Source organism: Echeneis naucrates, chromosome 8 (genome assembly GCF_900963305.1).
Source record: "Echeneis naucrates chromosome 8, fEcheNa1.1, whole genome shotgun sequence".
Taxonomy (NCBI): Eukaryota; Metazoa; Chordata; class Actinopteri; order Carangiformes; family Echeneidae; genus Echeneis; species Echeneis naucrates.
Window position 1 is genome coordinate 4209922 of NC_042518.1, and position 121886 is coordinate 4331807.

The 121886-nt window shown below is 41.3% G+C and overlaps 5 protein-coding genes across 8 annotated transcripts; 2 read left to right on the forward strand and 3 right to left on the reverse strand.

The window, feature by feature from the left end:
• Positions 1–22044: 22044 nt before the first annotated feature.
• Positions 22045–37865, forward strand: shisa9b (shisa family member 9b). Its single transcript, XM_029508877.1, has 4 exons — positions 22045–22699; positions 24499–24605; positions 32079–32219; positions 34322–37865. The coding sequence occupies exons 1-4, from the start codon at positions 22188–22190 to the stop codon at positions 34702–34704; spliced, it is 1143 nt and encodes a 380-aa protein (XP_029364737.1). The 5' UTR covers positions 22045–22187; the 3' UTR covers positions 34705–37865.
• A 10406-nt stretch (positions 37866–48271) lies between these two features.
• Positions 48272–50005, forward strand: igfals (insulin-like growth factor binding protein, acid labile subunit). Its single transcript, XM_029507830.1, has one exon. It carries the CDS (start codon positions 48272–48274, stop codon positions 50003–50005), a length of 1734 nt encoding a protein of 577 aa, XP_029363690.1.
• Positions 50006–63208: 13203 nt separating this feature from the next.
• unkl (unk like zinc finger) lies at positions 63209–74739 on the reverse strand. 3 transcript variants are annotated; one of them, XM_029507828.1, is made up of 16 exons: positions 74650–74739; positions 73688–73897; positions 71774–71950; positions 71028–71161; positions 70745–70880; positions 70539–70656; positions 70360–70444; positions 69966–70132; positions 69312–69500; positions 68498–68548; positions 68153–68330; positions 67973–68062; positions 67657–67893; positions 66654–66841; positions 66300–66557; positions 63209–66103 (listed from the first exon to the last, which is right to left on the reverse strand). In XM_029507828.1, the coding sequence occupies exons 1-16, from the start codon at positions 74712–74714 to the stop codon at positions 65948–65950; spliced, it is 2439 nt and encodes an 812-aa protein (XP_029363688.1). In that variant the 5' UTR covers positions 74715–74739; the 3' UTR covers positions 63209–65947. The 3 variants fall into 3 exon arrangements, with proteins under 3 accessions (XP_029363688.1, XP_029363687.1, XP_029363689.1); XM_029507827.1 differs by having other exon boundaries at positions 67973–68083; XM_029507829.1 differs by lacking the exon at positions 69312–69500.
• Positions 74740–78458: 3719 nt separating this feature from the next.
• Positions 78459–79538, reverse strand: gper1 (G protein-coupled estrogen receptor 1). The gene has a single exon (XM_029507835.1). The coding sequence runs from the start codon at positions 79521–79523 to the stop codon at positions 78459–78461; it is 1065 nt and encodes a 354-aa protein (XP_029363695.1). The 5' UTR covers positions 79524–79538.
• A 10743-nt stretch (positions 79539–90281) lies between these two features.
• Positions 90282–119733, reverse strand: gpr146 (G protein-coupled receptor 146). Of its 2 annotated transcripts, XM_029507834.1 has the most exons (3): positions 119718–119733; positions 96923–97031; positions 90282–91619 (listed from the first exon to the last, which is right to left on the reverse strand). In XM_029507834.1, exon 3 carries the CDS (start codon positions 91576–91578, stop codon positions 90577–90579), a length of 1002 nt encoding a protein of 333 aa, XP_029363694.1. In that variant the 5' UTR covers positions 91579–91619; positions 96923–97031; positions 119718–119733; the 3' UTR covers positions 90282–90576. The 2 variants fall into 2 exon arrangements, with proteins under 2 accessions (XP_029363694.1, XP_029363692.1); XM_029507832.1 differs by lacking the exon at positions 119718–119733 and having other exon boundaries at positions 96923–97210.
• Between the last annotated feature and the right edge of the window lie 2153 nt (positions 119734–121886).

Here is a 121886-nt window from a genome sequence, read left to right on the forward strand (position 1 = left end):
GGACTCGTGCACTCAGACTGAATATATTATGACAGCTCACCGCTGAGTTGGAATAATGGAGAACAACAAGGCCTTAAAAAATATGGGGGACGTAGTCGGAGCGGTAGGAATGTGGAAAAACATCTTTCCACGTGTCACACTATCAGCAAATACACAGAATTCCTCTGAGTTCACATTTCTTAAGTCTATTAGTCACATAAACGTAACAGGGTTTATGAGTGCCTTGTACATCTTATTTGTCCCAGCATCAAAGTCTCCTGGGGCTCCTGAATTCCAGTAAAAGTCGAGAACAACGCTGTTTCTCATCAACTCTAGTTCAAAAACCACAAGGTAGTCCTGTATGAAGTCAAGATGTTTCTCCGTTCATATAGAATACACACACACATACATAAACTGAAGGCCTTCCCTTTCCCTGATCGACTACAGTCTACAATCATTAGCACTGCAGCGTTTTCACCGCTCACTGTTATTAATAGCCGTCGTAGGTTGATGATTAGCACGCTCACTACAATATTACATCCACCTGCTTCCTTCTGACCATTTGTTTTCACTATCTTACAAAATTATAATTGCTCATTTAGAGTAGAGTGAAAGCATATGAGTCTGCAGCTGCAGTCACGCTAAAGTATTTGGTCATGACAGAGGTGAAGTTTGGTAACTCTGCAGCAAATCACACTGCATGTCGTACGTCACGTATGGAAGTACGAAAAGGTTAAATCGGCTTTCACGCTGCCGATCGGTTTATTTGGACAGGTTTGTTTTTATGCTACCTTATCCCAAACTACATGCAGGTGTAAACATGATCCAACAGGCAACTAATTCAGACATCAAGATCTATGATCAGGTACCTGTAGAAACTTTACTTCAGTGACTGACACCAAGTCATGCAGGACGTTTCTGCTTCTTATTCGTATCTTAAAAAGTAAAATCACACATCTACTGCACTCAGATCTCCTGAGCAGTTCGTTTTCTGTCTGTGATGGGATCGGGTTATTTACCCCACATCAGAGTTTGATTGGAGGACTTTAGTTTGATTTCATTCTGGTCATAAACCAACCTGCACACAATACTTCTACGTCAGCCCAAACAAATCCATCTAAACAGACAAACCCACCGCTGAACCAAACAGACTAGGTGTGAAAGGAGGCTAAAGCCTGACGTTACAGCCACAAATTACAGCAAATTACAGAGCAATTTCTGTGCAAATGGGGTGAAGGAAAAAGTTTTGAAAAACAGTGCAATGACAACAATGATTCTGGGATAAACAGCAACATAGTCACATACTAATGGTGCTGAGCTACAACTGGGGAAAGAAAGGCGATTGTAAAAGAAGTGAGACTGTTAGCTCTCACTTGTGTTTTATTACCACTGGGGGACAGAAAAGTCTCCAAAATAAGTCATTGCAGAAATGATCTCCATGGCTAATTTTCCTCTACTGGAAAACTTGTTAATCATGCTTATTCTGCTTTATTCAAAAGGCTCGCGGCATTGGCCCGGACAGCACAGAAGTTCAAGTTAACACAGGCAGGAAAACGACGCTTTTTATCATTAGAGAAGTCTGCGAATGATGAAAATAGATTGCAGCAGATTCGCAGTACAGGGAACTTTCATTGCAGCATGTGTGTATCTACAGTACCAGTCAAGATTTGCACACACTGGTACTGGATATATGATGTATGCATCTAGAAATGTTTGTGTAAAGCAGCAATGGTAAATTATATTACAATTAATCAGTGATATCATCAAATAATGAGACAAGATTACGTAAATTGACTTTATACCAAATAGATGACAAACTAAATCTTCCCAAGAAAAGAATTTGATTTCCGTAAGAAAACTGTGATTATGTGTTGGCTTCAGGAGATCTAATTCCCAGTCTCTACCCTCACAGCTTTTCCCACAGTGGCCTTCTGCTTAGATGGTCAATATAAAGTATGTCTTACCAAACTCTGATGTTTTTGGTCATCAATTCTGCCACATTCACTGGTATGGCAGGCCTCGGAGCCATTAGACAGGAGCAGCACGGCCTTCCCTCAGTGATGTGAAGCACAACTGTGGGAGAAAAAGAAAATGAATGCTCATTTAGGCTAATTACATACCGGACAAATAATAAGGGCACCAGATTTTTTTGTTTTTTTATCAGATTTTTAGATAAAAACAAAAGATTTTTTTCTCTCCTAAATTTTCTTCACCGATGTGTTTAAATGTTTGTTACCGAGCGTCCACCTGACAAATGCAGCACATCGAGGACGACACGGGATGATTATTGCACAGGGGTGTCTGCGGCTGCTCTCGACACCAGTCCACAGATGTTGCACATTTAAAGACGGCATGCAGTTTACATGCTGAATGCCCATCGGAGCTGTCGCCTGTGAAATGAATGGTCATTTGACTACCATAAGGGTTCTCCGGTTTCTTAGAGCTTTGGCGGAACATTCAAGCGAACCGGCCTCAAAACCGCAGACCACGTGTAACCGGGCCAGCCCAGAACCTCCACAACCGGCTTCTCCATTGGTAAGGCCGTCTGAGACCAACCTCTCGGACAGCTGATGCAACAGTTGATCACAAACTGTAAAGCTTACAGTTTGGTTGCAGCCTGGGTGGATAAACGCTCACCACAACTTAATCCCGGTTTTCACTGTACCAGACTGATGGGAGACAAGATGTACGGGGTCCTGTTGGGGAGCGGGTTTTCTAAAGCCTGCACTTCAAACTAAGTGCTCCGTAGTCGTGGTGGGGTTATCGATTTAGCAAGCACGAGCAGCAGATTTGATGGCACAGAAATAGCGTGATGAGATCCTGAGGCCTGTTGCTCCATGTTGCTGCATGATAATACGCAGCCAGTGTTGTCGATGAGCCATACCACCGAAGCCGCTGGACCAACATTGCACTGAGTGCGACCTCCTGCATGGCGAAACGTCGGTCGCACCACAAACAAAATCTTCTTTCATGATCGAGTGTGTGCGTAGGAAAAAAAGCCTTCGATCTTTTATTTCAAGCGGGAGCAAAAACAAAAGTGTTTGCTCACTGTACATTGTTTTACCTCCACAGAGAAGTTTGTGGGGATGCGACTCAACCCAGTTAAGCCATCGCTCTTATTTGCAACTGAACATTATTTAGAGTTGCCTCTCTTTTGAGAAAAACTACGTTGTCCCGAGCTCAAACTCGTCTCGCCCGCTACCTTTATGCAATGATTTTCCAGTGAACATGAAACAAAAGTGGAGCTGCGATGCTGATGTCCAGAGCGATGTTGCTACTTAAGTGTTGGTGTTGGTAACATGAGCCTTAAAGCTCAGCCAGGAGCGGTGTCAGCAGCTCTCAGTGGTAAATCCATACTCTCATTCCTTGTGCTTCTTCTGAGGCTGTTACACTCACAGAATACTGATTATGACTCTGGGCTGGTTTTGCATTTATTTCATGAAGATATGCTGCAGCTTTTTTCATTTGTGTATTTTCATCCGTGTCATTATTCAACCAAGACCGCAGCGTTTCCTCTTAGTGTAGTTTATCCTCTTTTTTTTTTTTTATTATTATTACATTGCCCTCACTGTGAAGAGTCAAGCAAAGAAAATTTATATTTTTTGGTCGATGAACAAATGAAATTTCTGCTCTATAGTAACGTAAAGTTACAATACAAGCTTTTGAGTAATTAGTTTAAGTTTTATCTATAAAGCTTTTAGTCAGTCCGAAGTTTGTTCATTCTTGCAAGATGAGGAGATGACTTGTGAATTTACTTGAATTATCCTCCACATGATTTTACCAAATACGTTCTTAAGAAGACTTGGTAGTGTCTGGTCTTCCCTGATCATCCACGGATCCGGGCCTTTGAATTATTGCCATCTGTTGTTTGCTTCAGGGAAGCATCTTTTGTTTCTGTGGTCAGTTTGGCTCTTAAAACAATGGAGCCGCACATGGAACTAACCTACCAAGCTATCACTGACTGGCTTTAAGGGCACCAAAAAACAAAGACGAATATTATTTTCATTGTTATTTGCTATCTATTGATCTTTCTGCGACGAATTACTTGGTCCATGAACTCACGCTATTGTAGCTTCCCAGACCCCAAAACCCATAGATTTTTACTTTACTAAGATTCAATAAATAAATCAAACTAATATTTCTGCTCCATAAATGACTGAAATGTGTTAATTCATTATCAAAGTAACTATCAATGATTTTTATGTCAACCCGCTATTCGATTAAGTGAGTTAAGTGAGCAGTTTCAGCTCCGTTGGTCGATTGTCTTAAATAATCCTTTTTTTCATTAGCAGTCAGCTATAACACCTCCCTGACATACAACATTGGAGCGATGTTGACAATGCACTAACCCCCTCCTGCGACTTCACATCCTGCGTTTATCATCCAACTATATTTGTTACTTATGTCATGAAGGTTCATTGAAACCGAAGTGATTCTTGCAGGATATTTCCTTTTGCCTAGTGGGAGATACAAAGAGCTCTGTATGCCCCAAACAAAAGCCCATAAATATATATCAATCCTGTTTCCCGCAGTTCTTTCTTCTACTAATGATGTCAGAGATTGTTCGTTTATGCTGCTGTCCTGTTGAGAAAGTGTACAGCTACACCATCGCTAAGATCCTGACAGTCGCATTAGACTCTTGCCAAAATCCACACTTCTTTTTCCCAGATAAAGTTTCTTTGAACATCAAAGCACCCATTAACGTCAAAGCACATGTGGGGGCTTCAAACTCACACTCTTAGGTTTATAAAATCATGCTTGGCTTGTTTTTACTCGCAATGCAGCAAAACGTCAAGGACAAAATACATTTTCTTGCAAAAAAAAAAAAAAGCCAGATTTTAACATGCATCACAAATAAGGAGCAACATTAAAGGCCAAAAGCACTTTTGAAAGAGTCCAAGTTGACTTGAAACTACCACTTAAAGGCTTTGGAAGTAACTCTGTCATTTTCTCGGGGTGCCTCCTGATGGGAAAATGGCAATCAAGTTCCGGTGCACTGTGATGAGGGAGCCATCCACATAGCCCCTTTCAGCTTGGATAGGTATTTCCTATAAATCCCAGACTACATCAAATTCCATGTGGTTTCTCACTGGGGTGGCTCCAGCAAGAATCCCAGGGAAGGTCTGGATAAAAGGCACATTTAGATGAATCCCAGCGCAGGTATGGACAGGAGACAGCTCCTTTCATAGCACACAGCTCATTCCTGGCTCACTCCGAGCCGAGACGTCAGACTGAATAAGATCGATCTGAGTTTAGCCCGCACGTTGTTGTACGTGTGCCGCTGCACCAAAGACAGATGTTCACTTTAATCAAACTATGAATCTGTTAATCAAACGATTTCTCAACAAATCAGGTGTTGGATTGCAGATGACTTATTGCAGGGCTACAAAGCACTGACGTTTCAAGCCTTAGACCGGAGTTATTTATCATGGTAGTGAAAAGTCTGGGCGGATGCCACGGCATTATCTCCAGTAAAGTAAGTTTAGTCTGAGACAATAAACCAGGAGCGTGATTTATTGATGGGAAGCAAGTCAAACTGTTCTGTGTGCTGGCTAAAGATGTAAAAAAATGAATGATTCAAATCACAAATATGAGGGCATTTGATGATGGCAACGGAGACTGCATGCTTTGAAAATGGTCACAGCAGCAGCAGAACTGGTTTGCTGTTTTCACAGGGGGTCTCCACAACAGCCACTACCATCACGTCCTACGAAGGCCTCTGCGGATGGTGGGAAAGCCAGAGGAAAATCCCCGCAGGCCACCAGTTCACTTTGAAGCGGTGCCACATGCAGCTGCCGCAAGAGGCTAAAAATGGCAAGCCTGTGGCGGCATTCGCCACATTAACATCACTACCACAAAACAACTAATTGCACACACTTAGCAGAAAGTAAACACACTCACAGTTGCTCACGGACAAACTCTAATGGCATTCGAGCATGTGCATTGTACCACACAAACAACCATAAATCATTTGCACATTCATTTGTTCTCACAGATGAACTGCATTAACAAGGGCAATCAAAGGCTTGCATTCTTTCCCACATATTATTGGTAAATAATGATACTGTCAGTCTGACCATGTGCTTCAACAAGACTGATAATCAGTGACTATTTACAACAGTTAATAGCGAGACTGAGGTTTACAAAAATAGTTGTTTTTCACGTTGCAATCAAAGGCTACGATAACTGACTGGACCGATTTACCATATCTGTGACTGAGATTGAGCAGCGCACTAAATGTAACTGAGTCACACCTCAACACCAGAGTTAGAATGAATTTGTGTCATTCATTTTTATTGAGAAACATCCCGCAAGAAGAACTGCCAGCTGATTACTCAACTGAATCTTTTCGAGTCATGCCAACCATGGATGTTTTCTCACAGCTCTTACAAAATATCCGAAAAGTGACCATACAGGGGAAGGCATGGAGCCAATCCAAGCTGATGCTGGGAGACGGCAGGTCAAACTGTTGAAAGGGTTGCCATTATATCAAAGGTCTCACATGTAGAAAAAAAAAACAAACAAACAAAAAAAACAATTCAGAGTCACATTCACTCTTTTGGGCACTTTAGAGTCACTGATTAAAAAACCATTGTGTCTTTGGACAGTTGGGCCGAAAGGCAGATGGTGAAATAAATCACTGTCAATACTGATGTAAAGCAATAAATGAAGCAGAGATACATTAGACAATAAGACGACCACACAGAGACACTGTGCACTGTGCTTATGCAGCCAGCTCAAGCACAGTAATGGTCAGCTGGTAATGGTTGTCATAAAATGGGCTCATATGGGTGGACTAAATTGAAAGTCATCATGTTATTGCACAAGTGCTGAGTGAGTAATGTAGGAGTACGAACAGAGGAGTACAAAGTCATGTTGAAATAAAGGAGGTACCGCAACCTTGCTATGGAAAAACAACTTAGCAGTAAAGAAAAAAAAAAAAAAAAAAAAAAAAAACGGGAGCAGGCGATGACGCTAAAAATAGCAGATCGTATAGACAGAACAAGCTGCTGGATAAGATTGGCTGGGGGGTGGGCGGGGGTGCTGTGTGTGTGTGTCTGGGGTATTAGGGCATCCCCACAATCTGGACATCCTGTCAGAAAAGAAAATGTTACAACTTCGGTGAAGGCCAGCCAACTCATTCACACTTCCCCTCTAACATTCCCCGATTTCAACAACCATAACTTTCCCACAAATCCAATTAACCCCTGAGTGGCTGTTACACACAACACGAGCCCCCCCCCGTCCCCTTCTCTTACCCCTTCCCCCAATCCCCTCACTCCTGGTTGGACCCAGCCAGCAGCGTGCTTGGCAGGGGGTCGGCTAAGGGGCGACCACAGACAGAAATAACCTCTTGTTTGCTCACTGGCATGCTGTAACTCGCTGTTGTTCTGGGGGCCATATGGAGGAGTTGTGTTTTTGTCTAGTATCCTAGTGAAACAATTATTTAACCATCATGTCACGGCTGCATAAAAGCTTCAAATGAGTTTCAAATTTAAAACAACACAGCTTTTCTGAAAGATCATATTTTATACTGTCAGTCCTCATCTGCTCATGATGCAAAAGGAGAATAAAAAAGATTGAAAACGTTTTTTATAACGTTTACTTCTTAACTCTGAAAAAATGAATACTTGGAAGTCAACTTATAGATTTTTCGATTAGAGCAGTTGGACTGCTTAGACAACTGCTCAGCTATGTTGTGCTTTATGTAATACAATCACAGGCCTTGCAGCTCTGCTGACTCAAAGGAAAGCTTCCTAATTTGTGCCAGCTATACTTTTCACATCGCATTGGATGTATGTGCTTTCCATACAAATGAGATTTACAGAAACCTGGTTTTCTCATGTGGCAAAGTCAAAGATTGATGTGATGATGGCGTCACCGGAGAAGTGAAAGATTTGGAGTTTGTTAAGTGCAAAAAAGTCATTATTCTAAATTACGGTTAATACACCAGATTTACGCAGGAGCAACGTGCCAACATTTGGCACCGCCTAAATTTTCCATGCCTGAGTGGAAAGTGAGACCTTCTCTTCTGATTCAGTTTGGGATACGAGGAGTCAATGTGCAACCAAAGCACACTGAAGTCGTGGCTAAGGCTTAACATTTAGAGCAATAATCCAGCATCTAAATATCCTGCACCGTTTCCTAAATCTTTCTTACTGGACCCTCCATCAAAACAGCCCGGGGGTATGCATGTGATTTTTGTGTCCCCAGAAAGAGATCAAAAATAACATTTGTTCATTGGAATAACAGGTAGCCAAAACAGTGTTACCATGGCTTCAGTCTCTCTCTCTCTCAAGATGGACAGTCAGAGCAGCAGACTGTGAAAATACAGCCCAGACCACAGGGGAAGCATTAACTGCCCTATAAATGCCAAGAATATAAAGTGTGCAGTGTTGTTTTCAAATGGACAGTGTACAATGAAGGCTAAACTCCAAAGGTGGCAAAAGGTGAAGTAAAAAAATAACGTGTGGTTTATTTGGCATCGCTCAAAAACACTTTGTCCAAAGACACACATGAAATCCTTTTTTTTGTTTTTGTTGTTGTTGTTGCATATCTAAATAAAATGGATGAAGCTTTTGAAAATTGAAAATTGAAATTGAAAGTTTACCTAAGACCTCTTCCCTTTTGTGTCTGTAGGATATGCTCCGTCTATTCAACCACTGTCATCTCCCTGTAGCTGATTTACTTCCTGACTGAGCTATGGGAAACAGTGAAGTTACGCTGATTACAGACATTTCCTTCCTCCACCATTCACAGCAATGACTGGAATGGCTGCAGTATTTACTCAGGCCTGAAGTGGTAAACTGCAGATCCCACACCCACATGGCATATGCATCATAGGCTACAAAGGCCAAGGGTTCCTGGGAGAGTAGTTCTTCTTAATGCAGACAGGACAAATATTTTGCCAGAGACGTGATGCAATCCGACAATCTGGCCAGGTTAGTTGGTATTTCATAAGTTTCTGACGTTTGAACTATATCTGCTGATTACAGACTGGATTTACAATACAGATATGTCCGGCAGCACTTTACCCCTCAGTTCCCTCCCCTGGTGCCATGGGACCCCCCCCCCCCCCCCCGAAGCTGCCCTACTAAGAGATACATTTGGGTCCTAAATTGTTTCCACGCCCAGCTTGAGTGGTTCAGTTTTAAAAGCCTGCAAGTTATTATAACTGCTCCTAATGCTGAACTACCCCTCACCCTGGATTATAACGTCATAAAAATATCATATATGTGAGTAACTGTTACAGACTGTCAAGCTGATTTACCTGCCACAGGAACATGGCCCAGAGTGTATTCCTGGAAATAAAGACAGACGTGGACTGGCACTCTTTTACAATCATCATGTCCAGCATTACAAACTGTTCTCAAGTGCAAAAAGAGATCCTCTTTTCCTTTTGTTTGCAATGCATCATCTGATTTAAGCCCCATCTGCTTTAATAAACACATTTCATGTTATATTATAACATTTTCAGAGAAGAACACGACTTGGATACAACGATACTTGATATTTTCTTCAACTTTTTCGACATGTTTTAGCAGGACAGATGTGACTCATTGGCATGAGCTGATGAAACAACACAGCTGGAACAGGCTAGAAAAGGGGCTTTGATGGAAACAGATTTGTGTAGTTCCTGCTTTGCAAATATTAAACATGCAAATACATTTTTTTATTCAACATAAGTGAACAAAACTATCTATGACACTACAATAACACAATTTAAATTTCTAATATTGCCTCCATATGAGAACTCCTGAGGAAACTGTTGTTTGAATCACGCTGCCATCTAGTGTAATAAAAGGGGACAATAATAAGTGTCATACATTTTCCAGTGTGGTATAATTCCCCAGTTTTCCTTTTCCAAACAGTCTAGGAGGAGGGAGAAATCACTCCTGCCCTGTTATTGATCAGGAAGCATAACTCTCGCAAAATTAACAGTACAAGCCACGTGACAATTCACGCCAAAGCACCTCTGGAACAGACAGTGTAGCTGAGTGAGTGGCTCAAGAGGCTCAAGAGCCAAAACGCGTCTTTCAATTCCTGTTTGAACGAGCAATGATAAGCGCTCCTGTAACCTCACCAGCTGCGTGGCTGACATATATTAGACAAATACTGGTTTGCACAGCAAAAACCCAGCCAAATTTTAGTATCATCCAGACTTATCATCCAGACCAGATTTACATCATCAAATAGAGCTAACACATTTCTATTGTGTGTATATATATATATATATATATATATATATATATATATATATATATGCAATTAGAGACACAAGGGGGCAGTGAAGGCATTATGTGCTGCAGCTTGTCAGTTGGCTCCTTTGAATCTGGGAGGTTAAAATTACATCTGAAGTGTTGCTTCAGTATCACACAGTGGTAATTTTAATAATCGATTCAGTCCACATGCTCCTCCATCAGCTCTGTACCGAATATAGAGCTAAATACGAAGCTACCAGAGTGAGATTCTATTAATCAGTGATTCTCTCCCTCGGAGGCGAATCGTTGGAGTGAATCCATCATGAATCTGCAGGACGTTATCTCTTCTGAAATGTCCATATATACTAAAATAACGGTTGCCGAGGTACCCGTGATCGTGATAATGCGATTCAACTTCACATTCACATTTATTTTATTGGTTTCCATAATTATCTTCATTGCGTATGGAGGGGTAGGATTCAAAGTTTTATACAAACTGAAGCACATATTTTATTCACGTCGGCATGGTGTCCATTTTTCAAAGGGATTTTCTAAAGTAGCTAATGGACAGTGGTTCACCCAAACACAATAATGCTGCTCACCTTCATCAAACAACATTGTTTCTTGCTAAAGCTAATGTCTAATACGAATGTAAGCTGCGTGGTCACTTGAAAGATTACAAACTGAAGTAAGTGTATATTAGGAGCTGAGCATTTTGCTCTTTTCATTTTAGTTGCTTTGCTGCCATGTTTCGGATCTCATTAATGGTAATACTTGTTAATACAAAAGAAGGACTTTTCATATTGTTTAAAATTTCTTACAATGAAAATTTGGTAAAGACTAAATGGATAACGGAGGAGCGAACTCGTAGCATGTCTCCAACAAACAGTGAAGTTGAAGGAAATATGGTCTAAATAGTGTTGAATAATGGTCAGACGTTGTTTGACATTACTGATCATTATGATGTCGAGGTGACACCGACCTTTGACCTTTTGCATTTAAAGTAGTATCAGTTATTTATTATGTCCTGTCTGCCATTTGTTTCATGTTGTGTCATAATTAGTGTATTGACTTATGGCCCAAAATATGCTCTGTGGGGCCACAGGGACCTTCTAATTCATTCTAATCAGCTCATCAATGTTTGCCCCAGTTGTAATGAAATTCCTTCTGGGCGTTATTGAGATATTGCCACGGTTATCGCTGGCATAACAATCATTTGCAAAAATCTGGGAATAGGCACAGTTTTGATAATTGGACTCATTGTGGAATAATTGTGTCTGGATAAAAAAAAAAAAAAAAACAACAACAGAAGAAATCTGGTGTTTCACAGATATTTGTGAAGTTGTTTTTAAGATAACAAAACATAGACCTAAACAAACAGAACTTAAAAAGTATGACAACAGGTATGTTCTGTGAGAGAACAAGAAGAGAGCGTTGTGGTTGATTTGGGGCATTCCTCATCGTTCAGGTTAAAGTTATTTTGCTAAAGGTTGTTAGCCTCCCCCTGCTCTCATGCCTCCCACAACCTGACCTTGAGCCTGTAAGGCAACGGATGAAAACACAACTACTATGCAACTGATACTGCAGCATCTGTCAGCTAAACTGAAGATATGACGCATATTGTGCGTTTAGCTTTAAAAGCCGAGGAATCCACACTGAGCTCTTCAGTGAATGGCTAATTTGATTAGAGCCATTTCCTTTTCAAACTCTCAAGTGTGGCTGAAGCCAAGTTGTCAATCTGCACCAGCGCTCAAAGCCTGTGCAAATAAATCTGCCTCGACATGACTCTTATTGAATGTAAACGTCAGAACAATTTTAGAGGTGGGACACAGTCATCGGGCAAAAACTTCCAACTGTAGCCACTGAGGTTTCTGAGCATTATCAACTGAAAAAGCATGACATTTGCTTCAAGAAGATAAGAGCTGAGGGACTGATATGAAATCCTCTTGGGTGCAGTTGCTGAGAAGCTTACTGGCCTTTTTCTTTTTTCACTCTATGACATTTTATGGTTGTTCATGACGTTCCCACAGTGAGTCAACTTTTTGGAAAAAAAACAAAAACAACAAAAAACCCAAAACACAAATTAACCCTCCGTGCAATCAAACATCTATTTGTTTCAGGGTTATTTGGAGATTTTTTTCTCATTTGCTTTTGCACAGAAGTAGTTTATTTTTGATTGAACTCAACAATAATACGGGTTTATGAGGAGCCCCGGGTACTTAAAATTATCAGGAGCAATACAAACAACTCCTATTTAAACAAGGCTATTTTTTAATCATTGTTCAACGTACCCATTATTTTCTTGATTAATCAATTAATCATTTTGTGTATAAAATGCCAGAAAATCTTGAAAATAGCCAATTACAGTTCCCTAACGTTTAATGTGTTCTCTCTGGAAGTCTGGTTTGAGAAGCTGGAACGAGGGGGGTTGGGGGGGTGGACTACAAAATTACTTTAGGGTTCATGCTGGTGCATAATAACAGATAATAATCACTAGTTTGACTGAACAGATTGACTGATTTATATTTCGATTTTCTTTTTGTCAACCATTAATTTTCAGATTTAATCAGATTTTACGTGGTCAAAAAAGTGGACATTGCTGTTAGTATGGAATTAAAACTGTTTGTATTTTGTGTCCATGTACTTGATAAATGACATGGAAGTCAGCGGCTGGAGTATGATTGCAGATAAACATGAAAGCTGTCAGAAAATAAGTTCCATAAAAACACTAATTTGGGACAGAATTTACAGCTGTGATGTCTGCACTTGTCAGTTTCAATGCAACTCCACAGAATGACTTTGGCAATAATGCTGTGAAAGTACTGAGCAGAGGGAAAGATGTGGGGAGATAAGTGACTTGGGGAAAGTAAATCCACAGAGGAAAAAGAAAACACTGGCAAAATAAATGTCTGTCAAGGCTGCAGTAAAGTACCGCTCTGACAGGACTCAGCCAAATAAAATCACAATTTATCGTGAATGGAAAAGTCTTGCAGTACTGGCACAAATTATGCAGCCTGATCATGTTGTCATAGTAGTCTGACAAACAACATCTTGAAATGGAGCCACAGTGACATTAAAATAAGATAATGTTAAGTCAATATTTTAAAGTAACTGCATGTTTGTGATTTATCGCTGATTTCAGTGTTTTGTGAATTGTTCAGCTAACGGTGTTAATGTGAGCAGCCAACAGGTCTGGATGTTTTCAGACGCTATTTGCAGATGATAATTGGCTGGACAGACCTGAGACTTTCCCTCAAAGGTCAAATTTAGCCCAAATTTAATTTGAGAAACCCAGCCTTGTGTGTGTGTGTGTGTGTGTGTGTGTGTGTGTGTGTGTGTACGTGCACACAGTCCTGGCAAATCCCCCCCAGAGTGCATGTTAGGGAGATCGCTTTGCTCCAGTAAAATGTGTGGGCTGAAAATAGGACTGATCGAAGAATAGTGTTTCATATTACATTGCACAGGAGACCTGTGCAGCTGAAGCTCTTACTGATGTCCTCTTCACTTCTCTAGGCTGATGAGCAGCACACAGTCGAGTCTGACAGGATGAAGGTCACACTGTCACCGGCAGAGGCCTACGACAGAAACATGCACAAGAAGTCCAGAGATTATTTTAACATTATTCTAAGTTTATCTTTCTTTTGGCCTTAATTGATAACTAATTATAGTATCAGACAAATGAATGTGTTCCATTAATATTATTTAGTGTTTTAATTGTTTGAAAAGTTATATATGAGTTTATTATTTTCTTTTTTTTTGTATTAAAATGGATCAATTACGACTTTCCTTCTCACACTTCTTCTTCTAAGTGACAATCACGGTAAACATAGAAACGAGTCTTCAGGTGGGCTGTCTCACCTGGGGACGGACTGGACGGACATTTAAATGTTACTGCTTCTGTCGAGTCACAATTCTCTGAGATATGTGCCGAGGCAGGCAATCCAATTCTGGATATCTCTGCTGCGGCAGGTCCACAGTTTTCTCCCTCCAAGCAGCAAATGTTCCCAGCACCAAAAGTATTTTGCACACACACACACACCAATAGACCCACAAATCTGGGTCCCTCGCACACAATGCGCCGCCTGCAGCAAGAGCATTATTTGAAAGGCAAGGTGAAGACTCAATGACATCAGAAAATAACTCTAACTAATGTGGTGGACAAAAAATGAGTTTCAGCTGCCGTGAAGTGTCACGGGTCGGAGGAACGTAACGTGCACCTTTTACGTCACTGCTCTGAATCCACTGAAGTCATTTCTGTTTTAGGTAATCAGGTTAATTCTGGAAATGTTTCTTACAGTAAATAGACATACCAGTGTTTTTTTTCTTTTTTTTCTTTGACTTCATATTTGAAAAGCCTTTAAAGGAATTTAGGAAGCATTTGTTAAACTCGCTGCACTAGCTTCAATCTGTCCAACAGAAATAAAATCCACCTCCCGTCCCGGCTAGAACTTACTCGCCGACACCTTTTATCTTGTTTCTTCTACCTACGAATAAACATAAGGCGTGAAAACTAAAATTTGCTGCTTTACAGGTGTTTGTGCCTCACAATTTCTTGGCCACGGCCGGCAGCTTCCCGCCGTCCCTGCTTGTTACTTGGCAACTGTTCAGAGCCGGGAAATAGTTAGGTCCATAACCTCCTGTAAATCGGCGAACTGTTCAATTAGCACGAAAACTGAAGTGTAAAATTCACAGACAAAAATAAATGAACTTCGGAGGTGCTACTAGGCGGATTCTGGGACTCCAGAACCAGGCAAGCTGTTTCCTTCTTATGCTAAGCTAAGCTAACTGGATGCTGGCCGCAGCTCAGCTTTTATTTTTCTCATTTAGCTCTGTGACAGAAAGTGAATAAATGCATTCTCTCACGTGTATTTCTTATTTTCTTTACTTTAAGACAAACAAGGCGGCAATGAAATGAAATGAAACAAAATGCATTGAGACTGCTCACATCTGACAGTCTTTAAAGCCGTAAGACGATCCTCCCAAGCGGGATATGCAAAAGGATGTGTATCCCAAATGTCTGATGATGGAGCTGGGGAGGAAAACAATCAGCAGTCAGAGCTCCTATCAGACAGACAAGCATTTACTCCCAAGTGGTCAAGAGGCTCATTATCCCCAGTGAAGCTCTCATGGAGTACTTAGAGGAGAAGTGACCTCTCTTTCTGCTGTAATGAGCCTGCCACTCCACTGGAGACTTTGGCATGAAGCTGGCCGACTTGGAGCGCGGCAGCCACCCTGTTGCTCTGCAGCTGACTGAAGGAAATGAGCGGAGCCTCTGACGGCGTCCTGAACGGGCTGTTAGGTGTCTTCTGCCAGGCATTGCTGCTTCCACTGCTGCCTGTGGAGCAGGACCACCTGACTTTCAACACACATGCAACGCTTTATCTTTTTTGGCTTTTCACTGACTCGGTCAAAGGGGTCTGAATCTTGCAGGTCGTTAGAAGCAAAAATGGAAATTCAGAGATTTCTGCTACACGGCTCCTAAATTCCTTTTTCTTCCTCCCCCCCTTTTTTTGGAATATCATCAGCTCCCTTTTTGAACAATGCTGGCTCTTCAAAAGATGTGAGCCCTTTTAGACAAGAACATTTACAAAAGGCTGATCACAGGCACTGTGTGTTCAGTTTTTCTTTAATACCCAGGTCTCTCCTGTGGCCTGAAAGTTAGCCGAGCTGGTGATCGGTGCACAGCTTTGACGGTTACAGCTGACTGGCTCAAATCAGATGCACACCAAACATGAAAAAACCTAAATGGTGTGAGAGAATCAAAAGAAACTCATCTAGCTCCAGCTCAAAAGGGCCAGACTAATGCTGACTTTCATGCTTCCTTTCTTTTTAGAGCTCAAGCAGTATTAGCGATAGAAGTTCAGTGGCTGTGTGATATTTTTAGGGCAATATTTTGTTAGGCTATGCTTCTATTTCTAATTAGATAGACTTGTTTATTTGATATTTTAACAAATGAAGTATAAAACACCAGTTAATATTCTGGTAATTTGTCCCTGTGGCTGATGGGACTTGGAGGAAATGGGCTAATAATGCTGTCTTGGCCCCTTGAAGAGACATAACATACACTATTAAAATCCATATTAAAAGGTATCATAAAACAAGATTTTACTGTAATGTGTTAAATGCTAAAAAAGCAATTCAAACACGACGATGATGTTTGATGTTACTGTACTGCTCTGTATCAAACATTTATTTCATCTTCTCTTTATGAACAAGGCTTGATCACAACAGCACAAATGCAACGATTGATAAATGAGAAGAAAATTAAAAAAAAAACAAAAAACAGAAGAGAATCATTTCTAAAATAGCTGGAACAAAAATGTCTAAAAGTTTCACAAATTCTTTTGAACCACAGCTTTAAACTCTGAGATGGATTGAAGCCTTTCTGGCAGCTATTTCCGGCCACAGAGGAGTCAGATATATTGTAAAATCTTTCAAAGCGCTCTTTGTCAGAATAATAAACAGACGCACCTGCAGCTATGTCGGTGACTGAACACTTGAACAAAGTTCAGCTGTCTCCGGAGGGAATCTTCTCCCCCTCCTTCTCCTCGGGCACAGAGCTACCTCTCTGTGCCCGAGTGACCAACAGAGGGTTTATGGGGGAGGACCACTGAAGAGATAGAGAAAATAAATAAAAATAAATAAATCAACATAACGCTCCATCTACACCACCAGAGGTTGAACGCTAATTTGCTCGGGATGCTGTGAAACAGGAGCTGGAAACTGAAGATCTGCCCCTCTCATCATATGAGTAAGATGATTTGAAAAGCTCCTCTTTCTCACGACGAGAAAGGTCACTTGATCTGAAACCCTCTCATCTGGGCGCTTAACTAATCAGATTTGGTTCAGCTTCTTTCTGCTTTGAGGGGACGTTTATAAAAGATGCTCGATTTTACACGCTCAGCTTCAAAAGTTTCTCTCAACCATAGAAATCACTGATAAATCTGGCTGCTAGTAAAATTAATAAATAGAGAAATAAGAGACAAGCAAAGACAAGCTGAGCTCAGATATGTGGTGATTTTTTAAATTTACATCTCAGTTTCTTGCGATACATTTCAGGGTAACACTTTTGTTCAGAAAGCCAGTTTCCAGTAGATTAGTGACCTTGAACCTCCTGCTACCGTATCATTTACTTTTCATCTGCAAGAAATCTCAGAGTAATATCCTGCAGCTGTACTATGGGGTCATGAAATACTTTGCACAATACGGTGTGCTATCAGGCCTGTCTCACTCATGGTCATCCTGGCTATTTTCTCTGTTACCATGACAACACTTCTCTGCGCTCCTCTGCCTCTTGATTGTGTGGAAAATGAGCGAGAAGACAAAGGGGACAAAAAAAAAATGTCAGACGCAGAGAGGCAGAGATTGAACACAGCACCAACTGGCCTACTTTATATACAAAATTACTTAAAGGCTCGGCTTGATGTATCTGAGACGCGTGTCAGCGATTGTTCTGTGGGTGCTCAACAGTTATGTTTAGTCACGGATCACTCCGGCTCCTGCTCACAGGCCAGTCTCTCACTGTCAGCCTACATTAATAAAACCCTTCAAGTTTCATATTGATTAGTCCCCCCCCAAAAAAATAATCCTCCTGGTATTTCTTATAACTAGGACACACTGGCTATTCAACAGGGCCCACACTGGGCCCAAAAGCCCAACGTGAAAGCTAACAGCTTTTTAACCCAATAAGACTTCATCATCACATAAGTCCTGGGTCTGTATTTATAAAGCGTCAAACTAAATCTTTCCAGCAGTCCATATGTTCCTCGAGAGTTGTCAAAAGCAGGAAATCTCATTTCCAGCGGCTTGGCGTGCTGTTTTGTCTGATTGCTTCATGTGATAAAAGGAAGGATGTCTTATTGTCTGTAATCACCACTGTAGCCAGTGTGGAAAATTGAGGTGGCTCTTCAGATGTTTTGCTCTGAATTAATCCCTTTTAAAAAGGCTCAGCGTATCTTGATTCAATTCACTTTTGGTTCTGCGGTATTCACTTCTGTTCTGACAAACCTCCATTGTTTTATGTTCACGTTTATGAGGTTGTGGCTCGAGCTTGCTTTTCAGATTAGAGGTTTTTCACCACCTCAAGAGAGTCCGGATGTTTTTGTTAAACTCTAAGCAATATAAACAAATGTGAAAGCTCTCTTGCTCCATTGGGCTGCCAGTGGTCAAAAACATGTTACCTCTAAAATAATGGTAACCAAGTTGAGAAAATGTACAAGTTGAATCAGTAATTGCCCCCTTTTTTCTAAAAACAAACAAACAAACAAACAAACAAAAACAACCCACAATGTATTGGCTTATATTAGAACAATGCGTAGTTCATCCCATATCAAGAGAATCTGGAGATGAAAAGAAACCACAGAGTTGAATCAGAGTCAAATCAGAAGGTCATGTACATTTGTTTGTGTGTCTCACTTTGAAGCAGAGAGCATCAAGCCACGCCGGCATGAATAACTCATACAGCTGTGAGCTGAGGCCATAATCGCTGAGAGTCACATGACTAATGTATGTCTGCACAACACGACATACTGGTCCCACAACACAAAACATTCAGAGGACATCTGTTGAAATGAAGCTCTCAACATACACAAAACTTAAAAAAAAAAAAAAAAAAAAAAAAAAAACTCTCACCAGAAAATTAATGAAATGTTTTGTTTTTTTTTAAAGCACAGTATTTCATCTGATGATTGAATTAATGCCAGATGAAAGCAAAGTAGATTACATAACTGAGCAGCGCTTTGTCATGAAAGGTCCTCCTAACAACCTTTTAACAACACTGTAATAATCAAAGATAATGCAGCAATGAACAGTGATATTTCAGGATGGGAAAGGTCAGCAGGCTCATAGGAAGTCATTAGAAAAAAACTTTCATATGTTCTCATTACATTGTAGTACCAAAGATTTACCACAATACACACAAAGTACAAACTTAATTTAGGAAGTTGAAAATGGAGAAGAAAGCTGCTGTTCTCAAAGTTATACGTGGCAACTTGCTGAAGAATAAGAATAGGAATGAGTAGGAACGGAAGACAAATTATTTCAGGGGTAAATGGTTATTTCTGGGAAATGGAAAATGCACTATTATCTGTAAATCACAATCTTTAAATATGAGTACTTTCAAATAGAAATAGAGCCTTTAGGATTAGATGAGAGTGAATTAAAAAAAGACAAAAAACAAAAGGTACACACAGTAAACAGAACAGAAACAATCAAGGTGTTAAAAAAAAAAAAAACTGGCACAAGAAGCATGAATATACGCCTTTTCCTGCCTTTACAGTTCCTGAAAGGACATCAAATCTATTTTGCTATGTTGTCACCAAGCTGCTGACACTGGTTGCACATTTGTACACATTCAGGAGCTTTTGTTTTAGTACCTTTGGTAATTAAGACCGTACAGTATATGCGATTTTTCTGAGAAATTCTCAGGTAGTTGTTTGAATTTCAAAGCAGACTCGCCTCCAGCATGATGGAGCGGCAGCCCAGTCCTTAATGTACTGTCTCAGGCCCGAGACTGCACGCGACAGTTTCATTACTCAAACGTAATAGAAATGAATTACATTAAAACGCCCCACTGTGGGAGTGTTTGATTAGGTGTCTGCACACCTGCTCCCGCCAAAGGAATGGCCCAAAGTTACCAGCACTGCAGTTTTTTCAAAATGCAAATGCATCGCTCCCGGAGTCATACAGCTGTCATACTGCAGCCTATTGTTGCACGACGAGTTGAAATGTATGTTTTTATCTATGTATTTGATCAATGTCGTGTGGAAATGTGCCACTTGTCTCTGCATCAGACTCAGACTACTTTATTTTCATTCAATTGTCATAACATGGACATTTTTGCAAAAACACAAATTTATCAGCCACACACGTCTTGAATATTAAGTTTTATTGATGCACAATGTCTTTTTGTATGTGTTTACTTAATGACTTACAATGTGAAATTTGGATGTCAAACTCAGTACACACACAAACCCACACAGGGAAAGCAGTAATAGAAGAATAACATACAACAGACTTAGAACAAGCTAATTAACCCCAAAGCTTCAGCAATCACTTAAAACATCCTCAGAGACTTTATCAAGTGATAATGAAGACGCTGCTTTACATCTACTCATATGTGATTGCATTTGCAGTACATTTCCAACTTTCATTTATGGGTAGAGAGTGGAAATAGAATAAAAGATAATTGGGACTTCTTTTTAACTTTGCCTTTTGCTGTTTTTTGTGTAAGGTGAACAAAAATAGCATCAACGTAATGAAGCAATAAAAAAAACCCAATGTATAACAACACAGAAATAAAAAGCTGTGACAGCAGCAATGTGTCACTAACACTGACCAGCCAGCTACGGTGAGAACACCAACCGGTAAAAACAGCAACAAATCTATGACATGTCTGTTTCACTTGGCAGCCTTTCACTACTTTACACTTCACAACAGGAACGTTAAAATAAATGTATCCGATCTTAATAAAAGCTTTTGTGGTTTTTTACTTTAACGGAGTGTTAAAGTTTCATCCTTGGGGACCGTGTACAACTATTTATAGGGAACTTTAAAGATGTACAAAGACGAGACAAGCAAAACCTCCCCTGACAGCCAATTGTAAATAAAACTTGCCTCTCACGGCTAAGATGATTCAACATCAAACATAAAGAGTGAGATTTCTCAAGTGGCAGATGGTAAGCCTCTTTTCATTAATCATAATTTTAGATGAAAAGGTTTCTCTAAAAATAAGTTGCCAGCTAGCTGTTTTCAGATCAATGCTTGTCACGGCCCCTTCATCGTCTGTTACTGTTTGTAAACGATACGTGATTAATAGCTTGTGGTCAGCACGGGGTCTGTTGCGTGAGATGAATGCTGGAGTTTATTGATAAGGTTAATAAAACTCTGATTCAGATCACAGCGTTAGGGTTAGGTTTAGGCAATCTGCAGATATAGGTTGAAGTTTGACCTTAAACAGGAGTCAGTGTCTCTCAGTGTGTCATCAGTACGAACTAGACTGAGAAAACATTTCAATTTAACCATTTTCTGACTACCAGCGGCTGTGATTCATTGCTGTATGTCCACACAGCTCGTGCTTATGTTTTGTATATTTGAAGAACAAAGTTGAAGTCTCAACAGAGCTGTTTTCTTGTTGAAATGGATGAGGCTGTGAATGATGCTTTTCACTTTTGTGTTACAACTGCGTGGGAGAGGTGATGATAACAGAGGCCGAGACGGCCTTAGCTCGGATTTAAATAAAAATTGTACATATTCACATTGTGTTTACTTGCATGTGGTCAAAACTTGTGAGATTTATCTGTTCCTCTTGTTTGATTTCTAATCTCCATTTTTCCTTATTTGAAGTAAAATTCACACCGAAACCAAAATGACCTAATATTTCTGTAAATAAATATTATAAAGTACCATGGATAACTTGGATCCAGCTGTTTGTTATGGTCATTGTCTGGATTAAAAATCTATCAAGCTGCAAACCTGCCCTGTGCGTTTTGGTGTCGAGGTGATTTGCATCGTTGCAGACGACTTTAACAGTCAACACAATAATAAATGGCTGTGAGGTAATTAGAGCGGTGGCACCAAGCTCTCTCTGCCATTGGCTCCCTCCCTCCACCTGATTCCCTCACTCATCGGGGTCCCTTCCACTTTGTGTTGCCCCCCCCATTGTTGGTCTGTGACCGGCTCTGTGGAGGGAAGCATCCTCAGAGGTATCCATCACAGTCCAGCTCGGCCAAAGGCGCCGCTTCAATGATGCGACCGCTCCAAGACCACTTACAATAGTGAGTGAAAGTGCCCGGACTGCCTTTCGGGGACAATTTCAACATTTCTTTTATTTGTCTTCTCTTCTCCCAAAAGGAGAGAAAACGCGCGGCGCTGTGGGCTTTTTACGCATGGAAGTTGGGATCAGCCTGGCCACCTTTACGCATGGCCGTGCGCCGCCCGTCGGACACACGCTGCCGGGCTTGTGAGAGCGCGTCAGGGCGACAGGAGCGGCGGAGACACTGAGAGACGATGCGGGGCGCAGAGCTGCTGCTCGGCTACTTTCTGGTCAAAGTTATGGTGTGCGACGCGGAGGGCGAGCCCGGTCAGCCTGCCGTCGACGGCTTCATGATAGTGACCGGGTTCAACGAGTCCAAGGACGGGGAGAGCGGAGCCACGGAGAGCCCGCACACGGAGGACAAGTGCCGCGGCTACTACGACGTGATGGGCCAGTGGGACCCGCCGTTCGTGTGCCGGACCGGCAGCTACCTGTACTGCTGCGGCACCTGTGGCTTCCGCTTCTGCTGCGCGTTCAAGAGCTCCAGGCTGGACCAGACCACCTGTAAGAACTACGACACCCCGCCGTGGATGATGACGGGGAAGCCTCCTCCGAAGGTGGACATGTCGCAGGACAACGCCAAGGATAAAACAAACCTCATCGTGTACGTGATCTGCGGGGTCGTGGCCATCATGGCACTGATTGGGATTTTCACCAAGCTGGGTTTGGAGAAGACGCACCGACCCCACAGAGAGAACATGTCGAGGTAGGCCGGCCTTTTCCCTGCAGGTACTTCAGAGGAGGGCTAAAATGATGCCATCAACACACAAGTCACACACTGTTAATATTCTTTTAAAAGTGTGCAAACCTCTAAAATAAAGTTCAAGTCTAAAGTTAAAGTTGGATCCAGGAGAGGTGTTTCAATGGGACCACATCAAGTTCACCCTTTAGGAGAGATTTGTAATGAAACTCTTCATGTATCATGTCTGCACAGCAGTAAGTCATACTGCCTGTTGGAAAACTGACATCAGTGGTGTGACAAGTGAGTAGTTTGGCCTCATGTTCATTTTTCTTTTTCCTCTCATTGAGCTTCTTTGTTAAAATCATGACATTTAAATCTCCGAATGAACTATCTGCGTACAAGCGCAGCTCATTTTTGTCGTACATACAAACCTGAAACACACACAATCATTCTTGAGCACACTTAACACATCGGCATAAAGAGCTTTTTGGGCTTGTAGCTCAATCAGGAGAATAAGAAAAACAACACAACATATAATAAATAAATAAGTAATCTGCATCAAGGAGACATTGTGTTGTTTCTGTGCACTCAAGCACAGGTTGTCCCTTTTTCCACTTTCATTTGGATGAGTGGGATTTTGAAATACATTGTACTTTTTAAAAATGGCAATGATGAATATGAGCTGCATAAAAAAAGGAGTTGCTGAACTTGCGCTGTGAAGTTACACTGACTGAAGCAGCCTCTGATCAACTTAAGTCCTGATGTATTTTATCACACATGACCTGAAAATAAAACAATAGTTAAAGTTTAGTCATGGCTTAAGAGTTGTGAACATTTTGAAGCACAGATAGTTGTTGAATAAAATGACGCACTGGGTGGAAAATTTAAGAGTGATTGCAGGAAAGTATGAATTGCCGTGGTTGTTTTTGTAACACGTTAACACCAGTTGAAAGTCGTCTTATTGACGACCTCACCTTCCCACAGTGTGGTAACAGTGCACTCAGACATCACTGTGTGCGAGAGGTGTGAGGCAGCACACGTCTGATAAGCCCCAACACACCTGACAGTGATACTGAATGTGGGCAGAGCTGGGGGACTGGAAACTTGTCAGCTCCACTAATAAGGACAGATACTGAGGGGTCGGGTTACGTTTGATCATTACAGGTCCACACGACGCGTTGTCAGTCCATATCTAGCTGAGGAAGGCGGTCTGAAAAGCCGATGGTCACAGAAAGGGGAGATGTGATATGGTTTAAATGCTCGGATAATGGCATCCATTTTCTGACAGTCTGTCCGATTAGACATTTCCCATGTTGCACTTGGTAGTTCTCAAGAAAAGTGACTAATAGTTGTGTCAAAAGCTGGGGAGAGGACTTCCAAGCCGAGCTTCTTTGTACAGCTGGGTAATCGTGACACGAAGGGGGTGTGAGTGTTGTGAAAGTCAAGATGTGCATGCTTGTGCGTTTGTAAGTGTATTTATGGAGCTGCTTTGATTACAGTTGTAAACCTCTGAAGGTCTGAGGGGAGTTTTGTGGGGTATGAGAAAATAACCGTGATGACGTTATCAGGGTTATCACACTCTGGCATTAGACTGGTTTTTCTGCTTCCAACAGTCCAGCATTTAGTCCCTTCAATAAAAAAAAAAGGCCATGCATCGATCATGCAACTTCAACAAAGCAGATGTGGGCCGATAAAAGAAATCACGTCTGTCACTTAACGTGGACGTGATTGAAAACCTGCTGCGCACTGCTGGCCTGCGCAGAATCTGCAGCCGTTATTTACTGAACGTTTTCCCTTTCTGAGATTTCTCTTTTTCTTCCCAGGGCTCTGGCACACGTGATCCGCCACCCAGCCTCTGAACATACGGACGACATTGGACTTGGCCAGCATTATGAGAACATACAAACCAGAGTCACAGTTAACAGTCTCCGTAAGTACTGTGATGTAAGCGAGCCACACCCCTACGCACGTTACGCAACCTGGTCCACACGTCTACCTCTTCGCCGGCTGCTGCCATCTGCTTTCACTAACCACTGCCTGCAGTGCCACTGCAACATAAATCACACTCAAGTTCCTTTTTATATTTCTGAAACATAAACCAAATGTTGTCCCTACATACGCTCACCTATCCTGAAATAGATGCAGGAAAAAAAAAAAAAAAAAAAAAATAGATCCATCCAAAGTCTTGCAGGCTGGTCTTGCCCTCAGCAATCACTTAACATACACACTAATTACCACCAGTAACCTATCTAACAAGCTTTCTTTCTTAGCCTTACTTATGTACAGTTCATCACACTCTCATTTTCTCAGTCATCAGCAACATCGCCAACACACACCCACACACGCGGAACAGAGTTCTCATTAAAGCTAACTTGCTTACTGCTTTGACAGCTACAGTCAATTAAGATCTCTCAGCCTCTCTCTCTCTCTATCTTGTGTTTCATATTAAAAAAATAAATAAATAAAAAGGTTTTACAGGCAGGCAGCAATTTTGTGGTTATAACCTTAATTTATAAAACGAAATATTTGGCCTAAAGGAGCACAGACGTTTTCATTTTTTATATGAATGACTTGTCCAAAATGTAAATAAAAACTTAAAATGACAAAACATCCAATGCCATGATGGATTTAGGGAAACAATTACAATAATAATTATGAAATAATTCATTAAGCCAGGTGACATAAAAAAAAACCAAAACAGAATCACAGAGAAAGCAAACTGAAATAAAGAAATGACTGTCTTCCTTCATGCAGATGCCTTCCAGGATGTGTCATGCGAGGCAGCTGCAAATAAATATCGGGGATTAACTTGTGCGACGGGCGGCCAGAAGGCTGCATGTTCTCATTAAAGGTGAAGAGTGCAGCAGGTGATGTCGCTGATTAGTTGGGAAGGTTTGCTAATATGCAAAAACACCTGGTCTAATCTGAGGGTGGAATGAAAACCAGCAGATGTGGCAAATTATTACCATATTGCAAACTGTCTCATAGGCAGGTTTCAGCTACGCAAATATTTTAGCATTTTCAATAAGCGGCCGACGTTGATAATTCATTTTAATAAGCCAATTCAAAAGCAGATTTTTTTTTTTTTTTAAGGAAAATCAAGGCAAGGTATAAATGAATGGAATATTCTTCAACCAAAGTGGCTGAGCCAGAAATGACAAAGTTTAGATGCAAAAATATTAATTATTGATATATTAAATTCTGTATTAACAACCCAGAGAAGATTATATTATATTTCTTGGTCATAGCAATATCATTCAGTGAAAAACAGGACACCTGAACTGATACTGTTTCACTAAATATGGTATGCATGGCTACAACAAGTTATTGTGATCTCATTCCAGTGATATTAACTATAAATATCGTAACAAAGACGAGAAATTGAAACCAAAATACAAAAGCAACCTCAGAAATGGATGTTTTCTATTTTAAGAGGCAGATATCTTTCTTTTTTTTTTTTTTTTTTTTTTTAAATCAGGTGAGGTGAGGTGCCAGCTCTGACATGATAATAATTAATCATTCTAAAATCAGAGCGCTCTCTTTCTTACCTTGCCTCCTCACTCCATTAAAAACCAGCCAGCACAGTTTGACAGATGGAGCTGAACGTGAAGTCGTTTAGAAAAATACAGCACAATACCTTTTAATTCATTAAAGTAATTACACGATCCAATAAAACAATGTACTGAGGAATCAACTTTATGCTTGCACATGAAATATTTTTTAGTTACTGTTATTCTGTCTGTGTGAAGATCTCTACTTTGGAAAACAGCATGCGTTCTAACATGTTGTGGTGAGCTCACATATATTAGACCAACTCTAAATGGGAACAGCAGGAAACCTGTGCTCTGATTTAAAATCCCATTTGCCCTGCTATTCCCTCAAGAGAAGCAAAGAAGAAAGAAAAGATCAATGATGTCAGCAAACTAATAATAATATTATTCTAGAACAAGTGAAGTCTCAAAGGTTATGCCACGTTTTGGTAAAAAAAAAAAAAAAAAAAGATGAAAAACTGAATTGGAAATGTGTAAGTTATCTCACCCCACCTGTCAAAAAAAAAAAAAAAACCACTAACACTTCTCCTAGTGATAACTTCACATCGAATTCTAGTTTGAGACTGTGTTTTCTGACGGAAGGCTTCACCTCCATACTAATTTGCTAAACCGCATAGAAATGACATATTTACTATATAGAACAAATTTGAAAATGTCTTGTCAACATGAAGAAGTCCAGCTGCTTCCTACGAAACACTCCAAGTCAAAACAAATATAATTTGTATGCAAAATGACACAATAAAAATATATATTTGACTATTTCACTATTGCCCAAGCATTTGCCTCAACATAATCCCTCTGGGGTAAGAGCAGCACATCAGAGCATTATTTTGGCATGATGACGGATGTGTGTTTTTAATTTTCTGACCTTGATCATAGAGATCCAGGCTATAGTATGCTGGCTGTCGTATCTCACAGGGAGGTGAGGGATTTATCCTGTGTAAGTGAGATGGAGACGGCCCAGGGGTGGCCATTGTTGGTTTTTTTTTTTTTTTTTTTGACAGCAATCTTTGCAAGGGTACAAGGAGAGGTGATATTTTTTCTATTTGCTACATTAATCCATCCTGTACTTGTCCTCTCCAGCTGTGCTCTCCAGTGGCAGGTGTGACTGTGCCACAGCTATAATGGCCGCTGTATATTACAGATACTGGTGCAAAGCAGTGATTGAAAAGCTCCAGAGGGAGCACCTGTTCCTCATCTGTTGCCTGTCAAAGATAACAAAATCTGTTAGACTGGGCTCTGAGCTCTCTTTCTCCTCAAGACACCGGTAATACAGATTTTGTGAGCTGGGACTCTTTGGCTACCAGCACGATCGTGTTCATGTCCTGCTGGCCATGTGCGCACACAGGCCAATTGTGAAGTGTGGCCTCTTTTTACTCCAGGCAGGCTGCCAGGGAGAAAAAAGTCTCCGCTCACTGCCAATACTCCACTGGTGCGTGACACTCCATTTCCTCACTGCCAGATAGAAATGTATTTCAGCTGCATTAGCTCTGACAGCAGCTGAGAAATCGCTACCAAATCTAGAGTCTACCTGTAGTTCTATTTTCCACCTGCCACATACATATACATAGATCATCACGAATTTAGAACAGAGGGAGCTTGAGAATGTTTGGATGGAGACGCAAGTAATTGCAAAGTAATTGCCGCTTTCAGTAGTTTATGAAATTAGAACGTAATCTTAAATTTTAATCGAATTTCCCCAATGGGGATCAATAAAGTATTATCTAAATTTCCCCCGTAGTGACAAGTGTAAAGACAGAAACAATGTGACCATTTGCCAGTGAAGACGCAACTTTTTGTGCATTTTTAAAATGAGAAAATCACCATCATGGTGAAGAGCATTTATTTGGAGGGTGTGAGCTACATTTAAAGGTGTGAATGGAAAAGGCTTTTTACACCATCCCGACTGCCACAAATCTCCAGCAGTATCATGTGTGACTCAAACTTCAAAATGAAAAGTCATTTTTAGGAGTTTTTTCAGGAACAACAGAAGATACTTGATAAAAAAAATGTAAAAATAAAAAATTCTGAACACTACCATAGATTTAGTTTGAGGTACTGGGTCAGTCCCATCAAGCTGATCTAATCTGAATTGCTTCGAAGGGAAGACTGGGTTAGGGTTAGGGTTAAATATATCGCTTGCTCATTCAAGCAACTGATGTAGGTGCGTAGAAAAGTGTTAACCTGAAAGAGAGAAAATACTGCGTGCTCGCTCAGCATCAAAACTTACTGGTCATCATATTGGTCCCTCTACATATTTATTGTGATGCAAAGCAAGAGTGGTGTGCAGAATTTATCTTTTAGATGACAAGATAATAAATGAATGCCATGGATATGGAAATGCGTTTCATGTTGCATGACCATAATTTGTTAATTTTTTGAAGAATTCTGGGACCCTGCTGCTTAGTACAGACATCTATTGTTCTCTATCAGTTATAGTATCTAAGTTTCTCTAATCTTTCCCTCCTCTGAAGCTTTTACCACTGAGTTATATTTTTGGCAGTGGATCTTAAAGTCTTGAGTGACACAAACAAACTTGTTTTCCGTTACATAATTTAAAACAGCACGAATAACTCACAATTCAACATACTACGTGCTTTGAACTCCACTGTCTTGATCATTAAAGAGCAAGTCCACTTAAAAATCACAGTGAAATCTTTATACCACAAAGGTATAAATTTTGGCCATAGATCTGGAGGAGTCCTTGGTTTTATCTGTTTCTAGTTTGATTCCTGAAACTCCCCATCCACCTGTCTCTGCCAGAAATCAATCCGACGCCTACAGTTAGTTCAAAATGCTGCAACTTGGCACCTCACTCACAATGTGTTCATCTCACCCCTGTTTTTAGCATCCTTGCACTGGATGCCTGTTTATTTCACTACTGATTTTAGATTTATTACAATCACTCTTGCCGCGCCAGGTGGGAGGAGGCTGGCCGCTTCCTTCATTTCTGTGCTTCCCCATCTGAGTCAGGATGCAGTCTGAGACACTCTGGGGTGCACTGCAGTCAGAGGAAATCATACTTGCAGAGTAGTATGCCCAATTAATTTTTTTAATACATATTTTTTCTTTGTTTTTTAATTGTTGGTTATTTACTTGCATCCATTTGTTTGTTTTACATTTACTGATTGTATTGACATATGCTATTTTGTCATTAGAGTTAATTGATTATTATTAATTGAGTTTTCTGCATCATAAACACGATGTTTGTAAGCAAAGCACTTTTTTTCTTGTAAAACTAGATAAACTCTACATTAGTGATATGGATATAGAGTTTTGAATGTTATGTGCTTCAGAAGCCTGACAGAAGTGGCCAGATATTGACTGGGAGAGGAGAATATTTTCACTGACTTGAAAGTAGGTTGCCTGTAAATAAGAGCACCCTTCTCCTTGTACCATTTATTTCAGGGCATACAGCTCCCAAAATACTCCCTTAAATCTTTGATGAGTTTCAGGGAGGTGTCTGTGTCTGGAGTGTTAACTCGCTTATTTCCCCGCAACAATGATGGAGTCTCTAACCTTACAAGTCTCCAGAAGTGGCCTACTTTCTCCCAGCAGCTGAAATGAAAGCTGTGACATTGACAACAATACGGGCACAAATGAAACTCAGCCAACATAAAGTCAGAAATATTTTGAGATAAACAACCTTTAAACTAAACTGAGTTTGACATCCTGACAATAGCAAAGTCGCCTCAGATGCAAACCAAAGCGCTGCGATCAATAATTAACTGCAGCGAAGTCTATTCAAATCTAATATGAGTCCATGTTTCTTCTGGACACTTGAGATCCTGAAGATATCCAGCCAACTGGAAGCTTTTATGTTTTTTTTTACTAACATTGGGACACAACTATTTGTCCAAGGCAACAAATATTTACTTCCAATGGTTTCTGCCTCGAAGGGGATACCCTGAGTCTGACCTTGACTGGGTTATCAGATAGGTCCAATAGTGCTCAGATGGTATAGATTACAAAGCAGCTGCTGAGTGAGTGGCTCAGCTGAAGAGGACATCACAATAGCTTTGCGTGGTTGAACTAGCTCACCTGACATAAAACGTCATGTGGCCAAATTTTATCAAAACATTCTTGTTTGTGTTGTTCTTTACCTCAGACTGCGGGATATCAGTGTGTTATTGTGGTTCAATAAATAAATAAAAAAAAAAAAAAAAAAAGAAGAAGAAGATGTAAATCCATTGTAGTCTATGGAAGCAGAATTTAATCTGCTTCCACCTTAAACAAGATCACACTGAATTGAGAGCCTGTGTGTGTGGCCCACTTGCAGTGAAAGGTGTGAAACTGAAACAGGTCAACAAGCTCAAAAAGGAACCAAAGTAACACAGATACAGCAGATTGGACGCAGGCATCCGCTTCCACGTTTGTGAGAGTCAGAATATTTTGGTAGTAACACAGTCAAATGTCATCAGCTACAAAGACTACTAAGACAACTATCCCGCTGCACATGTGTAAAACCTAATGAACTAGTTCCTTTCAGATATATAAAAAGATTTAATGAGTGAACACCACTTCAGCTGTGAGATTAATAAGGTATTTGTACATGTGAAAGTGTGGAGCAGCCTTAACAACTTGGGGTTTTTAACAAGGCTTTCAATAAAAGTGAATAACAGGAGCTTGTTATAAAGAAATCCATACAGTAAGGAGAGCTCTGTGGCGCCATCAATCTTTGGCAGCCTGGAGTGACCTCCAAATCTGATCCTCCTCATTACACCACCCTCTTGTCGAGGTTGAAGCTAGGTGAAAGAACTGTTGAAGCTGTCCTCCGCATCATTTCATGAGACAGCATTGATAATTTGAGACTTTCCAAATTAATTAGCACGGTAATAAAATTTCTTGCTGACCAGCGGGGAATAAGAGGCTAATTAACCCATTTTTTTTGTATTAATGATCTGTTTTTATCAGACACGTTCTGGAACAAGGACTAGAGGACTCTCCACATTTTAAAGTTTATAAACTTTTAACCATTAACAATGGCCGTGAAGATGATGCAGGCGGTGGTGACAGAGGGTTAATGCTGGCCACATGTCCTTTAATGGAAACTACTTGTATTGAGGCAAATAATTTTTAAAACGTTATGACCTTTAAAATAATCACTATAGCGATTCAGTGACATATCAAAGGGGATGATAATATCTAAAGCTTTCAGAGCCCCAATTCTTCAGTTTTTTATTTAAATCTCTGCAGTTCACCTCAAATAAAAAACATTAAAAGGCAGAAAAGGTGGCAGGTGACAGGGACATTGTTCAAAGAAAAACAAAGAAGAAAATAAGCAATATTTCAGAGAAAACAGGCCTTTTCCAGCAATCAAGAAATTGGTTATCTTCCAGCTGTGCTCCAGATATTAATGAGGCCTAGAAAACTATTCCAAAAGTTCTGAAGTGCTAACTCTGTCTATATGTTGTGTGTATATATGTGTGTATGTATAGCATAATATACAGCACACAACGCTGTTTTCAAACTGGTGTCACTGAATTGTATGTTCCTCTAATCTCCTGCAATCTCGGCGGAGAAGACGCTCTGAACATCTGTGTCCTCTGTCATGCCAGTAGGCAGGGGGCCAGTCTATTTGCTGTGCACCCCTTAATTTACCAGATGTCTACTGTAGGATTAGCACAGCGTTACAAAGAGCAGTCATGACTCTCCAGCTGCGTCCCCACAAAAAGCCTACTTAAGAGAAAGTGACACTACCTACTTGCAGAAACCACTATTGTATATTCACATGCTGATTTATATCCTGGGATTTCAAAATTGTGTTACAATCAATTAGAGGAAACCAATTTAAATAAATCAACAACAGTGACTAATTTCTGTATTAATCGTTTGTGTTTTCTTTCCTTTAGATAGCAGCCAGATGAACAACGTGGTGCAAACGTCAACTTTAATAACTCAGCCTTACCCGGCTGTGGGACAGATCACCAGCCCTTATGAGCAACAGAATCCTGCCAAGGATCTCAACAAGTATGCCACGCTCAAGGCTGTGGGTAAGGAGCTGTTTACAGTGAGCCATAATGATGAAAAAGCTCTTTGCATTTATCATTCAAGCTGATTAGGTAGCTATATATGTGGTTTTTAAAATAAAAGAATAAAAAACTGCTGTATCTGTTAGGAAACTTGACGGTCTGACTTTTCAGTAAGCAATTACTGATATCAGAAAATATGTCTCAGACAGCTTTTAATGTGTTATTTGCTTCAGATTCCTGCTGAAACATCTTGATAGAAATGGACTTTTCCTTGAAATAGAAACTTCTCTGGTCCTTAATGCAAATAAATGGCTGGCAGTTAATCCATAGTGCTTCAATGCCAACAGAGAGGGGAACTAAAAGTTTATTTATAGAAGTAAGTTTGTTGTTCTTCTCCTGAGCTAATTTTGGAAAGACTGGAGCCAGTCAGCGCCTGGAGAAGAAGCATTTCAAACAAGGAGTATTTGTAAATACCAAAATTGTACCACTAAGCAAGGTGCTGCTATGAATAATAATAAAACAAAAAAACTACATCACTATCAGCATTGAATAAAAATAGATCAAACAGCTACTGCATTGCAAAATAAGAAATAAGAAATCCTTGGTATGGACATTTGGCAGTGAGGTGACTCACAATAACCACACAACCTGTATAAATCAGCTGTAATAAACAGCATCAGGCATATCCAGCATTTTACCACTGAAAGTCTGCATTATAAAAGTTAAACTCAAATTCAAATTCAAATTCCAACTTCAATATTAAAATATCAAAGCCTTAGCAGTATTAAATGTTGGTGATGAGGTTTCATGGTGTTTGAAGGAGCTGAACTCCCAGTTCCTTTCCAACTGATTCCTGCTGCAGAATGGTAATATTCTTCTCATAATGTTGCAAATACAAGGAGATAAAAAAAAAAATATCTCAATAAAAAAGAGAAGTGAGCAGAAAGTGTGGAGTGAAAATATTTGAACCTATTCAGCAGTGTAACAGGAGTCTTTTTATAGCTTTGACTTTAATCAATTAGCCGTGTTTGACAGACCTGGCCAGAGAAATCAGCATGCACGTAGTAGATGCAATCACATGAAACAGCTCGCTCGCTTCGTGATTCACTTGAGCAGATGAAGCTTCACCACAGCTAATCCACTGAAGTATCGTCAAACAAACTGATCATTAGGGAAAATAGAAATAGAGCAAATCTGAGCTAATGAGATTAGGGACATAAGACAATTAGGAGCAATCAAAAGACAAATGAGTTGTGGCACGGTGATAGGAAGCAGCTATACTGTACGCCGTGAGTTCATGTGAGCCTCTGTGAGCCTCTGTGTTTGTAGTGTTCATCCAGGTGCACTGATGCTGGGGTAAAAGGTTGTGCTGCTGTAAAGGATGTGCTCCTTATCACTACATCGTTTGTTTGAAACAGAGCCCAGACAGAGACATTTCATTAAAAAAAAAAAATAATAAATAATAATAATCTGAAACGTTAGTATAAAATTCAATTAGTTCTGATGTGAATGCTGTTTTCGGATGTTGTCGGTACCAACTCGAACTACAACAGCTGTTGGGAGATGATGAGAGGAAGACAAATGTCAAAAGACAAGATATGCTGTGCTGTGGTCTACTGGTACACGTCTGAGGTTTGCTGCGTTCCCGGTTTAAAATTCAGATGTGGGAAAAAAACAAAACAAAACGCACGCACGCACACACACACACACACACACACACACATTGGCACAATTTTAATTTTTCCTAATGCCTGATGGGAAGGCCTAATATGAAAACATGCAGTAATTTTACTTAGCAATCAGGTTCATAATGAATAACTGGTATTGCACTTACTTGAGCAACTTGTGCTACATTTTTTTTTAATCAAGTAATTCTGCAGGATGTCAGGACATGCAATGTTAGGTGTGAACAGTACATTCCTATTTTAATGAAGTTACTAAGAAGAAACCTGGTAATGACGCTCAGTTAGATTACTCGGCTTGAGCTCTCTCTTTGTTTCGTTCCCCAGTTTTTAGCTACTTTCTGACCTTTGCACCTAGCGTGGAATTAACAAGTGACAAAAAAAAAAAAAAAAAAACAACCAAAAAACCAAAAAACACGTGTTTACTTGTGTATTTTTTAGCAGAGAAAGCTAATGACAGCTTCTACAGTAACCGTCGGCAAGTGATCGAGATGACAACCAAAGGCAGCCTTCCCATGGAAGCTGTGGATATGGAGCCAGAGCCCAGTAATCCCTACAGCCCGCCCAGACAGCTGTCTTCAAAGCAGAATGGACACAAGTACAAAAGCCCCAAAAGCCACAGTTCCCAGACGCTCTGCTACGGCTCCAGCAGCTCGGCCAGCCCAGCGGTGCTAAGGTCCTGGGAGAGCAAGGAGATGTTGGGACACAGACAGAGCTACGGCCCAAAGAAACTCTGCGTCGTAGAGAAGGAGCTGCACACCACTCGCTACATGCTCCCACAGCCATACTTTGTCACCAACAGCAAGACAGAAGTGACAGTATGAGGGACTGTCTTCACGGCAATCTTAAAAGAAGTCCACTTTTAACAAAGACAGTGACTGCTGAGCGAGGTTGCTTTTGCAAGGAAGCAGCTCAGACTCCTGTATGTGCAGTCATGCATGTAATGGGTAGCATTTAAGATGCTCAGTATCAATCCCACCGCCTTAGAAAGGCCTAGTGGTGAATATATTGTCATCAATATTCATGTAATCCAAGTGCTAAAAGAAAACACACAAGCTAAATAAATCATACATGGCAGTCATCAATATTCTCTAAGATGTCAAAGGACCTGAAAATTAGAGCGTCTATAGTCTAACTTTTCTTAAATCAACAGTGTGTAAATGAGAAACCCTTTGTTTGCTGTATTTAATTAAGGTTGAGGACTTGATGGTTTATTGGGTATGAGTGAAATGCGTCACTGTGGATTTTATAGATGTTTGAAAAAGGCTGGTACGGCGTATATGATTACAAGTAAAAATGCAGTGCAGTGATTTTGGCTTGCCTATCTTAGGCAGATACGTTTAATAAAGTTACCAGAAAAAAATTTAAGCATTCCAAATTATCATTTTTAAAACTTATTTATTTATTTTATATTAAAGGACTATCAGTAATTTAGCTAAGAACTGTTTGGATTACGAAAAATGTCAAAAAGTAGGTTGATTTCCAAATTGATGTGTGTTCACTCTGGGGACAAGTCATAAGCTTAGTTTATCAGTCAGCATTCATGAAATATAAACAGCTGAGTTTGTGAAAGCATTAATTGATGACTTAAATAACATAAGCTCCATTTTGTGAATGCAATGTCACTTTAGCTGTCTCATTTTGAAGGAAAACTGCATTCAAATCAATAACTGATACTAATTTCTATGACAACTAGGAGATGTAGCTGCAGATTGTTGAACCAGTGTTGTATTGGTGTAATAGTGCCTCTCATCAGTACCAGCATGTGTGTGATTATCCTAGAGTACACTGTTGATGAAGCCCCAGGATTAGGATGGTGATTGGTCTTATTCTTAGAAATCCATTATGCCCCCAACAAATATTATTTTTGGTGTAAATGGTGGCTCACAGTTTCAATCAGTGTGTGTAATTAATGTGTTTTTAATCCAAATTCTCACATTTAATGAATTTATCTGGTCTAATTGCAAGTGGCAACAGTTGCTAAATGCATTGTTGGAGGTTATCAGTTCATGAACTTTTAAGTGAAAATGTAAAAAAAAAAAAATAGTAAAGTGTTTTTTATCTGCCTGTTGCTATATACAACAAAACGGGTCCTCTAAATACATCCAGACAATTAGTTAGATGAGCAATGTGCTACTCAGAAATATTGATTTGGTAATATTGGGAAAAACCTTTTATCCCATTTGACGTACCAATACTGAGACCAAACTAAAACAGGACACCGCAATACTAGAATTCATGCCACACCTGGCAAAAACTTTTTGGCAAGCAGGGCTTTCAGGAGCAGCCAGTCATGTGTCGCACAGATTTACCAGCCAAGCAATACAAAAAGATGCCTGCAAGTTGTGCTCATTCTTTCAAGCAGCCGAGGACAAAGCTACACTCATAGCTGAGTGTGAAGTGGGAATAGCTCGTAGAAAGCTATATTCATGTCTTCTTAAGTCCATTTCTTACAAAATAAAAACAAAACAAGGGCAGAAATGCTGTAGACTGTTGTCTTTGGGTAGCTATAACAACTGTATGCACTGTACTATACACAATGTACAGCTGGTGCACTAAACTGTCCTTTCACAATATTAATAAACTATCCGTTTTCATTTCAAAGATCTACTTCTACATATACAGAAATCTGTTATTTAAACTATTCAAACACAGCTGAGACTTTTTTTTTTATTTATGCAAACGATCCAATATTGTATAGTCATCTATCACTTGTTTTGTGAAATAGAACTTGTTTTACTGAAATCACGAACAATAAGCTGAAGTACACCATATTTACACATGAGGAGTTCATGTAATAATAATGTGAATGTGCTTGCATTGCCACAGTAATGAGAACTGAGCCCAATGATCAAAGGTAAAATAGAGTTCGATATGTTGGTTACTAATTCTTTGTTTCACTGTTGGCTCACTATCTGATTACCTAATTGCTCTAATAGATGTTATAATGTGTTTTTTATGTACATCATAATTTAATTTTGGTTCGAGATCATCTGTTAACTATATTTACATGTATGTTTGATAGTTTGCATCCTCCATTTATGCTGAAAAATGACTGAGCATTTATGTGTTTTCCATGCATTGTTGTGCGTAAAACTACAATCCCCATGTTGCACGTGTCCTGCAAAAACCTTGAATCTCTCTTGTCAAGCTGAATGATATGGAACTACAGTTAATTCAGTTTAATTGTGGTGAAATAGTAACAGTGCAGCCTGGACATGTCCAAGGTTTATGAAACATTTTGTTAATGTGGAAAACCTCAATGGCTGCCTTTCACGGTGATATAGGGCCTCTGTTAGATAGTGCATGGCAACAACTTCACCCTATTTTCTTGTATTAGATATACTCTCCAGTGTAACCAACTTTGGGTAAAGGAAGTGTTTATGGGCGTTGAACGAGTGTAGCACGGTGTTTGTGGACTTCATTAAACATTCCAGCTGACTGGAAGAAATGTCAGTAAAGTTACGCAGCTTTAAGTCTTGTTATTGGTTTATTCAGACTGACTTTTCCTTATTTTTAACTGAAAAAATGAAACACATGGCAAAAGAAAAACAACTAAGAAACAAATTTTCAGAGAACTAAGTTGTCTGTAAGGTTTTTGGGTCTTATTTGAGCTCTTCTTCCTTTCCAAACTATGATTTAGCTGGTTCGATTGGCTGCCCCCTCAACACCACACCAGATGGTATCATTACAACATGGAAGAGTGCAGCCAGAGGACCTCTTCGGTATAACATATACAGTTTATCAGACTTTCTGTTTTTGCCTGATCCAGCTATTAAAAAAAAGTGAAGTATAAACTGGCTGCATTAAAATCATTTTTAAGAACAGTCTCTTTGCAAAACTTCTTTCAAGCCATATTGTTATTTGTCTATTTGACCCATTATTTGGGCCCATAAATATTTTGATTTTATAGTGTAGTAAGAAGAACAAAAACAATTCTTCCACCTAAGTTATTCAAGACTGTTAACACAACGAGGATAGCCAAATACAACCTCACATCAATACTTATTCAGTCTCAGCACCAGGAGACACACACATGGATTTCCTCATTGGAACTTGACTACAGATATACCACAGAGAGGTGTTCGTGAAGGGGCTGCCACTCTCATGTGAAACGTTCAATATGTGCTTATCTGTCACGGCCTGGACAAATAAAGGAGCTGAATCGATTCTGCCAAGTACTGATGCCTGCTGGATTTATTTTAACTCCATGGAGAGTCTTAAGTTTGTCTCTTGTGGTTAAGTGGACTGCAGGGTTGAAGAAAAAGAACAACAGCAGTAGAACAGCACAATTACAAAGGGGACCGAAGCGGGCTCTCTGTATATAGGAGCATTGAGAAAGACTAACATAGACACACAATCTGCCATGCAACACAGGAAAAGCGCCACTTCTCTTGACTTTCAAAGTTATTAGCACAGAGGTATAAGCAATTCACTTCATCCTTTGCAGGTATGCAGTTACAAATATAAACTTATGTACTTTTGGACTTCAATCCATGTAGGACCTGTTACTGCAGATTTCTCCTGTTTACAGCCGCACTGCTCCTCAGAACTATCTGTTTTAACACGCCTCTGGGAGCACTGTCATTTTCTTGAACACGCCAGGAGACATTCTTGTTAATTAGCAAATGATGTTTCCTACCACCAGGGTGGATCCCTCTGGAGATGAAATCTTCACAATAACCTAATTCAGTCAGATGGAGGGGCAAAGCCACGTCCTGGTGGAAATCTTGATTCTGCAGCACTGGGATGAAACAAAACAAAAACAATTAAACAAATAACAACAACAAAAAAAAAAAAGAATAATAAGAAGAAAAGATTTAAACTGAAATAACGCTGGACTGTGCTTTTCATATGAAGCCAGGAAGGAAATTAGGTAAAATAAAAATGTGATTGCGGATTGGCATACTGAAATATTCACTGGAGTAAATAATTAAGTCCACACAGCTTTTAAAGAAGAGAACCCTCTGAGATCGAATAAGTGCATGACAGACCATGGTCACTGCCGCCGCATGCGTTTAGTGCGTTCCTTTCATAATCCATAATCTCTCATGTGTGAGAACAGATTGTTCTCCTTTTTGAAAATTTTGTTAAAAGTTTGTAAAATGTGTGTGGCTCCATTTCAGCGGCAACAGACGGGTTTATAGTTGGACCTGTAAGGTATGGATTTATAAAGTCTTCTGAGCTGTTCAACAATGCATGCAAAGTTTGCTTTTGGTTCGAATTTTTCACTTTTGTCTTCCATCTAAAGCGACGAGTGAATATATATATAGGTAATTTGATATGAGAGTTGAGCTAATTCTCCATTCACCCATCAATCTACCCAATGATCCCGTCAACACTCATCTAAACCACCTCCACAAATCTAGACTGAGACTGCAATCGTTGTCTGAACCATTACACCCAGTGATTAACCAATGGAACAGCTGACTCTGCTGGCTGGAAACAGGCTGACTCAGGGTCTCAGAGGAAACTCACCAGTAACTTAACTGTATGAAGTTACACCATGAAATCTAAATCTAAACCTAAGGACCCAGTTTACCACACCTTCATTAGCATCCTGACAGATTCAATATTGTTGTATAATCTCATGTACCTGTTTAGATGCATTCACAAAGAAAGAAATGTCTTTAATTCATACACACTCAACAAAGGAAGGACTATGGCAAGTGACTATAATGAAAATAGCAGCCTAATGAGTAGCTTCAAATGACAAGCTGTTGAGATTTTGTGGTCCTCAGACTGGACTGTGAGAGACTGTGATTGTGGCTACTGGGACATTTTTAATGAGCTGCTGTTTATTTAAAAAAAAAAAAAAAAAAAGACAAGCAATGACTTTCCATCTAAATTTGGGTCATCATCTCAGATAATGAGGGATATTTCAGCCACTTACTGCCGAGCTGCTGCTGTGGAGTTACGTGATATACGCCGTCCAGAAAGAAGCAGCTTCAGTTCTGTGAGTGAACTAGCAATGCATGCTGCAATCTATTTTTTTTGTTCATCTGTAAGCTGCTGAGATTCAGTTTGTCTTCACAGCCACATGACTCCGTTATTTGGAATAGGATTTTGAAGTTGTTGTTGAGGAGTATTATTTTCTCTTGCAGTTTGAGAGTCAGTGAATGTGCAAGACAAAGAAAGGTGGAGTGGAGGTCTCGTGTTTTTCTACTCTTCATGCACCCTCACGCTTGTAGCTAGCAATATGGCAAACATATTTGGAAAGAAATCCACAAACTCCACAGGGAATATGTTTATTTTGAGAAGGAGTGGGAGACATCAATCGTCATAATTTCCACTGTACTGCAGTCCAGTTAGATGGTTAATAAGGGAGAAATTCCGCCTGCATAAATAGAGATCAGCAGGGACAGAACAGACTGTCAATGCGCCAAATGAATCCAAGGCACAAGCCAATACAGAGTAACAAAGCCCAGATCATTGCGCTGCTACAAAAGAGAGAGAAGTAGCTTGGAGCTAAATCTGAGAGTTTCTGAAAGCAAGAGTGCAGCGATTAGGAATGTGGATCTCCTTAGAGAGATGACTCCACAGCAGACAAAGACACTGGGAAGTCTTTCCTACTGCTTGAGTCAGGAAGAAAGGTCATCCTGTTATTTTTAGGATAGGGACTTTTCCTGGGTTAAACATCTGTGATATGCTGATTAACCCTCACAAGATCATCGCTGAGAAAGTCAAGCTTTTATAAATTTTCCACCGACTTGGGCTTGTATACTTTGAAAATACAGAAGATGATTGAATTCACTCTTGCTTTCTGTTTCTTGTTGTTATTTGATGCATGCACATTGTTTTTAAGGAGGAATTTTTCATTTTAAGAATGGTTTTTGATAATCAAAGCACACCTATCGTGCCTGCTTCAGTCAACAGCATTGCTTTTTTTTCTTGGCTCATTTAAAAAACTAAATCGTAAATCGTATTTGCTCTCCGATGAAGTCAAAGCATCGGTTGCATTTACCTGCTATCTGTTTGTAACCTATAAAATCGTTGAACTTTGTCATGCCGTTCCATCCATATTGCCTGAAAAATGAAAATTACAGTGTTGGCTACCTGCTTTTCTCCGAGGTGCCCTATCTTGGTTGGAGAATTTGAGGTAATGCTTCATATGAAGGTCACATGTAGCACTTCAAGCTGAATCATTATCAAGAGAAACCATTTTCACAACCACATTTGACATTATTACATTAGTAATTCAGTTTGTTCAACTGATGATGACCTGAAGTGAGGTTTTGCTTTAAAGAACAGTTTTGAGAACTATTTTTGATGAACTGACTAATTTCAATCTGTCCTAGCAGGAGAGGATAAGCTTTTGAGAGTTGGCTGTCTAAGGTGATAAGGCCAGTACCATTCTGAGTAGAAACATTGTCGTAGAGTCTCAAATCCTTATTAAACAGCTCAGTGAGGCAGCAATTTTGCCAGGTAGGTCATCAGTCTACAGTGACTATTATATTTCCCAAATCTCTTCTGTGGCCTGACGTTAGGTCCCACTATCAGACGTGATTAACATTTCAATTACACTGAATGTACATCTCATTGTTAACACTGCAACGCGACTCCCTCAGAGGCGGCTTGATAGAAATTACATATGAGGAGTTACAGCGTCAGTAAGTAGGTATCCTGCAAAGATGGAGGATGATTGTAAATGTAATGATTCCACAAAGGGCTGCACAGGGAGCATCACTAAAGGGTACTCAGCAGCTCAGCCTTGAAAGTGCGAAATTACTCAGATGAGTCAGATATTGGCAACAGCAAAAATTCCTGGTTTGATAGTTAATCAAGAGAAGTCATGCAAAGGGCCCTTGACAGAAAAGACGGAGTGGCTAAGATGTAAAATCACTTTTGGTTTAATAAAGCTCAGTGATTTTCAAATACTATTCTGGGGACCTTTTGGGTCACGAGAAAATTCGATCTGATCCCATATTATTCTCAAAATCTTAGTGACCTAAAAAAAAAAAAAAAGTCACAGGTTTTTATTGGTTTATATGGCTTTTCTCTGCAAAGTTTTGACTTAATCAGTATCAATAGAAAAAACTCAGAGACTCCCAGATCGACCCAATTTGTTCATATAATGCACTAATTTGATTCCTACTTCGTTCTCTTGTCATTCACTGAATGATGACAGTCATTGCAGTCACAGACATTGTTTACAATCTGGCTGCACCATTTCTTTTTCTTTCTTTCTTTTGAATGTATTCCTCAGTTAACCTCTCTCCCCTTTGCTTTGCTGGCTGACTTACAAAATCACTTCATTGAACATACGGAGCAGTATACTCAGACCTTTTCTTTTATAAAGTCCTAGCCTTAATACAAAAGCCTTTGAGTAATTTACACATTTAGGAACTACTATGATGGATCGTGAGATTTTTTCTTTTTTTTTTTTTTTTTTTACTTTCTACACTTAGCTGTTACTTCAGCATTTCAGGCCCCGAAAACCATCAAAAACACTACGTTATAAGATAAATGCTTTCAGGCCAGGAAATGAAGAATGTACAAGATAAAACGATGCCCCACGCAGTATTCAGTAAGCAACAGGAGGTGCACCAAACTGTGAAGATTACAGCTTGAATAAAATGCGATGGAATGAGGCAGACTCATGTCTCCCTGCAGGAACACAACAGTCGAGAATAAGGGGATCCATGTCTTCAGACAAAACGAGCTGTTCTACTGTTGGACGAGTTCGCAACTGATTTATTCATAGCCTGTAACAACCCTAATAGTAAATGACCTGATCCACAGAAAAGCAAATCTGACAATGAGGATGTAAATTTATGAGGCCTTCCTAACAATGGGATCCTACTCCTGCAGCTTTCCGATGCTTTTATATCAGTCCATGGAAAAACCCTGCTGATTTGTTCAGCTGCTGAAACTCAGATGTGTGGTGTGGTTTGGCGAAGTCTGCTCATGAGCACTAAGAAATAAGTTCATCCCCAAACAAGGACTGTGTCTTTACTATAAAACCTTGTCAAACTCATATCTGTGTGCTACAATCCTTGTCTAAGAAAAGGAACTATTAAATTATTCCCAACATCCCACAGGCTCAGTGTTATTTTTTATTATTGACCTACACTTCTATCCACATTTGTTCACTCTTCTACTATAATGTGGAACAGGAGCCCCGGGCACCAGGTTGATAACACACAACCATTTTCATCACCTTGCAATGACCTACATTTTTTACCTGTTTAGCAATGATGAACTTGAAAGGGTTTGGTGGAATTCGGTGAAACTACATTGAATTCTATGAACCCTCCTTTCTCCATTGCCCTTATTGTTTTCCAAATCTTAAATCATCCCTCTTAGGAGACAAAAGAAGCTAAGCATTTTCTGAAAATGCTACTTAAGCAAGCTTCTTTGTGCTCCACAAAACTATAATTGAGGTGAATAAGGGAACATAGCTAACCATGATAAAATTTGACGAGAAAATTACACTTGGTCTTGAATTTCTCAGATTTCTGGAGTTTTTTGGGGCTGCACTAATGCATGTCTGTATTATCATCATCCATCATTATCATTATCCACCACAGATATGGATTTTAAAAAATATACTGTATGAGATACAATAAACATAATAGTGTTTTACTGCAATACTGTAATGTATATTAGATTGGTGGGAAAGAAGCACTAAGGTTCTGCTGTTTGCAAGAATTTCTTTTTTTTTTTTTGGAAGTGGCACACAAAATTTTATACAACTGTAGCTCTGAGTGAAGAGACATTTAAGACATGGTGATGTTTTTCAAGACTGCCGACTCATGATTTGGCGATTACAAGAAACAGACTGTTATCACGGCTGCTGTCAAGGACATCCTGTCACCAGAAAACACAGAAACGCCAAAAAATTGATAAATAAAAATATCAGAGAATCTCGAAGATCTGCTGAAGAAGAATGAGAGATTGCGTGAATTTCTTTCACCAGTTTGACAAGTCCAAGTACAAGTTTCAAACTTTGCATCGTTTTTCCATCAGACATATGTTTTCATTAGAATGTCACCGCTTTAACATGTTTTAAGAGAAACACCAAGGACTTTCTGACAGGTGTCACAGAAGATTATACCTTGGGACAGGAAAGCTTGAGAGATGAATATTTTACTCTTATCTGACATGATATGGAACACAGATCCAGAGTGAAGGTGGCATGTGATTTCAGAAGCTTATTCGTGATTTCAGAGAGCGTTTCCAGAACTCTAAACATATAGAATATTCACAGCTTGAAGTAATAACATAACTGTAATGAAAACAAGAATAAAATACTTCAGATCGGTGGCAAGAGTTCAAGTGCAAGTTCAAGTGCAAATGCTGTCAACTAACTTGCAAGGCCAAGAGTTTTACTTCAAAGTTCAGCAGAATGGCAGAAAATTCACTGATGTCTGCTGAGACCGTTGCTTTGTATATACGCTGTTTGGCCGCATATATGACAATGTGGATGCCTTTGAAGCTACAGAAACACTTCTTAACGTGAGAGGAAAATAAAATCACCCTTACCTTTCAAAATGGCATTCAGATGAAGTGAGGCATCAGAAAGGAATATCCTGAGTTTCATATACAGTACTAGTCAGCCCTTTTTTTGGGTCGCCCTATGAGCCTGGGTCTGCATTTTCTGACAAGTAATAAAAAATTAAATGGAAACAAAGGTCCCTCATGCTAAGGCCATGTGAGAGATCCAATAGAGGCTATGGATTTTCTGCATTCCTCCTGGGATTCATTAACTGTCTGTCTGTCTTCCTCTGAATATGACCTTAAAGGTTTCCTCTGTGGTTCAAAGCCTGCCAGCCAATTCAAGAAGACTTTTGCTGTGTTTGAGTGCATAAAGTGTCTTTCACCTGTCCTCTTCCACGCGTTGTAAGCTGACATTGTCTTGGTGAGTTCACGGTTATTCTGCAAAAGCTTGATCAATGTTAGCGAAAAAAGCAGTGTACATCTGTACATCTTGAACCTCATCATAGCAGCCTTGTTCACACACGTGATGGGAAATCTCAAAACGCCTATTTGGGCCATCAGTGCAATGATCTGCTCTGGCCACAAGGATCACAACAAACAGTGGGTAAGTTACGCCACCTTCCAGATTTCAGAACAAAGCCCATTTATTCTCCTGGAGAGCAGCTAGATGATTGTGATTTCAGAGAGTTACTAATAGCCACTGTAGGGGCGTTGAGGGCCCTCAGCTGTCAACGGGTTGAGGTGGCATTGCAGTTCAGAGCAGCGCTGAACCACAATGACCTCGATGAGTGAAAGACCACTGAACAGGCTTGTTTTTGAAGTTGAAACATTTTCTAGGATTAATTTGAAACTGCAGAGAAGGGATAATAATCTGCCAGACGGTGGCAGCATTGACTGAACCCAGCATGTTTAGGCACTAACTTTGTTGTTTGCGTGACAGCGTATTCATTTAACCTGCTCAGCTTACCTTTCTTTACTTAGTTGAGGAAGCTCTGGGTTGCTCTTACCTTGAGCCTGTTTGGGAAAACAATTTAGTTCAATCAAGTCTCACCCCTTAGCAATAGCAGAGGGGAAGAAAAGAGCTCCATCCTTAAACATTTGAGAAATGTGGACCCTGTTAAAACAACAGAACATTGAAAAGGCTGTCTACTCATTTTCTCTGTCGCCTCTGGCTACGTACATCATGATCCAGCACATTATCTGAAACAGATGAGACCAACATTCTGCATACAGAGTCCTACTGCACCAGCACAGGAGGGGTTATCTGTTGTTTTGTGGTTTGTAAATTATAATCGTCCCGAGGCTCGGCTTTCTGCATTCAGTTGCTGCCTTTATTGTGCTTATCTTAAGGTTCAAATGCTGTTGTAGTGTGGTGTCTTTGTTTAAAAAAAAAAAAAAAAAAAAAAAGTAGGTAATATTTCAGTACACCTTTTTGATACTAGTTTATCATACATTGTTTCATGTGTGACAAATAGCAGGAAAATCTGCATGGTTTCAAAGGTGATTTGGCTCTGACCATTAACTGTGTACACATACTTTGATAGCAGCCTAAACAAAAACCAGAACAAACAGAAACTGTGCTACAGCCCGAGTCATAATTCTACTCTAACAGCCAACCTTTAATAATGTTTCATACCCAAGTCAGTGTTACTTAACAAGACTTAAAAATACGAGTAATAAACCTGCTTTATATCTGACTGCAGTGTTGATTGACAGCAATTAAACACGTTTGTCAACACTAGCGAGGCACTAAATGACTGAAACGGGTCGAAACAGAGCAGCGGCTGAATTCCTCTGGAGGGCCATTATGTACAGATTACATTGTAATGGATCTTAAAGGTTTTACACTGGGCTTCCCTGGCATTACACGCCAGAACTTCTCTGACATTAATCTGCAGAGTGGCAGAGTGAGGAAGGCAGTATGATGGGTTTCAACGTTGATCAGCACACATCCGTCCAATTTAGATTGACATCATGCCTTTCAGGGCTGTTCAGCACTGCTGAGGAGCCACAGAATTTATCTAGAACCATTTGAGAAAATTATCCTGTCAGAAGTAAAGCACAGTCCAGCCGAACATTTCCAGCCTCACTGGCAGGCTCCTGCCTCTTACTATTGAGACTCTTCTCCACACAGGAAGCCCACAGCAGCTGACAAACCTGGAAACCTTTGTCTGTCTGAGTGCCGAGGAATGAGCCAATTAGAGGTGTTTGTCAGGGGAGCAACAATTATGAAACAGCTCCCTATGGCATGCTTTCAGTTTGGCAGATTTTGACAGAAAAAGCTGAAAACTGCAGTTTTTCTATGTTTCTAAAATGATTTCTTATTTATTATATGACACAATAGAAGTAGGCCCTCCTCACATTGTTGAAATAAAGTAACCTATACGCACAACACATCAAGAAATAGACTAGGAGTGCCATGGCTCTGTAGTACATTACATTTCTAAATACATATATATATCCTGCTCATACTCAGTGAACCATTAAAATGTTATCTTTAGATGCTTCACAGAAACATTTCAAGAGGAAGGAACACCCAAGATATTGGGGCTTAATATGACAAGAGACCGGCAGTGCTCTCTACTGGTAAGAGAAAAAAAGTCCAACTGCTAAAACTGCTTATTCTTTCTTGATTGCAGCTGCCTTCCGTGGTCAGGCTGGTTTCATGTCATTACGGTGTGTTATTCCTCTGCAGTGCAGAGTCTGACACGTGGTAAAACTGAATTTACTTGAGAATTACTGTGCATACTATAAATTTGTGTCATATAAATGCTTGAATATAAAGCTGTTCAGAGGAGTCTTCTTAATTGTAGAGCTCTATCTTGGTAATGAAATGGTAGCACAGGTTAATCTGCGTGCAACTATTATAGATGTTTTTCATACTGTTATAAGTTTATAAATCCAGTCAATCAGTGCAATTCATGTGAGTACACAGTGTTATCTGGATTTGGTTGTCCTCCGGAGCATGACCAGTTCATGGTTGTCTAAAAGAACCCAGATACCAAGAAAAAGAGTAAACAGAAAGTTAGTCATCAACAATCAGTTAGGAAATGGACCTCATCCTCCCCCATCAAAAATGGGGACGAAGCAGAAGTGACACTGTCTTCATAGTTTATATTTTATACATAAATATATTGTTGTATTGTTGGTGCATGCATTTGATTTTATACAAACATAACACTGAGTGATGGTATTGAGCGATTTCATCAAGTTAGTGAGATAAATATTTTCCTCAAATTTTTCAGTACGAGCAGGAAGGAACAAGTCAAAAATTCTGTCAAGGTTCAAGTGCACTGGGTTCATCTTATCTCTTTTCCACTGTGTATCAGTCAAATTCTAGAATAAATGCACTTAGTGACAGGACGCTGACTTCAGTAAAGACCAAAGGCCATTTACGTATAATTCTGCATTAGGCTGAGAATACTGCATGTGTGAGTTATCAAGCATAAAGTTGCATTTACATTTTGCTTTTAAGAGACCATTGATATCTTTTTAAGGCAATGAGCAACATATATTCTTATTTTACAGACTCATTGTCATTAAAAACATCATGTTATGGATTTCACTTTATCAAAGTTGATATTAACTGTAGCAATCTAATTGTGGTTAGAAAAAACATAACAGGAGATTCTGAGAATGTATTAAAGTTTCCTGGCTGCATGCACCACAAATCTGATGGAAATGAATGGGTTAACTGTTCACATTAGGTGCAACTGACTTTAAAAAAAAAAAAAAAAAGGTTTGGGGGCTTGACAGACTTTCATTTCAGCATACAAACAATTGCACAAGGTTCAGACAATCCTTAACTTCACAGCCTGTCCACCTTTAATCAGGACTGCTCAGATTTAAGGTAAGCAACAGAATGAATGCTTTGAAGAACTTAAATATAAATTAAGGTCATTTATATACAGGTATTTGTGTATTGACGTTAATATTACATCCACAGCTGGTATGCAGACCATTGTGCTGTTGGTGTTGTGGGTACTGGGAACATCTCTGGTGCTGCCAGACCCTGACACAGCTGGAGAGAAGGTGACTGAAGAGCCTATTCCATGTTCTACGGGGTGCACCTGCATGCACGATGACTACAGCTTGGAACTCAATATGTATTGCAGTTCTCGTAACTTAACACAACTCCCGTCTGACATGCCCACATCCACGCATTCTCTATGGCTGGATGTCAACTTGTTCACCACACTCCCAGCAATGTCTTTTAAGGATCTTACCAATTTGGACTTTTTGAATCTGCAGAGCGGCCAGCTGGTGACACTTGACCCTCAGGCTTTGAAAGGACTTAGGTCGCTAGCCCACCTTCACCTTGAGCGAAACAGCATCCGTTCTTTACCAGGTACAATCTTCCAGAATACACCTAACCTTGCCTCACTCAGTCTGCACAACAACCAGCTCACGCGCATTGAGGAAAGACTGTTTGCAGGGCTCTCACACATGTGGCTTCTCAACCTTGGATGGAATTCAATAGCCGTCTTACCTGAGACAGTTTTCCATGATCTGCAAGGCTTACGAGAGCTTGTTCTTGCAGGAAACAGACTTGCTTACCTGCAGCCACAGCTCTTCCAAAATCTTGTTGAGCTTAAAGAATTGGATCTAACTGGAAATTACCTCAAGGTCATCAAAGCTAATGTGTTTGTGAAACTTACTAAACTACAAAAGCTGTACCTGGCCCAGAATCAGATTGTGACAGTCGTGCCAAGAGCCTTTGCAGGCATGAAGTCTCTCAGATGGTTGGATCTCACAAATAACAGACTGACCTCTCTGCATGATGATACCTTCTTGGGCCTGCACAGTCTTCATGTACTGCGTCTCTCCAACAACTCCATCACTGGAATTAGGCCCAGGACTTTCCGTGATCTGCAGTACTTAGAGGAACTACGCCTCAGTTACAACAGGATCAGAGCACTGGGGGAGAGGATTTTTGAAGGACTTTGTCATCTGGAGGTCTTAGAGTTAGAACACAACCAAGTGCAGGAGGCACAAGTAGGTAGTTTCTCAGGTCTTTCCCATGTTGCTGTCATCAATCTGTCTGGGAGCTGCTTCCACAGTCTGCCAGATCAAGTATTCAAAGGTCTGCCAAAGCTGCACAGCCTTCATTTGGATAGAGGCTGCCTAACAAGGATCACAACTCAAGCTTTTACTGGACTCTCTGGTCTACGGAGGCTATTTTTGCAGCACAACAACATATCTATGGTAGAACACCAGAGCTTTGTAGATCTGGTTGGCTTATCAGGACTGGACTTGCGTTTTAACAAGTTGGAGGTTCTCACAACCAACACATTCTCTGGGCTCAAAAATTTGGAGTACTTGTTGCTGTCCAACAATAACTGCCGCCAGTTTTTGCAGAATGGAACAAAGCAGGTACTTCCAAGGCTGCGCTTTCTGGACCTGAGAACTAATGCTTTGACGAACATGGTCCCTGATTTCCCAGAGAATATGGAAAAACTGCTGTTGTTTGGGAACCCTTGGAAATGTGACTGTAGCTCCCTCCCGCTCAGAAACTACAGCATAAGGAATCCATTGGTGATACCTCGGCGAGTAGAGACCCATGCTGAGGGCGAAGAGCCTGACACAACCATCACCATATACAACAACATTACATGCACCAGCCCAGCACGTCTGGCTGGTCAGGACCTACGGGACATTGATAATGAATATTTCCAGGGGTGCTAAGCAGACACTATCTATATACAGGCATGTTTATAGGATTTGTTGATACACAACGATGAATATTACAAAATGCGCACCTGTAATATTCTCAACAATAAAAATTCACCCTCATTTGTAGATTGAAATTGCATTGCTAATGTGTGATTGAGTTTCTTATTCAAAATCAATCATTTTCATTGTTGTTAAAAAAAAAAAAACAAATGTAATAGATACTAAAAATTTTCCTCAATGGAAAGATCAGCCAATCAACATTTCCTTAGCATCAGCTTTATGGAGTCATAGTAAATGCAATTTTCAAATGTGGGAGAAGGAACTACGGAACCAATACAGAGCAAATGCTTTGAAATTATCCGGTGACACTACAGGATGATATGGACTGAAAAGAGGTTGACTTGTTCTACTATGGCGGGGTGACATGAAAGATCTCACAGCAATGCGATTGCATTGCTGCTGTGGTCATTAATATTGTGAGAAGAAAAAATAAATAAATAAAAATAAATAAATAAATAAATAAAAACTCTGGGAGTCCTATTAAGACTAATGCAAAAACTGTGAGCAACAAAATCAAACGTCATTTAACTAAATTTCAAATTTAGGCCACTAAGATATAACTTTATTTAATTATTTATGTGACTGGGTTGGATGGTTATTTGCAGAGGACGATCTATACAGGGCTCAGACACTAAAATGTTCTGAAGTATGTTGTGTGTTTTATTTAGTGTAGCAAAGCTCCATGTTTGTTACTTTAAGAGACAATGCAATGGAAATTGCCTTTAAGGTGCAATAAATGTATTAAAACCAGTCATGCCTTTATTATTTTTTTTTTTTTTAAGAAATGTGTACATGTGCTTACAGGGTATTTTGAACACAGGGTTTATATAAATAGTTTCACAGACAGCAGCCCTGAAATGAAAAGAAGTGCTCCCTAAATAAAGACTACAAAGTGCAGGTTTTGTTTGTTTGTGTTTAAAGGGAGTTGATTCATGTGTTTGTCATTTTAAAGTCTGCAAAGACAAAAAGCTGAATGGGTTCGACAAAACAACAGAAGCAACTCTCAAGTCTACGTTACTTCTAACGCAGTACGTTATATAGGGTATAAAACGTAAAAATAAAGCTGTTACATTACCTCTCAGTCAAACAGCTGCCGAAGGAGAAGCAGCTTTAGCACAGCAGCTAATTAGTTTGCTAGCATGGCCGAGTTCACGGTTCGTCGGTCAGCAGAACTTAAAGACTCACGTCAACAAGTGTTGTTAATTTGCTGATGTCTACATCTGCAGCTGAGGCTCCCCCACCAATTTCCCACCTTCGTCCTTTACAAAGAAACTCACAGCAGAAGTTCTGTCGTCTCCCTTTTTTTCTGTGTTTATCTTATTTTGCATCGCCTAGTTTAGTTTTCTACTTTAACTTCTTTAATTTTCGGGCGGCACTTGGAGGCAACATTTGTTGACGCAGCCCGCGTGCTGAAGCTTTCTGTTGCCATTGGTAACCAGGAAGCCTGAAGTAACGAACCTCCGATCACAAACGGAAACTTTACATATTTAATTTAATTAGATTTTAATTCCTGCCTGTTTTCCTGGAAATGGACTCAAATTCTTCGTCTTGTTGGAATTCAATTCGTGAGAAAGTTAAGTCACAAATACCGAGCATCGATTTTGATTTTTCCGCAGTAAGTGATTTGTTTTCCTTCCAAACTAACGTCTGCTAGCAAAACGTTTCTTCATAACAAATAGAAAAACAATAATAACAATAATAATGTTTCGTATTAACGTTACAGTCTGAAAATGAGGAGATTATCACGGTTTATCAAAGACCGGCTGGTTTTTCCCTGAAAGTCCTTGAAGACTTTAACAGTTTTTCAGTGGAAGATGATGAACTGGAGGTGAGTTCAGTACAGTTTACTGTTAATTATATTAGCTCATGTCTCGAAACTGCAAACTAACTTAATTAAAATAAATCACTGATAAATATGTGTTTTCTGAATCAGAAGCTATTAAACGTAGAGGAAGGCACATGCTGCTCTGAGAAGACTTGTGGCAGCTTGAGTCTGAAGTTGGATGATGATGAAATTGCAGACAGCAGGACTGAAGCTTGGTGGAGCTCAGGAGACTCGGATGGTGATGCTCAGGTACAGCAGCCACTGATCCGGTGACAGTAAAGCAAACTGCGGCCATGATGCATTCAATATGCACCATTTCCTTTTCCTGATTCAAAATTAAAGGTAGGAGCTCATCAGGGCGACAATGTGGAGTTGAATAGAGCCAAGTTGGACACCTCTCCAAAACCAAATGTGAACCAGGTGAAGCCTGATGCGGATTTGCCGATCCTCTCATTTGCAGTAAGTCTGAGAAAGAAAAACAAAACAATAGCATACTTTTTATCAGAAATTTTCTGTGCGTATAGAGAAGCATAATCTAGATATATCTCACCTTCTCTGAAAAACTTCTTTTGTATCATGCATGCGTCCAGAGGCTTGACCAGTGGGATCTTGATAGTGTCCTGGAAAATCTGAAAGACTGTGGGCTGTATCTCCAGCAACAGGTGTTATTTAAACCAGAAATACATTCAGGTAAGTAGTCAAAATACTCCCCTTTAGCTACGATGACTGGTAAGGGGGGTTGCGGATTTTATCATTTACATGGTAGTATTCTGTTTTGTGTTACTGTTTCAGCACATTTTTGTTCACAGATGGTGACAAGCAAAGGAACCAGGGGAGTATAATGGGGAGACTGGTTGCTTACTGTGAGAGTCAGTCATCTAAATCAGTGTCAGAACCGTGGAAAAGTTCAGACCTCAGGTTATGTATATCAATGCTAAGTGTGTGGGACAAAATGTTTAGTCTAATACTCATAATCATTTCCACAATAATGTGTTAAATGCAGGCTAAATGACTCATGGAGCAAATCACTGGAAAGGATGGCGGAGACTCCTGGCCACAAGGAATGTCCCACCACTCATATTGACTTGCGTTGCCCTGATCCTTCAGTAAAACCACCAAGAACATCCCCAAAGTCACCACCCAAATGCAACTTAGTCCAGGAAGCACCACTTGCAAGACAAGAGCACCCTAGATCACGGATATGGGGCAGGTGAATACATTATATGCTGCAGTAAAAAAACATTTCTCATGTTTCAGTCCAGCATATTTTATCTAATATTTCATTCCTTTCTGTTGTTTTTCTGTTTACAGGCAGGCGACTGGCAAGAGTGTGTTGCTTCAGAAAATAAAGGAGATGAATCGAAATGGAACGAAATATTCTGGTAACTATACACATCGTCCAGATTTGCTACAAGGAAAGGAAGCAGGGGGCCTGAAAGATGAACCACTCCAGCCTGTGGAATCTGCATGTAGCCATGACTCACAACATGCGTGGGAAGATACACAATCTGAGTCCAGTGAACCTAAAATGGAAAGCCCACCAACTGTTCTGAAAAGTTCAATTAAAAGACTAAAGCAGCAGAGGTATAGATTTTTTCTTTCTAATACGTTCACCACTTAGTTGTCAACAAACCAAATATCCTAACCATGATGATCCATCTATTAGTGACCAACAGAGACAACAGCTTAAGCAGAAGTTATGGAGTGAACAACACCAGCAAATCCTTAAGCAACTGGAAATACATCGTCCAACCAAATCTGTCTATCAAAAACAGCTGGCTGCGGAAAGAACTGAAATTCTTTATGATGTTGTAAGTGCCATATAATTAAAAAAAATCTAATAATAAATTGCAGACAATTATTATGACTTTTTTCAGGAAGCGTCTCACCAGCAACCTATCAATGCCCTACCAGAAGATATGAAGAATAAGGGCTGCATACTATTGACTGTCAACCTTTCCAGTCCTGGGATGGTTGCAGACAGAGTTAAGGGAAAAAAGAATCCAGCTGCAGTCAAGTCACACATCTACAACACATTGGTGGCTTGGTTTCTGTCCTTGGTTAGTGAGCACTGGTTTCTTTCTACGAATGAGAACTGAAGTTTGCTTGTTGCATCTCCATGTCAGACCAATTGTTTATGTGTGATTAGGTTGGCCCAGACACATTTGATGATGACGCAACTGCAGACGTGCCATTCTGGGTTGCAGGACTTCAGCAGATTTGGACAGAAAATGAAATGGTTTTGCATGTTTTAGCTGTGGCTCGTCGTTGTTACAAACCAAGGGTATGGCAAAAACAAATTGAAAAACGTATTTTTCAGACGAATCTTGGCACTGACGCTTTTCTTTTTGTTTTCTTTTTAGAAAAGGGACATAGACATCCATACACCTTTCTATAACCATGTCAGTCGGTTCCTCTCTGAGACCTCACTCTCTCAAATTGTTCCCTGGCTACCTGAGCTTGAGAGCTTTCCAAACCAACAAGCCTATAAATCACCCATCCACCTACCATCCTCCAGTTTAATTTGTTTCATCTCCACCACCTCCGACAAAAAGGTTTGCTGCTGAGAGTGTGATTTCCTTTGCTTGAAAAATATATGATGATTTTGCATCCTGTTGACTCCATCTTGTTCCCCTGGCTTTGTATTTCAGGTTATTGATAGGACGTTTGGTCTGACTCCAGGTTTTTACTGGCAGACTATGGAAACTCAGGGGCGCGTTTGTAAGAGGAGAGAGACCACACAGGAGCTGCACACAGAGGTGACCACGTTGCCCTTCAGAAGTGTATTTTGCAGGAGCAGTGATATGAGGAAGCACTGAATCAAAGGCTTAGCAGTGAAAGTGCAGAAACCAAATACAATATTCATAGATTTTCCCTTTATTTTTGTTGAAGATATCAGTCGCTCTGGGGTGCAGCGGCTTTTTCAGGCATCCCCTCATAACACACTACACCCTCCAGCTTGTTGCCAACTCAGGGCTCGATGTGTGTGGTCTGCGGCTCCTTTATCCACCACATAGGCTCCTGAGTGATAGTGGTGGTAAGGCATAACCAAAGCCATATGTTCATAAAAACACTCTTCTTCCTGTCGTATTTGTCTGGTGAATGTCTTGAATTCAGCTTTGGCCTTTTGTTAGTGTCTTCACTGAATGAAAATAGTCTCTTCCTCTCATTCATAGGTGATGTAACAGTTATCCAGAGGGCCAATGGGACCTGTCAGCCTGTCCTTGCCCTTGCAGTTCGGGGTCCTTATGCTCACTCATTGTTGAAGGATATAATTAGTTCCTTAGACGCTCTGACGCCCAAAAAGACACGTCCAACTTCTGTTAGAAGAATCCAAGAAGGTCCCCTGGTCTACTCCCCTCCACTGCTCAGTCAGGTCCACAGGGAGCTTTGCTTGTGGTTTTCAGGGCGAGTCCAAGGAGGAAGTGCACAGAATAAAAACCAGCCTCTGAATGGGTTTGTTGCAAACATTTCAAAATGCTTAAAGTTCATGTTAGTTTTTTTTTCTCTTCTGATTGAATCACTTTACTATTATGACCGAATGGGCGATGGATTTGATAAAAAGTTTAGCCAAATGAATGAAGTTCAAATAAGCTCTAAATACGTTGAAATAGTTTTTTTAATTGACTTTTTGAAATTGTGCAACTGTAAGTCATTATGTTCAAAATGAAACGAAACAAAACAAAAAGAAAAAGAAAGACAGGAAACGAAAGAAACTGATGATTTCATCTCTGATAAACAATGTGTTGATGACTGAAATCCTTCAGAGCCAAGAGAGTTTACTAAGGACATACTAAAGCACAGTCCTTTTTATTTTAATAGTGTTAAAGTCACTGATCTTCACCTTTGTTTGTAGACATGTGCCTTCGTTTGACAGCACCGAATGCAGCCTGTTCAATATAAACAGTTCATCGGCCTTTCTGTGTGCGACAACTAAAGGTACTGTGTCTCAACTAGCCTTATCTGTAACAAACGGGGAAAACTGGCCCATGTCTGTGTTTCATTTTCAACTTTCATCCTTTTTGTTCCAAGGGGAATTTTGCTTGCAGCAAGGATAAAATATGTTTACCTGAGTGGGGCTCCTAATCCTTCCCTTGCTTTCTCTTTCTCGCTCACGTTCAGCTGACATAATCCTCGTGGTGTCACCTGTTGTGTCATGTCGTTGTTATGGCCAAGTCTTGGCTGTATGTGAACGTAGAGGCTTCAGTCTGATGGGGCTGCAAAGACTGCAGCTTCAGAGGAATGTAGCCGCCGTCCTTGGACTCACCAGCCAGCAGGTAAAACTACAGAGAGATGAGAGGTACAAAAAGTTGCTGAACTGGAATATTTTTGCTGGTGCATCATGAAATATGAATGTATGGTCAAGAAATTACTCACCTCTGTATATGTCTTTCAATATAATATTCATTGGGTGCTGGAGCCAATCCCAGCTCACACTGGGCGAGGGTGTGGTACACACTGGACAGGTTGCCAGTCAATTGCAGGGCCAGCACCCTGCAATGCTGCCCTTCTCTGGAATAATGAAGTTATATTGTGCACATTTTCCTCAGACAGCTGTGTTCTGCAGTCCAACTACTGTGAGAGTGGATGAGGAGTGTCCCTCTAAATGTCTGGTGCTGATACTGAGGAAAGAAAATGCAATGCACCACAGCGTTAGTCTGCCAGCAGGTCTCAAACACCATCTCAGATTCTATCTACAACATAATACAAGCTCATGATTTACAAATATATCGATATGCAAAGTAAAGTTTTACGTACAGAAAGTTTATTTGCATTGTCAAGTTTTCCTCTGCCGTATCTTTCAGCTTTAATGAGAGAATTTAATACCCAAAAGTTTCTGGGCTGCATCCACTCCAGGCTTAATGGTGTCAACACAGTCGAGCCAAGCTTCTGTTTCCATACTCTGCCCTACAGCAGTAACCTGTTCCACATCCTCGGTAAAGACCGTGTTCAGTGTCCTGAAACACCTTGGCAGATGCTCCTCTACTGTTGTCATTATGTTTCTTATGTACAGTGTGTTTTATTTTTAGGTCAGTCCATGTGGACAGTACCAGATCCTCCTGGTGTCATCCTGTCCCATCCCAAGTGTCTGTCCAATATTGAAACAGAGCAGGTGGTGATTTTGACCCTGTGTGGGAAGGACATGAGCCAAAGCCTGAGCCTCCTACACAGAGTGCTGACAGAAGGGCCAGAAGGTGGGTGAAGTTTAAACGATGTTTCTGAGAACACAGCCTGTCCTGGGTTTTTAGAACTGGGGGTGGCAGCGAGCAAACAACAAACACTATCAGACACAGCCAAGTATTGTGTTAACTTAACCTTAATTCTTAAATGGATGCAACATGTTTTGATGTGATATTCTAGGTAATGCAGGATTCAAGCTACTTGACTTAAAGTGGCTGCCTGTGCTGACTCGACTTCAGGCCCACGAGGTGAATCCTTTTGAGGTGGGAGAGAAGCTCTACCGCTGCAGCCAGGACAATCTAATGTCATCACCCGCTCTGGTGTGTGCTCTCAGACGGACGGATGCCTTTGCTTCCCTGCGAAAGCTCCTACCACATGACTACCCTGCTGAGCTGGGTGCCCTGATGTCACCCACGCCTGAAGTGGCCTTCAGACAAGCCTCCCTCTTCTTCTTTGATCACGAGCTGATTCCTGGCAAGTTTGTTAAGCCTTGCATCAAAATAATGTGGCCAGATACCAAGTGTCTGATCAAATGCACAACCTTCTTCTCTCATCTACAGACCACAGTGAACACCCACTACGGGAGATCCCTTCCCAACACTGCAGCACACAAGGTTTGAATAAAAAAAAAAAACAAAAGAAAAACTTAATCTGAAATATTCACTCAATATATCAATACCACGTTGAGCTGTTATTGACTGATTTAGGGATACTACTTAACTAATTCATATATTGTAACTAGAATAGTGACAAACACTGGTATAGTGCTGTAATGTTGCAGAGCAGTAAGCAGGGCTTAAAGTACTCTCGGGGGGCACCGTATCTTGCATTAGCCCAGTCCATTACTCATAACCAATTACCCAATTAACCTAGCCTGCACCAGAAATTGAAGCGAGTCTCTCTGGTCTGGTCCTGTTTACCATCTGTCTGTCTGTTGCTTATTTATTTCCAATTTTGTATTTGGAATAAGAAATAAATAGTTTACTATTGCAACCCCCCCGGAAAAAATTCAGGCTCAGGATTTTTTCTACTTTAAGCCCTGAGTAAGAGTGACATTATGTCCAGATCCACAGATGCTGCTCACTGTGTGCCTATTCAAGCCGAGAGTCTGGAACCACGCTCTGACTGAAATATTCCACAAGCTCCAGCAGAGCAGCCTCATGTTGGTCGGCCTGCGAGTAGTGACCCTTGGCAAGAGTGATGCTACCTCTCTCCTCTCTGCAGAAAATGTACCAAAACATTTCAAACTGAAGAATTACTCATATGGATTAAAATCCCTGGTAATCTCTAGTGCGACTCGTCCCGTACAGGAGCCCTCAGACTTGGAGGCCCACGTGGAGAACCTGTGCTCAGGTTCCTCACTGGCTCTCTGCCTCCAGGGAGAGAACGCTGTGAGGAGGCTGCTGGACCTGCTGGGCCGAGAGGACTCATCCCTCTGGACAGGCTGTTATGGTATGGCTCATTTCTAACATGGCATCTGTGGCCAGTGCCACATACCAATGTGCGTGGAACTGTTCCAGAACAGGACAGCTATGCTGATGAATATTTATGTGTCAATGACTAATATTACAGGATCGGGATCGAAACAAAAAGCAGCTGAGGATGTGAAGTGGCTCTTCCCACATGGGCTGTGCTGCTCTCAGACCAGCGCAGAGAGACATGAACAGGTATCTTCAACAATGCACAGCTCTGCTTTGAGCGCCTGGGCTTTACTTCTGCCTGATTATAATAATAATATAATAATACCAGCTCTTGGTTTTTGCTTTCAGATCCTCCTCATGGGCTCAGACACATTAACGTCTGTGAAGTGTGAACAGAACTGCACACTTGCCCCTGTGGCCCAGGAAACTCTGTCACCTTTAAATGCATCAGCACCAAAAAGAGGTTTAGACTCCCTGTCTGGAAAATTTTGGCAAAGAAAATATATGTGATGGAACCTCATGTTCAAAATAAATATTGAGTTTCCAACTATGGTGTTCCACAGGCTGAAGTCTTTCTAAAGTCAAATGATCAAACTGGCCAATAACAAAAATTGGGGTCCCTTTAAACGGTTTCACCAGTTATCAGAATCTGGCAGAGGCTCTTCTGCAAAGGATGTTGAAATGTGACTCACTTGCAGATAACCTTTGTAAACAGTGCAGAAAACTGTTTTGCTTGTTTATTGGTGCCAGGGTCCCTGATACACAGTCCTGCCTGGCAGAAAACCTGTTTGCTGATACCCTTAAATGCCCCACTGTCCAGCCAAGTGCCCTGTGAGGTGGAGCTGCTGGATGAGCTGCTGAGGTCAGGCTGCCATCTGGTGGCGGGGAGGATGAGCGTGTTGGATAATACACAGAGGGAACATGTTGCTGAGAAACTTGAAGTGCCTGTAAGTGGAAAAGAGGGGGTGAGCAGTGAGGCTTTTACACAACTTGTTTCAGGGATTTTTTTTTTTTTGGGGGGGGCTTTACAAACAAGGCAACCAGCCAATGATTTGTTCTTTTGTGTCCTTAAAAGGTGACTCGTCTTGACGGGACGCCCTGTCTCATCCTGGCTCTACAAGGGGAAAATATTGTGGCAACCTTTAATTTGATCCTTGAAAGGTATGAAAATACCATTTAAACTTAATGTGAATATATTTACAGTTTAATAATATTTAAAACTTTATCGTTCCATGTGGCTGTCATTGTTACTTCAGAATTTACAAGGATAGGCCAGACCTACAGAATGTTGGGGACACAATGATCTATCCTCAAAGTGAGAAAAAGGTAAATTGAACGACTATAATCCAGCTCTTTTTTCGGGCTTCTAATTTTAAATAGAATATAACTAATAATGTCTTTAGCTACTCTATAAAAAGTAAAGTAATGGTTTTCTCCTGGTGCAGGGAATATTAGCTGTTTGACTGTTGTACTGTCACCTTCACACTATCTGGGTTGTGTTTTCTCCTCCAGGCCAAGCAGATGATATACTTCCTATTTGATGACTTGTCTCCTGAGAGCTGTCGTGCTACTGTGCCATAAAAATTCAAATAAAAAGCTACTTTCCAAAGCATCTGCAGGGATTTCCATCAAATGAAAATGCATTTCAGAGCTCCAGTTATTTCGTAAATGCTCAGGTCAGTATGTTTCCAAACCACCACAACACAATAAATCAAACGTTCCCCTCATCTGGTATCCACGTGACTTTAAGGCAGGAGCTGAGTTTGAGACAAGAAGTGTTCACACATTTCAAATGAAAAATTATTTTAATTTTCAAGATGATAAAAATAATTTTGTGAACTCTGTAAACCATTGCATAACTGTAGTGTAACAATTGAACAAGTGTTAACAAACTATTAATACACTACAGAAATTATGCAGTACACAATCCTCAATGTAGAAAAGAAAAAGCTAATATTCTAAGACTTGCACCAATTTTTGTGTTCACGACAGAAAAAATTTCAATATACCAACAGAATAATTTCTACGATTATCAGTAGAGAATTTCCTACATATCCATAGAGCTTGTCACAAAATAAGGGAAATATTTCTTTATCTATCTATAAATAATGTCTAAACTCACTGACATTAGGTAAATAAATCAATGAAATGCAGTTTCCTCAGATATAACACATTTTTTTAATCAACTCGCTGTCTTACCCTGAGAAAAATACATTTCTTTCCTTATATTTCCTCATTACGCTGACAAATAGAAACTTGAGAACTTGCATTTGTTTTAATTCTAATAAATTTTATTGAATAGCAGTTCACAACTAGATGCTACATCATAAATGAATTAACTGCGCTCCATAATATCCAGTGACCCATTCATTGAATATCTAATTTAGAACAATACATTCATTATTTCAGGGCTTCAATGTTAAAATAACATTTCTACTGAAATTTTCTAAAGTGTATGGAACGGCTGGTTCCACATTCAGATTATTTACTTTCGACACCACCTGCTGTACTAGAATTTTTACTCATTTTGAACAGTTCCATACATCATACTCATATACATGTACAGGATTGCATAAATCTTCAGGCTCCATTTTTATAATATTAAAAACAAAAAGACAACACAACAACTAACAATAATGCAAAATAGATTAAACTATTCCAATGCAGGGCATAATGATACATCTATTACAGTTCATTTACAAAGATTCCTCCTATTTGGTGCTTTTCTCACAAAACAACTGAGCTTTTTTGTTTGTTTGTTTGTTTGGTGCCAAATAACTAATTGAGATCAAAATTTGTGTATACAATGATTCAGTATTGCTGTTTTCTTTAAACTGTTATGGCAAATACAGACTGAGATAGATGATTATCAGTCAATTTCAGTGGCCTGAATGCAGGAGATCGTTTTGCAATAACATTGTGGTCCACAAAAATATTGTAAGGCACTGGAATTTTGATTCTAATTAAATATTTTATCATCTGACTGAGAACAAATGTGACCTCTGAAATATTCTCTTGATACCAATCAACATGACGTAACTATTAAAAGGCACAGATGTACTTCAAAATGCAATTGGTCCGTCAGACATCAATTGAAGAAATCTGAAAAATGTAAAGAAATCTATGCTGTGCTTTCCATGTGAACGTTTGTTTCATTTCTTTTCAGAAGACTTGAATTAGTGTAAGTAGACCACTAGAGAGAAATCAAGAGCTAACAATAATTCACCATCATAACAACCGAGTTTCAGTAACGTCTGTATCTGCCATTGATGCTACTCACAATCATCATCATCCTCCTCCCTGTAAAAAAAATAAAATAATAATAATAATAATAATAATAATTAATAATAATAATTTGGACCACGGCTTTCAGAAATGAAAAACAAAAAGTCAGGTAAAAAGAAAGCACCTTACAGACAGGCCTATCATAACAGCATATAATGCATAACCATCAAATTTTCCAAAGTGATTGAGATTATCTACTTTAGCCAAAAAAAAAAAAAAAAAAATTTACTTCAGAACAGTACTATAATGAAGTCTATATGGCCACTTCAGAAGCACAAATGTCAATCACCTTTGACATTCCTTCACTGTAGACGACAATTAAACTGACACTGAATCCTCGCTTAAGGTCAGCATGTGCTAGCCAGTATTGCACAAATCTGCCATAAACGTCAATGTATACCTAACACGAAATCAAATATACAAATACACATTTTGTGAGGGTCTGATCCATGCATTTTTGATCATCTGTGTATCAACTCACGATAGCGAACTTTAGTTAGAAAAAAGATGCATTAATTATCGTTAATGAATGTTATCTATTTAAGGTACTAGGTGATTAACTTTGAAAATCAATTTAGGTTTCTGACTTAGAATAAAAGTAATGATGAAATGTCGTAGAAAAGAAATGACAACAGTACAGGTCTTTGGTAAAACTGCAAAAATGGGCTCAAGTCCATTACTATTGTAAGCAAAAGCCATTGGCATAGTCCTGTTGTTTACCCACCAAAACGATATATGTCCTACTGAATGAAATGATAAAGCAAAAAAATCCATCCAGAAAACAGAATTCGGGCCACCTGTGATACTGGACTTGGTCTGTCTCAACTACGCAACCTAGCTGCCATTCCTAACTGCTGACACCAGGCGGCCTGTTCACAGCTACAGGCCGGGCTTTCCAACATCTGTGCGTTTATTTGAATTCTGTTCAAAGGTACATTTTCTCTTTAGGATACGTATTTGGAGAGCTACTAGAACACCACTTTGGTTGATTTTTTTAAATTTTCACACTAGACATCATTAATTTAGCTGGCTTCACAGGCGTAACAAACAAATCGGAAACACCCTGTGAAATTAGCTGCACCGTACACTGCTGTCCAGTGTATGGAGGGGTGGGGGTGGGGGGGTGAAATCCAAAGCTAATACATTTACCTTCAATCAATTACTGGAGAGAGGGGGGGTCCTCCAGCTGTGGAGGTCTATGACATCATTCTACCAGATTTCTAAAAGCACTGAAACTTTTGACTCTAATGGATTTACAAGTGAAAAATTCAATCAAATAAAGTTTAGTCAAGTTAAAAGCTGAAGACAGATTATGTCATAGGTTCTGAAATCTGACCTGTGGATGCACAACATTCAAACATCTAAATGTATAACAAGGAACTACATTAATACCTTTTTCCAGTAGCAGCGAAGCTTGCAGAAGTTATTAAGCCTTTACTACACCTAAAATAAGTCAATACAAATATTCTGGCAGTGTGACACAGTGCGAACTTTTTTTTTTTTTTTCAATATATATATTTTCCTTTTTTTGTAGCTGGTTAATATATCGCATAACATGCAATACCAGAAGTATTTAGCCTGCCTTTTATGCTGAAATATAGTCATGAAAATGCTAAAATACCATAACCTTTCTAGATATTTTTCCTCTGAGTTGCTTAATCGACATTTATGTGAATGTAAACAATTTATTTTCCCATATTTGTAAGTAGCAAAAAGTGTACCTGGAGATACATGATTCTCTATTGAAATTTAAAGCAAGAATAAAAAGATTTTTTTCAAACACAGTAGAAGGTCATTTCAATTAGAGGAACCTAAGCACAAATCCTTTGCAAAAATCCAACTTACAAGTTAACTACAGTTCTTCATTCGCTGCAGAGTTATTACAATAAGACTAAATGAAAGTTACTGAACTGTTTAAAAAGCATTTTTATGTGTTCCTATACAAATTTGTATGTTCTATGTTTGCATACTCCCAAATGTTAAATTGCAAAACTTAATTTCAAAGACTGAAGCGGCACCAAAAGAGCACCATGACTAAACAGTGGGTGGGGTTGTTAGTTTAGGGTTCAGATGGGAGGTTGATTTCTAAAGTTGAAGTCAGGACACAGGAACTGACAATGCTTGCTTATTATTGTTATTTTTTTTTTTCTTTTTTAAATTATCTTCCAAAGAAATACTTAAATGGGATTGGCCAAGTACACTGGCATATATTTATATATACACACACATAGTCATACACATGTCAATGCTTCTGCAAAGTTAAACAAGACACATTTTGTAGAAACCTGTGCACAAGCTTCAACTACTTGTTTTTGCTCTGACAGTTCTATACATATCCTTTTCAACTAAGGCAAGGCACTTTAGAGTTAGAGGCCGATATGTTCTAGACAAGGTCAAGAGGCTAGATTCCTACAAAAATCACCATTTCAGGCTTTTAGCAAATACAATACATGCTCCTCTAATGGCTAGGCTATATAAATCTCTACAAAACAAAACTAACTGATTGAACAGCCTTAACATGTAGCATGTGCCTTACTGATATTACAGCTGCTGGTTATGCCTAAAATGCATCTTAAATTTGCACTTATTTGATTGAAATTTTATAAATCTAACTATGAAAGTAGAAACTATTACGTACTTTTCTATGAAATCTTAATAATATGCTGAACCATGCCATGATTTAACAATAGGAAACATGAAATATTGAAATTATGTTTCACAGTACACACAAACGCTTCAGACATTAGCTTATATAGAAAAAAAGTATAAATCTAAAAAAGAAAACAAAAACAAAACAAAACAAAAAAGACACAAAGGAATACCTACAAAGCAGCTTAAAGCAAAATTCTATATACCCTTTAATAAAGTCCCAGGTCAACAAAGTGCTTTAATAAGAAATCAAACTTCTTCAGAAAGTTGGTCAAAATAATGCTTGACTGGTTATATTAAATGTTACTGAAAATTTGGGGTTAATTAAAAGTTGTGGCTTTACTTAAAGAGGAATCATACTCAACTACAGCATTCATGTGTTTCTGATTAACTGCTGCTGATTTATATGAGAACTTATCAGGTGTGAATCTGCATGTTAAATCTGAACTGTTTTAACACTCCGGCCAAAGATGATTATTCTTCCTTTAATTATGTTCTGTTGCATTGAATGCAAAAATACGTGTGTTCATTTGCGAGAACAAGGAGCTTCTTTACATTGTAGTGCTTTCTGATACTTTCTCAACGACGAAGATCATATTTGGAAACTCCGTGTTCTGTGAAATGATGTGAGTACACCCTTTTTCTGAGGATTTCAGATTAACAAAAATATTCCTCTTTAGTTATATAAAAATGAGTTTTGCCCATTTTATGTTTGACATCACCAGACTAGTTTGTACTCGCAGCAAGCTCTTTGCATTTGAGATTGTGGTGATCCTCCAGCAACGGCTTTGTTATTGACCGGTTTAAGAAAAAACTTTTAATTTATTGATTCATGGACTGTGCTGGTACAGAGAAGCTCCTTTTCATACGGATCAACTTTTCCCTCAGAAGACTTTAAGTAAGCGTCTAATAGAAGAGGTCTTTCTGAAACTTACTCTAAAAGTGTGATGCACCCATTTTCAGTTAAGGACTATTTCCACTGGAAAGCTGGGGCTGGATTAGCTTCACATTTGCTCTTGGCAGAATTTAGTAATTAAATAATTACCTTCAGAAGATGCCACCTCAGGATATTAGAGATTTACCTGCACTAATACTAAGTGCAGCACTCCCAACCCTTAAACAGCTAAGAAATACAAAATCACACTCACTCTTCCCATATTGAGCCCCTTTGCATTTCATTTATCATTCATTTTGAATTTACTGAAAGAGCAATTTGTGAAGTTAGTAATGCATATTTGCATTTTGTTAGGCAGAAGCACAAAAGTGAGAAACTGAGAGAGGACAAGAGAGAGTGAGGGCGTCTATCTGGTTGATGGCAAACATGTCGACATAAAATGAGCAAAAGCCATGATTGAATTCCCTGTACATCACCTGTTCTGTAATACTACTTGTTCCATCAGTCAAACATCATTTTGTTCTAAATATGAATTCAATCACTGTATGAAACAGACATTGCTATTTAGAAAATTTTATATCTATTAGTAGTTTTTCAAAGGACTAGTTCCTTAAATAGTACCGTGAGTAATTCTTACATCACCACTTCATTATTTTTGTTCTACAGTAGGGACATTCTGTTTTACTAGGTGCACAGTTCTCACATAGTACATAATGTTGGCAAGGCTGCAGAACAATGCAACGATCATGCTTTTGGCAAACTATACATTTCTTTGACTGAAGCTGATATATTACCTGTTGGGGAAGAAGAGAGCGAATATCAGCCGCAACTTAAGAAAATAACAGTTCATGCAGACTTTTCAAATGAGCATGCTTGATGACAAAACTCAGATTTGAATGAAAGTCTGTTAAACCTTTTTTTTTGTTTGTTTTAATTTAACCTATGCAGATGCTACGAATAAAATGCTGTGTGTGCGCTCGTCTTTCTTACCCCGTCTATAAGGTCTAGGTCATTACGCAGCTGACTCTGGATGGAATGAAGCTTTGACAGGGGGAGCTGATCCAACTCGCCGTAGCTACGCAGAAGAGGTGTTCCAGGGGTGCGACAAAGCACATCAAAGTCCCCTTGGAGCTCCTTCAGCTTGCGCTCTGTTTCCTCCCATTTCTGTTCTGCCAGCTGCCGCTCCGCCTCGGCTGTTTTTGCTTGTTCCTTCGCTTCATGGGCGTCTTTCTGGCACGCTTCACACGCCTGGAACAAAAAGTTTGATCTGTGCTTAGTGGGGGAGAAATTATTCTGATACACTTGGGTATAGATGGCAATGAGGTATTCATTGATGGCACTGACTTGTTTGACCTGATGCCAGGCCTCCTCCCATTGTTTGATCTTCCTCTTGGCCTCGTCCAGCTCTCTAAAAAGGCGGGCCAGATCAGTGCTGCTGGTTGTAGAGGTTAGGCTGCTGAAGACTGGAGATGGACTTGGAGAAAAGCTGCCGCTTACAAAATCCCAAATGCTGCTGGCTCCTCCATTCAAGCCTGTGAGTGATTGTCGAGAAGTGAATTTTTACCTTTGACTCCGTGTAGCATTTTAATTTCCAGCCTTTTGATAGTTGAAATGCTCAGCTATCAATGTGAACTTTCTAACAAAGTAATTAAAATCATTTGGGTATTAAAGAAAGGCATTTGGAGAATATTCCACCCATTACCAGCTTTTTGTGTCACTTAACAATGGATTTACAATTTGTATGTATTAATATATGCCACTGTTAATTAAATTATAGTAACTGAATTGGCTTTCAGGGATAAATAAAGTTTTTCTGTATGTGTGGGAGATAAACTAAAATGCTGACTGCAGTGGAAAATGCCTGCTGTCAAAGAATACAACAGCTGACATCGCAAGCTAAATGTTGCCAAGCAACTGCGTAGTTAACCTGCACTGCCTGTTATTTCTGTGCTTTGGTCCATTACATGTCTATGAAGCTGCTCGAGTCGTGTTCACCGGGGAGACGTGATTGGAGTCAGTGATGAAATACAGAAATCTATTATAAGACAGATTACACAGATTACTTTTGCACACATTTACCTCGCTATCTGACACTTTGGCCACATTTAGTATCAACATTCTATGTCAGAAAATAACAAACCATGATAACTTCCCATGAAACCAACAAAGAGAGCAGCTGAAAACATGAATGCACTAAAAAGTGCATACTAGGGAGCGGAGCAGTGGTGTAGCCAGTCTGGAGGACTCTGAAGGTATTTTTATTGACACATAAGAACCAGAGATCCAAATCTGAAGTTGCATGCTTTCTATTTCACTTGGATCAAGGCAACTGATGTTATCAGCTTACCCAAAGAGTTCTGGGAGGAGGAGGTGGGTGTTCCCAGGAGGCCATGCTCTTGCTTGGCTAACATATTTGAAGGTTGGTTTTGCTGCGATACCGCACCAGACAGGAGGGACTGCGAAAGGGACTGAGAGAGGGAGCTCAGAGGGGAGGTGGACAGCGATGATGAGGAATTAAAGGAGGATGATCTGGCCAGGGAGCCAGGAATGTTAACAGGAGCAGATCCACCCAGCACCCTTTGACCTGCAGGGACAAACGCTGCTGTTGCTTAGCAAGCACATACTGATGAGACTGTTCATGCTGAACCGTTCAGAGTACTTACTCGCCAACCCAACACTGTTGTCCTGCTCCTCTAGCTCCTTCTCAAGAGATGCAACATTAATGTCACTGAAGTTGATGTCCAAAGCAGATCCTGGAGGAGAGCGCAGCACAACTGACTGACATTTGAAAACTTACGAGTGCTAACAGCGAGCTCGGCCAGTTTCGCCATCGGTTAACTTACCTATGACAGACTCCACCGTGTTGCTCCCGGGATAGAAAGGAGTGGCTTTTGCATTCATTGTTGATAAGGTGGTGGGTGAAGAACTATCTGAGCCAATACTGGAGGCCAAGCTGGATGTTATACTAGAGGTAAAGCTTGATGCCAGAGGGTTCACCGCGGAGAATACAGTATTTTGTGCCTAAAAGCAGAGAACAGGAAGTGTGTCATTAAAAGCTTTTTTTTTTATTGTCATTGTGCACATACAACAAAACTACAGAAGTTAAGGTTTTTCTAACTAATTAAACACTCGACTGATCATACTGCATCACGCCATTGCCACCAAGACCCCCCATTCAAAGCACAAACCTGTTTTTCTTGGTCCATCAGTTTTTGATCCACCTGCCCCTTGTTCTTGATCTAAGTGATCAAATCAGAACAGCACATTTCAGTCACGTTAATCTAAAGTTTTCATCCATACACTTATTATCAATTAAAACATATTTTACAAGAAACAAGGAAACCCAAAAACTAATAAAAGAGCTGACTTTAACACAAACTCTTCGCCCTTAAACATTATTTACTTTCCCAGAAATAAGTAACTGTGAGCTGAGGAAAGGACCGGAGTTGAATCGTACCTATTTTGTGTTCCCTGTTATTGTGACGCTTTTGTGTGAAAACTGTGCTGAATTACATCTACTTCAGAGTCAGAGTTGTGCAAACTGATCACATGCCTTGACGTTTGAAGCTCTAATATTCAATATGTTCCCTTTGATTACAAGTGAATAAAAACCATAACATTTAATGTGAGTAGGTGGCATCTTCTAAAAATATAATATTAATCTAAATTGATTTCTACATCCACGAGGCAATGCCTATGGAATCAACTGTAATCAGGTCAATTCTTTCACCACCACTGTCATCAACCGTTTCGATTAAAATTAAAGTGTAATAATGCAACAAAATACAAAATCTGAACTAAAACTATGCAATGCGATACATGGAAAAATGGCTCAAAGTGATGCAATTAAAAATGAGAAAATGTAAATGAATGAGGGGGAAAAAAAACCCAACAACACCACAGTGACTTGTTAATGACAATGATACAATAGTGAAGCGTCAGTGCCCTACAGTTGGAAGTGAGTTGTATTCTTCCTAAAGCTGAAGAGAGCAGTCTGTGTACCTGATCCTCACGTTCAAAGCCCGGAGCTTTAGGATAGTTAGACGTCAGAGATGAGACACTGGATGTGGTGGACTCTGAACATAAACTACTATTAGTTAAGGATTTGGGCCTGCTGATGGATCCCACTGGGGATAACAAAGTGTCGCTTCCTGAGCTTGGCGTTACAGTTGAGCTATTAGAACATGAAACCTGAGAAAGAGAAGCGCACATAATCTTAATAAAATGATATCAAAACATTAAATAAATGAAAGCATTGTTCTGGCCTATGGAGGTGATGAGACTGACATGAGTCTAAAAAAATTTTTTTTAGACTGAAAAGGTAGCAGTAAATGATTCACAGTTTTTTACTGATAACATTGAAATAAAGCTTTGGATGAGAAATTGTCTCTTTCCTTCTGAAAACAGTTATGTGGTCATGAAATGTAAATGGCAAAAGAAAATGCTCACAATATCCATAAAAATATATATCAATGTATGAAAAATATGCCAACAGAAAAATGATGATAAACACCAAGTGAAGGCTGGTTCGTCTGACATTGATATTTGTAAATGCAGCTATTTTCCTGAAATTGGATCAAATGTGTGAAGCACCCTCATCAAATTGACTGCTAAACCTGCTGCTGAAGGACTGCTGGAACAACAATGAAAACATACACTTCCAACTTGTCCGTTGCTACTGGTTGCGCTGGTGGTGGAGTTTCCTCCACTGTTCCACTCGCTGACTGGACACTCTGAATACTGTTGGGAGCCCAGCTGGGACTGTGAGCTCGACTGTATCGCTGTTAGCAATGAACTCATGGTCTCCTCTGTGGAGGGAATTCCTAGGAGAGTTTTTAAAAGGATGGACATCAAAAATGCGCTTAGATTCGAAGAAATCAAATCACCAGCTGCCAACATGGAATCGCATCAATGTTTCTCATAAACTGCCGGGAAATCAGCGAGAAGAAAATCATTTTGTAGCTTAAGACTCTATCAAGCAATTCAGAAACCATTTTCAACAGTTGGTTGGATGATATACAGCAGTTTGTGTTGACAAACTTTTACTCACTTTCTACATGAGCAAATGCACAAAATGGCCCCCTGGGGCAGTATCCAGTCTGTCGCATGTCATTGCATTTCGTAGATTTGTAGATCTTGGAGACAGAAAAAATTAAATTAACTGATATGAAATGAAGATATCTGCTCTTATAAAAACTCACTACATCAAATTAGAAAATTCTCCCTTACCTCCGGGTGAAACTGTTGCTCAGTGCGAGAGTGACAATATTGGCAACTGTCTCCACTGTCACACTTTGAGGGCTCGCCCCATTCATCCCCATGCTTCACATTTGGGCAAGGAGTGGACCTGCAGCAGTACACACAGGATGAAAACTGTTAATATGCTGCAGAAACACGACTGAACACTTTCTGTTTCTGTAACTGTAACATCTTACCTGTATTTGAATTTTCGTGGATTTCGTCTTCGATCTCTACTGTTGTGGTAGTGAGGGCAAGCGTAGCCCTGTCTGCATAGTCTTGGGGGCTTAGTACACTGATCCGTTTTATAATTGGCTAAAACGAAATTGGTATCTGCAAAAAACAAAAAAGCAGAGTGTAGAAAGAATGAACACCATTTTTTTCCATTGATGATGTGGAAAAATAAGAGTCTGCTGCCACTCCTCTACTTAAGATCGATTTGTGGTTTGATTGTGACTGATTTAATAAGCAGCTTCTCACCTTGCCACCGCGGATCTTCTGTCAGAGTTTTCTCAATCATTGCTTGGCTGGCTAATACACCAGGCTGCAAATCAGGAATACCTTCTCCTGATCCCAGCTGTCCATTTTGAAGGGCCTCTTGAGCTTGGATCTCTCTATGTAAAAAAAAAAAACAAAACAAAACATTATTAATTAATTAAATTTTTTCCCTTGTTCCTTAAAAGCACAGAGGAAAGGTTGTTTCTTTCCCCCTTTAAACCTTCTTAACAGAAACAACAAGTATAGTTTCTGGAGATTGGTGTCTCTTGCCTCTCTAACTTTAACAAACTCAGGCAAATTTTATAGTTGAAATGGAACTTTTCATCAATTATTTGTTGAATCTAAACTAACAAATACAAAGTGCAGGTTCATAATGACAAACATGACATGCTGTGACTCATACTATACATAATGAAATTTTATCCAAATACAAAGAAAGATTTTGCTGAGGTCATATGTTTTTCTTGGTATTATTTGCTATAAGGTAACCTTGGCCAGGGGAAGTCAAACATGGATATTTATGTACATATTTTTCAAAATGGATGGAGCCAAGCCTTAAAATCAGGGGAGCAAACCAAACTGTGAGTTTAGCAATCCATCAAATCCTCATAATGCAGGTTTCTGTTTACTTTATGTCAAAACGAGCTGATTGGTTGGCTCCATTGTGATGCTTGAGAGTGAAAAGTTTGGCAGAGAAAAGAGAGGCAGCTATTTGTTTTGAATGTCACCTGATATCATAGACTGGAGGTCGAAGATCATGTGGCCCATGAGCAAATGCACAGTGGAGACCATTCTTCACACAATGTCCTCGAGCATCCGTCTCATGGATACAAGTGCCTGTCTTGTAATAGCGTAGATGGTACTTGCGCTCTGTGTCACCAGTGGTGCGGTGTAAATAAGGACAGCTGTGGAAACAAGGAGAGAGCATTTATTTTAAATGACATATAGCTAAATAATATAATTTGACATTCAATTAAAATGATGAGCTTGCCTCAGATTAAAATATCTGCAGACGCAATCAGGGAGTTTCAAGTTCAAAATGTGAATATTTACTTCAGTTTTTAATTAACATCATTCTTACTTGCACACATTCTTCAAACTTGGTTTCAATAATAGTCTACTGCAAATGCAGAGCTGACACACCAGCAATGCCTCAAGAAATGTATGCCCAATAAGCCTTTTGAATTAAGCAAATTTTCCTTTCTTGAGAGGCAACAGTTGCTATAGCAACACATAAGGTCATACAGAAATAGCTTCCATTAGCAGCAGAGGCATTGTAAGGACTGCAGCTGTTCATTTTCCATCAGTTCAATAATTTTTATTTCTATCTGGAGCTCCATTAAATGCTTTATCATTTTTAATTCCACATCACATCAAGAGTTTTGCTGTCTTAGTACACTGCGTGATGCAGATTAAAGGAGAATGCCGTCACCAGCACTTTGGAGAACTCACATATCTAGTTTCAATGCCACCAGACAGTTAATCAATACTTATGAAAATGGCTGACTGTCCGAAAGCCACAAGCCTCCCACGAAAACACAAACAAAAGTATCTGATATAGAGAACCGAAATTTTTTTGGAAATATGAGGCGAAGGATGCAAACACGTCAAATCACATGTTGCCGTTAGCAGAAAATGTCAGTAGCATTGTTTAGCAGAGCAGATCCAACCATGAACTACCTGATGCTGGCTTCAAGAAAAATGGGTGCCACCTGAGTGACACGTCTAGTCACAAATGTTGCAAACGCTACTGTGCAGAATGCAACATGCTGCCATTAATCACACTTAAAACAGGGACACATATCAACTTTTCCTGTGCAGATAAGTGAATTCTAAATCCTCATTTGTGCAAAAAAAAAAAAAAAAAAGCACATAACTCTAAAGCTTATTTTGACAGTACTCAGACTCTTTGACTGAGAAAACGATTGGTCGGTGGTTAAGTTTGAATAAACATTGCCATCAAAGTATTGGCTCTGATAACCTATTGAGTTAGTGTGCACATATTAAGTTGGTATCATTTGTTGGTAGACACACAATAAACTAGCTATTTTAACAATCTGATCAAAATAGTTATTTAAACAAATATGCCTCGTTTGGGCTCACATTTATTGGAATATTGAGTGTGAAAAAAAAAATATATTATTTGTTTGGACCAAGAAACTGTCAAACCGTTAGATTGGGCTGCTGGAAATTAAAACTGGCATTTTTAGTATTTCACTAGGCAATTAGAAAGAAATCAATATGCAGATTTGTCAACATTAACGTTCATTTTCAGCTGCAGCCACACACACCACGTTAAACAAACTTTTCCTCGTTTATTCATTTAAATGCACAAAGAAAATAAAACATTTGCACCGCACAGTACACGCCCCTGGTGTGTACACAACAAGACAATGATAAGGTGTTTCAGCTACTTCATAGAGGTTTCACTTTATGAAGCTGCTAAGTCCAACGCAAACACGCACACACCGGAGGTAAACCCACACAATTCCTCCAAAATCAGACCAAAGAGGTGGCCAAAGCTATTGCACTTGCAGACAGAGGAAGACATAAACACTCCGATTGAGATGCAATCAAGAGTTTGCCAGATTTGTCTGCAGGGCATCAGTCCACGGCGGTGGATGACAGAAACAGGGACTCACTCGTCTCCATCGGGGCAGATTCCTGTTGTCTCGTCGTATTTGGTGCAGTAGACGTCCGGGCTGTAGTTGAAAGTCCCGTCTCTCCTCCGGATGGGTCTCCTTCTCCGCTGGTTGAGAAAATGCCAGTGAAAGCACGTAAAGGGTCTGTGCTGCGTACACTTGTGCTGGAGGAACAAGGGGCACTGCTCTGTCCTGAACTCCTTCAAGTACCTGAGAGAGAGAGAGAGAGAAAGCACAATACCTGGTTAAAATCCGGCTTTTAGCGTGACTGCAAAGAGCCAAATGAAAGCAAGCAAACTTCAACGCCGCGTTATTTCGCTTCTCTGTATTTTAATTTATTTTTTATTTTTTGGGTCACCGACGTTAACTCGCTATTCAGAGAGAAAACTACGCGCGTTTTCTGACGTAGCGCCGCTCGAACGTCCGCGAGCGTACGCCTATAAATGTGCGTAGCGAGAAGGGGGAACTCAAAATAAGGCCGAGCTATTTACAAGCAGGCTGGTTAGCGAGTTCCTGGCTAACCGTTTAGCCGAACCGAGCTCACGGCTTTAACGTCGGAGGGGGCCCGACCCCGGACAGCTCACCAAGTCCCGTCAAACTGTCCTAAGCGGCTCCGGCCGCCGATCGATCGATCGATCGGTCGGTCGGTTAGCCGATTTGAGACGTCCGTTTTCCGGGCCACGTTAACGAGGCGCTGGTGTCGGTTAGCGTGCGGTCGCCGTCTCGCTCGGTAACGTCAGGCAGCCACAAAGCCAGGAAAAGCACCATGTTTCTAACGGAGTTGAGGAATGCGAGAAAATGCAAAACCACCTCCCCCCACCCCCCCCCCACCCTCAAAAAAACAAAACACAAAAACGCGCACGGATGCGACGTGCAAGTGAGACTTTAGGGCGACGGGGAGATGATTTTTATTAAATTTTTTTTTCCCCCCTTCGTCGTTCCTCCGCAGCGGGTTTACTCACGTATAGTGGGTCGGTTTCTCGGTTTGAGGAGACGCATTGGCCGCCGTTTTCGAAACCGACGGCATTTTCAGTCAAAACAATGAACTGCGCATGCGCTCGGATCTGTTGCTCGAGCTGCGTGCACGTTCTCCCCACCACCACCACCCCCCGTGCGCGCGCGCGCGCGCTCTCTCCCGCTGAGCCCAGCAGGGGGCGCTGCTGAGCTGAAGCCTCTCTTTTTTTTTTTTTATTTCAGGAAAATAAACATTTGATAACAATTCATAGATATTTCACTTTCCAAATATATAAACTGCATAAAATATATATTTTTATTCAAACATGCAATTTTTACAGCTGAAGTTAGAATTTCTTAAGTTTTTTTTTTATGAATTTCTTTCTGTTTTGTGTTGATAATAATTCAATGAATAATATTCAAGTGGGGTTTTGGTGTAAACCGGTCACATTTTACATGAATCTGTCAAATTCTTCTTATTTTTGAAATTAAATTTGAACTTTTGGACATTGATAATATTTGCTAATGTTACATTGGAGGTCCAAGTTTGTTTGTTTTTTTTTTTATCTTCGGCTAAAACATTGCCTGGTCACTACTGAAGCCAACTAAACGCCAGTCCCCTTTTTCTTTCCGTCTTAATGTAGAATACTAATCTGCATTATTTTCCTGTAAGGGATTTTAATTTACAAATGTAATTATACGTTGAATTCATTATTCAGCTGCTGAGGTCAACCGAATGTACTGACTTGTAATTATGCATAAGTCCCTGTCTATCCAGTTGTAATTACTTTGATGTGCTCCACCCCCAATATCCAGTGCACCTTTCTTACATAAGAAAACCTTTCAGGGTGAATTCACTTTCTGTGCATTAGAGCATCTTAAGTTCTCATAAATTCACAAACTTGCATGTTATTTTTAGCAGACTTGGACATCCTTGACTGTCTGACTCTGCTGAAAAATTATTTTGAACTACTGTTTTGCACCTGTTAACTCTTTTTGTACTTGAGCATGGCTGCAGGGATAATGTAGAAAATATGCCCCAGGATTCGTTCCTAGATTACATTACCATCATATTCTTTAGGAATAACACATCACACAGAAAACATATAACTATATCTATATCGATATGTTGTTAGTGCAGACATAGATGTTATCTAATGCAGCATTAGCTAAAGGAAATATTGTGGATGTAAGCAAGGGAAAAAGTCACACCCTCTCTTCTTTCTGTGACGTCAGCCCCCACAAACCTTTAACCTTACTCAGTACTCTCAGCTGTACACACAGTCCACTGTCAAGCTCTTCTCACAGCATCTCCTCTCATGTGTGTTTGTATGTGTGTGTCTGTGTGATGTAAAGATGATCCTGAGCTCGGCTCTGGTGTCCTGGTGCTGTGTGTTTCAGTGAATATGACAGCTCTCGTTGGGCTGTTACTCATCTTTCTTTTTGTCTGTGTGCTCTGCATTGCTTCTGTCAGAAACTCATTCTGTTGGCAGGTGATTTTAGACTTCAATATCAAATCACGGCTCTAATCTGTGTAGAAACCTGTCAAGGCTGACAGAAGGTAAAACTATAACAAGCACATCATGCCAGGTGCTATTCTGCATGGGAAAGAGACTTCAAACTGATTCTTATGGGGCTTAAAATTGTGTAATGGAAGAAAAAAAAAAAATCCGTAGTAACGTGTACCACAACAAGTTTAGCATTTTTGCAGACCTCTCATAAACAATCACTCGCACAATCCTCAGCTCTGCTTTCCCAGGCTGCCTGGACTGTTACAGCTGGAATAACAGTTTGTGGTTTGGACTCCTGTTTTTCCAAGTCACGCCATTATCTCCGGCGGCCTCATGCACAAACAGTGCAGGCACACCACAGGCTGGCAATACACAGATTTTACACAGTGGTGAACGGTCTTCACTGTAGGCGGGACACATCTCTCCTCCTGTATTTTAACCCACACTAAACAAAACATCACTCCCGTTACACAGAACATGTGATACATGACACTGTGCTCAATTTAGTTTTGCAGAAATATGACGTCAATATTCTTTGACCCAATTTATATTTCAAACACTGTTGTTGACATTACTGTAATTCAGAAATTCGAACTGTGATATGACAGAAATAGCGTTTATAATGTTTGTGCTGATGGATCAACAAAGTGGCTGTAAAAGTTTATGACAGGTTGCATTTAACATCTACTATCTGAGCATCTAATGGGATATAATAAAAAAGAATCCTTATTCCACCCCTGTGTAACCAGGTAATCTGCATTGCATTAATCCGTGATCGTCTGAGTGTGGTGAGACTTTACAGGACCGGCTTTGATAAATCTGATGTCAAATATTTGATTTTAGTTATTTGTGTTAGTTGAACCAGAAAAAAACAAGCCACAAATGTGCACATAAAGTATGTTTGAGCTGGAAAACAGTTTGTCTCAGGTGCATTTCTTGCATCCTATTGCTTTCAATGAGTGTAATATATGTTAAGACTGGTAAGAACAAGCGATTGAAGCAGGTTCACAGCATCATCATTGAATGATGTGTTTACCCAGTCTCATCCCCTCCTGGCAAAACAACACCTGCCTGTTTGTGCTTCCATCTTGCTAACAGGGACTGACAGGGATGTAATAGCTCAGCCATCTTTGAGCATGAGCACTCGCCAATTCCCGCATTAACACAGAACGTTCAGTACGACAAGAAAGAAATAAAGGGTGTAGCTACATTACCCTTTATTTATTCCATGTAATACTTAGACACAAACAGACGAAACTAATTTCAATGCTGTCAGAATTCATTATCATTATATACCTAGAAAATGCGGACTCTTTTTTTCTGTATTTCTGAAAAATAAAACACACCTGTGAACATTTGTTTGCGTTGTGTGATAAATCTTACGTTTACATGATGCCTTTTTTCCAACAAAGGAGAAAAAGTTCAATGGAAATGCAAAAAGAAGCTGATAACGTGTTGTAGAGAGGGGGAACAGAAAAACAAGTGACTGCCATGTACAGAGTGTCCTATTTTGTTCCTTGACTGTGATGTCCTGAATTGCTGTTACATTGTGTTAAGATGTGCCACTGCTTTGTCACATGACATTTCATTCATTTTCTCACGTGTTGTCACAACGTTGCCGATGTGGATTGTCGGCATGTTTGAGTGTCTTGATAAAGACGTTTAGTTTTTGTGCAACTACATGCAGCTTTTTATCTTGAACGACTCTTCTCTTCTAGCCAAGTCAGATACATGTGACACAGTATTCTTCTCCATATGTTGTTTTGGCTTTGCTGGAAGATTTATATCAGAGGTCACACAATGTGAAAAGTCTTGTTGTCTGTCTTACACACTTAACGCCGTTCTCCTCTGAGATTCATCGGTCCATTCAGGCTGCTGAGCCACACGTTTGCTGTTGCCTGCATTGACATTCAGCAAAAACTTTTGAAGGAATTACACACTAAATCCGTTTAAATGAAAACAGTCCAACATGCAGATTACCATGAAAAAAACTTTAAGAACTGTATGTGCATTGATATCTATTTAAAAAGATACACACATCAAGTCATTTTCATCCTGTGAGTGCACATTGTTGGTGCTTTTGTTTTTTTGTCTTTTTGGATTTTTTTGTTCAGAAAGTGAGCAGGTTAACTGAAACACTGGTACAACTATAAGGGAAGGCTAAACAACAGAGAGAAAGATGAGGTAATATTTCACGCTTGGTGATATATCACTTTGATATAAAGATTTTTTTTTTTTTTTGCATATTTTGTGGACTTGTTTTTGGCTTTTTTGGTTTTTTTAACAACTCTCCCTCTTCTCAGCGGTCACACTTCTGACACTTCGCTCCTGACAGGCAGGCGCAAATCGAGGCCATGGCGGCAGAAGCGGTTCACCACTGACCAACTGGCTTTCTGCTTAATGAAGACACGCAGCTTGTCCCTGAAGGTCTCCCCGAGAAAGCTGTAGATAATGGGGTTGAGGCAGCTGTTGGAGAAGGCCGCCAGGTTAACGATGTGGCCCGTGAGCGGGTAGTCGTGCCACAGGGTGGTAGCAGTCCTCTGCGACGGGTCAGCTGTGCCCTGCAACAGCTGGATGCTGATGAAGACGTTCTCAGGGAGCCAGCAGATGAAGAACACCAGCACCACCACCACAATCATGCGCAAAGCTTTCTGCCGCCGTGGCCACAGTCCACGGTGCTTCTGGGCCCTCATGAGGATACGCCCAATCAGAGAGTAGCACAGACCGATGATGGAGAAGGGCACCAAAAAGCCAATGGTGACCTCCAGCCACTGGATCTCAAAAACGTTGGCAAAGCAGAAGTGCACCTCACCCCTGTGCTGCGTCTGCACAATGGTGAAGGGGAGGAGGGTGGCCAAGATGGACGCCATCCAGATGAGGCCACAGCTCAGCTTGGCATGCTGCATAGTCCTCAGCGAGCTGCTGCTCATGGAGCTAGCCAACGCTACGTATCGGTCGAAGCTCATCCACGTGAGGAAGAAGATGCTGCTGTACATGTTGACCTGCAGAAAGAGGGACATGAAGGTGCAGAGGACGGCATAGTCGTAATACTTCTCGTTCAAATTGAAGACCTCGATGAGGGAGTCCGCAACCAGGATGAGGTCGGCAACCGCCAGGTTAACAAAGTAAAGGTCGGGGATGGTCATCTTCTCTCTGTGGTTCAGGTTCACCACCAGGATTAAGATGTTACCGATAAATCCAATAGGAAAGAGGAGGATGGTGTACAGGCAGGAGAGGAAGAGGCCAATTATATAAGACTGGTATTTGTCTAAGTTTTCTATCAAATCCGTGGTGTTGTATTCATGTGAAGAGTTCAGTTGTTCTGTCCTGTTCACATATATCCAGACCAAAGAGGTTGTCTGCACTTCCATACTGACTGTGGTTGGACTGTCAGAAGCCACATGTAAGTCACCTGTAGCTGCTACATCATTAGACCATGTTAGTTCCCAGTTATGTGTCTTTAAAGGGTGAATCATTTATGCCTTGACTTGACATGCTGACAGAGGTCAGGGGTGCGGAGCGAAAACATTTAGGGTTTATTTGACCCCATGCTGACATCAAAGTTCATCTACCAAAAGATCCCACAGAGAAACAAGAAGCAACTCCATATTTTTAAAATCAACTTTGACCTCTGCAAGTTGACAGCTCACATTGTTCACGCCGTAGAAGCTGCTGGGGTGAGATTAAGAGGCTTTCTTTCTCCTCCTTTGAGTCATCTGATTGTTTGAGTGATGCTTTGTCTCGCCAAATCCTTGTGCATCTTTATTCAACGAGCCTCGACCAGAGACCCTATTGCTGTGACACCTGAGCTGTGCAGAGGAGAGAAGAAGAGGAGGAAGAAAAACAAAAAAGCAACCCAACAGAACAGAGAGGAGAATTAGAATTAGGCGTAGAGATGTGTGTGTGAAAAACAGCGATATGGTTCATATTCGACTTATTGCCAACATGACAAGATCAAACATAAAAACAATGAGTCTGTCAATAGAATTATTTTAAAGGGATCTAAATGGATGTCAGACAGCTACATAAGCACATTAACATTCAAGCTTCAGACTTAAACAGATGCATTGAAATCGTCATTAGAAATCCTCAGCCCGTCAGAGCTCACTTGAACTGGTTCTCTCAGATCTGCTGATTATTAATTGGCAAGATGAAAAAAAATATTTGCCATTCAAATTTATCAAACCTCTCACAAAATATGCCTCAATGTATGTAACCAGCAAACAAATAATAAATAAATAAATAAATTGGTAACTGTCCCCTTCATCAGTTGACCATTACGAGCCCCAAAAGATCCCATCCCAGACTTTCCCTTGAGAGAAAAAGACAGAGTTGTGTTTGGCAAGCATGACCTTTAGCAAACATCCACAGCCTTGGGGTTTTATTTCCACCAGAGGAAACCGTCTGCAATATTAATGCATTCTTATTAACCGTCATCTTCACAGCAGTAGTTCTGTACATGCCCAACTTACAGGCACAGAACCGAAAGAAAGGATAAACTAAAATGTAGGCAGTGAAAATATAAAGAGGAGAAAATCTGCCGTCGTTTCTTTCAGGGATACTCGTCCATCAGCAAATGGATAAATAAGAAAGAGCATTTTTCATTGTCAGATAAAATTCCAGAAGTATGAAAAACAGTAAAAATATGATTATTTTCAGTAAAATATTCATGCTGTGCACTTTTTGTTATTTATACTTTTATGTCGGTTGAGCTACACATTCAGGAATACCATGGAACAGACTGTAGCACTTTTTGAAGCAGTTCCTGTCGGTGTTTATCTTTTTTTTTTTCTTTTTTTTTTTAGTTCAAACTCAGTAAGGCAGTTTAATGAAAAATAAAGGAAAGTACTATGAGCCAGTCCAGACGTGTACTGGATCAGGATGGAGAGCTAGTTGATTACATAATATACAACTCATTGTGCAGCAGGATCATCACACACGAGGGAATGCTCCATCTACACTGAAAATGAACAGACCCCTTATTAACTGTGATTGAATAAATACGCAGAACACACTTGACCATAATTTCACTGGAAGCTCCTCTTTCCTGTTTTAAGAAACAATTTAAAGCTGACGTAAAAAAAAAAAAAAAAACAACATAGAGCAGGAAACCGAAAACAGCACTTACTTTTTAAAATGAAGGATTTGTTACTCCTCCATGCCTGTCCGGTCGGAGAAGTCGGAGAGCCAGAGGTTTGGAAATCCCATGTTCGGGCTTCTCTTCTGCACCACCTGCTGTTTGGCCCAACCCTGTCTGTAGGGGAGAGGAGGGCGGGAGGCACATGGAGGCAAGAGATGAGCTCTCAGCCACGGTCTGTCAGCGTGCTTCATCAGATTCCCTGTTCGCTGCGTCCTTCCTTTTTCTTTTTGCAGTTCGTTTCTGACTCCAGGTGCTCACCAGGCCAACCTTTCCCCGCTCAGTGCTGATTTTAACACAGAAATCGAACACAGAGTGTACAAAGTTGTGTTGTTGTGGAAACAAGTTTTTTTTTTTTTTTTTTTTTTTTTTGAGTATTTGCTCACCTGGGTCATCCAGTTCTCAGTCTTAAGGGCCTGGTGAACCTACAGGAACGTTTTTTTTTTTTTTTTTGCTTTTCCATCAATATATTTACTGCTGGTTACTGATTCCTGCATACAACATTAGACGTGGCCCATCGCTCATTTGTAATGTTCATTCTCAATATTACAATTACCTTCAGATAAGGCCAAGGAAACTGTGAGCCTTCACTCTCAATAAGAGGGAAACAGAACAGGCCCTTTGCTCCTCGGCAACGAGTAACATGTAGCATCATTTCTTACCTCTGTGTCCAAACTGTGATTCTGGAGACCTAAATGATGCGGTGTGTTCGCTCATGTTGTGTTACTTTGGATGGATTAACTGCATTTATGATGTAGTCTGTTCGATTAATGTACTAAGAATATGTGACGTGCAACCTTGGCTAACACTGACTTTATCGACTCCTCTGTAGCAGCTGAAAGGAATTCATTAATCCTCATAAAAGCGGGTGTATGTTCCATCACAATACGAATTTTCAGCTTGCCTCCGAAAAGGCAGAAAATGACTGTGGCTGGGAAGGTCAAGCCCCCCATGGACAGCCACAGGGGAGAGAGGAGTCAAGGCCAAGGCTGGATCACAGCCTGGAGGCATGAGGCCGCAGCTACTTTGGCAGCGCTGCTGTGCATCAGCCTGATGGCTTCAGATGTGATGTGATCAGCAAGAGAGAGCCAGAGAGCTGGTCTGGAAGGCAGCACGGTCCATGTCCATACCCTGTTTTTTGTGTTTAAGAAATCGGGACATTACATATTAATGCACATTCACATATAATTATGCACATCCTTCAGCAGGTTGCTGGAACAGGGCAGAAACAAGCCTTGACCAAAAAAAAACCCAACATAAAACACAAACATTACAGTGTGACAAGATTTTGCAGAGCCAGACCAAAGTGATTGTCATGAGTTATGTGCACTAAAGCTGGATGCTGGAGAAATAGATTACAGTGCATGAGGAGATAAAGTACGCAGTGCTATTATTGCATGCCATTAAATTATTAAGTAATTGCGCTAACCTGCATGCCAGGTGCTGGTGACTCGGCTCCATCCAGTCCTGCTCGGCCTGACAGGTCAGGAAGGAAATACACACTTCTGCTGTGTGTAGCTGAGTGTAGCCAGATTAACAAGGACCACGTTGGGATTTCTTGTTCTGAAAACCAGAACGAGTAACCTGTTGTTGTTGGAGTGTTTCAGAAACATTAAGCACTGCGGCCTGCGCGCTGAAACCAAAATAGTTTGGGTTATAGTCATACTAGTTAGAAACATTATTATTTAAGCATAAAAAAATCACAAGTAGCTCCAGTCCAGCATCTCCTGTTGATTTGTGTGCAGATAGTAACAGGGTGGAAAAGCTGATTTTGGCAGAGAGGAAACTGCAGCATGAGAAGCCGCGGCGGTCTGAAGGAGCAGACAGGGTCGGTGCGGCAGCTGGCAGCGCCGCCGTTACAAACAAGAGATTTGTGTCGGAAAGTCAACTCAGCAGCTGAGATGAAGAGAGAGAGAAGAAGAAAGTCTGAGAGGTCGTGCAGCGGGCGATTTTTCTCCCAGCTACCTGAAAGCTCAGTTCTTCAGTTCGCATGAGTTGACAGAGATGAGGGGAAAGTTGGGATTCAGAGACAGACCCAGTGGGAGAGCTTAAGACTGAGGAGAGTGTGTATATTTCCATGAAAGACAAATTACTCAAATGCAGCGCTCAGGCAGAGCAGGGAAAACTGGTAAAATTACATTTGTTCAAGATCGGTTAAAACTGATGTTGAACTCCGGAGATCTTACAGTCACATACACCGTACATGACAGCGCTGCTTTGAGTCGTGAGCTGATTCTGTGGATATCACAGCTCTCCCTGTGCACACAAAAGGCTACAAAGAGACACAATGACTGACTGATTCGAGGATTTCTCCAGATGACAAAACATGTCCAAGTGACCGATTAAGTCGGGTTGCACAAGGTAAAGTAAACAATGAGCCTCGTCTGGACAGTGTACCTAACAGTGACACACAGAGAAAGCTCTGCAGGTGCTAACAGTGGCTGAAATCATGAACGATGGGAAAGGCTGAGATAAAACACTTGAGGAAATTGCGTTGTGTTGCTGCTTGTTCTGTTTTGTGTCTTTTTCTTTCGCTTTTATGGCCAAAAAAGAGAAGTCGTACCTTGACTGGCCTTGGTTTTGTGTTTTCTGTGATTTGAAATTACACAAAAGACTCAAGCCACTTCCTCCGTGAGACCTTTCCCAACGACACTGACTTTCTCAGGGTTGTGAGAGATTATGCACTCCCAGACGGAGTCCACTGGGTGGCCCACTGGTATCAACATTGAATAAGGTTGCAAGTGAGGCTCCGACTCAATTGGGGAAATAATTGATGTGACGTGATGAAGACAGGTTATAAAATTAAAAAATACGACTAAGTGTCTCAGTTTTACCTTCTAAAACTTCCAAAGAGGCTGAAGCTTAAATAATTGAATTATACGGTGAATGACAAGGAGAATCCAACATTAGCATTGGTCTCGGTTTGTTACTATAATAGCTATGGAGTCCTTCCGTTACTGTACAAACATATCATTATAATAACTTTATCCCCCCATGTTCCCCAGGTTACCCATGAAAAGAGGAGCAGCAGCACTTCCCCACCAGTGAAATCTAACAAACAGGACAATATTACCATTGCTATTAATGGGAAGTTGCGGGGTTTAACTGCTTGTGGCTGGCAGAGAGAAAGTGGGAGGTCTAATGGGAGGGAGGGTACGACACCATCATCTGCCTCCACTTACCAGTCTGATGTGCTTCTGGCTCCATCCAACATCTCCCACAGCCACAGCCACAACCACAACCTCTGGATGGAACATCCTGCGCAGTCCAGCTCCTCTGCGCTGCTTCCAGGGCCATGTTTGATATTTAGCTGATGCCTAGATTTTATTGGGAGTGATTTATTTTATTTTCTTTGTCTTAATTTCTCTGCTCGCCTTCCTGAAGAGGAAATTTGTAAGAAAAAAGAGAAGAAGCAAAACTTAGATTTAGCAGAGAAGGAAGGGTGGATTGTTTTTAAAACATTTTGCCCTCAGGGCCGCTCGTGTCCCCAGAGCTGAATCGATGCGGTGGGTCAAAGATAAAGTCCGTGGTGGTAGGAGCTCTTGAACATATCAAGGAGTACGTTCCAGATTCAGTCAACAACAATCAGCTCTAATGTTTTGAGCCTGTGTCCTTGCTCTTTTTTATTACTTTCCCATTTCATCATCTGTGCATCAAGTCGATGTGTACTTTTCAAAATGCCCAACTTCTGCTCTCAGATTTCTTTTGTATGATCAGGCTAAAGGATTGAATCGACTGCTTCCTTCTCTCTGACACACTTGATCACATTGTGAGTTTGATTTCTTAAACTAACTGTAACCTGTCTCATCTTGTTCCCCTCTTTGCATTCCAACTTGACCCACATTAATGAAAAAACGATGGTGGTCCGCCGGGCTGTGTGTGAAATCTGGTTGAACTCCAGATAAAGCATTTCAAACCACAAGCCAAATGTTCTGCCTACATAGGTGGTCCGCTGTTCGACACTCCGTGTGCCACTGAAATTGTCCGTCATACTTTTGGTCTGGCTGAACCTCTGAAGTAGAAAAACAACATTAAGACTAATGTAGCACATTAAAAACTGTGCTATGTCAGTGTTAACCTGTTCGCCAACAGCTGCTTGTTCAGTTAAAAGCTTTTCCTGGTTGACTTTGACTTCAAGTAACCTCAGGAAAACAATAGCAAACATCTCATCTGAGACGCAGATCAGTTTTAGACTTTTAGCTCAGGCGTCAATTTGTTAGACTGAAATGATCTCAACAGATAATATCAATTTAGTCATATAATTGAGAGCAAATAGGCTTGTCAGGCATGGTGGGTATGGTGATCATTGATTTTACAATTTTCTGTTTTGTTTGGGTGAAGTGAATCAGACACAAATCCATTAGTTCGATTTTGATTTCCAGATGCTTAAGGAAAATCTGAGTTGACTGAAGGTCAAAGCATGTGTTGACGCGTTCAGCACGCTGCTGAATGCTGCACTGTGATCATCAGCTGCTCACTAACTGCTTGGCGCTAGATGTGGTGTCTCAGAGCTTTTTACTGTTGCCTACGGCCGTGGATGAAAGCATGGCGATGCGAGTGCCGGGACTGAATCAGAACAGGGTTGAGTTCTGCGTCAAAAAGGGAGGAGCCGTTGATTCAAGAGGCCGTTTTCGCATCGTCTGCGACAGCGCAACTTTAAAACACAGCCACAGCTCCTCCGCTGCTGCCCCAGCCATTACAATACTACGCACTTAATGCTCCCACAACTTAGCTGCACTTGTGTCAAGTAGGTCAAGTTAGTGTTGCAGCTTTCCTTCCTGAGGGCCTCTCCTCCGTCCAGCGACTCGACTTGTACGTCATCGTACGCCTGTTTCAATGGAAAAAAGAAATAAGAAAGCGGTCGGCAGCTCGATATGGTTGGTCACTTTTTTGTGACAAACGGGTCAATGGGCAGATTAATGGAGGCCTTTTTTTTTTTCAGCGAATTGATCCTCAAACATTTATTGTTATTAACTGCACTAACGTCGCCGTGTATGATCCGACAGACGGGTTGCGTTCTTTATGCTGTTTGTCGAAGCCCCCTGAAACTCTAGTCCTCAGAGGGGGAAACGGCAACCATGGCAACCAAGTTCAATTCACTCCATTATCATATCAATTCCAGATGTAGTACATATAATTCAAGGCCTTCCCCCCTTCCTCCTGCTGGACCTCTTCTGTTTGCCTGTGTTTTGGCTCCTACGCTGTTGTTTAAAGTTACACTATTGTGCAATTTGTTGGCGTTGCTGCATAGTCTCTCTTTAAGATAAACAGTGTAGTATTAACAACATGGCTGGACTGTGTAAGGTGCGTTATGGCACCTGAGCTTTAATTGTAACTCAGCTCATTGCGACATCTTTAGGTGTTTTACACGCTCAGATCCATCACGCCATCATCTCGCTCATGTCTGCGTCAGTGTGCAGCGTTGCTATCAGATGCAGCCTACACAAAGTTGTTTTCATTTTGGAAAATGGCAGTAGCATTGGACTGTCAGACCCACAGAAGACAAAACAATTCCCTGAATGCCTGGAATGTTTTTTTCCTCCCAGTCTGAGCGGCGTGGTTAAACCGTCGCGCTGTGAACAATCTGCTGTTAGCAGTGTGGCGAGCAGGGAGTGGAACCGTGTCACTGCAGCTCGGAGCGAGGAAAGAACCTGGAGGCCCCGCCCGCCGCCCTGACCTGAGAACGGGATTAGAGGGTTGAGGAGCTTTGATGTACCCTCAAGTTGTAGATAAAAGTGAAACCTACCAATTTAGTCAATGAGCCTGCCTTTGCCAAGTGAAAAACTTTAAGAATAGTATTTTTCCATCTCAACAAGGCATTAAAATTTGAGCCTGTCGCGTTCGGTTAACGTGATTACACGCAGCTGTTTCAGTGGGTTTTCACTGTGGAGTAAGTATTGTCACATATCACTGAGATAAAAGGAGTGGTAACATCCACGTTAGTTTATTGTTCAATCAGTCTTTGACTCAGTTGACAGTTGAGTAGATTACTTACAGAATCTAAATATATCTCTCAGAAAATAATACTGTACTTCTGCTTTTTTTTTTCTTTTCTTCAAAGAGTATGGGATCTTCTTGTAAATCTCTCACATACAATATATACACATTACTTTGTATCATACATTTACACTTGCACGCACAGTCACATAAAGCATCACATCTGAAAGTGGATTCATCTGGACTTCTGAGGTTTTGCCGTTCTAAGAGCTAAAAATGCATCTGCATACATTCGAAACACGAGAACTTTGAGGATGTTTTCACACTCGCCCCGTTTCAGCCATTTTACTGAACTCAGTGCTTATTACTCAAATTTCTTCACACTGATGCTGTGAGATTATGGCCCCTCTGGAATAACAAACCAAACCCAGACAGACAGTTGCGCTTGAGTTGAAGCCCGCTTTGATCAAGCTTTATTTGCCCGTCATGAATATCATGCAGCCAGTCAATTTTGTTGTGATTGCTAATTATTACCTCAGTCGAGGTGTTTGTTTTAGGCCTCAACTCACCTTCAAAAACCCAGTGATGGATTTCAGTGATGTTTGGAGCATGAACAAAGGAAAACTGAATTTGGTGTTAAAAGTGAGGCTTTCTTCAAAGGAATTTTCATTGTTGAAGTTATACTTTGTTGTGGAATCGCAACCAAATTTGCAAGTAATTTTTGCCTCAAAGTGGCCCTGCAGCAATACGGTAAGCTAACTTTTATTTAGCTACTGTCCAAATCATGATTGTCATTCAATCTCAGTAGTTTGAAGCCGATTTAGACTGGCCTTTAAATCCATTAAGGGATTTTTGAGTTTCTTATTTGATGTATTTTTGTTAGGAAACACTGAATTTTGTTCGCTTTAAGTGTCATTGTTGGCCCTGATCATTAAATATAAGTTGATTCTTAAATGAAAAAACTAAGAGGGCACAGCTGGAATCTCAGTATTAAGTGCACCAACTCTGGTCTGAAAATGGACTCCACCTCGGGGATTATAGATTAAAACTCTCCATCAGGGCACGAAAAGTTTTGATTTAACCTAGTTACCATCTGGTTGGGTCCTACTGTTCTTCTTCCAATGTTTAAATGAATAATAGGAATTAGGACTTTGAACTTGAGTTCAAATAATGATTAACTGTATATTCAAAGGTTCTTTTTTTTTTTGTTAAATGGGGCGGTACACACTGTGACACAAAATGTAAACAGCTGCTTCCCACTGACTGATTGTAGATACACATAACGGGTGGGGAAAAAAAAAATGGCTGGACATTATTTCATAACACAATCATAGACACAATCATGAGCCATTGCACATGAGATGTTTGGAAATAAAAACAATGAGTGTCTTATGAAAAACCCCATATTTGTCTTTTAAGTGGTAAATCACTGATTGTTTAAAATGTACAGTCAAAGCAAAGCACGTTTGTTTATTTGAAGTTGTAGTTTAAAAACTTCTTTGTGTGAGCATTAATTGACTTTTAAGAGAGGGATAAAACAGCGCGCTCATTTTCCATTTAAATTCCAAGTGAATGCCCCGACGCGTTGGTGTATCTGTTCACAGGATGATTCATAAACTGGCCCTTTCATTCAGAGGGTAAATAAAAAAATGACACAAACGCAGTGATGCACAATCCTCATGCAACAACAACCACAACAGCTCCACCGCTCAGTCAGTAACTGGGGTTCGTCTCTATCAGAATTTTCTGTTCATGTGGCCGACAACAAAAAGCAAAGCAGCTTTGCCAGTAGTGTGCAGATTACCTTGATGCGTCTGAGCAGCATTACAGTTCAAACTCTAGTCAACACTGTGTGCCGGAGCTTTTGGCAGGTGAGTCTTTCGTATGTCTGTGAAGCTGTTTTTGATTCTACCTCCGGAGTGGCCCAGCCAGGCAGCATATTTCCCTGCCCCCCAACAGATCACAAGTGTGCATGCAATTTAGGGAATAAACAAAACATGCTGCCTCGTCGGGGGTCCTCTCTGTGATCCTGCGTGCACTTCCCTGACCCTACGTGAGGCTCTGCATGCAGACATTCCTGCAAAAGCAAAACACAGCAGGAAAAAAAAAGAAAAAAGAAAGAAACATTCACATACTTGGGCCGGGAGCTTAACTGAAATTAATGAGATGATTAGTACTGAGTTGATGGATGACGAACTGCTTATGGTGAACAGGTGATGTGATTTTAGCAGAGATCACAAGAGGTAAACCGGTTATGTCTGAACCCTGAATACAAGCTTTACAGAAGCGTTTTGTGTAGTTGTGTCTGTGTATAGAGACTCATTCTATGATATTTGCTGTGGAGCACAACATATGCAAGATTCAACCTTAATGCCTTTCAAATCATTGTGACGTTGACTAAAACCTCAGAAATAAGAGCATCTCTTTGCACCAGCACCTACTTCTAGCTACAGGGTGGTAGCTACTGATATCAATAAAGAAAAGAGCTTTTGAACTTCTGGACTTGCTTTTGCAAGTCACCTTTAAAATTTTGACAATATTTACTCTAATGATGAGGAATCACTCTCGACATATTTTAAGTAGAAGAAAAGTTCAGCTCAGAAAATATAGAAGTGTCTCATTAAAAGTGATCAAGGCCTCTAGCTTTAGGGCAGCAAACAATGCTGTTGCAAAATGTTGGGTTTGCAGTATTGACACACAATGCTAATTCATTAGCTGCTGAAATAAAAGTCACCATGCGTCACTGATGTAACTTGTTTGGGGAAATTTTATAGCGTGATGCTTCTGTTTGTGTGTCAGGCAGGACGGGAAGGACCAAAATGATTTCAAAATAAATCACGCCTAAGAATTTACAGTGAAATTTAGTTGAGCATGAGCCAGACTTGTGTCCAACGCAATTTCCTGGACACAAAACGACAGACAAAGATGTAGTGATTGGGAAACCCTTGATAACAGTACATTTCTTCAGTGTCACTGGCTGATTTTCTGCCCTGAAACTAGAAGCCCAAGTGGTGAAAATCTTAACCTTGTGACAAAAAAAAAAAAAAAACCCAAAACAACAAAATTAAATAAGATAACAGCACTTAGTGGTTTTTGTTTGGTTTGTCCTCTCGCTGCAGAGCAAGACTGATCAGATCAAGTTCTTGAAAGTGACAGCAAATTCCACAGTTTGCTGTTTCGCTCTTAACACAGTCCAGAGCAGTGAGGGAACCCAGTCAGATACTGGCTCTTATGGGGAAAGGAATGGGGGGGGGGGGGGTTAAGTAGTGGCTAGGCCGCGAGGTGGAAGTAGGGGAATGGGAAGGGTGCCTGTGATCCTCCGTGTTGGAGGGGGTGGGGTGGGGGTGATCTCACGTCACCACTTGCTGCACTGTTGAGCGTTCATGAGGGCAGGACTGGTCTCTGCAGTGCAGCCTCCTGAGCAGCCGCTGAAGCTTGTTGGAGAAGTTTTTGTTCATCTGTCTGTACATGAGCGGCATCGCAAAACTGCTGGAGAAAGCCAGCAGCTTGGATACGCACCTCAGGAAATAATAGGTAGGTAAGTAACGTGCATTGCTGACATACCCCGGTGCGCCGACCACAGTGTGCACCAGCAGGGTCATATAGTAGGGGGTCCACAGTACAAACTGCACACAGACGGAGGCTAGCAGCAACCGGTGGATAGAAGGGTCCAAGCGAGCGGAGTCCTGGTCCAGAGGTGTGGACTCCTTCCTGATGCGTAAAATGAGCACGAAGGCGTAAAGGACGGCCACAGCTGGAACCAAGTAGCCGATGAACATCATGATGGCGTCCGCCGCCTCCTTGTTCTGCATTTTGGAGCATTCAACCATCTTGGTGGAAATATGGTTGCATACGTAAAAGAGCAGTGATGAGAAGCTGGTGAGCACCGCACCGCCCCAGATGAACCCACACACGTGCTTGGTGTTATACACGCTGGACATGTATGTACGAGGCAGCGCCCGCTCTATGTAGTAGTCCAGGCTGAGCAGCGTGGTGGAATACATGATGACTAGAGATGAGATATTGAAGAGGATGAGCAGTGTGATGTAGACCTCGTTGTTGTAGTCCCACGCGTGCCAGCGGGTGAAGGTGGAGCTCAGCAGCTCCACGGGGGCCACCAAGTTAAGCACGAGGCCGGCGATGGCCATGTTGACGAAGTAGACGTCCGGCATGGTCATGGACACCTTGTTGGAGAGATTAACCACGACCAGCAGGACGTTGTAGCACAGCCCCAGTGGGAAGCACACCAGGAGGTAGATGAGGGAGAAGACTGACAGGATGAGTCCAAAGTCCTGGCACAGCCGGAAGTCCACACTGGTGTCCGTCTCATTGTAAACCATGCAGATCCACATCGCTGAGCTCTGATGCAAGTCAAGTGCTCTCAACAGGCCGACTGCAGGCAGAAAAATGAGGAGAGAGGAGTTACTGTTATCAGTTAGAACTTGATAGTGCTGCCAAAAAAAAAAACAAAACACTGTCATCAGTACTGGCAATGTAACAACAAATTGTCCAGGACTACTGCTGATTTCATTTATGTGAGACAAATCAGGTGATGTATGCAGTGACCAAGGATTTCAAAGGCTCAGTTTACTTTGAAGAACAATCACATGGGAAGATTTATGTATATATTTTATGCACAGATCTGTATGTGTTGTGGACTTTGCCTGTCTGCAGTTTTCAGCCCTCTCTGGTTTCTGTGCTTGCTGGAGGAGCGAGCGAGGCCTTGACGAGCTATTATGCCCTCGGTAACGCTGTTAATTTCACTTCACTGCTTCTGACTGGCTGAATACTGGCGCCTCACAATATGTTTCAATTGTGAGCTCAGACTCAAACCCCACTATTCCTCCTCTATGAGTACCACACTGGCCGGAGCGACGGCCCATGCTCTGGTTGAAAAACACAAAACTGTATTTGTTTGACGCCTCTGCAAGTTCTCTGTCTTGCTCTGCCTCTCTTTCTCTCTGGCACACAGCGCTCTCACGCTCACACTGCAGCCCTGAACTTATCTAGACCGAGAGATGCCCCAGTCCGGCAGAGCAGAGCAGACGTTTGAGTACTTTATACAGTCAGCTCCCTGGTACGAAGGCCAGGTCACGTCCAACTGAGCACATGTATGAACAGAACAGGTTTTTGTCTGCACAAATCACAGCAAGAGAGCGAGCGTGGTGTTGGTGTTCTGTCATGGGACTGAAGCGAAATCTGGACAACACAAACAAGGGTCATTTGTGCAACGACGCGATGACTCCTGTTGGCAAAACCGTCGTAGGAACTGTTTGGCCTCCTGCGATGTGCCATAATCAAAGCCTTCACACCTTTTTGTGTCAGGTCCTGTCTCTTGCACACTCTGCCCAGGCGCCAACCACCAACTAAACCAAGCAGAGCATTTCCAGGGGGTGAGAATGTGTCTGACATTCAAACAATGTCCTGTTGTGTGTGTTAATCAGAGAAAACAGTCACATGCAGCGCGGCCACCGCCTGCGTACAGCCTCTTCCCTTGTGCTTTTCCCATGGTTGGTCACCAAAGAGGAAACCTTGCTCTGGTTGGAGTATTTGCACCTTCTGATCATGTTACTGCCAAGTTGACTGAGGTGGAAGGGTTGGGGGGTTTGGGGGGGGTGGGGGGGGGGGGGGGGGGCATGTGATGATGGGTGGATTTAAAGAGTGAAACGTGAGGCAGACTGTGGTGAGGGGTCAGTGAGGACTGAGTGGTGGGGTTGGAGTTCAGGGCAAGGTCAACAAAAATGGCCTCATGCACGTCAGAGACCTTTGCACGTTTATTCTGGCGGGGCTGCAAGAGTTACCGTTGCATAATTAATTTAGGTAATTAAAAAAAAAAAAACAAAAACAAAAAACAACTCATTCATTTTCTTAGAATCGATTGCTTTGGTAAGGAAAAGGCAGATCATAAGGCCGCCACAGGATTGTCGTGATAAGACACCCAAGTTCACCAGGTTTCATTTTCTGTGTTTCTTCGTGCTTCCATCAAGTCAAACATTTCACATCAAAACATTCATGAGCTACCTCGTGCAAAGTTGTGTGGAACAAAACATTGGAACAAAGAGTAGGAAGGGAGTTTTGTTTTCAGGAAGATGAGTCATGATGCCAGTAAAGGAGAAGCATTCCTCCGTTTGCTTATGTAACTTCACTACAGTGGGGCTGCTTTGGCCTTAAGCCTGAGACACAGACGCACATACACCCACAAAAAACAACAATACACACACACAAAGACTCAGTCCCTCCTCTATACTACTCCAATTGGCTGCAATGAAACCTAAGTGGAGGCTGGAGCTCAGAGCTGGACTGGAACAGGATCAGGAAGAAAGTTTAGAGTTACTCTTTATCAAAAACAAAAAAGCCCCAAAGAACTGTCATTTCCAGAACGGGAGCCCCGGTCAGAGCTCTTGTAACTCAGTGACTCATCAACTAAAACAGAGCAAGACAGAAGCACATAATTATCCACGATTCTCTCCCGTAGATTATGTGCTATTTTCTCAGTGCGTTGTATTGTTCTTCTTCAAAAACCTCTCATCACTTTGAGAGAAAACAACTTCATAGGAAGTGGGTGATTATTAAAGAGAGCTCACTGCCTTACGGTTGGCTGTTCCCATTCATTAGCACCTGATGTATAGAGACAATTCTGCCACCCTTTCATTACCACGTTGGCTCTTTCTGCAGCTTCTGACAGCTGCAGGGCATCTCATAATTCTGAGATGCTGAAGTGTTTAATTGCATTTAAAGTGCAGGCTTTGTATCCAAAGAGGTCTGCAGAGGCAGATAGATATGCAACTTGCATGACTTTAGATCAAACGCTGCGGAAATTTTCTCTGCTATCACTGAACGAGAAGAAATGGCTCCTGTTTCTTTGCCTCCGCAGACAAGATTAGCCTAGTATCTGATTTGAGATCTTGACAGTGACAAAGAAGCGGCAGAGCTCCTGCAATCTCAATAGGATATTATTTTACTGGCCTGTAGATCCTGCGAGGTGCTGCTACAGCCAACACTTCGTAATACTTTTCATCTGGTGCCTTCACATTCACCTCATCAAGAGCTGCTGCTGCTGCTGCTGCTTTGCACTGTCTGCACCAATTCACTCCAGGCACCGTCGACTTGAAAAAGTCGTCGCACTTAAGCTCTGCATATTTTGCCAGCAGCCCGTGATAATGAAATCTCTACTTTTCCACTCAGCTGAGGGAAAAAACGGGGGAGGTAAAAGAAAAACGTCTGATCTGACTGCACACGAGTGCAGCATGAGCTATGCTCTGTTTTCATTCGAAGGAATGGGGAGTATTTCCACCCATGTCAGATGCTGTAAGACAACAGACACTTGTAGGTCAGCAATAGTTGGATGGTTGTGGCCGCTGTTCTCAAATCATAGTTTGGCACTTCTATTACAATTTACCATGAACGAAAACAATTGGATTGCTTAATTTATGGTGAGGAGAAAGACAATGACTGCCATACAGGATTCTCTTGCGTTCGTCTTGTCCATGACTTGGACTGCAGTCGAAGGCGAGGTTAAGCCTCGTTTGAACTTTTTGCACCACCTCACGTCAAAAGCTGTTAAGTTAAATATTCCCAAAGGGAGGAAGGGAGGGAGGAAAGGAAAGGGAAGGGAAAGGAAGGGAGAGGGGTCGGGGAGGGACTCTTCATTCAACCCCACCAACTGTGATCTTCTAAGAGCGACGCCCACGGTCTTGACGTCTTACTGTTTTGAAGCCAGATCTCACGGGCCGATGGGAGTAGTGTGACATACAGGGCCCACACCCCTCATATATCCTTACTGGAATTTACAGGCCCTTCTCAGAAAGCACTGAGTGATGCCACATGATTTGCTGCTTGTGTCTGCAAGCAGAATGCAGCGGAGCGGCAGAGAGAGAGAGAGAGAAAAATGATCGCTATAACTCTCATTTACACATGTTGTGAGTGTTTCGCACCGTCAGAGATAAAGCACGGCAAAGTGACGTTGGATGGACGGATTCAAACTTACATCCCGCAAATGTATCAAACTCCTTCGAGCTGGAGAGGCTATTAATATGCAAATGATTCATTTAGAGAGGAGGCTAAATGTGTCCTGCTTTCCTGGTCCTCACTCATCTGCCTATTGTTGTTGGAAAGCAGCCCATCACCTGACAGCATTAATGAGAGGTCCGGCTTCAGGTGTATGCTAATGCAGCATCGGATATTTCAAATGGAAATGACTAAGCTCCTGGAGGTTATTAAAAGACCTTGCTGCTGACTATATTTCTGTAGGGGAAGTTTTATATAATTCGGAATGTTTTCCACAAATTGTCCCTACGGTAATGAGACAAACTCCAGAAGTTTGTTTCTGAGCTTGTGCTTGATTGGGACTTGGATTCCTTGCAAACCGCAGATTTCAATGCATCAGTACAAACGGAACAATCTCGACTGGCCAATAACAAAAAGAGAGAGCCCAAAATGTTGACATTTTAATCCCCACATTGCTGCATAATGTTGGTGGTGGTGGTGGTGGTGGGGGGGGGGGGGGGTTGTATTTCTATCTATCAAGTTCGAGTGTAACAAGGTCAAACACAAGGCAGGGAGGCTTCTTTTCTGTCACGGGCATCAACACAGCCGGAGTTCAACGGTCAGCACAAAGCAGGCTTACTGTCAGTAAGCACACACACCCTTGTCCCCTACAGTCACATGGACCAAGTTGACCGCAGCAAGTGCAAAAGCCTGACTGGGGAAGCTTTTAATTCAGTGATAAGACTCATCTGAGCACACTCAGCTTTCCGGTCCCTGCGTGATATGGCCCGCTGGTTATCTATGAGATATGTGGATTCTAGCATAGAAATGGAAGTAGGCTAACCTTTTATTACCTGCTGGCTTTCACAGCTTCATTTATCAAAGCAAAGAGGAAGAAGAAGAAAAAAACTAAACAAACTGGGTAAAATATGATCACGTTCACTTGTAGAATAAGACTGCGCTTTATGAGCTTATGGTTCATTCATTATTTAACAAGACTGTCCATAAATTTCAGCAGTTACTGCTGACTTATTAAAGTCCATCCACAGAAAGGAGCATTATGAATTCCTTAATCTTTAATTCACACTTTAATTAAACCTGAAAGGGCCTAAGTCTGAACTGATATAACGTTTGTTGTGTGTATTGTTTCTTTTTAAGAGCCCTGGAGGAAACTGATCCCGTGAGAAACACCTTCAGGTGTCGTTTCCCGAAATGTAAAAAGAGCAGATCAGCTCATGTGGAGCTCAGCTTGTGGTTCCAGCGGACTCCGGCTCTCCATCACACTTGACTGCGCAGATCAAAGCGTGTCTATCAGTCACAGCTTCACCATCATTCACCATTATTCACCATTCTGCATCATTCTGCACCATTATTCATCATTATTCATCATTTTTCACCATCTTTCACCATTATTCATCATTTTTCACCATCTTACACCATTATTCACCATCTTTCACCATTATTTATAAATTTTCACAATTATTCACCATTATTCACCATTTTCACCATTCTGCATCATTCTTCACCATCATTCACCATTATTCACCATTATTTCTGCTATGATCTGCACCCCACTCGGTAAATACACTCAGAAAAAAAAAAAAAAAACTACCGTAAGCTGGAGGTAGACTAATAAATAACAAAATAAATGAAATAAAGAACTAAACGGGCGGAAAAAACTACATTTCCCGTCAGAAGAGGCGGACTCACCAGAAACAGGGAGCTGTGTCTCGGTGTCAGACCTCCAGAGGCTTCGGCTTTGGATGGAGCATTTCCTCCGCTGGCATTTCTGCCCGGCGTCGTTTGGTAAACAAACATCCTTTAAAAAAAAAAAAAAAGTGGAATAAAACAACTTGCGCGCTTCGGCTGCGGACGCGGTGTGTGTGAGTCTGTGTAAAGGGAGTGAGTGAGCCGTGTTTGCTGAACTCCTCTCTGGACGGGGCTCCGTCTGTCTGCTGGGAGGGGGCCGTCCGTCCGCAGACTTTACTACCGCTGAAGTGCTGCTGGGCCCGGCTCTGTGTACACACGTGACCCTCCCCCACCTCTCCGGTCTGCGGGCCCCGGGCGGCCGCTGCTCCGCTCTGATTGGACGGAGGGCAGGGGGGTGGGGCCCGAGGAGGTGTGGGGGGGGGGGGGGGGGGGGGTCCTGATGCACCCCACCTCCACACACACACACACACAGTGACACACACACACACACAGCAGCAGAAGAAAAAAAGTCCATCACTTGTTTATTTTAATTATCTTATAATTATTGATTGATTTTTTTTTAAAGAGTTTGTTGTAACTCTGTTATGATTTGATGCTTTATAAATAAGTTTGATGTGATTTCATTTGATTCTGCATGCTTTTTTTTTTTTTTTTTTTTTTTTTGTATTTGTGTCTTCATGTCTGATTACCTGCTGCTGGAACATAGAAGTTTGTTTATCTATCTATCCATCCTGTTTTTTTTTTATGCACCACCCACTTTCTGGAAATGTGGACACACATCCTCCCACACACCCTCTTTGGAAGTTGGATTTTCCCCTGACATTGACATGTTTTCATTCCCAGCAGCAGCAGCACGTCAGAATTGTTGTAGTAAGCACAACGTTTGAGATAGTTTGAGCGGGATGACGCTCGTTGAGAACTTTGAGAGTCACAGCTTAGGTATTTTCTTCGGTATTTACTCCAACACGGACCATATTCTGGGCATCTCCCCAAAAAATCATTTGAAACCCCGTTGATTTTAGGATTTCGATTTTATGACTCATTCCTGTAACTACGAATTTCCATGCGAACATGTGCTGAGCTATCCATGTTTTTGAATGATACTCTGTGATGGCCTGTGCACAAATGCACAAGACCCATGTCTTAACTGAGCTATTAGCCATATAGACCAGGTTTAGCCTCCCGCCGGCTGCAGTGGCCAATGAAATTCATGTACATTCACACTCCTGTTGGCTTCTTTCAGTAACATGGATGCTATATTTCAAGTTTTAACACAACTGTTGGAATGATAATTGAATAAAAACCATAATTCACATCTCAGAGTGCAGCATGTTGACACTTAATATACCTTCATGGATCTATTACTGCCCCCTCCCCCTTCCCCTCGACCCCCTGGGTTGTGTTTCATTATTTCAGCAGTACCTGAAACAACACACACCCCAAGCAAAGCAAATCATGGATTTCAACACCATTTATTCTGAACGCCTGCCGAACTATCTGAAGCCACAAAGGAATCACGTGGGAAACATTTAAGAAGACATGGAAAACGATCTGAACCCCGGTTTTCCTTGAATAATGATAACAATAATAATAATACATTTTATTTATATGGCGCCTTTCAGGTCACCCAAACATATTAAATGAAAATCCAATCAAATCAGAGCTACCCACGCAGCGCCATATCACAACAAAGTCACATTGAGGCACCCCACACACAGAGCAGGTCTACAACAAACTCCCCACAAAAGTATCCAGAGAGACCCAAGAGATCCCCCCCTTTAAGGGCTGAAATGAACACTGTACACTACAATGATAACATGCCTTTGTGTTGTTCTGTTGGATGGAGTCTTTAACAAAAGCAGCTGAAGTTTGCTAAGAAGATTAAGGATAATGATGCAAATTCTTCCAAATTTATGACACGTGTCATAATCCTGATATTGAGAAATGCGTGGTACAGCAGATGTTTTAAAGCCTCTTGCTTGAACTGAATGACTCTAATTTCACCACTTGGATATGAGATAATGAGCCAAGTTAGTTCTATAACTCAAGTGGTTTTTTATCGCTGCACCCCAGTGGTTTATGACCAAACACTCCTATATTCATTTTCTGCTTTCTTGCTTTCCCTGTTTTTCTTTATGTTGCATTGTGCAAAGCCTGCGACCGTATTTCATTTTAACAACCCAAATATATAAGAATAATTTTAGGGGTCTCAAACCAATATACAACCCTTACAGTTCAGTGTTGTCATGTTATAGTACACAGCTTAATCTGTGCCGATGAGTCAAGCAGCGATGGCAAGTAAATGTCATGTCCAGTTTTATTGCACTTGTCACTGGCAAGCTATAAAGCCTTACGTGATCATGGCTAAGCTTTACCCATGCACAGGCAGTGATCAGCGCACATGCAGCATGGTAACATCAGGTCTTAATCAGTGCCTCGCTGCGTACAGATCCACCCATTAATTTCCTGCTCAGCACCTGAGGTGCGGGCCCTGAAGTGAAAGCCTGAAGGTTCCACTGAGCTAAAGGAACCTGAAGGCAGATATTTCATTAAACTCTCAAGAATGGTCTCCGTACCACTTCAGCTCTCCATGCAAGTAATGGATCAGTTCTAGGCCAGCAATAAAAATGAAAAACAGTCCTGAAAGATTGTTGGAATGCAGTGTTTCAAAACAAAATGGCTCAGGGAGCGCGCTGGGGCTTTATGGCGAGCGCGTAGGAGTAAAGAACATAAGTCACTTATGCCACTTCGAAAGAAGCAAAGTAAAAATACTGGAGTGAAAAAATTCAAGGGCAAAATATTTCACTGTTGTTAGTTTAGTTGAATCTGCTGTTTGGATATTTTCTCAGCCAGAGATATCTGTGAACGCAGAATGGTGAAGTTTGTCCAGTTGGATAAGTGACCCTGGAAGAAACTGTTGGTGAAACTGAGCCTTGGATACAGCGATTGTTCAATCTAAGGCACCACAAACACACGCACAGACACACACACACACACACACACACACGCACACACGCATGCACTATGGCCATCACTTATGCAAAATGGAGTGAACCCTAAATGTCAAGTGCTACACAAGCAATGGTCGAAGAGTTATTTCCAAAGCAGTGTCAGGAGGAGATATTTGAGTGCGTTGGCGATGGTGAGGATACAATTTAAAGTGCATGGGCGGCACATGATGACACACGGTGATTTAAATAGCACGTTTAGTGACTAATAATCTGAGGAAACCTTGAATAATCTGTACCAGAATGACAGGCTTGAGAGCTTCACATCTATGTCTGGTCAGCACACAATAAGAGGTTTAGAGAGTCCACCGTAGGTAGTCCTCCTCAGCAGTTTAGCATTTACTTTCAGTTGACTACAGCGTTGCAGCTTGAAGGTAAAATATAAACCAGAGTGCACAAGACACGAGATTGAAATAGCAGTTCGATGACCAGATGGAAAATCACCGCAGAGCAAATAAAGAGTCTCTATGAGTCCCCATAAAATGAAGATTTTCCTTGTTCCAGGCCAGCCCTCCTTGATCTCTGTTTTTTATCTCTCCTCATCAGCTAATTGAGTCGCAGCGGAGGAACAGAGCACTCAGGTCTCTGCTCTGTCAGGAAGCATCACCCCCGAGACAGGGATTAAATCTGCTCCTGCAATTTCTTTGTTGACAATGTTTACCTATCAGATAAGTCGTTTTCAATCCATCACCGTTCAGAATTGCTCATGCGACATGGTGGTGAAATAAAAAGTGATCTTTTGTTTGGAATACATTTCTAAGAAATCATTTCCAGCATTACATCCCTGTAACATGAACCAAACCTAAAAACTGTCTTGCTACAGTCTTGACATTATATTCAATGGTGCATTTCTTGGTTTTCACATAAACACATTATTCATTGCGTCATCGCTTACTGTCTCAGTCTGAGTCACATGTGTGTAGGCGGGGTGTTAATGCAATAATCCCTCACATACAATCTTTAGACTTCCACAACATTAGTCCCATTAATGCTGCTTATCCTTGTGCATAGCTGAGCATTTTTCCTTCATCTTGTTGACATGTACAAGCTTGTCAGGTGCCGCAGCCTCCTCTCGATGACATGATATGAATGAAATGAGAAGATAATTTCCATAAATCCAGACATGGATTCAGGCAGAGCTCGTGCGCCTGCCTTCTTTTTGTATTTAAATGATTTTAGCTCTTGCTAATTCAAACGTTCACTGCCTGTGAGCTGATCGTTTACTGCAGCCGAGGAGAAAGTGAAGCGCGGGTCTGTGGACTAAATCACAGTTTATCCCCAATCAAGCTCTAAAATCTGTTCCTATTCTTGGAAGCCTCAGCACCACGGTAAAGCCCTGGCCTGCATTTACTTTCCCCTAAAGTCTTTAGGGTGTATGACGACATATGGCTTGTTTACAAATGAAAGTCTGTGCTTGGCCTGGATGCATGTCAGCCGTTTGCTCAGTCACTTTGGTAGCAGATGGTCACAGAGGCTAAATGTGAGTCTAATGATAATGATTAAACCAATTCATCTGTGGGCACACCGGCATTGTGAAGTATTTTATCTCGCCGTGACAGTAGCTATTGTACCGAGAGCTGATGTCAGAAAGTGACAACCAATCAGAGCAGCGGACGCGGCTCGGTGCTTGCTTGTTTTCTTGTGGAGAATTCAGATGCGAGCATACAGAGGCAAACACTGCAGCACACGCCTTTAAACTCGGAGGCCTGGGAGTGCACATTAAGCTCATTAAGTCTGCGGCGGAGATTATAGTGTGTTGCAGACCGGGCACCAGTGTCCAGTGGCTGGGAAATGTAGGCGTTTTCAGATGGTGGGGAGGAGGAGGTGGGCGGGTTCTTACAGTATCAATCAAAATGAATTGGACAAAATGACTGAATCTGTCATGCTTTATTAATATAATGTGGACAACGGGAAATCAGACTGTCCTAATCTGAAGCGCACATGTGGCTTAATGGTGGGAAGAGCCACCAACAGTGTTGGGACAGCACACACCTACACAACAAAAAACAAACACCTGCACAGACGCATGCTGGGCCGATGCGAACAGTTGAGAGCGGAGCTTCAATGCAGCGTGCTCCCATGAAAATCCAAAACAAGTTCATAATATAACCATCAGCACGAAGCCTGCAGCTTGTTTTTGTTTTGCCATCGACTCGGCACCACACTGGGCTCAGTCATCCTGTCAGTCATCTCCCCGGTTAGAGGATTCCCATGTGGAGAGATGTGTGTGTCCGACTGGCTGTGTGTGTGTGATTCATTGTTCTCATATAAATATGACCCCCCTTAAAAAAAAAAAAAAACAAAAACAAGTAGAAGTTACTGAAATATTTATAAGTCAGACTGAGGAGGGGAGTATATTTATAAATTAATGATTGTGTTTATCTGGAGGAGGGCGAGGAGAGCAGTTGTGACTGGATTAATGTAACACTATGTAAGCCTAAGCTGGTATCTGTGTGTGTTTCCCAGCTGGGACAAATGATGCTTTGGAGCGATTTCTGATGATGAATTTTGATATTCCCCTCCCATCTGTCTTTCCCCCTAGCGTTTACCCCCAGTAGTTCATTAACCTTCGGGCTTTGCAAGCCGAATAATATGAACAGAAGTGATTTTTTTGGTTGTTTGTCTGTTTGTTCTGGCCCACAGCACTTCTCTTTGTTTATGCTTAAATGAGCGGTCTGATTTGGCACACATTTGCTCAACTGGAATCATTTATAGTCCAGCTAGTGCCGAAAGAGTAGAAGAAAGGATCATTATGGGAATTCATACTGATACTAGACTTCATTCAGAGCCTATTAAGTGCTTTAACGAGTGCACACACACAGACACAGACAGCTAAAGCTAAGATCATGTAAGTGTTGCAAAAGTGTAGTGTAGTGTAGAATTTGATATAAATCAGAAGCAACATCTGATTACAAAACAAACTCCTCAGGACACGCGTCACGGTTCCACTGCTACTTGCCAACAAAGGCTGCGTCCTCTCAGTTTTGACCAGGCCTCGAACATCATGTCAAATATTTATTTTTCACTGTTTCCCAATTCTATTTGTCTGGCAGCAAGCTTCATGCCCTGTTGCATTTTATTTGCAATATGCCAAATTATAACACATTGCCTCAAGGCATTTGGCAACAGTGGAGAGGAGAAACTTTTAGCAGGATAGAACTTCCAAGCATGCACATCCAAAAAAAAAAACTTCGGCTCATGGACAGGAGGAGTTGGGCAAAATGGCTACATGAGCAAACTTTCATGCTTTCACTAGCCACTACTTAGTGACACAATATATTTTCTCCAAGAAACAGAATGTACCCCAGGTGCCGTTATTGTGTATATCAAGAGTGACCCTGACCCCCCCGTACACACCAGCACGCAGATGTAATGATACCCAGCAGTACGTAGCTGCAGAGAGGCCTGCATAGCTTGGGAACATTCCCGGAGTAAGCGAGGAGGACAGCTAATATTTTGGTAGTGGGCGAGTTTAAAAAGGGCATGCAGACTGACAGAAATGGTGCTCAAGGGCATGGAGGGAAAAAACGCAGTCAGGTTTCCACCGACTGCTCTGCTATTAGCTCGTCCCTGGTGAAGGAATGAGCACTGACCTCAGGTCAACCTTGTAATGTATCCCTTTCAATAACATCCACCTCAGCCCTATGCTTAAACAGTAGTTTTATGGCACGCTTCTTGGATTTTCTTTGTCTCTCGAGGGAAATTTATTTGTTGCCTTTTGTCACAGTGCAGGATTCCAAATCAGGTCAGCCCCCATGAAGCTTTTAGTGTAAACAGTCTGGAACATTGGGGCGACCTCCATTAGCAATGTGAGCGATTTAGCCTCCAAATCACGTCCCTCACTGGCAATTTGATGATTGCTGTAATTTGGTGGCTCATCAAGATGCACTCGAGCTGTTGTTCACCTCATCACTGTATTTTGGGTTAGCTTCTGGATAGTAAACATCTCTGATGGTTCTTTTTGGCGACAGCGTGAGAGGCTCATTTTCAGAACTGTAGGTGGAACTTATGTGTGTCATTTGCAGGATGTTTATACCGACAAAACAAAAGAGCTGGGACAGATATTCTGTGTGATCTTCAGAAAACAATCTGTAACCTAACACACGCAGACAGTGAGTTCATGCATATAAACTCTATCATACTGTCTCATACATGCGGGTAAAGCCACATTCGAGGTTTGCATTCCTTAGAGCTGCTGAATCTGGAGACCAGAGACCATGCAAATCCTCTTTCACCTAATCTAGTTAAGAATTTATTGAGGAGTTTCAACACTTTTATTATATAACAGCCCTGTTGATTTTTTTTTTTTTTTTTTTTACATGTGAAAAAAAAGAAAAGAAAAAAGAAAAGCCATTTCTCTTTTTTCATTGTTTTTCTTAGTGAGACAGAGAAGAGTGGTCAGGCAGCAGGGGATGTGGTGAGGGCCCCCATTACTCCCACCTCATGGGCCCCCCGCTCAATTCTGCAGTGGCCGTAAGCCAAGATTATTCCGCTGTTTGGTTCAACCAGATGCGGCAGCGCCACTGGATGGGCACTGTCTGGCCCTGATGAGCAGATCTAAGGGGGATTAGTGGGCTGTTGTGGTGGATCGGCAAGAACAGTGGGAGGCTGTCCACACACAGCTGTGTGTTTGTGCGTTTCATAATGCCCTGGCCTCTGGCCTGTCTCTTGCTTTGGCTCCAACCCTGAACCACCTTTCCCTCCCACTGACCTCACAGTTCAGGGAGCTCTCGGACTGCAGACAGCAGGAACTCGGAAATTTCTGGAACGGCATGAAAGCTTTCAAAGAAACATGAGTCTCCCCGAAGGACTGTGGGAGAGAAGTGCTTAGACAGGCATCAACCGAATGTGCAGACTTTTATTTCAGTTCAATTGTTTGGGATTTGCACAGCTTCACAAACATTTCAAGCGGTTATCATGAAACAGATGCAGCCGCTATACGCTATAATAAAAGGTATGTTTGTTGAGCAATGGCTCGGTGTAATTTGTGGCTGTGATAATAATCCTCTAATACAGAACACGAAATCCTTGTTTGGGCCTGAGATACTGTTTCTGGATCTGCTGACACACACAATTGCTTCTATGCAGGTGATGCTGCCAAGTTTTGTTTATGTCCTTTCAATGACCGTGGTCATATGTCCTTTCTCCACAGCAGCCTCCATTAACTGGTGACAGTTACTATTTACAGAAAACAATCCCCACAGACAGTGTGGGGAAAACGTAGCATAATAAATGTCTCCAGGAGGGAGATGTCTGAGTGTAACCAGCAAATACTGACCAGGAGAAATATATGTTAAACCCAGCGCTGATTTCCAGCAGTTAAAGTTTAACAAATGGCCTTAAAAAGGAACGAAAAGGATATTTTTGTTATCAGTGATGATTAATAATATTGTTACCAGGAGACTCACACTGAGTTAACAGCTCGACATTCAGAAGAAACAGAGTTGACCCAGATTTTTTGCTGGTGGCACGGGCCACATTGTTTTCCTCACCCTTTCTCTGAAAACACTTTCACAATAAACTGGACAACAGAGCGGTCAGGAGAAATTGCAGTCCCCCCCCCAACCTTTTTTTTTTTTTCTCTCTCTCTCGATGGCTTAAGTGTGCACACACATCGCTAACAAATGTTTGGCTTCAGTGTCTCTTTCCTCTCACTCTCTGTGTGTGTCTGTGTGTTTGATGTCGTGGTTTGGCTGTGCTCTAAAGCATTCATTTCAGAGTGGTTACTTTGGGCCTCATTTTGACTCACTGGCTGTCTGCCTACACCCTGTGGTTCACCATCCTCTACAACAACTGCCTGTGTGTGTGTGCATGTACAGTATTTCTTTTTATGCACAAGTGCTATACATTCCACAATAAGCTGCCTCTTGTATAGCCTGTACGTTGTTCTATCTGCTACATAGACTTGTTTAGGCTGAAAAGGTGAAACCATAAAGAAGAGCTCCTGGCTGACAGCCAGCGCAACAACGAACCTTCAGTCAGCTGAGTGGTTTTCATCTCGGCTCCTCGTCCACACGCGCGCACTGTATTGCAGCCATCTCGTCACCCTGTTAACGGGAGGACGAGGCGCGTACACAGAGCGCGCTCATTACTCTTTAATGGACCCCATCATCTTTAATCACATTCTGAGCCGTGTTCTGCGCAGGTTTGCTCGCTTGAGAGGTCAACCAACGCCGGTAAAAAGTACACTTCATTCACTTTGTCAGATAAAAGAACTCCAGCTGCGCTTTCTTGAGGCTCTCTGGGGAGAAAGTCATACCTGTATCTGCAAAAGGAAACTACAGTAGGCCTGTTTTACGATAATGATAGGATTTTGCAGCTGTGGAGAAAATGTCGGGAAAAAAATCGTTTTAATTTGAAAATGCAGAAAGTCCAGCACCAGCTACCATAATGATGTATCACAGCTCCATTTTATGTTATATCTCATATATTATTTAACTGCACTGCTCTGTGAGGGCTTCATCAGCACTTATGGAAAACCTGTTAGAAATGGTGCCACTTCTTAATATACATCTGAGTCTTTGGAAAAATAAATAAATAAATAAATAAAAGAATCCCCTGTGGCTGAAAACTGTTTCAAAACTGCAGTGTTTTTTTCATATTGTTCTTGTGTCATGACTAAGGGGAGTTTAGGCCTGTTGCCTCTGAAGTCATTTTTAGAATAACTGAATCGGAGACAGACATGAACTGTACTGGGAGTTAGACTAAAAGTGAAAAGACGCTAACAACTGTCAGGAACTCTTTGAATCGAAAACAAAAGGCCTGGGACTTTGCTGTTTCTAACTCGATCTGCGCACGGAGCTTGTCTCGCTGTGAATCAGTGTGGACCCTTTGAGTGTGAAAAACCGGATCTGTGTGGATGTTTGTACAAGGGAATAGAAGACAGCAGGGGAGGAAATGCTAATGATCTTTATGGGGCAATAAACAGGGCATATATCTTCAGGTTGATAGGTGCACATGACCTTTGGGGTGATTTAGTTACACTAAGAGTGAGTGTCTGGGGAAGCCTGACGTCAAAAGGTCCTTTGGAGTTCTCCTGATGCAGAGATGAGAAAACACAGAAGTTGAAAAGCTCTCGCTCAAGATACACTATCTGCTCTTCATCTATTATCTTTTCACAGGAATTAAAACATTCCTGCTTCACCTCAGACTGAAACCTCTTGGCAAAAAAACTGTCTTTACTTCCAGCTTGATTCAGACTCTGCAGTTTTTTTTCGCCCGTGTCACTTCTTGTAACATTATCGATGATCGTGGACTCTCCGGGGCACTGACCTGTGTGCGTCTGCGTGTGCGGCGAAACATTTAAAGCCCTCTGCCTTTTACTTTCTGATCAAAGAAGGCGGGTTTTAAAGGCAAGTGGTGGCTGGTGGCAGCTTCACGGAGGATACATGTGCCTCCTGCTGCAGCTCTTAATGGAGCAGAACACCCCCACCTCTCATTTTACCCCCTTCACCTCCCGTAAGCGTCCTCTTGCCTTTATGAAGCCTGGAGGAGATGGGGCCCTTTCATCAGATAACGCTGCAACCGATAAGGCTCGTCTCCTGCCTGAACTGCTCTGAGAGGGGCCTTTCTTTACGGTTATGTATAACATTCACACACACACACACACACACACACAGACACAAAAAGAGCTGTAAGCATAAAGGGAGGAAACTTACCTTGAAAGCTTTGGCTGTTTACAGGTAAATTTGTGAAGAGTTAAATGAGAAGGTTGTCGCCGCTCTCACGTCCGTTTTCAGCTCAAAAGCTGGAAAAAGTGGGGTAAAACAAAAAACAAGCCTGGCTCTGTTCAAAGGTAACGAATCCATCTGCAGCACTTCTGAAACTCGCTGATTCACAGATCACATCTAGCTTCTTTAATCCGAATGAAAACTGAATGAAAGTGTAGAAAGAAACACGCGGTTTTATTCGGGATTATGTGCCAGGCTGTTTCTTGGCAGGCTTCGTTCACTTTGATACCTGTATGAAATGTACAGATGTAAATATAAGCGTTTCATTTTTCATCCTTTCAACTTCACAGAATACAGAATACGCAAAAGTAAAATCGATTCAGCTTTTGCAGCTACTGTGAGAGAAATCTTTCTGACACCTGCTGATGTCAGTTTTGGTTAAAGCGTAACAGGCTCCTCCCCATCGAGTGTGGATTTCTAAAAAGTTATTCTTGCACTGTTTATGAGGACCACATGTATTGTGATGGAAAATGCTCCTTACCTTCTTGTTGTGGTTATGGCTTGTGTTGTAGCTTCACCACCAGATCAGGCGAGAGATTTATCTTTCAACAAACTTGTGGTACACCAAATGGCAGCCAGCGGGGGGATCTGACATCAAGCAGGCATTTGTAGAAAATAAAGCCACAGAATAGTACCACATGTTTTACAGTCATATGAGGTAAATGTTAGCTTCAAAGTGTTCACAGCGGCAGCTCATGTCATATTCTCTACATGGCTGAAATATGCTTTCTAATATGAAATACATTAAAGAGACTTCTCTGTTGGCAGATGCATACAAGCACAGGCTGAAATTACATATTTATGTCACCTCTTTCCCTTCAACTATCGCCGACAGCACAAACCTGTCAGATGGAAACACAGCCGGACTGCTGTATTATACTATTCCCTTCCAGCGGTGTCAGTTCAGTACTTCTGCAGCTGTGAAACGGCTATTTGTAAGTTGTCCCTGCAGCCGAACACAGTTTCTTACTGTGAGTGGGTTGTGGTGACCACTGCTTGACAAGAGCAATTGGCCATTGTTGCATTTACAAGACAAGAGGTTTTAATATGCTTTAGAAAATAATGTGGCGAAGAGGCCGGTTAGTGTGCTAAAACTTTGGGAGGACAAGGTGTGAGAGAAAACTAGACTCAACACTGGCCTTGCTCTGCGCCTCTAGAAGCTGCTGTTGGTGAGTCGAGGAATGACGACAGATGCTTGAATTTCTTCTAGACTGCTAAGTAAACAGCTTTTATCCTGTTATGTTGTCGGACTAGCATCAGATCCGCAATAATCTCTCCCAGATTACCGTCTCTGATCTTTACATTTAGCATCATCCTCTCTGCCTTCTTTAAAGGCCATATGAGAAGCCCAGACAACCCAATGCACCTGATCGCACAGTGATCGTGCGAGGAGGAGGTTTCCTTGAACTACCTTTAAACTAACTCAAAGCTCTCTCTCGCCTTTTTTTATTTTTTACATAACCAGCTTCAAAGAGAGCCATGCATCTCTCTCTCTCTCTCTCCGGTATTACCCTATGTATTAGTGCAGAGCTCAGAGAATATGAAACCCTACCATTGATCTCGCTCTGATGCAAATTATATGGTCGACTAGCCACATGAGATCTCTCAGCGCTGGGGGGAGATAAAAGATTACGCAAATTAAAAGATTTGCTTGATGTGTGTGATGTCTCACTGGTTGGGCCTCATGTACTAGTTTATGAAATAGAACAGGAAATGATGGGAACAAAGGCGTACTTAAAAACGTTGTGTTTTTCTTAACTTAGTCTTTTTCAAACGGGAAGTTTCACCTCAAAAGGAGAAATATGGCATCTCAAATTTATGAAGGGGAAGACATAAAGTTCTGAAATGATACCAATGATAACAGCAACGGTTTGTTGATCAGAGACAAGGTGGATTTCCGTGTTAATGGTTCCAGTAAGATTAATCACCAGTACACAATGTTGTTCTGACTCACATGATGATGATAAACGAAAGAAAACTGGCTTGCTGGTGTTGTTAGATGTCTAAATCAACATCTTGGCCATGGAAAAATTATTGGTTACGCCTCCAGCGTGGTGTTGTGTTTCTTACAGATACACTTCTGATAAAACTTGGAGCGAAATCAGATGGCTTGGAGGAACTCTTTCACTTCTTTGTTTGTTTTAATGGGTCACATGCAAAGTGAAAGCAGTGGCTCATAACTGCAGGGCTGCAGCGTCTGAAGAATACAGTCAGAGCAGCTGAATCTGTTCCTCCATAAATGGCTGAGACTGGTCTCAAGACTGACCATTAATCAAAAATGAGAAATTCCTACATAGTTAAGCAAATAAAAAAAAAAAAAAAAAGAAAAGAAAAGAAAAGGAAAAGTGTTCTTAAATGATGAGCTGCCTGCGGTAGAATCAGTTTAGCTTAAAGAAACCACTTGGGAGTTTTTCTGTTGCTACAGAGCCAACGTTGGTCTTATGAGTTGTTTATATAGCTGTCAAAAAGAAATGTTCCATTAAATGTCATTCCTTTACTAAGTGCGGTTTTACTTTCTTCTATCGCGTCTATCTTTCTGTTCTGTCATGTACACATTTAGGCCTTCATTTTAAGCGATGATGAAAATGACTAAAAACGAACAATTACACAGGTAACGCTCAATACATTATACATTATCGGCTTCTCAGAGGAGACACAACAGAAGGCTGGGCGGATGCTTTTAAAAATGGGTGTAGATGACTTGTTATGACATATTCATTCATGAATTCTATGACATGTTATTTTGGAGGAAAGCATTTGAACGGGAACACAGTGTCCCCCTCGGTACAAGCAAAGACATGGAGAGCTGCCTAAGACGAAACGCTAACCTGCGTGGCTGACGTCCAAATTCAGGGCTGATGGATCCGGACCTGCACATAACAGACCGCCACTCCCAGCAAAACACGACACCGACACCGTCATCGCACATGCTTTCTAAAAGCGGATAAATTCTGTCGTACTGGGTTGGTGGAGTTTCATATCAGGACGAGCTCAGGCTGTTTTTGACTCATCATTTCAGAACCTGAAAAGAAAAAGAAGCTGTTTCTAGGTTTTTGTGTTGGAATATGTCTACATGACAAAACAAATCCGCTGATTGGCGACGTGATGAAAGATGATGGCCAAACACATTCTCCTGTGTTGTTTTCAGAGCGATGGTGTAAGCACGGTGCTGTGAGCCTCCGTCCGTCCCTCCCTCTCTGTTCAGCTACACTGTGGGCCTTTCAGTTGCCCCTCTCTGGGCCCCCTTCCTCTCCATAAGTCCTCCTACTGGCCATTGTTCCTCTGTTTGGTGCTTTGTTTGAGGCCTTCTCTTATCAGCTGTGCAGGCTCCAACTCTCCTATTCATGAAGATCTCAAATATCTCCCTCTCTGACTTTCTCCTTCGAACAAAAAATAATGTTATATATAACAGTCAAGATGGAATGCAACATTAAAAACAACTCCGTGTGATAAAATCCAATTAGTCTTTTTCCATCCTATATCATCATCCTCCCTACTCGCTGAATGCCCCCCCCCCCCTCAACCTTCTTCCTGCTAGCAGTCCTGTTTATTGGCCTTTTTAATGCATTGTGGGAGGTTTGTGTGGAGGTAGGGCTGAGGTGGCTGCCCGTGTCTGGAAAGCCTGTTTTTATGGGAGGTCTACATTCACCGCACAAAAGACATAGAGACTTTAACAGACGTACCCACCTCCGTTTCCACACGCAGATCTGGAATCAAAACATTGTCAGAACATGATCCATTGTCCTGATGTTCCTCATGTGCACATTATTTATGTGTTTAAGGTGGTAGAGGGATGTGTTGTGTGAGCATGGTTGGGGCACATAGAGGTGGGACTCTGTTTATAGCCAACACATGGAGGACCTTAGGTAGGATCAGTGAACCACAGGGGTGTCATTACGTAGCTTTCCTTACATCAGCCACATTTCCTTCACACCCAAAAACACATGACTGTAGTGCAAACAAAGAACATGCCTCAGCGCTGTCCAGTAACACAAAGAGAGATTGACTGCTCGAATCCCCCCTCCCACCACCAACACTCACCGCAAAGTTCCCTAAACTCCAGGGATTGTCTGGATGACATCTTGAACTCAAGTCACTCTGCAGCAGCTACGAAGGAAAACCAGACTTCGGGCTTAACCGGCTTGAAAAGTGAGCCCGAATAAAAACATGGGCCTCCCCACCCTTTCAGTCAGATAAGAATAAGTCCAGGGAGCAGGCATGGACCTCTCGGAGCATTCCTAGGCTGTTTTAATCTGCCCCCCAAACCCCATTTTTATTGCAGTCGGTGTTGTTTAATTGATGTACCTGTGGAAGCCTTTGGCTGGTATCTATCTGGATCACAGAGAAAGATTAAATTTACTGCACACAAAGGGCCACCCAGCTCGCAGCTACATCATCCAAAGGTTTCTTTATGCTTCAGCCTGCTTCATATTTATGTTTATTTTGTAAACTTTTTCACAATTAAGTTTATCATTGCACTGGATTATTATTATTATTATTATTATTAATATTATTATATATTAGAACTGTTGCTTTAAGGAGTTAATGTGCTGCACCAGGGCTACAGGAAGAAAGGGTATCATTAAATTTAAAACCCTCTGGGCACATTCCTGAATTTCTACATCTTGATTAAATTCAAAGCATGTAAAACCAAGAAGTAAAAAAAAAAAAAAAAAAGAAAGAAAAGATTTGCATTGTAATACGAGATAGAAAGTCGTCACTTACAGTATCCTTCCAAAGACCTAAATAGCTATGACAATGACAGATGAGAGACATGCCTCTAAAATATAAACAAAAGGAAGAAATATGATCTGGACCATGTCACTGTACTTAATTACACTCAGTCAAGATAAGGATTTTAAATATAGACTTAAAAAAAAAAGAGCTACAGTGGAGAAATGGTTGTATAAATCCTTTAGACAAGTAGCGGCCTGCTGGAGTACAAATGCATGCTGTGCAATCAAACATTGCTCCAACTTAAGCCAAGGTTTTTCTTTCCTCTCTGACTGCACAGCAGGAATACCTTATGTTTGACACCGCATATCAGGTTAAAGGAGTATAATATTGTGCGCAAGTCATATGGAATATTTTTATATGCCAGAATGGCACAGCCATAAAAACATGCAGCCTGGTTTTAAATATTTTGGTCAATAAAAATGTCTTATAGCTTCAATGGAGAGCAGAACTTTGGGGGAAAACCAAAGAGTGGAAACTGGATGAATTATGATGAAACCGTAATAATAAAAGTTAGCTTCAAACAAGTGGACAGTGTGCAGCTTCATGAGGTAAACATCTCCTTTCTGCTCTTCGCTCAGAACGCAGCACAAATAATTAGAACTTGGATAAGCTGTTATTTTCACTCTCAAGTTGCCACAGTTACCATATGCTAGGCCCAAATTTGCAAAACCCTAGATCAGCTTCCTCAAACTGAAAGTTTGTTGCTGACCTGCTTTTAACACAAATGGCTTAAAACTATTTCTGTTTATGGAGTTGCTCTTGTGGGGGTTTTTCGCTGATAGATTAAATTGTCAAGAAAAGCGTTTCCATCCCATTAATATCTGATGTCATTATGTCGGCATTTCTTATTTCCAGAATTAGACCAACCATAATTAATACTTCATTATGTCTAATGGCTTGTTTACTGGGTTTGGCATCGTGCAGGGTTTGATGTATGGCTCTCCTAACGGTGCACAGCGCGCCGTAACTCAGCCACTGAACCACACGGGTAGCGACTTATGATACAGATTATTCTCTAAATACTCTGTCATGCAGATACAAGCCAAAAGAACCGGCTGACCTTTGCAAAACATTTTCTTTATAGACTTTAAATCTGTCACTAAACGATTCTTGTGGCATATTCAAGTCTTGACTCACTAATTAGAGTGATAACTGGCTGGTTCTTAGAAAATATATTCATCTGTGCATACAAGTCCAGAAAAATAGTTCAATCTGAGGCTCTGTTGAAGCGACATTTAAGTCTATAGATAGACAGACAGCATGGTTTTACAGCTGGGGCTTTTCCCCAGATTCAATGAACCCATCAATCCTCACTTCAAAGAGAGCAGTGCATTCTGGGGCAAACTGCAGGATTTTGCTGTTGTGTAACAACCAAGGGGTGTTCCTTGGATTTGAGCTCAAGAGAGGCTGTGTGTGTGGCTGTCTGTGTGTGTGCGGCTGTCTGTGTGTGTGTTGAACACACTTGATCTGATAAAGTACAGTCGGTGAACTGATTATCTGTGTTTGGGTGATATGCATGCCAACAGTGATTGGTCAGCCTCCGTCTACGCTACACATTCAATTGTTTTCTAGGACTGGAGCAGAGTGGAGCGTTAGACATGCTCTTTATCTTGTCCTGAAATTCAAATATAGAAGTCGTGGAGATCGAAAAACCAAAATTTTAGAGCATGGATGGATTTCAGTTTGTGTGAAGGCGAAGTAAAGACCTTTTACTCACATTGTTTTAGTCCGTACAGCAGAAAAGAGTGAAATATCTCTTTGATATCTTGCAGATATGTCTCTTTGTTGAAACGACTGGAATCATGTCGAGGAATGGCATGTCAGATCATTTCAGTGATCTTCAAAATGACAGCCAGCTCTTCTACAATCACAAGAAGCAGCTATGGCGTCGGAGGGAGCCAGTTGCTGGGAGACAGTTCTGGTCTTGCCAAATACCAGGCATCTGGATTGAGTTTCACTCAGCTTGGGCCATGTCCTCAGCAGATGGTCCTCACCAAACAAGCAACTAAACACTGATTAGAACCAGAGGGGCGGTCCTCGCGCTTACTGTACACGCACTAGTTTACGCATACTTTTCAAAAGACCAGTTTTACTAACATGCACGTCAGGGCGAAAAGCACTTCCACACTTTTCTGCGGTTGGAGCAGACGAAGCTTCATTTACAGTTCAAACTTGATGACGACTGGCCGTCAGAGTTTCTTTCTGTTCCTGACAACTTCATGGAGTGAAGTGATTAGTGAAGCTAAAAATGTAATTCAAGTTTCAAGTGATTTCAGTCTGGCCCGCATTTTTGCACAGGACAGAGGCAAACGATTTGTTGGCACGATAGCTGGTCTGGTGTGTTTCAGTGAAACATCTTCATCAAGCTCTTCGACGAGAGCAAACAAGTGGGAGGCGACAAAAGAGTGAGACGTCACCTTGCCGCTGCAAGCTGGCACACCGCCACACAATATTCACCCCTTTTCATCCAGACAGAGCGTCCCTCGAATTACCAAGCATTAGCTCCTGGACCCTTTGCAGAGGGAGGCGGGGGGCACACTGAGCTACTGTTCAGCTGGAATACAAGATGGCAGGTTCTTTTGAAAAGCTCACCACATGATGCCCACATGATACAAAAACACACTGCAGCGCTAACCCACAATGGCCACAGAGTTTACTAGCTATGTGGGAGCTGATGAGAGCAGACTGTGAGTGTTGGCAGCTGCCATGGTGGTCCCAAAGACTCCACGGCGACATCCATCATGCTTTAAACAGGCTGAATGTGGGATTTCGGCTAAACCCTGACTAGGTGTTGAGGATTTCGGGATGTTGGAGGCCGGACGGTTTACTTTGTAGCAAACTGTCACCTTCAATTTGTTTGCCTGTCCCCGCTGAGGCATCTTTACTCATCTGAACCAAAGACAATAAAGCAAAGTCCACCACGGTGGTGACATTTCATTTTTATTTCCAACTGTTTCTATAACGGCTGAGTATCTGAGTAGTCAGATATGTTACCGTCCATATACCCCTTCAGCGTGTAGAGTAAGGATCAAATGGGTCGCAAGCAGTGAGGGCAAGTTATTTCACTTCACACCTGCTCTGATAATATGTTGCACGCGTTTGTGAAAGAGTAAACAGGCTCTCAAAGTCAGAGTCAAGTTCGCAGGCGACAGTGAAACAAAACATGGGACAGCTGAGCCAGTTGTGAAACATCGTGTGCTCGGACAGGACGGGAGGATAACATTTTAACAGCTGCTCCTGTCCTGAAAAAAACAAAAACAAAACAACAACCTGAAAGTGTTTTCACCGACTCCACTTCCACTGTGAGCCGGAGGGCATGAGAGAGGGGCCGACATTATACACTGTTCCCTGGACTCACATGTGACCACAGAGGCTCTCTTTAGATTTGTGTCTCTCACTCTGATTCCCCTTTGGGGGGGTTCCTTCGGTCCATTCCCACAGCCTCCCCGCGAGGGTCCGGCTGGGATGAAGACAGAGAGCGCTCCATATGACTGCACCTCCCACCCAGTGAACTCTGACTGGAAAGACATTTTCAGCTTCTCAGCACATTCACACGTCTATCCAGTACAGATGAATACTGGAGTTTGTGCTGAAGAAATGCTAATTTTCCCCTCTGCTCATATTTAACTGCCTTGTTCGCACATTTCTGCACTCGACCATCCAACTAATGCATGGAATGAAAGGGGGCAAGCTATCCTTCATGAGAACTGACTTTGGGAACCACAGTTAGTGTGCTTGCCGAGCTGAGTGGATAAACAGAGGATTCATGTGGACGTGCCCTGCAACAATAATGACTTCTTCACAGAGCCCTCTTTGTGGAAAGATATGGTTTTCATATAAAGGGGGTATGTTTAAGTGTTTTTTCCCCAATTGCTGAGCATCCTTTCTTGTGGCGAAGGTCACTTTGCCAAGAGCTTTGGCGATTGCTGCGTTTACAACACAAGAGGCAAAAATACCACCCAGAGAAGACATTGTTAAGGTTCGAGTCCTTATTGAGCCACGTCCAGAATCTCAGCTGCGTTCCCGGTCAGGGGCTGGGGCTGCATTTCTTCAATGAATATGTCATAACAAGTAAACTACACCCAAGTATCCTCCCAGCCGGGCCTGCTTTTCTGAAATGATTGGGAACAAGCCCACCAGATTTTGCTGCAAAAAAAAAAAAAAAAAAAAAAAAAAAAGATACGAAAATGCTTTTAATTTGGCAATTTGTCAAATTGTCATAATATTCCCTCTGAGTATCTGGACACCTACAGAAAGGGACAATATGGCCTGGTGAGCATGCTAAATTCAGTTGGAGGAGAAGAAGTGGCAGAAACGGAAGTAAAAGAGTTAACATTGATGCTGGAGGTCTGATGCTGAATTTGGTGAGTAAACAGCTGTTAACGCGAATGTTGCTGATGCTGATGCTGAACCATGGACAATATTTCTAGTTCTCAAAGCCAACAATCACAAAACTTCCCATGGGCCGTTTGTGGATGATCCTGTTCATGTGATAATCTTTTGGCTGCTCAGATGTCCATAAAGGTCTTATTGTTCCTTATCTGCCAGGGCACACTATATTTTGCTGTACATAATCTAATATGCTGAACTGTCATAACTGCTTATGTAGAGTGCCTTAGAGCCTGCAGCTGCGCAGACCCCCTGAAGACATTTGAACAAGAGCATGAACATGAAGACGAAATGAAGGCTGGGAGCCGATGTTTGCAAGCAAGAGCACCAGCGGGGGGAGGAGTCTGCTCGATGAGTTTGCTCAAGAGACCAGCACCAACCGTCTCTGAGGAAGAACGAGGAAAAAGTCGCATTATTGCACTGACCACGAGCCCTGTTATGTCATACAGCTATGGACGAAAACCAAGACAAGCACAGAGAAACGGTACAAAGAGGAGAGAAGAATTGTATTTGATAGTAGATGAATTTCAAATGAATTCATGGGCTGAAAGGCGTGTAGGACCATGTGAAAAAACTAAAAAGGGTCTTTACATCACTCCCATACACATCAGGAAATATGTGCAGTCCGTACAGACATTAAATGAGCGCAATAGGAAGCACATTGTGTTTAATCTCGCTTCAGGGCCAGTGTTTCCTGTCTGAACCGTAACAGTGGGGCTGCTGCGGTTTGCTCCAGAATGTTTCTTGTGCAACAAAGTTTGGGAAGTGTGAAAAGTTTGTTGACCTTCAAATGAACTAGGCAGATTTTGCAACTGGCCACATTCTCGCTCTTTCACCTCTGGTGGCCATGGATACAGTCGTCTTTGTTATTTAGTGGCCATCAAAGACTTCAAAGACAGAGCTGTGAACACTCTGGCTCCGCAACTGACCACTTGACCCTCGGACGCCCCGCTTGTGGATAGCCGTGATAGGAAATGAACTCAAAATTACTCTGACCACAATCAGCCGGGGGATGAGAAAAGGACTTCAGATCTGAGGATATTAGCCTCTGCAGTGCCAAGAGAGAAGAATACACAGCCCAGCCCAGTGATAAATACCAGAGTGGTGGTCCTTCACATTCAACTAATACTGACGTTGGGTGGCATGGCTGCTACTTTGAAGGATTCACACTGTGATTGTGTTAGTTCTTGCTTCTGAAAAGAGCAGCAGTGGCACAATAACAAGACGACTAAACGGCCTTGGTCAAAACGTCATCTTTAATGTCACCCCCGCCGTTGATTCGATGATGAGGGTACTTCGACTCCAAGCGGAAACGAGTCTTTTCCCCCTGCAGCTATTCAGACTTTTTGGGACTTTCATACATTGTGTGTAATTAGAGAGGACACAGTTTGTGTGTTTCTTCAAGGGAGGGAAAAAGTTTTATGACTATCTATCTTCACAGGCAAAATGTGCCAAAAAAAAGTTTATGTTCGGTTTGGTTATAAAACTGTGTCACTGTATATCACTCTGATGGAAAATGAGTCTGTTTAATCAGTTTTATCAAAGGCAGATTGTTGGCACAGCCCCTAAATAAAGTTTTCCTCAAGGCCTGCCATTTTGCTCTTCCAGTGCCAAAACACACAACGTGCATTAAATGACAAAAGGATTATTTTACTCAGACTGTTTGTATTTTAAAGGAGGGGGGGCAAAACTAAAACGTCTACAGGATGAGATCAATTCTATCATGCATTTTAAACTATAAATCTTTTTGGATGTGAACATGACATCAGAATCTCATACATTCAAATGCAATTACCATTTACAGTAGCTTTTTGTTTCTCGCAGTTTAATGTTCCAACTCGAAATGTGCCTCATTCTGTTGCTGTGTATGCGTGCATGTGTGCCAAAGTTTCTCTTTCTTCATCTCAAACCTTCACGGAGCGCTATATATAAATCTCACAGCTTCTTTTTGGACCAAGCGTTGCCTGCTGCACGCTAAATTTAAGTGACAGCCTTCTGTTGAGCTCGAGGAAACTCGCAGCTTCGGAAACCGTTGCATGCAGACTCTCACCATGTGGCAGCTCATTGTGTTGTCTCCGTGTTTTGTAAAGTTAAGAACACAAAGTGTCCCCTTACGCACAAACTGCCAAGAGAAAATACAGTCTGGAGGTACACAGACTTCTACAGACAAACCGCTGCCAACACTTGCATACAAAAAATCCATATGTTTCCATTGTTGGGACTATGCTGTCATTAGAATTATATAAAGCAAACTCCTTAATTATCATTCATCATTGTGATTTGTGGGAGAGATTAGATCGCGTACATGCAGCTAAGAAAGTATAGAAGTCACGTGTGCTGTTGCAGAAATAACCAGGAATGGATGTGCGTGTTTGATACCAACCGAGGGAACCACAGTGGGCGTGCTCAGCGAACTGAGTGGATAAACAGAAGATTCATGTGGACATGTCGTGCCATGATAATGATTTGCTCTGTGTGAGGAAAGAAAATAGCTCTGTTTTCATTTAAATCCCGAACTGAACATCTTTCTCTGACATCAAACTATGGTGTTGGGCAACTTTTTTTTTTTTTTTTTTTTTTGCAGAACCATCCTCTCTGCAACGACTCAGCTGTTTGTCTGCCAGGAAATACATTCACAAACAAGATATCCAGTTGTCTCGGGGGTAACAGGGATGAAATGACCTATGGTTTCACACAAAGCCCTCTGGGCTGTCGCTAGACAGAAAGATCAGAAGGAAATCAGATTCTTCTCGTGATAGTGTTCTTATCACATGTTTATAAAGCTCTTCTTGTAATTCTTTTGCTGGGGCGTATTATGTTTCCACATACATAGTTCTGCTTTGTACAACAGTCATAAACTATTATTTAAAGCTCTTCACAGCCCAAAGCACATTTATGTATATGACCTTTAAAGAAGAGCTGGGAGCCAACCTTTCAGTTTGTTCATGAAACCAGCCATCTTTCCATCCCTCCATCCATCTATCCATCCATGTCCAGGGGGCATTTGATGTGACGCAACTGTGGACAAAAAATAAATAAAGATAAAACAAGTGCGACAAAGCAATAGGACTGCACTGCAGCGAGCAACATTCCTAAACTTGATACCAACAGCGTTGGCCGAGCGAATCATTTTCCATTAATGGATCAACTGTTTCTGAGCCTTTGAATTTCCCACATTGTTGCTTTGTATGAAACGGGGACAGCAGACAATGAGAGGAAGTGAAGGGGAGCGACAGGACGCGACTCTGCGAAGGGCTCGGGCTGGTTTTAAGCCCAATTCCCAGCAGCCACTGGGAGCTACCATTAGTCATCGAATGTTAGCGTAAAACTGGTGATCAGAGCATCTTTTACTTTCAAACACAAGTTAACATGCAGGCGTGAGAACAAAAGCTCAAAATACCATATTGTACGAGGCACAGGCAGCACTTTGCAGTGATCTCAGCATCGGGCGTTATTATGCTCATATGTTATATGTCGTGAAATATGGATGTTTGTTATTAAGGCTAAGTTTATTATCAAAATGCTATTGTTTTTGGCTGGACGCATATGAAAACATTTGGAAATGGTTACTGTTGGAAGAACAAGCAGAGTATGTGCAGTGATTACCGCTCAGCTGAGTACATGCAGGTCTACACTTGTTTGTGCCAAACAGGGGGTCTAGGTTTCTCTTGTCATTCCATGTGATAATCTCACGATGCAATGAATTATGGGTAAAAGTTCTGCTGGAACTCAAAGCCTGTGAGAAAGCTCAGAAGCAGAGAGAGAACTAATTGTGATGGAGGTGTGTGCATCTGCGACGGTACACACTCGCACACTCTCTCAGGCAGTTGCTCACTTACTGTATTGAAATCGGTTGAGGCAGCTCTGTGTGAAGCTGAGTGATGATTCTCTGATGGGCTCTGTTAAAAGGCTCAGCGGAGACGTTGGCTTCGGCCCAAGTGCATTTGCATTCCTCAGGGGCAAGCCGTCCAGTATTATCTCTGCCTGCGCCAACAGAGGCCCCTGAAACCACAAAGGACTTGCTGTGTTGGCCTCTCCCCCCCCCCCCCCCCCAGCACCATATTTGCTGGGGAGGAGAGGTTGACTTCAGAGGCGCCTAATTATGCTGACGCCACCAGCTACGGATGCACCTGCAGACAAACAGGTGTTTATCTCCTCAGCCTGTGAGGTGCCTTTCTTTGCTCTAAAAGGGAGCGCCTTGGCAGAAGCAGACACTTATTATATGCTTCAGCTGAATGAATGATATTTGACCTGAGGCCATAAAGAAAGACTTTTTTTTTTTTTTCTTTTTCTCTCAGATGTTTTCATTCCATGCCATTTCTTCAGCTTCTCCAAAGACACGTAAACGTATAACTTAATGCACATGTGCGATAGCTGGGCTGAGTTGTATTCGTGGTCGACGCTGGCTTTTCTTTGGAAGCGTATCAGGAAGTGTCATAAACTCTGCGGTATCAGCCTTCACTGGAAACATAAAGCAGTTCCACGCTAGAGAATCTGCAGGTGCGTAATCTGAAATCTTTGCAGAAAAGAAGAAGCAGCAGAAGGACTGTCGACGTGGGGGCTGCTGTGCTACGGTGGGAGTGTTCGGGCTTGGGTGGTGTAACATTTCTGTGTGGAGGATTAAGGTTGTTTGAGGGGAGATAAGACACCGCCGGATCACAGTGCTGTTAAATGCATCTGCCAGAGCCAGTGAAGGAGCAGCAGCAATGCAGAGACTCTGCCAACATTCTTGCAGATCAACACCAGCTGAAGCACCCCCTCCACCCCCCCCATCTCTCCCTGACCCCTGCTGCCAAAACCTGAGATGGCACCTAATAAGGACTCACTGCAGCGTGTCACACTTCTGAACAGTCCACAGATTCAGCGCCATACTGATACACTAATTGAGATACTTACACTTCCCAGAGTGTTTCCATCATAGGTAACCACATCTCTGCTCCCTGGCTCCTGTACTCCATCTATTATCTGTGATCCGACAGATATCAACCTATCAAAATCCACCGCGACAAACAAAAATACCATTTGCACATGAATACGTTGCCAATACGTCTATAAATTGAATATAATACATGAAACGCTACACTGACATTTATGTTTCTC

Excerpts from the sequence above, each read along its gene's own strand:
- unkl (XM_029507827.1), bottom strand. The coding sequence starts at position 74,714 with ATGCCGTCGGTTTCGAAAACGGCGGCCAATGCGTCTCCTCAAACCGAG. Across the intron at positions 73,898-74,649 it reads GAGAAACCGACCCACTATAC|GTACTTGAAGGAGTTCAGGA; the intron begins GTGAGTAAACCC and ends TCTCTCTCTCAG. Across the intron at positions 71,951-73,687 it reads ATCTGCCCCGATGGAGACGA|CTGTCCTTATTTACACCGCA; the intron begins GTGAGTCCCTGT and ends TTGTTTCCACAG.
- gper1 (XM_029507835.1), bottom strand. The coding sequence starts at position 79,523 with ATGGAAGTGCAGACAACCTCTTTGGTCTGGATATATGTGAACAGGACA.
- gpr146 (XM_029507834.1), bottom strand. The coding sequence starts at position 91,578 with ATGTGGATCTGCATGGTTTACAATGAGACGGACACCAGTGTGGACTTC.
- igfals (XM_029507830.1), top strand. The coding sequence starts at position 48,272 with ATGCAGACCATTGTGCTGTTGGTGTTGTGGGTACTGGGAACATCTCTG.
- shisa9b (XM_029508877.1), top strand. The coding sequence starts at position 22,188 with ATGCGGGGCGCAGAGCTGCTGCTCGGCTACTTTCTGGTCAAAGTTATG. Across the intron at positions 24,606-32,078 it reads AGTCACAGTTAACAGTCTCC|ATAGCAGCCAGATGAACAAC; the intron begins GTAAGTACTGTG and ends TCTTTCCTTTAG. Across the intron at positions 32,220-34,321 it reads TGCCACGCTCAAGGCTGTGG|CAGAGAAAGCTAATGACAGC; the intron begins GTAAGGAGCTGT and ends TGTATTTTTTAG.